This window comes from Bos grunniens, chromosome 1 (genome assembly GCF_055505025.1).
Source record: "Bos grunniens cultivar Pamir isolate PY7600 chromosome 1, Bosgru_T2T1.0, whole genome shotgun sequence".
NCBI lineage: Eukaryota > Metazoa > Chordata > Mammalia > Artiodactyla > Bovidae > Bos > Bos grunniens.
Genome location: NC_141165.1, coordinates 55155924 through 55300102, shown reverse-complemented (window position 1 = coordinate 55300102; position 144179 = coordinate 55155924). Strand labels below are relative to the sequence as shown.

The 144179-nt window shown below is 35.2% G+C and overlaps 1 protein-coding gene and 2 pseudogenes across 1 annotated transcript; all 3 read left to right on the top strand.

The window, feature by feature from the left end:
* The window catches only part of LOC147379467 (securin pseudogene), a 4095-nt pseudogene extending 2738 nt beyond the window's left edge, over positions 1-1357 (top strand).
* A 7596-nt stretch (positions 1358-8953) lies between these two features.
* Positions 8954-9648, top strand: LOC147379466 (zinc finger CCHC domain-containing protein 17 pseudogene; annotated as a pseudogene).
* An 18323-nt stretch (positions 9649-27971) lies between these two features.
* SI (sucrase-isomaltase) lies at positions 27972-142472 on the top strand. Its single transcript, XM_086414225.1, has 47 exons — positions 27972-28089; positions 29310-29404; positions 31272-31389; positions 31685-31794; positions 32727-32878; positions 34376-34547; positions 36363-36462; positions 37542-37654; positions 39774-39899; positions 42089-42220; positions 42307-42426; positions 44256-44369; positions 51100-51184; positions 54683-54800; positions 56794-56965; positions 60511-60627; positions 62519-62673; positions 63633-63717; positions 64610-64666; positions 65366-65490; positions 67334-67422; positions 70605-70654; positions 72129-72299; positions 80272-80427; positions 90518-90721; positions 92325-92479; positions 93913-94081; positions 95664-95760; positions 95866-95978; positions 96067-96192; positions 97658-97786; positions 99481-99591; positions 102312-102374; positions 104319-104435; positions 105842-105929; positions 106860-106998; positions 111701-111834; positions 112751-112785; positions 112873-112989; positions 116163-116311; positions 119265-119349; positions 119432-119488; positions 120090-120214; positions 123345-123433; positions 138906-138955; positions 139414-139581; positions 142404-142472. The coding sequence occupies exons 1-47, from the start codon at positions 27972-27974 to the stop codon at positions 142470-142472; spliced, it is 5439 nt and encodes a 1812-aa protein (XP_086270351.1).
* The last annotated feature ends 1707 nt before the right edge of the window (positions 142473-144179 follow it).

Genomic DNA, 144179 nt, shown 5'->3' with positions numbered 1-144179 from the left:
TATTTGTATTCTAAATCTTGGGTTTTACTTAATGTATATGCCTCGGAAGAGCAGGTGTTTTCAACCACATGCGGAAAAGCTGACCCTGAAATTGTGTGTGCTATCTCATAATTTTTATGGATGGTTATCATAGGATTTTTGTACTGGACAAAGATTAGTTTAAAACAAGTAGAGGTAAATGCAATTAAATACAGCTTGTTATTAAGTGGTATCCACTTTATGTCAAATCTTGTCCTCCAAAATATTTAAAGTACATAACTATAAAAACTTGATAAGCTGTTCACCTGAAGAGAAAGCAATCATATTATATACGGATTAATAAATGCAATAAACAAGAAAGTGTGAAGTAGAATGAAAGGTCAGGAGTCAGGGAGAGAGAAGAAAGACAGCAATGGTAGGCAGGAAGCAAAATATTATGCAAAACAGATAAAGAATAAAAGAATTTCAACAAAATGATGCATTGTTACTCCTTAGTTGTCTGGTCTCTTTTCCCCAGTTTTAAAAACATTAATATTTGTGATCACATTAAAATTTTAAAATTCTACATCACTGTTCTTACATATATATTAATAAGACCCTTTCTCTCCTTATTTCTTCCTTACCACCAGTTTTGCCAGCCAGGAAATACTCTTAGAAAACTACATCTGTGTGGATAGATGGAGCAAAGGAAGAGAGAGAAGGAGGAATAGTATATATATATATACACATACATGTATATATGAACCAGGCACCCATGTGGCTTCTAAGGACAGGCTGAACATGGGGTCTGTGCCTTCAGTCAAAGCTTTAGATGGAAGATCTCAGATTTCAATGCCACGTGTTGACAAATGTTTGATGCTCCACCAGCTTTACGAAAAGCTGCCAGAAAGACTTTGGGAACTGTCAACAGAGCTACAGAAAAATCGGTTAAGATGAATGGACCGCTCAGACAGAAACAGACAACTTTCTTTACCAAAAAGATTGCTGAGAAGACTGTTAAAGCAAAAAGTTATGTTCCTGCCTCAGATGACACCTACTTGGAAATAGAAAAATTCTTTCCCTTCAATCCACTAGATTTTGAGAGTTTTAACCTGCCTGAGGAGCACCAGATGCAACACCTCCCCTTGAATGGAGTGCCTCTCATGATCCTTGATGAGGAGAGGGAGCTTGAACAGCTGTTACACGTGGGCCCCTTTTCGCCTCTGAAGATGTCTCCTCCGCTGTGGGAGTCTAATCTGTTGCAGTCTCTCTCAAGTATTCTGTCGACTCTGGATGTTGAATTGCCACCTGTTTGCTATGACTTAGATATTTAAATTTCTTAGCACTTTATAATTTGGGTATGTATTAATAGTTTGTATTAATAAAGCAATTATTTGTTTAACAGAGTCTTCCTAAAAAAGAAAGAAAAAAAAAAGGCTTATTAGGCTTCCCTGGTAGGAATATATATATTTTTTGTGAAAGTTGCTCAGTCGTGTCTGACTCTGTGTGACCCCTATATACCTCATGGGGTATATAGTCTATGTATGTATATATACATATATATACATATATATATATATATATATATATGTATACACACACACACGCACACACACACACACACACACACACACACACACAGCTTCCCTGGTGGCTCAGACAGTAAAGAATTTGCCTGCAATGCAAGAGGCCCAGGTTCAATCTCTGGGTCAGAAAGATCCCCTAGAGAAGGGGATGGCTAGCCACTCCAGTATTCTTGCCTGGAGAATTCCATGGACAGAGGAGCCTGGCAGGCCGCAGTCCATGGGGTTGCAAAGAGTTACACATGACTGAGTGACTGAGCACCACTAGCACCAGTGAAATTATAAAGTCCTTTTTGGTTTTTGCTCATGTTTTGTTTCAAGATATTAAATTGCTTCTAAAGTGCTTGAAGCTTTTTCTTTGTTTTTGACCAAAGTTCATAACCTTAATGCGTTTATACCTAGGAAGGTGACATTGGAAGTGCAAATGCCATATTTTTCTTTCCTTTCACTCCATTACCTGATGTAATGAACCAAAGTAGGAGATCTTTAACCTTTTATTGTATTTATTCTTTTTTGAATTCTTGATTAGGATGTCGTCGGTGCATACCCTAATATTTGGAATTCTGGAAAGCAGAAGTCCATAAAACTGTGGACATTTCACCAAATAATAGAAACTAAAGCTGAAAGAATTTTGCTTGAAAAACTGAGTAGAAGAATAATCATAATCAGGACTGGGGAAACAAAAACCCTGTTTTTCAAATGTGCAAATTCTAGTAATCACGTCATAAAGTTGTTAAACATACAGATTTGATAGGTCCTAAAATCTATGTGTGAACCCTGAACAGGCCTTTTTATGACCACATACATCTGGTGAATACTGAAACAGTATTAATGTTCAGTTAGTTTGATGAAGGCATGTTTGTAAAAGTCTTCAAGACTGAATCTAGAAAGAATTCATGACCATGGTTACTATATATGGGTGAGTCTTAGATTCTTATTCACAGTATTTCTACAATTCCTATAAACTTTGAAATGCAGCTTTTTAAGAGGAAATTTACATGTGATAAAATGTACCCATTTTAAGTAAATATTTGAATAAGTTTTGTCTATGCAGTTACAGTGATGAAATACTTGGTACATATTAATGATGTGAGGAAATATCTTTTACTCTTTGCCAATTGAAATTAGTTTTCCCATTGATTTTTCTTGAACCTAGATAGCAGAAAGCCTCAGAGAATGGCTTGGGACATCTGCTTTTATCAACTATCTTCTGATAGCTTGGCTATTGTGATAGTATGAATGTCTTCAGATCTGATTGCTTACATCTCTCAGTAAGCAAATTAATTTTCATGATACTCTTACATGGCCTTCTTAAAGTCTTCATTTGAAGTTCCACACTTGAAGACATTATCCTTTAAGGCATAACATCTAATAACTACATTTGAGTTTTGTCTATTAAAAAAAAATGACAGTCCCAACAGTTTTGACAAAAGAAATAAAGAATGCTGTGAAAAGCATCTTTATAAGTCATAATCAGAATGTTTTTTGTCTTATTTTAGGCATGTTTGATGAAACCACAGAATGCCATGTATATTGCCTTGTTATTTCTGTAAATTATGTAACTCCTACACTTTACAGTTATTTAGGATATTCAAAACATACTTATTCTAGAAGTTGTGGACTGAATATGTGATAGAGGGTAAACACTATGAAGCATCATAAAATTCAGATCTTTACCCAGCAAGCCTACACAAAATCAAAACACAATGCTAACAACCCTTTAATTTATGGCTTTATTTCATTTATATTTGCATAAAAAATGAAAGTAAGTTTGATAATGCCCTTGATTCAATAAGTACATGTTCTTGATCTGTGTTTTATCATTAATTATCGCATAGGTTCAGTGATTAAAAACATGTTCTAACTCAGTGACCAAGAATACTCAGAGATCTTGAAATGTTTTTTTCAAATACTTGTTTCTAAATTCTGAGTAGAGCTTGGAAGTAAGGAATGTATTATGGTTATTTACCTGGTCCTTAAACAAGCATCTATTAACCACCTTGTAGTGCTTTTTATTTCATTTCATAGTCTTTTACTTAAAACATCTTTTACCTGAATGGAAAGAATTCCTTCTATAGTTCACTATATTGTACCTGGGCTTCCCTAGTGGCTCAGTTGGTAAAGAATTTGCCTGCAATGCAGGGAGACCCAGGTTCAGCCCTTGGGTGAGGAAGATCCCCTGGAGAAGAAAATGGCAACCCATTCCAGTATTCTTGCCTGGAAAATCCCATGGACAGAGGAACCTGTAGGGCTATAGTCCATGGGGTTGCAAACAGTCAGACATGACAGAACAACTAATGAATTAAAAAAAGAAAAATAGTGTACTAAGACTTTTTTCTACTCTTATCTTTAATAATAATATTCAGTTATATTTTTTTGTGTATCAACTCAGCTTTCAAACTTTTATTTTAGCAATTATGGGTATATGGTACTGTCATCTACTCCCTTTAGTTTTCTCTTTATTCAAATGAGTTTCCATAATTTGACATTGATTTCTGACTGATGTTTATGTATGTGAAAATATATCTTTTAGATAGTAAGGATAAGTGTAACTCATCCTGATAAAATAAATTTACTATTTGAATGTGATGGTAGTGGGAAAAATGTCATAATCAAAGGAAACATTTAAACAACAAAACTATTTGATAGACATAAATTTGACTTTGGCATTGGATATGTTTTACATTGATGCTCTAAATATGAGTTCTTCAAGATAACCGTTTGTATTAATTAGTGTACAGTTTCTTAGCCAGATTGACTGTGAATTGTCAGGGTTCTACAGCCAGAATCATGTTTATTATATAGCATTTGTTGTACTGTTTTAATTTGAGAAAAGCAAATATTAAAATTATTTCAAATATTCCAAAACAAGTTGAATTTAAAGAATGTGTAGAAAGGGACATATGCTGTTAGCCAAAGCCAAAATATATTCAAGTTATTAATACTAATTTCCAGCCTGTGTTGTGCCATTTATATTTAGTTATCCTGAAGCTTACCTCCAAATCCTTCTCTCTCACAAAAATCCAATACAAAAATAAATCCTGTATATTTTGATTTTCAAATTATTTTGCTAAATAATATCTTTTTTCAAAGAGATAGAAAACATGTCATTAAAAATTAATCATATGATGTTTCAAGCTTTCACTGCTTTTAAGGCAATTAAATGTTAATAAGAAACTCTGAAGTCAATATATTGTAAATCCCCAAAGTATGTAAGAATTTTCTTAGTTATATAATTAGAGTTGTACTATTCATGCTAATCTAGAGCAATTTAAGAAAATTTATGTGTGTCCTTATATTTTTATATTGCTATCAAGGACATTTTGTTTGAAAATATGATCTACAATGTTATGAATTTGTTGTTGTTTAGTCACTAAGTTGTGTCTGACTCTTTTGTGAGCCCATGGACTGTAGCCCACTAGACTCCTCTGTTATGGGATTTCCCAGGCAGCAATACTGGAGTGGGTTGCCATTTCATCCTCCAGGGAATCGTCCTGACCCAGGAATCAAGCCTGGGTTTTCTGCTTGGCAGGCAGATTCTTTACCAGTGAGCCACCTGGGTAGCCAATGTTGTGAATAGGTTAAATTTAATCAGACAACAGATGTAGACTTTTCTGTCTGTCACTATCTTATATCTCTGAATAAATCATTTAAACTTTCTGAGCCTCATTGTTTTTATTGGCACCACTAGGAGATAGATATTATCCTCGATATCAGTTGTGAAAATTAAGTGTAAATGGTTTAAGTCACTTTTCAAGGACCCACAACCAAGAAATAACAAAGCAAACCCTTAGACTTAGGTTTGTAGCCTCAAAATCCCTGACTTGACTTACTAAGACTCACTGACTTTTATTAAAATAAGGTTTAAACAAAGATTAAAAGTCAGTATGTCCTAGTAAGTCAAGTCAGAGGTTTTGAGGCTACTATGACACACTGAATTTTATTAAAATAAGGTTTTTTAATCTTTGCTTTATACTTGAGGTAAACTGAGACAAAGAGGTTCAAGTACTTACCCAAGATTATATGGTCAGGAAATGTTAAAGCTGAGACTTGTATACAGAGCTGCTGCTACTAAGTTGCTTCAGTCATGTCTGACTCTGTGCGACCCCTGAGACGGCAGCCTACCAGGCCCCCCTGTCCCTGGGATTCTCCAGGCAAGAATACTGGAGTGGGTTGCCATTTCCTTCTCCAATGCATGAAAGTGAAAAGTGAAAGTGAAGTCACTCAGTCGTGTCCAACTCTGAGTGACCCCATGGACTGCAGCCTACCAGGCTCCTCCGCCCATGGGATTTTCCAGGCAACAGTACTGGAGTGGGTTGGCATTGCCTTCTCCATATACAGAGCTACTAATTATTATTCTAGTTCTTTCTTCTGGACCAAGCAGCCTTCCAAGATGAATGCCTCATAAAGTTCAGCAGGAGTAAAAAGGAAAAGACTCTAGAAATAATACCTGGTGTGTGCATATGGGTGGGTGTGTATAGTGCATATATGTAACATATGTAACATAAATATAAATATATATATGGTTTTCAGTAGAATGCTATTTTCTCAGATTGTAATATATGTTCATGCTGCATTTTATGTGCACTATTTTGATTCTTGCTTTTTCCCCCTCTTATAAATCCTGACATATGAGTCCAATTTTAGAGAAAAGGTGAGGTAAAAATGCAACATATCATTTTTCTCCAGGTGACTACCCTCTTTTTCTAACACTGTTTATGGAATAATCTTTCATTTCTCCATAGATATGAAGCAAATATTAAGGTCTAGAATTTTTTTAACAGTATTTCATAAACTGTTTAAAGAGCTATCTGCCCTCTGTTAACCAAATTAATAAGCATATATCAGAGACATACTGTAATAATTTCTAAGCCCTTGAATTACCTTAGAATCAGTAAGGTACTGATTTGACCATATTCAGTTGTTGAGTTAAATGTTTATTTTAGTGCAGTTTCCATAAGCAAGATTTAGGTAATGATTCAGGGTAAAGAGAATGGGTAGTCAGCAAAGGGAAGAGCTGTCTATGAAAAATCTTGAATGCTACAGTTTTGAATGTCACAGTGGTACACTTTTGGTCATTTATTTGGAAGAATTAACCATTAAAGTAAATATTATAGCTGCTATTTGGTATCCATGGCAAATAAATGGAGAAACAATGTAAACAGTGACAGACTTTATTTTCTTGGGTTCCAAAATCACTGCAGATGATGACTGCAGCCATGAAATTTAAAGACACTTGCTCTTGGAAGAAAAGCTATGCCCTAGACAGCATATTAAAGAGCAGAGACATTATTTGCCTCTACAGAGTCAAAGGCAAATAAGGTCCATTTAGTCAAAGCTATGATTTTTCCAGTAGTCATGTATGGATGTGAGAGTTGGACTATAAAGAAAGCTGAGAGCTGAAGAACTGATTCTTTTGAACTGTGGTATTGAAGAAGACTCCTGAGAGTCCCTTGGACTGCAAGGGAATCCAACCAGTCCGTCCTAAGGGAAATCAGTCCTAAATACTCATTGGAAGGACTGATGTTGAAGCTGAAACTCTAATACTTGGGCCACCTGATGCAAATAACTGACACATTCAAAAAGACCCTGATCCTGGGAAAGATTGAAGGCAGGAGTAGAAGGGGATGACAGAGGATGAGATGGTCGGATGGTATCACCGACTCAATAGAAATGAGTTTGAGCAAGCTCCAGGAGTTGGTGATGGACAGGGAAGCCTGGCGTGCTGCAGTCCATGGGGTCTCCAAGAGTCGGACGGGACTGAGCGACTGAACTGAACTGATTTGGTATCACAGACTTATCTATATATGGATTATTTTAGAATTTCTGGAGATGGTTAAGGAGTCTTAGATACACTTAAGATTGTACAGACGCCCATGGACATGCAACAATTTTTATCTTTTATGTGCATTTTTCATTATCTACTTAATTCAAAAAATTTTACCACCTTTCTGCATTTCCAGTCTCCATGGTTAAGAGAAAAACAAAGTATCCTTGGCAAAGTGCCTCATTGGAAACTTATACACTGCTGCTAAGACGTGATTCCTGCATGTACACTCTCAGTATCAAGTTAATATCTTTATAAATAAAAATGACCTGATGAACTCTGGGAATTCACCCTGGTGATTCAGATAGTGCTGGAGCTTATTCATGATTATATTGGGCATGAAATTGTTATTTACTGTTTAAAATATATGATAGGCTAAACTCCAGATATTTATGCTTTCATGCAAAGAACATGGACTTTGGAGATAGAAATCTCTAGCTCTTTCACGGACTGTCATTGAACCTTGCCTTCCACACCTGTAACTCTAGAGCAGTGTTCATTTTTCAGGGGGAGGGGGTAAAATAAAATAATGAGATAAGAGTATAGCACAGTATTTTATACCAAGGCTTAGTATATGTGAACTCCCTTCATTTTCTCTTCTTTACTGGAAACTATTTTTATTCCATAATGCCAGCTGTTTTATCTTACTTCAACAATTTGCTCCAATAACTCTTCCAGGATGTTATTATAATATTAAAGTGTTTTATCTTTGAGGTAATTGTTTGTGGGAACTAGTTTTTAAATATAAATTCTTTTTTCCTTAACATCAAGGTAACTGGAACACAACCTGAAATATTCAAAATATTTCAAGTAGTGAATTTTATTTCAATCAATAAATTATTTTTTATAATAAGCAACCTAGATTTACATAACATTGTACATTTTCAGTTATTAAATGATTTTTATGATCATGTTTCTCTGTTTTGAATGCTATTTTTTCTGTGTTACATGACTTTTAGTCATTTTCCTTTGCAGATTTATCTTCTTTTGGTGATTTTTCAAAAATTCTTTTTCTGTTAGTGGCCTTGAAAGAGAAATGTAGGCTCATGACATTTCAAAAGCAATTCACTTGGGCTTGTTGGCACTAACTTGAATGTTGATGTTGTTGCAAGGGTAGGACAGATGTTCTTCAAACAAATAGCATGTACTCCCCCCGTTTATTGCACAAAGTGACCAACAGAATACTCAAAATATAATCTAATCTGATTTAATCTCAAACTCTTTATTTCTTGCTGATTGTAGGAAATAAATTTAGATGTTAACTACTATAATAAAACATATATAAAATGAGATTATTTAAATTTATACCTCCATACATCCAGCTTTATTTTTTGTTTCTTTTCTTTCATTTGTGTCCTACAGCTGACCTTGAAACCAAGAAAATTATGATTTAAGGAAGTAAATACAATATTTTTGGATAATGGGTTTCCATTCTTGATTTCTGGAATTATACTTTAAGGACAAGAGGTAGTTCTGTGTGATTAAAAATCTGTCATTAATGCTGCAAGGGGAAGACCAGAGGCTGACACCGAAACACTTCAATTAGCTTTAGCAGAAGAGAAATGGAGGAGCTATAGAACATTAAGGATGAATTCAGGAAGACCCGAGACCATGGAGAACTTGCCTGCTCTGTACACTATTTTCCAAGGAGAGGTTGCTAAGTCATAGACTATGGAGCCTTTATCAAAATTCCAGGCTGTCAGAAGCAAGGTCTGATTTGAACTCACATGTCATCCTATTGCGTGGATAAGCCCTCTGAGATAGTAGATGTTGGAGACAAAGTGTGGATGAAGTTTACTGGCCGAGAGAAAAAAATGATAGGATAAAATTATCCTTCTCCATGAAGGCTGTCAACTAAGGGACTGGGAAGGACCTTGATCCCAACAACATTATCACTGAGCAAGAAGAGAGGCAGAGGCGGTCCTTCCAGGATTACACTGGGCAGAAGATCACCCTTGAGGCTGTCCTGAACACCACCTGCAAGAAGTGTTGCTGTAAAAGCCACTTTGCAAAGGATTGTTTCATGCAACCAGGTGGGACCAAGTACTCTCCTATGAGGAAGAGAAGGAAAAGGCAAAGTCAACAGAGTTTGAAAAGCCTGACCCCATGAGAAATTCTTCTAGAAAAAGAAAGGAGAAATGTAAACGTAGAGACAGGAAGTCATCTGACTCTGACAGCTCAGTCTCTGAGAGTGATACAGGCAAGAGGACAAGGCACACATCAAAGGACAGCAGGTCAGCAAAGAAGAAGACAAAGAAGCACAAGGAGAGTGGAGAGTAGAGGGGGTGGTTGAGAGAAGGAACCAGGAGTCTGTGGTTTGAAGCCCTGGCTCCTAGAAAGACTCAGTAGTGAGAATATGGCTTCTCACCCTCTTCTCTCCCATGAGAGATGCCATTCTTCATGCCACAGGCAAGTTTAGGAGTTAGGTTTCAAAAGCATCTGCCTGAATGAGTTGTTTCCTTACCACTCTTGGTCGCTTTGCAAGTGACCCCTGCAGCTCACCCATTCATTCACCCAATTTCATGCAGCAGGAGGTCTTATTACCCTCTCCAGCTGCCACTTCCAGAGCCAGATTCCTGTACAGGAGTCCAGGCTAGAGCCACAGGAAGTGCTGTAGGGGTGAGTCTGGCTGTAGGTGAACAGAGTGATTGGCCCCTCCCTGTTGGCCTACCTACCCTGTCCTGGTTGGTGGATGGTCTCTGCTACATCCAGGACACAGGCAGAGGGAGAATGGCAGTATGAGGGAGAACACGGTAAGAAGTGGTGCTCACTTTTTCCATTCCCTTAAAATGATTCTGCCCTGTTAGAAGTGACAGCTGGTGGTCACAGCCAGGAAACCATTGTTTGCAGTGACTTAGCCTGTTGTGACGTTCCATCAGACCACTCAACCAGACATCTCAAGCCAAAATCATTGGTTTACTTTGTATTTACTTCATTGTGAGGCAATTGGTTTCATTTCAGGTTTATGTTTAAATTCCTAGTACTAAAAAAAAAAAACCTCTCATTATTTGGCCTATGTCAATAGATTTGACTCTTAATATCTCTCCTCAGTATAAGCTGTGCATGCAGTTCTTATTTCTGATGTTATCCCAGTCATATCTGACAGATATCAGTAGTCTTTCTAATCTATAAAATGCTCAAATAGTAATCCTCTTATTCAATGTCTTCTCCCTTTTGCACATTTCAGTTACTCTAACTGCAAAATCTAATGTAATTGTTAGTAAACGTAAGTGGGCATATTAGCAGTAGAATGATAGAACCGAGGTAAAGAAAAGGGGCTGGTGATCCAGAAAGTATATAAGCATCTTTATAAAGAACAGAGATATAGAAACAAACCCTCTTGTCTTGTTGGAGGACCACTGAGACCAACAGAATGCCAGTAAGACTCTTGGATTCCACTCATAAAGAGCATATGTACACTGGCACCCCAGGAAGGGAAGAAAGAGGTCACTGTCCAATCCCACACCTTAGCCTAAGCCAAGTTAATTCTCAGGCCCTGCTTACTCCACATCACAGCATGGCACTCTATCTAGGGTAGCCATAATTGGGGCAGAGACTCAACAGTGAACTACGAAGGTAATCTAATTGTAAGAAAAGACTAGGTGGGGTGGCAGAGGTCACAGAGGATCCATGCTACCTTACTGAAATCCTCAGCCCATATATGCACCTGCTGGTACATGCAGGGTCTGGGTGCTGAACCCTGGGCTTCAGAGGACTGGGGCTGGCTGCACAGAAACAGCCTGAAGTGGCTTGAGTGTGGTATGGTCCACAAGGGGTTGGATGGGGCGTGGAGGGGAGGTGTACATGGAGGAAGCACAGCCCCATCACAGAAGCAAAATGTCCTCACTAAGGTATGCAAGGATGGAGGGCCAGGGCCCACCATAGCAACCTCACTTTTGGCATGCTCACAGTACAGTGAACATGTACTGCCACTGAAATCCCACTATTAATGCACAAGCAAGGAAAGGGCTAGATCCACCATAGCCGCCTCTTTCTTGTTGCTGCCTCTGTGAGTTCTGCCAGCAAGACAACAGGTACTCCAGTGTCTGGGATGGGTCCAGCCTCAGCATCTGTGGGCTTTGCGGGAGTGTACACACAGAAGCAGGGCCAGGGTCTGGGTTGCTTCCATTGCTCCCACAGAAGGTCCAGGTACTGTGTTCTGGGTTCCTGATTTCTTCAACATATTGGCACCCAAGGATCCATGCTGGCAGCTTTGTGAACACTGAACCTTGAGGAACACCAGCGCAGATTGCCTGCATTTCAACACTGGAGGTGGGGCCAATGGAAGTGCCTTCCAATGAACACCTAGGACTGATTTCCTTTAGAATGGACTAGCTGTATCTCCTTACAGTCCAAAGGACTCTCAAGACTCCTCTCCAACACCACAGTTCAAAAGCATCAATTCTTCAGCGCTTAGCTTTCTTCACAGTCCAATTCTCCCATCCATACATGACCAATGGAAAAACCATAGCCTTGACTAGACGGACCTTTGTTGGCAAAGTAATGTCTCTGCTTTTCAATATGCTATTTAGGTTGGTCATAACTTTTCCTCCAAGGGATAAGCATCTTCTAATTTCATGGCTGCAGTCACCATCTGCAGTGATTTTGGAGCCCCCAAAAATAAAGTCTGACACTGTTTCCACTGTTTCCCCATCTATTTCCCATGACGTGATGGGACCAGATGCCATGATCTTTGTTTTCTGAATGTTGAGTTTTAAGCCAACTTTTTCACTCTCCTCTTTCACTTTCATCAAGAGGCTTTTTAGTTCCTCTTCACTTTCTGCCATAAGGGTGGTGTCATCTGCATATCTGAGGTTATTGGTATTTCTCCCGGCAATCTTGAATCCAGCTTGTGCTTCTTCCAGTCCAGCATTTCTCATGATGTACTCTGGATATAAGTTAAATAAGCAGGGTGACAATGTACAGCCTTGACGTACTCCTTTTCCTATTTGGAACCAATCTGTTGTTCCATGTCCAGTTCTAACTGTTGCTTCCTGACCTGCATATAGGTTTCTCAAGAGGCAGGTCAGGTGGTCTTGTACTCCCATCTCTTGAAGAATTTTCTACAGTTTATTGTGATCCACACAGTCAAAGGCTTTGGTATAGTCAATAAAGCAGAAATAGATGCTTTTCTGGAACTCTCCTGCTTTTTCGATGATCCAGTGGATTTTGGCAATTTGATCTCTGATTCCTCTATCTTTTTTAAAGCCAGCCTGAACATCTGGAAGTTCATGGTTCACATATTGCTGAAGCCTGGCTTGGAGATTTTTGAGCATTACTTTATTAGCGTGTGAGATGAGTGCAAATGTGAGGTAGTTTGAACATTCTTTGGCATTGCCTTTGTTTGTGATTGGAATGAAAACTGACCTTTTCCAGTCCTGTGGCCACTGCTGAGTTTTCCAAATTTGCTGGCATCTTGAGTGCAACACTTTCACAGCATCATCTTCAGGATATGAAATAGCTGTACTGGGATTCCATCACCTCCACTAGCTTTGTTCGTAGTGATGCTTTCTAAGGCCCACTTGAATTCACATTCCAGGATGTCTGGCTCTAGGTCAGTGATCACACCATTGTGGTTATCTGGGTCATGAAGATCTTTTTTGTACAGTTCTTCTGTGTATTATTGCCACCTCTTCTTAATATTTTCTTCTTCTGTTAGGTCCGTACCATTTCTGTTCTTTATCAAGCCCATCTTTGCATGAAATGTTCCCTTGGTATCTCTAATTTTCTTGAAGAGATCTCTAGTCTTTCCCATTCTCTTGTTTTCCTCTATTTCTTTGCACTGCTCACTGAGGAAGGCTTTCCTATCTCTCCTTGCTATTCTTTGGAACTCTGCATTCAGATGCTTATATCTTTCCTTTTCTCCTTTGCTTTTCGCTTCTCTTCTTTTCATAGCTATTTGTAAGGCCTCCCCAGACAGCCATTTTGCTCTTTTTGCATTTCTTTTCCATGGGTATGGTCTTGATCCCTGTCTCCTGTACAATGTCATGAACCTCCATCCATAATTCATCAGGCACTCTATCTATCAGATCTAGTCCCTTAAATCTATTTCTTACTTCCACTGTGGCTTCCCTGGTGGCTCAGACGGTAAAGCCTCTGCCTGCAATGCAGGAGACCTGGGTTCAATTCTTGGGTCAGGAAGATCCCCTGGAGAAGGAAATGGTAATCCACTCCAGCACTCTTGCCTGGAAAATCCCATGGACAGAGAAGCCTGATAGACTACAGTCCATGGGGTCGCAAAGAGTTGAAAACAACTGAGTGACTTCACTTTCACTTTTCACTTTCACTTTCACTTCCACTGTATAATCGTAAGGATTTGATTTAGGTCATACGTGAATGGTCTGGAGGTTTTCCCTACTTTATTCAATTTAAGTCTGAATTTGGGAATAAGGAGTTCATGATCTGAGCCACGGTCTGCTCCTGGTCTTATTTTTGCTGACTGTATAGAGCTTCTCCATCTTTTGCTACAAATAATATATTCAATCTGATTTCAGTGTTGACCATCTGGTGATGTCCATGTGTAGAGTCCTCTCTTGTGTTGTTGGAAGAGGATGTTTGCTATGACCAGTGCATTCTCCTGGCAAAACTCTATTAGCCTTTGCCCTGCTTCATTCCATATTCCAAGGCCAAATTTGCCTGTTATCCCAGGTGTTTCTTGACTTCCTACTTTTGCATTCCAGTCTCCTATAATGAAAAGGACATCTTTTTTGGATGTTAGCTCTAAAAGGTCTTGTAGGTCTTCATAGAACCATTCAACTTCAGCTTCTTTAGAGGTACTGGTTGGGGCATAGGCTTGGATTACTGTGATAGTGAATAGTTTGCCTTGGAAACGAACAGAGATCCTTCTGTCGTTTTTGAGATTGCATCCAAGTACTGCATTTTGGACTCTTTTGTTGACCATGATGGCTACTCCATTTCTTCTAAGGGATTCCTGCCCATAGTTGTAGATATAATGGTCATCTGAGTTAAATTCACCCATTCCAGTCCATTTTAGTTCACTGATTCCTAGAATGTCGACATTCACTCTTGCCATATCCTGTTTGACCACTTCCAATTTCCTTTGATTCATGGACCTGATATTCCAGGTTCCTATGCAATATTGCTCTTTACAGCATTGGACCTTTCTTCTATCACCAGTCACATCCACAACTGGGTATTGTTTTTGCTTTGGCTCCATCCCTTCATTCTTTCTGGAGTTATTTCTCCACTGATCTCCAGTAACATATTGGGCACCTACAAACCTGGGGACTTCCTCTTTCATTATCCTATCATTTTGCCTTTTCATACTGTTCATGGGGTTCTCAAAGCAAGAGTACTGAAGTGGTTTGCCATTCCCTTCTCCAGTGGACCACATTCTGTCAGACCTCTCCACCATGACCCACCCATCTTGGGTGGCCCCACACAGCATGGCTTAGTTTCATTGAGTTAGACAAGACTGTGGTCTGTGTGATCAGACTGACTAGTTTTCTGTGATTATGGTTTAAGTGTGTCTGCCCTGTGATGCCCTCTTGCAACACCTAGCATTTTACTTGGGTTTCTCTTACCTTGAATGTGGAGTATCTCTTCACGGGTGTTCCAGCAAAGTGCAGCCGCTGCTCCTTACCTTGGACGAAGGGTATCTCCTCACAGCCGCCCCTCCTGACCTTGAATGTGGGTTAGCTCCTCTCAGCCCTCCTGCACCTGCGCAGCCACCATTCCTTGGAGGTGGGGTTGCTCCTCTTGGCCTCCGCCCTTGACCTCAGACATGCGCCGAGAGGAGCTAACCCACGTCCGAGGTCAGGGGCAGTGGCCGAGAGGATATATGTATATGCATGGTTAAATCTCCTCACTGTATACCTGAAACTTCCAGAACATTGTTAATCGGCTATATTTTAATGCAAAGTTAAAAATTTAAAGTTTGAAAAAAAAATAAAAAACAAATCAATCCTGACTCTATCGCTTTCAAAAAAAGAAAGAAACAGAACTCTTCAGTATAATAGATACCAAGTTCAAAAAGGAAATAATGAAAATAAGGAAAGAATTAAGAAAGGTTATTGATAGAAATGAAAGTTACTGTTAAACGAACTAGAAATTATAAAAAGAAACCAAGAAATGTTAGAAAAGTCACTCACCAATTCAAAAGCTGAGCTAAAGGCAGTGAATAGCAGAATGAATCATGCAGAAAAACAAATAAGTCATCTAAAAGATAGAATAATGGAAATCACTCAATCAGGACAAGAGACAGAACACCAAATTAAAAAAAAAAAAAATGGAAGCAAATAAGTTACCTATGGGATAATAGAAAGCATGCCAATCTATACATAATAGGAATCCTGGAAGGAAAAGAAAGAGAACAGGGGACTGAAAGTGTATTTTAAGAAATTATGAATGGAAAGTTCCCAAAGCTAAAGAAGGAAACAGATATCTAGGTACAGGAAGCATTCAGGGTCCCAAACAAGATATCTGATACCAGAACCAGACAAAGAAACTACCAAAAAGTCACAGCCCAAAATCTTTGATGAATATAGAAGCAAAAAATTCTCAAAAAGATATTAACAAACCAAAGCCAACAATACACAAAAAAGATCATACATCATGACCAGGTTGGATTCATCCTAGAATCACAAGGATGGTTTAGCATAGGCAAGTCAATCAATGTGATATACCATATCCACAAAAGAAAAGACAAAAACCACATGATCATCTCAAGAGAGGAAAGAAAAGCATTTGATAACATTCAACATCCATTCATGATGAAAGTGAAAGTGAAAGGCACTCAGTTGTGCCTGACTCTTTGCAACCCCAGGGACTATACAATCCATGGAATTCTCTAAGCCAGAATACTGGAGTGAGTAGCCTTTCCTTTCTCCAGGGGATCTTCCCAACCCAGGAATTGAACCAAGTATCCTGCATTTCAGGTTTATTCTTTACCAGCTGAGCAACCAGAGAAGCCACCATTCATAAATGGTGGCTTTTTATGAAAAGCCACTTTTCATAAAAGAAAGAAAAGCCACTTAATGGAATGGGAACAGTGACAGACTATTTTGGGGGGCTCCAAAATCACTGCAGATAGTAACTGCATCAATGAAATTAAACGACACTTGTCCTTGAAAGATAAGTTATGCCCAACCTAGACAGTATATTAAAAAGCTGAGATGTTACTTTGCCAACAAAGATCCATCTAGTCAAAGCTATGGTTTTTCCATACACATCATGTATGGATGTGATAGGTGGACTATAAAGAAAGCTGAGCACTGAAGAATTGATGCTTTTGAACTGTGGTGTTAGAGAAGACTCTTGAGAATCCCTTGGACTGCAAGAAGACCCAACCAGTCCATCCTAAAGGAAATCAGTCCTGAATATTCATTGGAAGGACTGATTTTGAAGCTGAAATTCCAATACTTTGGTTACCTGATGTGAAAAACTGACTCATTCAAAAATACCCTGATGCTGGGAAAGATTGAGAGTGGGAGGACAAAGGGATGATAGAGGATGAGATGGTTGGATGGCATCACCAACTCAATGGACATGAGTTTGAGTAAACTCCAGAAGTTGGTGATAGACAGGGAGGCCTGGCGTTCTGTAGTCCATGCAGTAGCAGAGTTGGACACAACTGAGTGACTGAACTGAACTGAACTGAATGGAAGTGGGTATAGAGGGAAAATATTTCAGCATATGAAAAGTCATTTATTGTCCATCGATAGAGGAATTGATAAAGAAGATGTGGTATGTATATACAGTGGGATATTACTCAGCCATTAAAGAAGAATGAAATAATGCCTTTTGCATCAACATGGATAGGCCTAGAGATTGTTATACTAAGTGAAGTAAGTCAGAGAATGAGAAATATAGTTTGATATCCTTTATATGCATAAACTAAAAAGAAATATAAATGAACTTGTTTACAGAAACAGACTCACAGACTTAGAGAACTAACATGGTTGCTAGGGGGAAAGGATAGGCAGAAGGGATAGATAGGGAGTTTTGGATCAGCATGTACACACTGCTATATTTAAAATGGATAGCCAACAAGGTTGTGTAGCATAGGGAACTCTACTCAATGTTGTGTGGCAGCCTGGATGAGAGGGGACTTTGGGGGAGAATGAATACATGTATACTTGTTACTGAGTCCCTTCACTGTCCACCTGAAACTGTTACATTATTAATCAGCTGTACTCCAACACAAAATTAAAAGTTTTAAAAAAAGGTGGGGGACTTAAAAAATGGCCCACATTAAAAAGATTCTTTTAAAAAGAGCCTGTGAATAGGTACAAATGTCCCTTGTCTTTGGCTTTCAGGGTTACTTTCATATGAGCCACATTCAACCTCTAGCAATTCAGTACAAATTTTAACTGAATTTTCCTTACTGGCTTGTGTGACATTGGTGTCCATGTAATTTGGTTAAGCAAATGTGTTCTGTGTCTCCTTGCATTCTTCTAGCTTCAATTTCAAGTTATCAATTTTACCTGTTACCAGTGAATTCAAGAAAAGTTGTGGTTTTGCAGGTTAACTGACTTTTTGTTGTTTTAAAATTGATATCATTATGATCTTTCCAGATTTCTATATTCCAGGCAGAAGTCCACATTCTGAAGTATAAATAAACTTTTTTTTTTAGAAGTCATATTGTTAAAATTGACCTGTCAAAAAATAAAATTCTTTAGCAACTCAATGCTGATGGAAGAAGCTGATAAAATATGTCTTGGTGCGAGTTTTCAGTTTTGTGCTGGCAACCTTGTGGCTATCCAAAGCATGATATATTTTGAGTCGTTTTCCTGTGCTACTTGGGAAAGAGCACAACAGTTAATCAGATATGTATATTATAGGTAACATACAATACATGTATTTTTCTTGGATTAGAATTTCTGTTAATATAATTCAAGTAATCTAGTCCAAACTTAAAATTAACCCCAACTATTAATATTTGACTTTATATTGTAGGTATAAGTTCTCAGACATTCTGGGGGAAATAATTACAGTATTTGTATTGTAAGCTTGTTTTATATATTCTGAAAACATCAGAGAAGTTTGCTAATAATATAAAATGTTTTAACTCTGGTTTGTTTTCTCATTTTAATTAGACAATTTTCCTATTGTGTCATAAACAGTTTCATAACTTAAGACTTTTGTACCTAGTGCAAAGTCTCACATACTTTATGAGGCAGTGAGCATAGAAATGGGAGTACCATTCATCACTTTATTCTCCTTAATGCAAAGCTGGCATATGGTAATGTATCAACGGATTAGAATGGTCATAAAAATCTCAGAATTTATTGAATGTAAGTATTAGAGCTGGGCAGAATTTCTTAGTTCAATGGTTGCTCATTGTCTTGGAAAACTTATGAGTTAAATGAGCTTTGAGTGTATATTTTCCTCCTAAAACTTATGTTTCATGAAACTATTTCTGATATGGGTGAATACTAAAATGAATATTGGAAAATATCTGATGTAATTTTAACTGAAAGTGTAAAAAGGTTACATCTTGGAGATGCTCACTCATAGGGGCTACTTCATTACCTTCAAATAATTTATATTTAAATTTATTTAAAATTCCCTATTAGTAATTGCCAGATAATAAATATTTCAGCTAATAAATATTATTATGGGTGAAGAAACAAGAAACTGAAGTGTTTAGTCCATGTGTCATTGAAAACTTACTGTCACTGTTGAAACCTTCACAGAATTAGACATAGAGTTCTATGCAACTTTACTGATTATTCTTAATGTAGAAATTACTCCAGAAGGGTTTAGAAAGTTGGTTTCTAAGAAGGCTTCAGTGTTCTTATTTGCCAAAGAAAAATGACTTTAAGTCTTTAGTAAATATTTATTTAAAGTGAGTAAATCTTTCAGTGCTAAGGGGATCAGATTCATCTTAGAACATCCTCTAGTCACTTTGTTTTTCTTTTTCTTTACTGTTATGCATGAAACTACTATTTCAGGAATATATACATTAGTAGCCATTTGAATGGCACCCCACTCCAGTACTCTTGCCTGGAAAATCCCATGGGCGGAGGAGCCTGGTAGGCTGCAGTCCATGGGGTCGCTAAGAGTCAGGCACGACTGAGCGACTTCACTTTCACTTTTCACTTTCATGCATTGGAGAAGGAAATGGCAACCCACTCCAGTGCTGTTGCCAGGAGAATCCCAGGGACGGGGGAGCCTGGTGGGCTGCCGTCTATGGGGTCACACAGAGTCAGATAGGACTGAAGTGACTTAGCAGCAGCAGCAGCAGCAGCCATTTGAAATAAATCATAGTCTGCTTACTTAAATATGAATGAATATCCCATCATCAAAAAGTGCTTTTTCCTACCAAAGATTGCCTAGAATCCAAATATGGAAATAGGGTCAAAAAAGTTATTAATAAGTTGGAAACTTTAGTACAGTTTTCATAAAACAAATATCATTTTGATATTTATATAGTTTCAATGATATTTGCAATAAATACAATAATAATTAGATTACTTTCAGGCATTCATTTTTATTAGTTATTCCAGTTTTATGTCAACTGCATAGACTGGTATTACACAAAATATATTTTATATCATATGATTGGAACTTAATAGATAACAATCTATCATGTCAATTTTTCCCAGTGAGGATTGACATTTTTTTAAATTTATTTTTAATTTTTTTGGCTACTCTGGATCTTTGTTGCTATGCACTGGCTTTCTCTTATTGCGGTGAGTGGGCATACTCTTTGTTGTGGTGTAGAGAATTCTCACTTTGGTGGCCTCTCTTGTGTGTAGCACGGGCTCTACCTGTGTGGGTTTCAGTAGTTGCAGCACAGTGGCTCAGTAGTTGCAATTTGTGGAATCTAGGGTTGTGGCACATGAGCTTAGTTGCTCCACATGCTGTGGAATCTTCCTGGACCAGGGATCGAACCCAAGTCCCCTGCATTGCAGGGCAGATTCTTATCCACTGTACCACCAGGAAAGTCCTAAATGACTTATTTTGAAAATTACCTTACTAGTTCTTCAAGAACTTATATTCAAAATGACCCAGCCCTTCCCATCCAAATCACTCTCACATTTCAAGAGTGCAAATTTGACAGAAATAAATTCTTTCCCCCAACATAGGAAAGCATGAGTAATAAAGTAATAATGAATTTTTATTTCAATTTGGCAATCATTTGTAGTGATTCTCTTAGTCCCTTTAATATTTTATTATCTATTAGTTCTAGATATTTATGCATATGTATGCATATAATTTCCTGATTTGGGAAAATACTTGGCAAGCCACACAATTGAAGGCCAAAGGAGGTCACAGATAGTACACATAATCCAATTAGCAATCTTTTGATTTATAGTGGATACTCTTAATATTTTATCATTAGAATTTATAATTCAGTAGCCAATGTCTATTCTTACCATATGTATTAGATGTGTATAAAGTGCTCTAATAAAGATGCTCAAATCTTCAGTGATTTAAAGCAGACAGATTATTTTTCTCCCGTTTAACATTTTAGAGGAAATTTAATGATCCAGGGTAGATAGGTTCTTCTGGTCCACAAGGTGATCCAGGAGTTTAAATCTCTCCTAACTTCTTGTCTACTGGGGATACACACTCAAAGCTGGCTTATAGAACCAATATATGTCTGGCTCATATCCTCTATTCTAAATAGAGGATATGGGGGGAAGTGTGTGTGTGTATATATATATATATATATATATATTATATTGGGGCTTCCCCAGTGGCTCAGTGGTAAAGAATCTACCTCCAATGCAGGAGCCGCAGGAGACATAGATTCAATCCCTGTGTCTGGAAGATTCCCTGGAGGAGGGCACTGGCAAGTATTCTTGCCTGGAAAATCCCATGGAGAGAGAAGCCTAGCAGGATACAGTCCATAGAGTTGCAAAGAGTCTGACACGACTGAAGCGACTTAGCACAGCATGGCATATATGATGTTATATTATAACTTAATAAAAGTCACTTAATATAAGTCCACTTAATGTAAGTCCCTTAATATAAGGCTTAATATAAGAATCTGCCTGTCAATGCAGGAGACCTGGGTTCAAACCCTGGGTCAATGGAGTTGAATAAGATTGAACATGCACACACATACACACAGTGTAAGTACAAATTCTATAATAAACACTGCCAACTTTGTCTGAGACATCCTGCCCTTCCTTGCTTGAATCCAGTCATGTTCCTGATGGGTTTTTGCTGGTGAACTTTGACAAGGGAGGACTGATATAGATATACAATTTACAGTCACTGCTATATCTTGCTCCATAAAATGTTGTGTGTAGTGTTGTGAATTGAGTGAAGAAGTCATTGTCCTTGCTAAATGTGCTCAGTCTCATGTGGGCAATATAATCAAGCATGCTGTGCTCTGTGTGCTTAGTCGCGTCAGACTCTTGTGATCCCATAGACTGTAGCCTTGCCAGGCTTCTCTGTCCCAACCCAGGAATCAAACTTGGGTCTCCTGCATTGCAGGCAGACTCTTTACTGACTGAACTAGGAGGGAAGCCCTAAGGAAGCATGGATAGTGGTAATACATAAGCTAAAGCAGTACTGTAACACAATTGCAAAATACATGGTTATGAAAGGGAATGGGGAGACATTAACTAATGCTCTTGAGGACAAGTAGAAGAATTCAAATGTCCCTTTGGTAGAAAAGTGATGTCAACTGATACTAGAAAGATAGAGCTTGCATTGAAGAAGGGCAATCCAGATTTTGGACCAAATAAGCACAGGTGTGAGAGTAAGAAAGTGGAAGAGCTTAAGTAATAGTTATGGCAGGAGAGTGGGTTCACTGAGGATGTCAGATGAAATGGCAAATGCAAAATTTAGAGTGTAAATATAAAGTTAAGAAGTTTAAATCTCTATCTCCAGGCAATAGGTGCTATTGGAATACTGCACTGGGATTAAAACAAGTTGCATTGTTTTGCTGGGGAGTGGTAGATGAATACTTTAGGGAAAGAAAGAGAAAATCAGATTAACTGGAGTCTGGAAGAGAAGTTAAGCCCCACCTGGAAAGCCCCATTCATTTATATCTCTCTAAATATGCATATCTATTTCTATCTACCTGTATGTCTGTATTTTAGTTTCATTGTCCAATCATTCATTGCTGTTTTATAGAAGCATGAATGACCTTTGTTATATAAACCTTATATCCTGTGACTTTGTTCCACTCGCCTCTTGGTTCTAGAAGATTTAAGTTGATTTAATGAGATTTTCCACTTAAAGAATTATATGCTTTGTGAATTGAGAGAAATCACTTTAATCTTATTTCCATATCACTGCTATTTATGTACTGGAAGTTCTCCTTTATATCTCCCCAGGTTTTAAGAGTAATCCATGTGTACACTTCTTTTACTCTTTCTGTTTAAACTCATATTCAGGATGCCTCAAGAAACTAGTTACTCTACTTTGTGTGACCACACTGTTTTAATACAAATTCCTTTGAAAATGTAGTGCCCTGACTATATGCAGAACTCATACTAACCATTTCAGAGTCAAATTGTACTCTGTGGTAGCAAAGCTGTAATAATGATAATGGGCTATGTGAGCACATATAATTCTTATGATGACACTATGGGTAAGTGTTTTTATTTCTAATTTGTAGATACAGAGATGGAGGCTTGAATAAAATTAACAAATGTGCCCAGAGTTTCTCGGACATATGTGTTACAGCTGGTATGTGTATGCAGGGCTCTTGTTTCAAGTCTTTTGCCCTTAAACATTATTTTAACTTAAACCAATAGTGTAATAATTGATATCCTATATTTTTTCTGTATGAAAAGTTAAGTGTTTATGCAATAATTTTTGATAATAAAATCAGTGCTATAAGTAATAAATAAATAAAATGTTGATTTTATTTCTGTACTACTTATTTATATATCTATACTTTTACACTTCTTTCTTAGGGATTTTGTTAGTTCTTCAACTTTAAGTTTAATAACAAGACACAGGAGATAACTTATTTAATCACTGCCTTTTATGAAATATTATCTGCCAATTGTCATTTCCTACAAGTATTTTTCAAATCCTAGCTTACAAGTATGTTTGAACTTTCCAATGAGAGTTTAAATTTTGCACAATGAGATAAAACAGTAAATGAAACAGCATCTACATGGTAAAAGAAATACAATTTTGAAAAGGGAAATAAACACTATAAATAAGTACTTTTATGTTCTTAGGCTAGTCATAGCTTCCAGAAATCAAAGACTATCTGAGGGCACAATTATTAATTAACCTAGATTCCCAGAGAGAGATTTACACAACAGTTTTCAGGGTTAAGTTTTTTTTATGATTGCACATTGAACAGAAGTTTATTAAATACTGATAGGCTGGTGAGAGTGCAATAAAACTTTATGAGTAGCTCAGTTTATAGCTGAGAAGTTTTCCCTGATCATTACTTTGGCAGCCTTACTCAACTCTGGTACAGCAGAGCTGAAAGAACAGACTATGAAATAAGGTAAGTTTACCTATCGAATTTCTTTGTTTGAAAACAAAGAAATAATAAACTTGGAAACTCAATAATTACTTGGAAACTCAAATAAACATTTGAGTTTCCAAGTAATTGTGTGTGTATTCCTTTAATTCATGTTAGCAGTATTCCTGTCTATCTTCAATTGGTTAAAATAGCAATGATAACATATTTTCATTTTCCATATTAAATGTATAGCCCCTTGTACTAAAACAGGAAAAAACATTTCTAAAATGTTTTAAAAGATAGAATATTTTATTCAACCAGCTATTCATTAAAACTGTCAAACCCAAGTAGAATGATAGCAAGTTTAGTTGTTCTATATAGATGAAAATAAATATAAAATATATTTTGAAATTTAGAGAAATACTGTAGGCATGATAAATATATATTTAAGAAAAATATATGCTGAATGGAATGCTACACTTATAAAACACTTAAATCTTTTCTAGCTAATTTTTTTAAAGACCAGTCGTTAGTGATCTTTAAAATTAGTAGTATTACTCATTTGAAAACAAATATACAGAGAAATGGCATCAGTATATAATTTCTCCAAAAATACTTTGCTTAAAATTACTGCAATCCAAAATACAATTACTATAATTATCACCTACAGCTTATGACCAACTTTAGTACTAATCATTTATAAGTACTCATATAAATAATTTAATTTTGGTACATTTTTGTTCTGACTTATTATTTTGTTATTATTTTGTTCTAATTTATTGTTACTGTAATTTTGGTACATTTTTGTTCTGACTTATTTAAATTAAAGAGGGTTAGCTTCATGACAAGGCATTTTTTTTTTTTTTAGATTTCCCTTAACAAAAGAAAAGAACAATCATTTTTATTGGCTTCTTGATCTCAAAATAAAATTACTTTGTGTGTAGGTTAAACTTACTTCAAGTTAAGCATTAAATGCATTTCTGTTGTTTCTCACATAACATTGAGCAACCCGGATTCATTTTCTAAACAGCCTTTTAGATCATGGTGCTTTATTTAAATTTAGCTTACATTCATTCAAGTTCTCTGAAGATTACTGATGCAGTAAACAGCTTACATATCTATAACAGAAAATCATAAGCTAAAACTGAATGCTAATCTTTAAACTTTCAATCATAAGGTATATTTTTAAAATTGAGCTTATACTAATTTGATGTTAGGATCTGAACTACTTTCATGATTCTTGCTATTAGGAATGTGACAATACAATGGAGGAAATTAACACGTGCTTAAATAATTACAATAGATATACTATATATTGTTGTAAAATAGGAAAAGAAGAGATTTAACTCTGCTTGTAAAAGTAAGAAAACTTTCACAGATTACATAGTATTTGAACTGGGCATAAATTGGAACTAGAAGAGCAGGTGTGGAAGAATTGAAGAAAGATTAAACAGCATGTACTAAGACATGTTATCCAGAAAAAATATATCATTGTTGGAGATAAGGGTAAAATTCTGAAACTATTCCAGAAGTAGAATCAGCAAGACTTGTTGAGTGCTTTATTGTTGTAGAAAGATATGGAAGAGAGAAAAAAAGTTTTTAGATTGGGACAACTCCATATATGAACTGACATAGACAGAGGAGAAAGGGCGAGTATAAGAAGGCAAAAAGAAAAACTGATTTTATTTTATTTTTTTTAATTTTATTTTATTTTTAAACTTTACATAATTGTATTAGTTTTGCCAAATATCAAAATGAATCCACCACAGGTATACATGTGTTCCCCATCCTGAACCCTCCTCCCTCCCCATACCATCCCTCTGGGTCGTCCCAGTGCACTAGCCCCAAGCATCCAGTACGTGCATCGAACCTGGACTGGCATCTCATTTCATACATGATATTTTACATGTTTCAATGCCATTCTCCCAAATCTTCCCACCCTCTCCCTCTCCCACAGAGTCCATAAGACTGTTCTATACAACAGTGTTTCTTTTGCTGTCTCGTACACAGGGTTATTGTTACCATCTTTTTAAATTCCATATATATGCGTTAGTATACTGTATTGGTGTTTTTCCTTCTGGCTTACTTCACTCTGTATAATAGGCTCCAGTTTCATCCACCTCATTAGAACTGATTCAAATATATTCTTTTTAATGGCTGAGTAATATTCCATTGTGTATATGTACCACATCTTTCTTATCCATTCATCTGCTGATGGACATCTAGGTTGCTTCCATGTCCTGGCTATTATAAACAGTGCTGCGATGAACATTGGGGTACACGTGTCTCTTTCCCTTCTGGTTTCCTCAGTGTGTATGCCCAGCAATGGGATTGACCCGACTTCAGGCTCTACTACAAAGCCACAGTTATCAAGACAGTATGGTACTGGCACAAAGACAGAAAAACTGATTTTAAAACCAGCAATTTATAAGAGCACTTACTCCAAAATAACTGCAGATGGTGACTGCAGCCATGAAATTAAAAGACACTTACTCCTTGGAAGGAAAGTTATGACCAACCTAGATAGCATATTCAAAAGCAGAAACATTACTTTGCCAATAAAGGTTCATCTAGTCAAGGCTATGGTTTTTCCTGTGGTCATGTATGGATGTGAGAGTTGGACTGTGAAGAAAGCTGAGTGCTGAAAAATTGATGCTTTTGAACTGTGGTGTTGGAGAAGACTCTTGAGAGTCCCTTGGACTGCAAGGAGATCCAATCAGTCCATTCTGAAGGAGATCAGCCCTGGGATTTCTTTGGAAGGAATGATGCTAAAGCTGAAACTCCAGTACTTTGGCCACCTCATGCGAAGAGTTGACTCATTGGAAAAGACTCTGATGCTGGGGGGGATTGGGGGCAGGAGGAGAAGGGGACGACAGAGGATGAGATGGCTGGATGGCATCACTGACTCAATGGATGTGAGTCTGGGTGAACTCTGGGAGTTGGTGATGGACAGGGAGGCCTGGTTTGCTGCAATTCATGGGGTCGCAATGAGTCAGACACGACTGAGTGACTGAACTGAACTGTGAAAATTCTCAATTTCTACCTAGGTATATTCCATTGAATTAAACCATATAGCAACATAAAATATAGAAAAATCATAAAAGCTTAAAGACAAGGAGAGATAGATTATGATCAAAACTAAGTTAAACAAATAGGCTTTAAGATAATTACTAGAGAAGAGCTCTTCCCTCATAGAAGGCAATGGCACCCCACTCTAGTACTCTTGCCTGGAAAATCCCATGGACAGAGGAGCCTGGTAGGCTGCAGTCCATGGGGTCGCTAAGAGTCAGACAAGACTGAGCGACTTCACTTTCACTTTTCACTTTCATACATTGGAGAAGGAAATGGCAACCCACTCCAGTGTTCTTGCCTGGAGAATCCCAGGGAGGGGGGAGCCTGATGGGCTGCCGTCTTTGGGGTCGCACAGAGTCGGACACTACTGAAGCGACTTAGCAGCAGCAGCAGCAGAGCTCTTCCCTACCTACATTTAGGCAACTCTGGACAATAACTCAAATACATAATATTATCTGAAATAAATACATTTTTGATTTGAGTGTCTGGTATATTTTGCTATTTGAGAGCGGAATTTGGCGATCATGTAGTTTAAATGCTTTTCTAAAGCAACAACTCCTAAATGTATAGCATATATATGTATCTGTGTGTGTATGTGTCCTGTATATATGTATTTTCTACAACATTTTATATTTGTATTCTTTTATATGTTTATATTTAGTTTATTTGCCCCATATTTATATTTATATACTTTTCCATAATAGCCTTATAAGAAAGCAGTGCTGGAATTGCAGAGCAATAGTTATAGTAGGAAGAACTGGTTTTTTTTACTTTGAAAAAATACTATTTTCTCTAAGCCTGAAGTTCATAAAATAACAGTGTCTTCTTCATACAGTTGTTGTGGAATTAAGGATCACAATACAAATATAAGCTTTCCTTGACTTAAAAATTGCTCTAAAATGAGAAAGCAACTAATCACTCTCAGAAATTTTTTTCCTTTTATATTTTCATTTCAGTGTACTACTATAATGTTCATCACTAATTCTGTCTTTTACTTGAAATTGCATGTGTTGTTAACCCTTTTGCAAATGTGCATTATTTTAGATTGTAAACTGTTAGAGCTGTCTGCAGCTCTGCTTGCATTATGCTTAGTAGAAAAAATATATAATTTTATGATAATTATGGTCATTTATTATATATTCTACATTTCAAATGTATATTCTTTTTCTTTCTTTAGATGGCAAAGCAGAAATTTTCTGGATTAGAAATTACTCTGATTGTCCTCTTTGCTATAGTTACAATAATAGCTATTGCCCTAATTGTTGTTTTAGCAACTAAGACACCTGCTGTTGAAGGTAAATAATATTGAAAATACTTATACATTATAGTGAGGTTGAGATAAAGTTTACTCTATAATAATTATGGATCTTGAAAAGTAGTTTATAATCTATATGAGATCTATATGAGATGAAATACTTAAAGATCTCAGGTAAGTTACAGTTACTCCAACTTTTTCTAGCCATTATAGTACAGATATTTCAATGAAGTGTCATTGCAATTAAGAAATTCGTATGCTTTGATATTAATGGCCTTGCTTTAGAACTAGAAAATAGGCAAAAGAAACAAAATATTAATAAACAGCACAGTAATCTTCTGTAGTTACCAGTGAGGTTCTTCTAACTAGTGGGAAATCTCATTAGTCGGGTTTTACTCTAGCTTTCAGCATTTGCAAGCGGGGTTAGGAAATTTAAGGGGATAACATCTTTGTCATAGACTTTTTTTTTTTTTTTTTAAAGAGTGAGGTCATATCAGAGAAACAGAGAGTAGGTGAAACAGGCTTGAAGTGTTTATCATTTTTTCCTGAATATTTATATCCTAATTTAGAGTTAACGCATGCTACTTTCATCCACCTGATCTACTTTTTCTTTCTTCATCATTCTCTCCTAATTAAATCAGAAGTGGAAAATGTACTGCAAATTATTTTCTAGTCTAACAGTAGTTAGTGTTTTCTGCTGCCTCTTGTTTCATATTCTTCTAGTAAACTGAAAGCTTGCTCTATTATGAAGCAATCAAATTTATCTTCCTCATCTCTGGTTGCTAGAAAGTCCCTCTTTATTATATAGAGTTGAGGTTTTGCTTTTCTTTGCTGTTCTCTTCTTTCTCTTCTGTTTAAGTATCTTCTTCCTCCTAAACTTTTTTTCTTCTCTAATTCTTGTCTCCTTCTCTGCATCCTCTCTCCATATATATTTCCCATACATATTTCTCCATCTTCTTTCTTCATCTCTAAAACACAGTTTATGAGTATGGTGCAGAAAACATTTTGTTTCCTTTTGAGTCTGTCTTTTAAGACCTTCTGTGAATATACTTTGATTCTCTTAAGGAACAGTCAAAGGGCTTTTGGATCATTTCCTTTCGGTAATTAGGAATTGAATTTGTAGGGTTTTTTTTAAGTTAAGTTTAATTTTCATTATATATATATATATATTTGTATTTACTTTAAATGTATTTGTTACTTGAAAATTTGAAAAGTAAATTTAAAACCATGTTTTGTTTTATTGACCTGTTTCTGTCTCAGAAATCAGTGATTCAACCCGAGGCACATGCCCAAGTGTACTGAACGATCCTATCAACCAGAGAATAAACTGCATTCCAGAACGATCTCCCACACAGGTCTGCAACCAAAGTATTTTATATATCTATGAATAGATATATAGTATGATAATTATATTAAGACAATTATTCAATATTGGATATATTCATATTTTAAAAAGTATAGCCATTTATTAGGCCACACTTATTTTTATTTATGTATGCACAGATGAGAGATAATGGAAATTACTGAGCCTGCTTTTCTGTACTTCAATTCAAAATAGCCAGTTAATATTTTACATACTTAAAAATCTATTGTTAAATTTATAATTCTTTATGAAATTCTATCCTCTCAAACTACTGCTTAAAAGTGTGACCTTTGATAAATATATAACTTTTAAGAAAGAATATCTACACTCTATTAAATTGTTTGTGATAATGACATTAACAAGAAGAATCTGTGGAAAATAAAGTAACATTGATTCTTGTAACTATTTAATTTTAAAAACCATTTATTTTTTTATTATTTGGGGAGAAGGAATTCAACTGGAGCAAATTAAGTGTAAATAAATGGATTCACTTAACCCTAAATTGACTCTTCCTTAGTCATTATAACTTGTATGGGATTAAAAGGTCAATGAGTAAAGGTGTATATGTGTGTATTCCCATTTTGTGATGTTTATATCAAAAGTCACACATACTTCAGATTCTGTTAGGTAATGACACTCCAAAATGCTCAGTTCCTGTTGAACTATCATTTTTATAACATATATGCATGTGTATGGGTGTGTACACGTATGTATGTGTGTATGTATGTGTGCTCTGTAGCTCAGTCATGTCTGAGTCTTTGCGACTCCATGGACTGTAGCCTGCTAGGCTCCTCTACCCATGGGATTCTCCAGGCAAGAATATGGAGTGGGCTGCCATTTCCTCCTCTAGGGGATCTTCCCAACCCAAGATTGAACCTGCATCACCTGTGGTTCCTGCATTTACAGGCAGATTCTTTACCATTGAGCCACCTGGGAAGCCCCTGTGTATATGTGTACCTGATGCCACTTTGATGTTAAAAATGGGAGAGAATTCCATAAAGAAAAAAAAAGAAAAAAAAAATGGGAGAGAATTTAACATGTGTACCGTTAACTGGTAAACATGGAGATTTTAAAAAATTTTTTTCAAGGCAAATAGCCAAGAAAAATGTCTCACAAGTATTCAAATTACGAAAATATGTTACACTATTAAACTTAAATATTAAATAGATTTTTTATTATACCAATGTTAACACACATCATCACCATATAACTCAAATTTTACTATAAACATATATAATCTTTCTTTCCCTTCATGTAATCTTTCCATATAGATCATAATATTAAGGAGAATTTATTATTTTACTTTATACATTAGATGTAATGGCAGCTACTAGTTGCAACAGCTGGCATATGAACTAGTTTAAATAGTATAAATCATATCAAACTAATAATTATCTGGAAATAAAGACCTTAAACATTTTGCCTAGGCTTAAATTTGGGACCATCTCTTCTTTATAGCCTCATTTGCAACTTGATACGTAATTGGTGCACAATAAATATTTTAGTTCTTCTGCACTGGCTACATGGCAACATAACAGACTATAATTAATTATCTGGAGGGCAGGAATCTTGAAAATAACATGACCTTATGATAATGTGTATTCATATGGAAAATTGATAAATCACAACTCAGAGCATCGATCACTGATGTAATTCAATTTATCAAATATTTACATTTCTTCAAAGTGAAAGGAACAAAAGAATAAATGATATTTTAGTTCATTACATATTTGAAGAAATAAGCATTTTTAAATATTCATTCAAACAATTATTGTAATGAGTGAATGTTTAAAAAATAGAGACCAACATATATAATAACAGTACTAATCCTATGATTCCTTTAATAAATGTTTTATCAGACACTTTGTGCAGCTCGAGGTTGCTGCTGGAGGCCATGGAATGATTCTGTTATTCCTTGGTGCTTCTTCGTAAATAACCACGGCTATAATGCTGAGAAAGTAACATCAACAAATGCTGGTGAGAAGTGTTCTACCATGGTGATCCAACATATTTTAAGTTGAATAAAAAAAGTATATTTAAATTTTTTCTTTGGAAAAATATCTTAAATAAAATCAAATAGGAACATATACACAAGAATGTTCAAATTTGGTATGTTAAGAACTTTTTTTTTTCATGATTCTATCTTTCAAATTAAAAAAAGAAAAGGTTATTTGTGAGACCTACAATAAAATTGGAAAAAATATGAAAATATTTAGTGATTACTAATCATTATAAATAAAACCATAATTCATACAACTTTTTTTTCTTCAAGGAGTTGAAGCCAAATTAAAAAGGAAAGCTTCACCTACACTCTTTGGAAATGACATTAACAGCGTTCTCCTCACAACTCAAAGTCAGACACGCAATCGTGTGCGGTTCAAGGTTTGGTTTTTGAGTTTCCTAAAGAAAAGTTAATACTAAATAGCATGTTATGAGTATACCCTCTAACCCACCAAGACATTTTCCCTCTTAATAAATGTCTATTCCAAAGAAAAGAACTTATTGGACTAGTTACTCCACTTCTCTGAGCCTTCTCCTCAGATAGAACATACGAACTAGCTCCTCTGGCAGTAGTTTTTAAAGAATTTAATAATATAGTCAGCGTAAAATATTTGATACAGTGTCCTGAGAAGAACTAACACTCAAAAAACTGTAGTAATTTTTTTTTTATTGAACTACAGACTGTGATAAAAGATTAGTTTAGAATTTAATTTAAGGAAGCTGTTAATTGTTCCATGTAAGTGTGACACAGTCACTAGTTCTTTTTACTGGTATCACTTCTAGTCATGATTTTAAAGAAACTAATTTCTGCTTTCTTTACCAAATTGTTTGCCAGTATGGTCTTTTGGATTGGCAGAAAAAACAATATATCCTTTGTACAATAACTTGTAGCAACAATTTCACAAAAATTGTTTTTTTAAAACAAAATTCAAATTACTTTCAGGACTTGTTAGTGAGTGATCATCAAAATACTGCATGGATAATTAATAATTAAATTCACAAAAATCTACTATTTAAGAATCAATATTTAATAATAGTCTCATGATTTTTTATATTGGTCAATAAAAATTATATTTGATATAGTACCTTTATAATTAACTGATTCTATTAATTCCTTAACAGTATTACAATTTATTCTTTGCATAGCCATTCAACAATGTAAGTTAAGTTTATGACTAGATTAATAACTCTTCTATAAAATCATTAGATTTATTGTTTTGTATTTGGAACTTGCATTTAATACCTAATTCAGAACTGAAAAATTCAGTAACAGTTTTGAATCAAATAATGCTAATTTTAAAATATCTTTGCAGATCACTGATCCAAATAATAGAAGATATGAAGTTCCTCATCAGTTTGTAAAAGAATTTAGTGGAACTGCATCTTCTGATCCACTGTATAATGTGGAGGTTATACATGATCCATTTAGCATTAAAATTTCTAGAAGAAGCAATAGTAAAATTTTGTAAGTAATTATATTTATGTTAAGTTTAAATAATTGGTCAGTTTTATTGTATTATCATAGAACCACAAAAGTCTCATTTTTAGGGCATTTTCAGAAAGAATAAATTTCCTTCCAAAAGAGGGTGGGTGTACATGTTTTTAAATATTATAATATCAAAGAAGCTTTAATTTCTTATGGATGAAATGTACCAGAATATGAAGTATAGAATGGGCCAACCGAAGTTGAAATGAAGAGAGCCACTGATACAATTTTAGCCTTGCATATAGTTTGCATACCTAAAAAACCTTATATGTCTTTTCCTTGTTATCTATCACATTCTCTTTCAACTGGTAGGATCAAATAGTTACTATTCAGAGAGGGACAAATTTCCATAGTATTGGAGGATTTTTCATTATGTGTATGAAATTAATTGAATAAATTTACACATAATAAATTTAAATAGCCATATATAATAATTTAAACATTATCTTAATGCCTTCATTATAAATTTATTTTGAGGGACATTTCTGGCAAAAAAGTTAGTAATTTTCAATATTGCTGCTCTTGAGTTTCCGAGAAAGGTTAATTGGATGATTATCAGGACTTAATCTCAGCAATTAATTTTCATAAATGTATTTTGATAACTTGAAGTTGATTTTATGTTAAATCACAAAAGAAATGTTATTTGACACTTTGCATAGTTTATATCTGATATATATAAAACATGAAACCTTTCTTTTTCAGGAAAAATGATTTTCAACTTAATTTTAATACATGTATAGAGGTATAGAAACCAGTATAGTACTACATTTTAAAACTCTGTCTCTCACTGATATATGGAACAGTCTTATGGACTCTGTGGGAGAGGGAGAGGGTGGGAAGATTTGGGAGAATGGCATTGAAACGTGTAAAATATCATGTATGAAATGAGTTGCCAGTCCAGGTTCGATGCACGTACTGGATGCTTGGGGCTAGTGCACTGGGACGACCCAGAGGGATGGTATGGGGAGGGAGGAGGGAGGAGGGTTCAGGATGGGGAATACATGTATACCTGTGGCGGATTCATTTTGATATTTGGCAAAGCTAATACAATAATGTAAAGTTTAAAAATAAAATAAAATAAATAATAAAAAAAATAAAACTCTGTCTCTGTAGAAAGTCAAAACTGGGTTTGAAATTTGGTTGTGCTTCCTACCAGTTTGTCACCTTGAAAACATGAGTAAATTTGTCCAAATTGTAACATTTGTGAAATGAATTTATAATAGTGGTTGTGCTTCAGTATTGTAGTAAAGATAAAAGGAGAGAGATGCACGTGAAGAATCATATTGTTGATGATGAGGCAAACTGTGTTAATAAAATTAACAAGTTCTGGTTATGGTACAATTCATGTGTTCATAAGAAGTAATCACAGCTAAAGACTGACCTATTTAAAATGAAATGTTCTGGATGATAACATAGATCCATATTTAGCAGAGCATTTTATATATTTTTAGCTCTTTTATTTATTTCATGCTCTAGGTTTGACACCAGCATTGGTCCCCTGGTATACTCTGACCAGTATTTACAGATCTCAGCCAGACTTCCCAATGAATACATTTATGGTCTCGGGGAACATATTCATAAGAGATTTCGTCATGATTTATATTGGAAAACATGGCCAATTTTTACTCGGGATCAACTTCCTGGTGATGTAAGGAACTATATTTCTTGTTATAAATAAAATAATTATATTTGAAAGGAGATAATTCTAGCCTTTTTGTTTTTTTTTTTTTAATTAATTTTTAAATTTCAGGTATACACGTGCTCCCCATCCTGAACCCTCCTCCCTCCCCCCTCCCCATATCATCCCCCTGGGCCGTCCCAGCGCACCAGCCCCAAGCATCCAGCATCATGCACTGAACCTGGTCTCGTTTCATACATGACATTTCACATGTTTCAATGCCATTCTCCCAAATCTTCCCACCCTCTCCCTCTCCCACAGAGTCCATAAGACTGTTCTATACATCAGTGTCTCTTTTGCTGTCTCGTATACAGGGTTATCATTACCATCTTTCTAAATTCCATATATATGCGTTAGTATACTGTATTTATGTTTTTCCTTCTGGCTTACTTCACTCTGTATAATAGGCTCCAGTTTCATCCACCTCATTAGAACTGATTCAAATGTATTCTTTTTAATGGCTGAGTAATACTCCATTGTGTATATGTACCACAGCTTTCTTATCCATTCATCTGCTGATGGACATCTAGGTTGCTTCCATGTCCTGGCTATTATAAACAGTGCTGCGATGAACATTGGGGTACACGTGTCTCTTTCCCTTCTAGCCTTTTTATAACCATCATTTTTTGTTGTCAGTGATATATATTCCAGGAGCTTCTTTACTTTAGAGGTGAAGATTCATATCAAAGTCCTAAATTAACTAAATAAGTGAACAGATTTTATGAATATTTTAAAAGGTATTTCCAATTTATGAATGTTTTCCTTTGACTTTTCACTTTTATATTTTATCAACCACTTTTCAGTTACTCTTGTACTTACACTATCTAGGACTAGTCATTACATAAGAACACTTCCAAACACTTACCATGTTCGACATGGCTTTGTATATGTGCTGTCTGTCTATCTAGTGGACATCATGTCCTGCATCTATATCTACTTTTTCCTCATCTATAACATAATAATCTTTCTTAGGTTCACATATTTTCATAAGAAGTTAGTTTTTTATTATTTATACACACCATTGATAGCTCATTTGATCTCACCTCATAAGAAAATTTCCCAAACTCCTCCATGCAGAATTAATCTTTATTTTCTAATAGTTTATTTATATTTTGTTACGATGTCATCAGTTATTATTTGTGTACATATATTTCTGAATTTCAAAAGTATGCAGTTTTTTATGAGAAATACAATAGCATTAAAAAGCTTTTAAAAATTGACTCATGATTGCTTTGAGTCAAATGTTACTAATTTTTAAATTTCCAGTGCTACTGAAATGAGTAAGTCAGTTGTTTTAAAGATCCTCATTTGGTACAAAAATATTAATAAATTTTGCTACTCATCAGCTCTCAACAACTATACTGAAAAAGTTATATGAAGTGGAATTCATCTTAGAATTCCTGGCAATACCTTGGGGCGAACATGAGACATGATATATAAACATTCCATTACCCTATCACAGATAGTTTATTTTTTCATTGAAATATACTTGATGAATGGCTTATTAAAACTCATTTAATCATCATAAAACATAAAAGAAAGTTAAATAATCTATTAATAGCATAATATATAGTTATATACCTATATCTTAATGTATTAATAAGTAAAATGACTTATCAATGACTTTTGTGCTACAATGTTTCATATGGTATATAGTAGAAAAAATTATTATAGAATATGAGGAGTAAATTACAGAAAAATATAGAAATACATAAAAGCCATTCAAGTATACTTTTTAATTTTAAACGTATTTTAAGTTTTAATTTTCAAATTTATGCCTTATAGAATAATAATAATTTATATGGCCATCAAACATTCTTCATGTGCATTGAGGATACTTCTGGAAAGTCATTTGGTGTTTTCTTAATGAACAGCAATGCAATGGGTAAGAGTAATTTATCTGATAATATGTTCAAATGAGACTTGAAATGTTTTAACTGCTTTATTTATTCCAATCATAGATATATTATAACAGAGTAAACTTTGTTGTTAGTGATTTAGAGTGTGAAAGTATTATAAGCAGGTTTTATAGTTAGCGAGGGCTTCCTTTGTGTCTCAGGTAAAGAATCTGCCTGCAATGCAAGAGACCTGAGTTTGATCCCTGGGTTGGGAAGATCCCCTGGAGAAGGGAATGGCTACCCACTCCAGTATCCTTTCCTGAAGAATTCCATGGACAGAGGAGCCTGAGATATGGATATTTGTGTGTCTGTTTTGGGGGAAGTATGCTATATCATGATATATAGACACTTCCTTTTCCCTCCAGAGCAACATCGAATATATCCATGTAAATGACTATTCCCATTCCCATAGCCTTGATTGTTAAGTTCATATGCCCTGCAGATTAAAAAAACAAAGGTCTCTATGGGGATAAAAAGAGAGAAGAATCACATTTCAGTTTACCATAACTCAAATAATGTAGAACCTTTTATTTTCTAGTGTTGTGAATAATGTGATACCTATATTTGATAGATGAATTAGTGATAATTAAAAAAAACTACAAAAATAATAATATTCCAGCAAGAGCAGTGCATATGGTTATCCAGACAATTACTATGTTTAACATATAGAAAAATTAAAACTTTCATAGTTTTATTTTATAGAAATCAACATGTGATATGATCTTTCACTGAATCTTCAAATAAAATAACTAATTGGGATGCAACTTCAAAAAGAAATATTTTTTATTGTAAAAGGACTGATCCTCTATTCTCTGCTAAGCAGTTTCTAGGGGAGCTTTTGCCAACATCTGTAAAAGGAATATCTGGAATAACATACCATAAACTTCATATATGGTGGCATTCCACTTTTATCCTGTATTCTTATCTTAAATATCATATTTTATCTTAATAAAAAACTCTAAAATTATGTGATTAATGTGAAGTACTTTAAGTAGGCATTGCAATTATTTTCTCATTATGTACATTTTTACTATATACATATGCTTTTCCAATTTTTGTTTTGTAGAGATTTTCATCCAACCTACTCCAATAGTAACTTACCGAGTTATAGGTGGAATTCTGGACTTTTATATCTTTCTGGGAGACACACCAGAACAAGTAGTTCAACAGTATCAAGAGGTGTGTTGCAGGTCTATTTTAAAAATTTTTTCTACCATACTTTTCTTTCATCTAACGTATTGAAATGATTTTAGCTAAGCTACTGGAGGCCTCTTAGCTGAATATATTTTTATACCTTACCATTTTTCAGATATGAGAAGATACTTTTTATTTTTGTTTTTCTTGTACAATGACACCTAGGTATATTTAGAAGTTTATATTTCTGATAACAAATCAGTTCTTGCTTCCAGGCAGCTGAGTTCAGTATTTTGATTTCTTTGAGATGTTACATATTAAACTACGACCTTATTTGATGGGATAAAACAAAATGGGGTATCTTGTCTTCATTTGATAAGAATTCTGGAGGCAACTAAGTTTTAAAAAAGGGTTACTGACACTTGGTGTTAATCTACAGTAGGTAAATCCCAGTAAAATTGGCTCTGACAATCAGATTTAGAAAGGCAGATTTTGAAAAGTCTTACACCTTAAACATACTATCTAACAACTTTCATTTACCTATTAAATAACATGCTATTGTACATGAGCCCAAGAAGGACTTTAGAAAGGTGAAGAACTCAGGACTTATTTTGAGCCTGATTCTGAATGTTTCTCCCATGTAAATTGTTATTCTGTGACTATTAGCATATATGAATCTTGGTGTTATCATGAAAAATAAATCATTTTTATAGACATACAATTTAAGAATTATGCCTATTTTTTAAATCTTGTTTTACTGATAAATCTTTTGACATATAACTCCCATTTCCTAGAATAATATCAAAAGAGAAGTAATTACTATCAAAAAGTTTAGTTATGATCTAAAAACCTGAACTAACAGTAGCTAGAGTTTTACCCAATTGAATAATTTACAAAGTCTTGCAATTCCCAAATTGCTGTTCATAAATGTGAATTTCAGAAATGTACACAAAATTTACAGTCTCTCTAATATGAAATCATAGTTATTGTGTATGGTTGTCACACCATCAAAACAGGTGACAGCACATTTTTGAAAGAGTTTAAGATTTGATTTGTGAAATATTAGTTGGGATAGTTGTCTATTACATGCTGAGTAAAGTCTGTGGTCAGCACTACCTGAACATGAGTCATGTTTGACATGCCAATGCAGCATTCATGCATTAATAATACAGTTATCCACTTGCATACATCATTTTATAGGTAAGCTTGCAAAATCTTGAATTTAAATTAAAAAAGACGTGTGGAATATAGCACTATTAATTTCAGTGGGGGAACAAATTAGATAGAGAATAGACAAAAGTAACTATTTCTTATCTGAAGAAGAACAAGCTATCCTTTCTGTACAAATTAACTCAATAGTGGTGCCAGGATGTCAAAATTGAAAACTTTAATGCGTTTGAATGACCAGACCATTTTATACGTTTTAAAGATGATATATACATATAAAGTATAAGATGAAAAGTACATAAATTAACATAATACATAGCAACACCTATTTTATATACTTTTATGAAAATAAATTATGTGATATGTATAACATACACACACAGAAATTTCAATCACATGTCTAAATCTTTAAAATTTTATGGAACATAATATGTTTATGAATAGTGTAAACATATTGACTTTTGGCAGAGTTTTATTTGATACCAAGTTTTAAAAGATAAATTTAGTGCTTAAATTGAAGAAAATACAATGACTTAACATTGTCACTCATTTTTGTCATACATTTTATCAACATTGTCATACATTTACATCAATTGTAAATTCCTTTTCTTACATGTTATCATTCATTCATTTTGTTGCTACAGGAAGTGGGAATGCAGTGGGACAGTTTTCTTGTTCTCTAATATCTTTAATGCTATCGTTTTATTCTTTTCTTTAATTTTCCATGCACAGCAAAATACACTTTTATAAATGCTACCTTTAAAGTGCTACCTTTCTGATGTTTTAACACAAAATAAAAGATGAGTGACTGAACATAAACTTGCTAAGTGTTTCATAACACAATTCTAAGAGAATATCCATTTTAGAATGTAGATACCACAAAATCATTTAATATATGTAGTTAAATTCAAATCAATACTAGAGATACAGCAATTAATATTAATATTAGTTTCTAATGTTCGTCATTGAAAGTAATTAAATATCCATTTACTTCAAGCTCATTGGACGACCAGCAATGCCAGCTTATTGGAATCTTGGATTTCAGCTGAGTCGCTGGAATTACAAGACACTTGATGTAGTGAAAGCAGTGGTACAAAGAAATCGGGATGCTGGCATACCATTTGTAAGTAGGATGAAGGGTTTGTGGGAATATATATAAAGTTAAATATTTTTGCATAAAAATAAATGCAGGGCATTTTCAGGATTACCATGTTTGCCAAATATAAGTTCAGTTCAGTTCAGTCACTCAGTCGTGACCAACTCCTTGTGACCCCATGGACAGCAGCACGCCAAGCCTCCCTGTCCATCACCAACACCTGGGGTTTATTTAAATTCATGTCCATTGAGTTGGTTATACCATCCAACCATGTCATCCTCTATTGTCTCCTCCTGCCTTCCATTTTTCGTAGCATCAGGGTCTTTTCAAATGAGTCAGTTCTTTGCATCAGGTGGCCAAAGTATTGGGGTTTCAGCATCAGGCTTTCCAGTGAATATTCAGGACTGATTTCATTTAGGATGGACTGGTTGGATCTCCTTGCAGTACAAGGGACTTTCAAGAGTCTTCTCCAATACCACAGTTCAAAAGCATCTATTCTTTGGCACTCAGATTTCTTTACAGTCCAACTTTCACATCTGCACATACTACTGGAAAAACCATAGCCTTGACTAGACAGACCTCTGTTGGCAAAGTAATGTCTCTGCTTTTTAATAAGCTGTCTCAGTTGGTCATAACTTTTCTTCCAAGGAGCATGTATCTTTTAATTTCATGGCTGCAGTCACCATCTGCAGTGATTTTGGAGCCCCCCAAAAAATAATGTCTGTCACTGTTTCAACTGTTTCCCCATCTATTTGTCATTAAGTAATGGGACCAGATGCTATGATCTTAGTTTTTTGAATATTGAGTTTTAAGCCAACTTGTTCACTCTCCTCTTTCACTTTCATCAAGAGGTCTTTAGTTCGTCTTCGCTTTTATGACATAAGGGTGATATCATTTGCATATGTGAAGTTATTGATATTTCTCCCAGCAACCTTGATTCCAGCTTGTGCTTCAGCCAGTCCAGCATTTCTCATGATGTACTCTGCATATAAGTTAAATAAGTAGGGTGACAATATATAGCCTTGACGTACTCCTTTTCCTATTTGGAACCAGTCTATTGTTCCATGTCCAGTTCTAACTGTTGCTTCCTGACCTGCATACACATTCTCAAAAGGCAGATCAGGTGGTCTGGTATTCCCATCTCTTTCAGAATTTTCCACAGTTTATTGTGATCCACACAGTTAAAGGCTTTGGCATAGTCAATAAAGCAGAAATAGATGTTTTTCTGGAACTTTCTTGCCTTTTCCATGATCCAGTGGATGTTGGCAATTTGATCTCTGGTTCCTCTGCCTTTTCTAAAACCAGCTTGAACAGATATAGGTTATTAAGCTGCTTATTAATGATGAAGTACACTTTATGTCGATACACAATGCCCAGGTGTACCTGAATTTTGAGACTGATTATGAGTTATACCAGAATAGAGCACATGTTGAAGTATGAACAAAATTATGTTGTTTTTTATATATACTTTTAAAGTTTGTATACTTTTAATGTAATATAATTTTATGTATTTTATTTAATGTGAAGATTTTTGTTTTTTATACAAGCCCATATATGTACACATGCATGTGTTTATAACATAATACATACTGAGTGATCATCACTTAAACAAATGTGAATAATGATTAGAAAAACTAGCTTTATAAGCCATATCATTGTGTCTTTAGTGAAATAAAAGAGATCTAAGTTCAGTTCAGTTCAGTTCAGTTCAGTCACTCAGTCATGTCCAACTCTTTGTGACCCCATGAATCGTAGCACGCCAGGCCTCCTTGTCCATCACCATCTCCCAGAGTTCACTCAAACTCACGTCCATCTAGGTGGTGATGCCATCCAGCCATCTCATCCTCTGTCATCCCCTTTTCCTCCTGCCCCCTTTTCCTCCTGCCCCCAATCCCTCCCAGCATGAGTCTTTTCCAATGAGTCAACTCTTTGCGTGAGGTGGCCAAAGTACTGGAGTTTCAGCTTTAGCATCATTCCTTCCAAAGAACACCCAGGGCTGATCTCTTCTAGAATGGACTGGTTGGATCTTCTTGCAGTCCAAGGGACTCTCAAGAGTCTTCTCCAACACCACAGTTCAAAAGCATCAATTCTTCGGTACTCAGCTTTCTTCCTTTTAATCATTAAATTTATAATAGAAATTCTTTGGACTTTAGGGTTGATGTGATTAAAGGATTCTTTCAGTACTGTTTATTGAAATATACTCTGATAATTTTTAGGATACACAAATCACTGATATTGACTATATGGAAGACAAGAAAATCTTTACTTATGATCAAGTTACCTTTAACGGCCTCCCAGAATTTGTTCAAGATTTGCATGCTCATGGGCAGAAATACGTCATCATCTTGGTAATAACTGAACATATATATTAATTTTTAGTATTTACACATTTGAAAATTAATTGATTTTCTAGTTTCTTCTCTCTATTAATTAGGACCCTGCAGTTTCCATAGAGAAACGTGCGAATGGGGCAGCATATGAATCCTATGATAGGGGAACTGCCCAAAAGGTGTGGGTAAATGAGTCAGATGGGACTACAGCAATTATTGGAGAGGTAAATTATGATATTCATTAAATTTGTGTTGCTTGGATTTTCTATTGTACAACAAGTGTTTCTGAGTGTGTGTTGTGTATGTATGTGCATGTCTCAGAGAATTTGCTTGCTTTCAAATCTGGATTTGCTATTTTAATTGCATAGAGAAGTTTTAGGGTAAATATTCCAATTATCTCTAAAACAGTTCTTGTAAGAAGGCAGAAAATGTTTAATGATAAGCAATGAAATTATTTATACAAATATGATAAATACCTTGATTACAGCAATTCTCATATTTGATGTAAAATAATTGCATGTATAAATTTAGTACTTACATGTTGGATAATAAGATTTATGGTGTACATTTATGGTATAATGATTTTACAATAAAATCATTAGATATCTATAATTAAAGTTATTTTTCATACTTTACATTTGAAAAAAAGCCAATATGAGATGGCTTTAATGTTTAAATTTCCTTTTCCAATTTTAACTTTCCTCATATCATGGAACTAATAAAGAGCAGTGTGAAGAAAATGCCCGATTCCCAAAGGCATAATTTTTAATCAAGATAAATATTCTTCTAGAGACAGCTTTATAAGACATATCAAAACCCATAATGTGTAGATTGTTGACCTGATAATTCCAATGCTGTAATTTAGTCAAGGGAAATGAAACAGCAGAAAATATCAACTTATAGAAACATATTTATTATAGCTTTATTTACAACAATAAAGACTATACTAACCATCACTTTTTATTTAATCATATTCACCAAAGTTAAAATTTCTGATAAAAATGTTCTTAATTATGAGCTCCATCAGGGAAAAAAAACCCAATATTCCTCCCCTAATATCATTAATATCTTAAAAAATACATTCTGTTAAGACCTATACCAGGGCTTCCCTGGTAGCTAAGTTGGTAAAGAATCTGCCTGCAAAACAGGAGTCCCAGGTTCAATCCCTGGGTCAGGAAGATCCTCTGGAGAAGGAAATGGTAACCCACTCCAGTATTCTTGCCTGGAGCATCCCATGGACAGAGGAGCCTGGTAGGCTACAGTCCATGGGGTTACAAGAGTCAGACACAACTTAGCATCTAAACCACTACCAAGACCTGTTCTATTGAATATGGACAGATCTGATCGCTAATATGCGTAATTTGAATATAAAACAATATTATTTGTCTCAATACATCTGAAATTGAATTTATCTTACTAAATGTCATTATTTTACATGGTAAGTAAAATAATATGAAGGAGCATAAATCATAAAGAGGCATCTAGTGTTTAATAGCATGGAATTGGATATGAGACTGCTTGGATATGTGATTGGATATAAGGTTCCTTCTGTACTACTTATTAGCAAGTGATTTTGAAAAGCTCCTCTGTTTATCACTTCTTTCATCAGCAAAATGGGTTTAATTATACTACTTACCTCATCTGTAAAGTGATGATAAAAATAGTACCTAGTTCCTAAAGTTCTAGTGAAGATTTAATGAAGTAATAATTAAAAGCAGTTGGAGTAGTCCCAAGAACATCATAATTGAGTGACTAAGCACACACACACACAAATAAATAAACACAAAAAGAACCTTTTAGCTTAAATTTCTTGGGAACATATGCCTTTGGAAATGCACTAATATAATTCCTCTTATCACACAGTGAATATGTCTGTGCTTTCAAGCAGACCTAAGATTATTATAAATGTAGGTGGTCCAGGGATCACATATACCTAAAGAAGTACCATGTCATAACTTTAAGAATTTTTACTCTTCCTCTTCACTCAGTCTGAATTTCCATTATTTATGTTTTCTTTTACATTTGTATATATAGGAATAATCTGTTTTTCTAGGTATGGCCAGGATTAACAGTATACCCTGATTTCACAAATCCAAGCTGCATAGAATGGTGGGCAAATGAATGCTACCTTTTTCATCAACAAGTAAATTATGATGGACTTTGGATTGTAAGTAGTTATTTTAGACTTGTGATTTTGGACAATGAACATAGAATTATTTTTCCATAAATTAAATATAAGTTCAATGAGATGTACTTTATAATGTATTAAGCATAAAATAATGTTATATTTTTTTATAGAATATATAAATATCATACCTGACATGTTCATGGGTCAGAACTAAAACTAAGAACTATTAACTGAGATTTTTATCATCTAATAATATTCTTTATAGAATAAAGTTTATTTCTGTAACTAATGGGGTTATATTTTTATGACTAATAATTTAAGTTGAAAACATTTAACAAAATTTGTAGTGCAACTTCAAAAACTTTTACTAATAGCTACAGTAGTTAAGCAATTGCAGCAACATGGGCTTGAACAAGCTCTTATCCTTTAGAAACTTTCTTTTAATAAGTTATGAGTAGAACAAATCAATGTTGGCAATAAGTTAAGTGTTTTATCTCAAGACAGAGGACAACAATAAATAGACAAAATTGTATGTTTACTGGTAAAGTTATTAAAGGGAAACAGTAATGTTTAAAAGTTTCTTTGGATAAAATTTTTATATCTGTAGCTATTGATGCCTACTGGTAGGTTTATGATTTAAAATAATAGTGATTATAGTCAATGATTTAGTGTCTTTTGTTTAAGATACTTGGCTTCCATGTTGGCTCAGTGGTAAAGAAACTGCCTGCAATGCAGGAGACACAGGTCTGATTCCTGGGTTGGGAAAATTACCTGGAGAAGGAAATGGCAACCCACTCCAGTATTCTTGCCTGAATGGACAGAGGAGCCTGTCCATTTGGGGAATTAAATTACTTGGTGATCTGAGAACTCTGTATTTCAGGAAAAGAAAAATCTAATAGTTTGGTACAGAACATCAGCCATGTTTTACAAAGTTATTACAGCTGTACAAAATTTTGGAAGGAAAAATAATAGATATCTGGGTATAGCTAAATTTTTTGACCTTTGAGGTCACAGCATCTCCACTTTCCTGAAATTTTCACTATTAATTCAGTCATTATTAAATTATTCATCTAATCATTTATTTATCCAATCAATTACAAGTGTTTATTTTTCACCATCATGAAAACATGGAGTTGATAAAAGATTAGCATAACCTTCAGAATCCTTATGATGATAACAGAATGAAGATGGAGAGGCATTTAGTTATTTGACAGAAAATTAGTGAGATTGCAATGATAATATCTAGCTGCTGGCATTTTATTTTCATGATTTACTTTCTATCTTTTTAATAACATTGCAAATTATCAGATGCTCCACACAACACAGTTATTGGTGAGATAACTACAATTTCACCCCAAAACTCATAAGACATACTGTCATCAAGCAATCCTCTCTTTTGTCTTTTTACCAGTTAAATTTCCATTTATCCCCAGTGAATACTCCATTTTACTAACAGCTCTTATCTACAGAGAGGACCTCTCTTTCTCCTTTATCGAGATAATGGAAGACTATGACATGAACTGTCTCCACTTCCCACCCCAACCCATAAAAGCCAGAATCCCTCCTCTTTTTCTTCATCTTCAATTGATGAAGTGGCTCTTACTCCAGTCAGAATCAGTCATCCCATGTGGATTTTTCTTTCTCTTCTGTGCAGTTTGCCTTCTATATTTTTAAATCTCTTTTGCTAATGATTTATTTCACTTAATTCTATTTAAGTTTTCCTTAAGGTGAAGAAAAAAGCCGGGTAGGGAATCCTTGACCATACTTGTCACCATCAATCCTACCTCATTTCTTTATTTCCTTTTTTAGCCACAATTCTTGATAGAATCCACAACACTCAGTGCTGGTAGAAATGACAAAATAATAATAATAATAATAATAATAATAAAATTAAGCAAACTTCTCTTGAGTTATGTTTTCAATTCTAGCTCCAATTTCAATTGCTTTATTTAAATTAGAAGTGCCTTTTTGCCTTCTTTCCTTTCTTTGTTTCCTTTTTTCCCTCCTTCTTTCCCTTCCTTCTTTTCTTCCTTCCTTTCTTTCTTTTTATTGCATAGGAAACAATTTGAGTCCATTGCATCAGAGTTACAAGTATAAATGGCATTTAGCCATAGTGCAAGAGAATTTGACTGAGCTATGAAGAGAAAATACTCCATTTTCCAAGTCTATTGAAGAATGAAACACTTGATTCATATCCAAAGAGAGGGAGGGATGGGAAGAAGAGCATCTGAGCAAGTCAGAGTAATTATGACACTAACACAGAAGCATTTTGACTAATTCAAAAAGGAAAAAAAAAAAAAAAAAACACAGAATGATGACCAGTATGATTTCAAAGCTCATTCAGTTCAGTCGCTCAGTCGTGTCCAACTCTTTGCAACCCCATCAATCGCAGCACTTCCAGGCCTCCCTGTCCATCACCAACTCCCGGAGTTCACTCAAACTCAACTTCCACTGAGTCGGTGATGCCATCCAGCCATCTCATCCTCTGTCGTCCCCTTCTCCTCCTGCCCCCAATCCCTCCCAGCATCAGAGTGTTTTCGAATGAGTCAGTTCTTCTCATGAGGTGGGCAAGATACTGGAGTTTCAGCTTTAGCATCATTCCTTCCAAAGATCACCATATTCATATATACTCTGTTCTTGTGTATGTTGAGTTGCTTCAGTCTTGTACAACTCTTTGCAACCCTGTGGACTGTACTCTTCCAAGCTCCTCCATCCATGGACTTCTCCAGGCAAGACTAATGGAAGGGGTTGCCAAACCCTCCTCCAGGGCATCCTCCCAACCCAGAGATCAAACCCAGATTTCTTAAGTCTCCTGCATTGACAGGCAGGTTCTTTACTCTTAGCGCCACCATACATTTGGTTTATGTAGTAGATATTCTGTTTCCAGCTCTTTCCTAAATAACTGCCAAATTCTAGTGCTAGTTGTTTCTCTACTTTTTTCATTTTATTCAAATTATTTTTTCTGACAATGAATATACAGTAAAGGAGTATTATTTAACTCATGAAAAATTATTTTCATGTCAAATTTTAAAATATTTGTATAATTTTATAATTTGGTAGATTTTTAATTTAGATTCAATGCTAATGCTTTTTAATTTTAAGTGTTAAAATCACTTCAGAAAATATCATGAGCTTAATTGAAACAGAAAAATAGATTTTTTGCATATAAGCATATATTACAGTTGAATTATATTTTTTGTGTCATTCTTAAGGTAATCTAATATTTTAGAAATAAGAGCCAACTGCATTTGGTACAATTAAGACTAAAAATGTGATTTTAAAATAAAAGTATCAGTCAATATTTTTAAAATTCAAAGAACATTTCCATTTTTTTCTGAAAAAATAGGCATATTTTTGTAATCACATTGTTATTATGGTTTTATTCTTTAAAATCTGAACATTTGAGTTTTCCCATTAAGAAGTCTAATAATTTAATATATAGTGTTGGGAAACTTAAAATTCATCAAGAAAATATATACAAACATGCTCAAAGTATCCCAAAAAACTGAAGGCTTAATTGAATATGTTCTCTTGACATTTCATAAGATTCTTAGAAAAAGTTTATTATTTGAATTTCTTTGAAAATAAGGGCATTATCATTTAGACTTCTGGAGAAGGAAATGGCAACCACTCCCATACTCTTGCCTGGAAAATCCCATGGACAGGGAAGCCTCATAGGCTAAAGTCCATAGGGTCACAAAAAGTCAGACACGTCTGAGCAATTTTACTTCACTTCACTTAGATTTAGTTTAAATGTGAAGTTATGTAATATCACCAGATTATTATACAATTTTCAATGGACTTTATAAAGTACCCCTAAAAACGCCATTGCCAATTTCTACAAATAGTCATTACTAGACTTGAGATGATTTTAATAATACCTGAAAATCTGTAGGAATACATCTTACTATCAATTCACTGAGTTCTTTGCCTCAAAACTTACAAAACTTTCAATCTGATTCTAATGTTGAAATGCTAATCAAAATCACTTCTTACATGACATTATATAAATGTAACATCACTTAAATGATTTGAATATGTTAGAGAAAAGTATTTTCAGAATTCTGAAAGAACAAAAATACAAAATACATTAAAAGAAATACAAATCAATTCCTTCAAATTATGAGTAGTAAGTTTAGCTTATTAATAATATAATCTTTCCAAATAGATAAGACATTTTAATTAAAAATAATAAAATATTAAATGCTATCCATTTGCTATAGAATATAGTTAAAATCACACAAATGATCAAATTTCATTTTAAGTTATTTTATTATAATACTATATTAAATTATTTTATTTACTCTTAAATTGAATAAGATAAAGTATATTTTGAGTGAATGCTGCAATTTTATTGCAAGTTACAAATACACAGTTCAAGCAGAATAACATTAATATCAGAGTTAAATGTTTGCTCTTGCATTTCTTCAGTGATATTATATACAAGAGTTAATAAAATATTTTAGAAAAAGACAAAATTTAAAATAATACAACTCAGTTCCATTTATGAATTTCAGTACTTGATGCTATGTTTAAATTTAATTCAATTTGTGCAGTCAAGAAGAAAAAAATATTTATGTTTATCTAAAATTATTGCCTGTTCAACTATAGTATCTCCTTGTATTAATTCTACTGGACATATGACAGAAAAATTGAATATATTAGGTAATTTTAGTAAAATAACCCCAATGTATACTTTAGAATAACTACTTAATTGTTTTTCTTTGTGGCTCTTAAGAAAACAAAAATGTGTATCAAGATGAGAAATTATATCTTCTTCCTGAATGGCCTTAATTTCTTACATTAATTCCATCTGAGCATCATGTGGATTGAAGAAGGGAAGAGTAATGAAGAGAATATGCGTCCTCTGAGGAAAACCAAATTAACAAAGGAATTGATTGAGTTTGATACCTTTGTGAGAGCAGAAACAACATACTGTAGAGATGTGGGAAATAAGACTCAAAAATATGTAGAAGTCTGGTATATTAACAGAGAAGGAGAAAGACACACATTTCTTGAGCATGTTATAAATGATTTTATATGAATTATCTTTTTTAGTTCAAAGATTTTACTCAACTGTTTGTGGACATAGAACTAGTAAGCAGGAAGATAATATTGAGGCCTCAGTTTACAAAGAACTGGTTCTTATAATGTGGTCCAGCAGCCCTAGGGTTCCCTGAAACTCTTCCAGGGATTCAATAAGGTCATAGCCATTTTTATTAGATTACTAAAATGCTATTCACCTTTTTTATATTCTCACTGTCTCATGAAAGTGTAGGAGTTGTGTTAGTCACTCAGTTGTGTCTGACTCTTTGCAACCCCATAGACTGTAGCCCCGGAGAAGGCAATGGCACCCCACTCCAGTACTCTTGCCTGGAAAATCCCATGGATGGAGGAGCCTGGTAGGCTGCAGTCCATGGGGTGGTGAAGAGTCGGACACGACTGAGCAACTTCACTTTCACTTTTCACTTTCATGCATTGGAGAAGGAAATGGCAACCCACTCCAGTGTTCTTGCCTGGAGAATTCCAGGGACGGGGGAGCCTGGTGGGCTTCCATCTATGGGGTCGCACAGAGTCGGATACCACTGAAGCAACTTAGCAGCAGCAGCAGCAGGACTGTAGCCCACCAGGCTTCTCTGTCCATGGGATTTTCCAGGCAAGAATACAGAAGTGGGTTGCCATTCCCTTCTCCAGGGGATTTTCCCAACCCAGGGATTGAACCAAGGTCTCCTGAAATGTAGGTAGATTGTTTACCATCTGAGCCACCAGGGAAGCCCAGGCAAAAAGTGCTGTGTCTAGCTGCTAGCAAGGCACACAATAGAAACTAGATAAATGCCAGCTGAAATTAATAAACTATGCTAAATAAATGAATGTGCCGGAAATATGTACAATGATAAGTTCAGTGAGAAGATCAATACAGTTATTTTAAAAGACCATTGCTTAATACATTTAATCTAATATGATTAATGCTTTATATATATTTTAAACAAGGTAAATCAAGTATATTTTTGTTGTATATAATCCTTTGCTGCTGCTGCTGCTGCTAAGTCGCTTCAGTCGTGTCCGACTCTGTGCAACCCCATAGACGGCAGCCCACCAGGCTCCCCCGTCCCTGAGATTCTCCAGGCAAGTACACTGGAGTGGGTTGCCATTTCCTTCTCCAATGCATGAAAGTGAAAAGTGAAAGTGAAGTCATTCAGTCATGTCCGACTCTCAGCAACCCCATGGACTGCAGCCCACCAGGCTCCTCGGTCCATGGGATTTTCCAGGCAAGAGTAGTGGAGTCGGGTGCCATTGCCTTCTCCGTATAATCTTTTAAATCCATCCAGATACCTCTGTTATCTGGTATATATATTTATGCAAACATAAGTAATATTTTTTCTCACTATAATAATTTGTTCATACTAGAAGTAGAATCAAGTAGTGAGAATAGTTAAACAAGTTGTTTGTAGGTTAGTAGGACACAACTGAGCGACTTCACTTTCAGTTTTCACTTTCATGCATTGGAGAGGGAAATGACAACCCACTCCAGTGTTCTTGCCTGGAGAATTCCAGGGATGGGAAGCCTGGTAGGCTGCCATCTATGGGGTCTCACAGAGTCGGACACGACTGAAGCAGCTTAGCAGCAGCAGCAGCAGGTTATATTTGCCTTCTGGAGAAGAATGTCATGGTTGCGCTTGATAAAATATTTACAAATAAATAGAGACCTTCTACAGATATGATTTACAACTATATAAAATATGTTGTTTTTTATCTTATATCCATTCAGGACATGAATGAAGTTTCCAGCTTTGTTCAAGGTTCAAAGAAAGGATGCAGTGCAAACAACCTGAATTACCCACCTTTTACTCCCGGTAAATTTCATTTATCTTCTACAGTTAATTGAGAAAAACTATATTTATTTACTGGTATATTCAAGCATATCTTTCTAAATTACAGATGTTGATATAATTTTGAGACCCTGAAATAACTGTGGTGTTTATTTTTGTTCAAAATATTTATGCTTAAGGAAAGGAGCACATTTTTAAATTTTGGTGTAGAATATTTGTCTTTACCACTGATGAATTGCCCATGATTAAATGATAAATGAAAGAAACAAAATTTGTTTGAAATCATAATGTAAATGATAATTTTTTTTTTCCTTGAGCACTATGCTGTAATTCTGTGTCATTATGCAGTTAAGTTCAGTCACTCAGTCACATCCTACTCTTTGCGATCGCTTGGATTACAGCACACCAGGCCTCCCTGTCCATCACCCACTCCTGGAGTTTACTCAAACTCATATCCACTGAATCAGTGATTCCATCCAACCATCTCATCCTCTGTTGTCCCCTTCTCCTCCTGCATTCAATCTTTCCCACTGAAGCATATGGGTTTTTTCAAATGAGTCAGTTCTTTGCATCAGGTGGCCAAAATATTGGAGTTTCAGCTTCAGCATCCGTCCTTCCAATGAATATTCAGGACTGATTTCATTTAGGATGGACAGGTTGGATCTCCTTGCAGTCCAAGGGACTCTCAAGAGTCTTCTCCAACACCACAGTTCAAAAGCATCAATTTTTTGGTGTTCAGCTTTCTTTATAGTCCAACTCTCACACCCATGGATGACTACTGGAAAAACCATAACTTTGACTAGACAGACCTTTGTTGGCAAAGTAATGTCTCTGCTTTTTAATAAGCTGTCTCGGTTGGTCATAACTTTTCTTCCAAGGAGCATGCATCTTTTAATTTCATGGCTGCAGTCACCATCTGCAGTGATTGTGGAACCCCCCAAAAATAATGTCTGTGACTGTTTCAACTGTTTCCCCATCTATTTGTCATTAAGTAATGGGACCAGATGCCATGATCTTCCCTGGTGGCTCAGAGGTTAAAGTGTCTGCCTGCAATGCGGGAGACCTGGGTTTGATCCCTGGGCCAGGAAGATCCCCTGGTGAAGGAAAAGGAAACCCACTCCAGTATTCTTGCCTGAAGAATCACATGGATGGAGGAGCCTGGTGGGCTACAGTCCATGGGGCCACGAAGAGTTGGACACAACAGAGCGAGTTCACTTTCAAATTTCACTTTAATGGGACCCGATGCCATGATCTTTGTTTTTTGAATATTGAGTTTTAAGTCAACTTTTTCACTCTCTTCTTTCACTTTCATCAAAAGTTCTTTCATCTTTAGTTCACTTTCATCTTATTTCTTCCTTGCTTTCTGCCATAAGGGTGATGTCATCTGCATATGTGAATTTATTGATATTTCTCCCATCAATCTTGATTCCAGCTTGTGCTTCATCCAGTCCAGCATTTCTCATGATGTACTCTGCATGTAAGTTAAATAAGCAGAGTGACAATATACAGCCTTGATGTACTCCTTTTCCTATTTGGAACCAATCTGTTGTTCCATGTCCAGTTCTAACTGTTGCTTCTTGACCTGCATACAGATTTCTCAGGAGGCAGGACAGGTGGTCTGGTATTCCCATCTCTTGAAGAATTTTCCACAGTATGTTGTAATCCACACAGTCAAAGGCTTTGTCATAGTCAATAAAGCAGAAGTAGATATTTTTCTGGAACCGTCTTGCTTTTTCAATGATCCAACGGATGTTGGCAATCTGATCTCTGGTTCCTCTGCCTTTTTTAAAACCAGCTTGAACATCTGGAAGTTCATAGTTAAGGTACTGTTGAAGCCTGGATTGGAGAATTTTGAGCATTACTTTACCACTGTGTGAGATAAATGCAATTGTGTGGTAGTTTGAGCATTCTTTGGCATTATCTTTCTTTGAGATTGGAATGAAAACTGACCTTTTCCAGTCCTGTAGCCACTGCTGAGTTTTCCAAATTTGCTGGCATATTGAATGTAGCACTTTCACAGCATCATCTTTTAAGATTTGAAATAGCTTAACTGGAATTCTATCACTTCCAATAGCTTTGTTTGTAGCGATGCTTCCTAAGGCCCACTTGACTTCGCATTCCTGGATGTCTGGCTCTAGATGAGTGATCACATCATCATGATTATCTGGGCCATGAAGATCTTTTTTGTATAGTTCTTCTGTGTATTCTTGCCAACTCTTCCTAATATCTTCTGCTTCTGTTGCTGCTGCTGCTAAGTTGCTTCAGTCGTGTCCGACTCTGTGTGACCCCATAGACGGCAGCCCATCAGGCCCCGCCGTCCCTGGGATTCTCCAGGCAAGAACACTGGAGTGGGTTGCCATTTCCTTCTCCAATGCATGAAAGTGAAAAGTGAAAGTGAAGTCGCTCAGTCGTGTCTGACTCTTAGCGACCCCATGGACTGCAGCCTAACAGGCTTCTCTGTCCATGGGATTTTCCAGGCAAGAGTACTGGAGAGGGGTGCCATCGCCTTCTCTTCTGTTAGGTCCATACAATTTCTGTCCCATCTTTGCATGAAATATTCCTTTGGTATCTCTGATTTTCTTAAAGAGATCTCTAGTTTCTACCATTCTAATGCTTTCCTCTATTTCTTTGCGTTGATCACTGAGGAAGGCTTTCTTATCTCTCCTTGCTATTCTTTGGAACACTGCATTCAAAGGGGAATATCTTTCCTTTCCTCCTTTGCCATTATTAGATGTAGCTAATATGAATAGTTGGGCTTCCCTTGGGAATTGGTGGTAAATCATCCGCCTGTAAATACTGGAGGCACAGATTCAATTCCTGCATTGGAAAGATCCCCTGGAGAAGGAAATAGCAATTCCAGTGAACAGAGAATCCTTGTAGGCTACACTCCATGGAGTCTCAAAAGAGTTGGACGTGACTTAATGACTAAACAACAGCAATAACAAATGTGAATAACTTCTCACCTATTTTAAAAAGCATGTTTTCATCATTAAAACTGGTAAAAATTTAACATAAAGGCAAATAAGTGATCTTAGGGAAATACATTGTAATAAGGACATCTGAAGAAAGCAATAATTATTACAATGCTACATAAGCCTGCAAATTAAAACACAATAAAAACTGAAAAGCAGAGATTTAAATGATTTTCTGTTGTGTAACAAATCTACATGTGTGGAATTAGGTTATATTTTTAAAAAGTTACACAATTTTCAAATAGGACTATAATTATATGATTTACAATACAGATGTATATATTTCTATATACATGTTAAAGTCTAATATTTCCACGAATTTATTCATTACTGAAGCTAAGAAACATAGTATGTATTACTTTAAGTGCAAATGTAATGGTCAGTTAATGAGAATAAAGGGTAGAGACCCAACTGGAACTTAGCATAAAGTGATGTCTCTCATTATATTTTCATTACATATAGTATTACATAGCACATCACTTAAGAATTATGAAGCTTAAAATGGCAAAATATTTCTTACCTAATTATTTCTTTCTTTTTTTTTTCTAAGATATTCTTGACAAACTCATGTATTCCAAAACAATTTGCATGGATGCTATGCAATACTGGGGAAAACAGTATGATGTACACAGCCTCTATGGATATAGTATGTCTATAGCTACAGAGAAGTAAGTGCAGTTTCATTCAGAATACTCTCTAATATTTATTGTCTAGAAATGTAATTGGTAATTTACATAGAGTGGATAATAACAACTGTAGGAAAGGAAAGAAAGATACTATTTTCATTGTGAAAAATTAGGACATAAAAGCATCACCTCTTTTATTAAATATTCACATATTTAAAACTTAATTATTAAGAATTACATGATACATGTACTTAACTGTGATCCTTTTTTAATTCATCAACTGAAATTATCCTTCTAAATTTTGATTCAGCTTGGTGTGTCTGAACATGTATTCTAAACATGAATCTCATAACTGGCCTAAGACAATGGTGCTATTTGGACAAGTCACTATTTTTTTTTTAAAGAGTATTTCATTTAAAATGTGGTTTTCTATGTAGTATTTCACAAGTAATTCTCTATAAAATGTGTTTGCTTGTGTGTAAAAAAGTAGCATGATACAAAGCAGAGAAAGGAGATAATTATATATGGATTGCTTACTTTTTCAAGCATTGTATAAGGACCTATAATTCAATAGTAAGTCAAAAAAAAGTTCTGGATCAATAAATTTTAAATTTTATCATAATTAAGCAACTGTGATCAAGTTTTAATTCTAAAGCATATTTGGTCCCAAAGCATACCAGGATATTAAAATTGTATATGCTATCTTCATAGTGTTCACTTCTCTCTATATATAATAGAGTATAAGTAAATAAATTCTAGAAAGAACATTATAGTTCATATAAAGGTAATTTTAAAAAAGCACCTCAGTATACTACTATATTTTTATTAATGTAATCTACCAAATTAAAATTTTATTACCTTTTTTCTGATTATTTTCCAATTATGGAAAAATTTGTCAACAATATTCAAGTACTAATAGAGGTGAGATGAATAATGCTAGTATTGTGGACGATGAAATTCTAAAACAAAATAAAATGCTTTGCAAGCATATAAGTTTTACATCAACATTGCTAGATAATATTTGAAAATATAGACATTAATGTATGATCAGCCAAAATCACTGCAGATGGTGATTGCAGCCATGAAATTAAAACACTTACTCCTTGGAAGGAAAGTTATGACCAACCTAGAAAGCATATTCAAAAGCAGAGACATTACTTTGCCAACAAAGGTCTGTCTAGTCAAGGCTATGGTTTTTCCTATGGTCATGCATGGATGTGACAGTTGGACTGTGAAGAAAGCTGAGTGCTGAAAAATTGATGCTTTTGAACTGTGGTGTTGAAGAAGACTCTTGAGAGTCCCTTGGACTGCAAAGAGATCCAACCAGTCCATCCTAAAGGAGATCAGTCCTGGGTGTTCTTTGGAAAGAATGATGCTAAAGCTGAAACTCCAGTACTTTGGCCACCTCATGCCAAGAGGTGACTAATTGGAAAAGACTCTGATGCTGGGAGGGATTGGGGGCAGGAGGAGAAGGGGACGACAGAGGATGAGATAGCTGGATGGCATCACTGACTTGTTGGACATGAGTTTGAGTGAATTCCATGAGTTGGTGAGGGACAGGGAGGCCTGGCGTGCTGCAATTCATGGGGTCATGAAGAGTCGGACACAACTGAGCAACTGAATGAACTAAACTGAATTGAGCATCACTGAATCACAAAAAATGTGTTTTGGGTTCAAGTTTGGACTAATGTACTTTATATTATAAAGAGATTTTTCAATGGATTTAAATCATATATTTCAAAAACAAATATTGATTTGTTTTCTGGGTACAGAAAATCCATGTTTAATTTGGTAAAGAAAATTATTCAAAGTCTAAATCATTTCTAGAATATTTCTTTTCCATGTTTGATCTGAATGTATTTTACTAAGTAAATATTAATATGTAAATGCAAAATTAATATAAAATACTAATAGTTGTAACTATTATAGCTTGGTTCTAAAAACTAATATATGCCTTGAATTTAATATTTTAGAATTTATCATATCAATATTATTTTAAAATAGATGTTATTTATTAATTTGATTTTGTTTTTAGAGCTATAGAAAAAGTTCTTCCTAATAAAAGAAGCTTTATTCTTACCCGATCAACTTTTGCTGGATCTGGAAGCCATTCTGCACATTGGTTAGGAGACAATACTGCTTCTTGGGAACAAATGGAATGGTCTATTACAGGAATGCTGGAGTTTGGTTTGTTTGGAATACCTTTGGTAAGTAGTTTTTACAATATTATTTATAAACACTGTAATTACAAATTTTGTAATATTGTCATCTTAATGATTTTCAGTTAAATGATTAAAGGCATATGACAGAAAATTTCAATTTCTATTCCTAGAGACTTTATGAGAAAAATAAGATTGTGAATGGTGTCTATAACATTAGAGTGTAAAGCGAGAATGAACAAAATTTGGTCAAATCATACTAATTCCTAAAACAAGAGTCAATATAAACAAAGCACAGAAAAATCTTACATAATAAATACAAAAGCACCAGAGAAAACCGTAAGGAAAAATCCAAATTGGCATTGTAAAGAAAGTAAATATCAATTGTCTAGATATATTCAAAATTCTCTAGATTATCAATTTATGTTAAAAAGATAATAAAGTTGTTTCTTCTATTTAAAAGAGAAAAGATGACAGAAATGTTTCAAATTTTTAAAGCAGAGAAAATTACATAAGCTATTCCAAATGTAAGAAATCAGGTAAGTCTCTATATCAAGCAAATAAAGAACTATACATGTTGATTTTCAACAGTAAGGAGTATCATTACATAACAAAATAAATATGAAATATTTTTAAGATTATAGTGATTTATTCTTTCATATGTATCAAACAAAATGAAAACCAGAAACAAACCAAAACAAAACAAAAAAGCTACTACATACACACGTACACACACACACACACACCCCATCTTGAATTTGGAAAGTAAAGTAAACACATTACCAATTGATTCACCAAAATAAACTGAATGGAAATGAGGGAGAGAAACCATAGAATTGAATGCAAACAATTGTACTTCATATCAGAAATTTGGGACATCAGACAAATTGGTATTTAGAAGAAAATTTTTAGCCTTAAATGCTTAGATTATAAACAAAGAAGTTTTGAACATTAATTAGTGAAGTACGTGAATTAAGAAAAAGAAAACAATGAAATGTAATGAAAATAAGAGATGAATGCCATGAAAGCAATGTCTCTAGAGAAACAAATGTCAAAATAAAAAGGTGACTCTGAAATTTTGAATAAAATAGATCAATATATGGCAAGTTTTGTACAAAAAAAAGAAAAAATAAGCAATGTTACAACGTATTCCAAGATAGGATGTTATGTATGGTATAGCAACTAACTAATAAGCAATAACCAGGAGTAAGTATTCAAGCTAAGTGTGGGACTTTTTGAGAGAAATTGTAGTAACTTAGTAAATTAAAGATACACCATATTCATAGATAAGGAGTCTAATAGAAATAGGCTTTCTCCCAAAACTGTTATCTAATTCAGTAACATTCTATTTTAAACTATAAAGAGAATTTGAAGAACATATAAAGTTACTCTAAACTTCATGTGGAAGACAATACACTTTAAAGACATAGAAAAGAGCACATGGATTTTGCCCTATCAGCTAAAATAATAATATAATGCAATGATACTTAACTGTGAATGATCAGATAAATTAATATTTCAAAATAGGATATGGGTCCATACATTAATAGAAATTTGTTTAATGGTAGCACTATCACTGCAGCTCAGTAAATAAAGTATCAACCATTCATATGGACAATTGATCATCCATTTAAAATATAAAATAAAATTACTCTCTGTCTCAAATAATATACAACCTATGTGTGAAAAGTAAACTTTAAGCATCATAGAAGAAAATATAAGTGAGTAACTTTATGATGTAAGGTTAGGAGTTGAATTTCTTAAACAGAGCACAGAGGCACAACTAATAAAGAAACAAATTTGGTTACAAAATGAAATTTTCTGTTCATCTAATGTCTATTTTAAAAATTAAAATAAAATGTTTCCTACTACTGGAAAATTATATATTCAATTCATATAAGTAATAAATGAGTAATATTTAATTTAAATAACCTACTATAAATCTGTAAAAGGTAAGAGAGTAGAAAAATCAGCAAAGGACATGTCAAGCAATTCTATAGAAAGAGAAATACATATGGACTAAAAAAAAAGTGAAAAAATTCTCAACTTTCCTAGTAATAAGAGCCATGCAAGTAAAAACTTTAATGAAACGCATTAATATATAAGGTGATAAAAATTAAAAACCTGAAACTATCAGAAATCAGCAAGAAAATGAAGCAAGTGGGAACATTCCTGTATTGTGACTGTACTTACTATAAGCAGTTACTGTTGGGGTCCTTTAATGGACTCAGAACCTGGTGGTCCAGAGTCGACGATAAAGTGAAAGAGAGAAAGAGAGAGGGAGAAAGAAAGAAAGAAAGAAAGACAGGGACCTGAGCTCTGATGGAGCAAGAGTGCTTTATTAGCAGAAATGCAAGCTTATATATCTTTAGTTAGATGATTACTCAGCTATTACACAAGATGAAATTTTATCAATAGCCCCGGTATGGATAGTCTAATACATACAAGGTTGCTGACACTGAAAAGAGTCACTGTATGTCTCATCCTATGACCTCAGTCCTGAGAATGGTGTGCAGCTCTACTCATTCTTGGAATAGGAACTGATAAGGAACAAAGAATCCTTGAGAAATAGAAAACAGCATGCAGGAATCCTCCTGTTAAATGTTACCTGACAAGTTGCAACTAGTTTTGATTTAAAAAATATACTTTTCCAATAAGTCAGGAACGTAGTCTTATATACATATATATTCACAAAGATGCTTATATACACACTTCATACAATCATATTTTATAGTGATGGGATCCCATACAATAGAGAACTGCAGCCATATTAACCTAATTGCATCTCACAAAAATAATTCTTTGAGAAGTGAGATGCCGTATAACACATACATGTCATTTATGTAAAGCTAGTAAGAATGCAAAATAGTATTATATATTATTTATAGATACATATTGGAGAAGGCGATGGCACCCCACTCCAGTACTCTTGCCTGGAAAATCCCATGGACGGAGGAGGCTGGTGGGCTGCAGTCCATGGGGTCGCTAGGAGTCGGACAGACTGAGCGACTTCACTTTTACTTTTCACTTTCTCGCATTGGAGAAGGAAATGGCAACCCACTCCAGTGTTCTTGTCTGGAGAATCCCAGGGACGGGGGAGCCTGGTGGGCTGCCGTCTATGGGGTCGCACAGAGTCGGACATGACTGAAGTGACTTAACAGCAGCAGCATAGATACATATATATCACTTACAAAAACAGAGAAATGCCTGTAAACATTAAATACTGAATAGTTAAGTAGTCATTTTTTCTGAAGAGTTCTTGAGGGACAAAAAGTGCAATTATATGTGATCATACATCTGGCAATATTTTTACTCTTTTACTCCTACAGCAATATAAATAGGGAAAGTCAAATCACAGGTGGTGAGTTTTGGATTAAGAAGCCACACATTTTAATAACTAAGTTTCAGCTTTATACATTGAATTAGAGGCAAGTGTGTGGCAAAAATCCAAAATCAATTAGACCAAGGAGGAGTAGTAAGACAGTAAAACAAAGACTATAAATTGGTACAGATTAATCAGTTGTATAAATGTGATGCCCTGGGAAAATTTGAGAATTTTTACAATATAAATAATAGATATATATGTTATTTAGGTTGGAGCAGATATCTGTGGGTTTGTGGCTGAGACCACAGAAGAGCTTTGCAGAAGGTGGATGCAACTTGGAGCTTTTTATCCGTATGCCAGAAACCATAATGCTGATGGATATGAGGTAAATGCCTCTTGTTCTCCATGTTTCAAAATAAAACATAATCCTATTTTTAGCAATGTGCTTAAATGTATATGTATAGAGATCTGGTCTGAAAGTTTGTGGTATAATTCACAAAGACGAGTTGGAACTCCTCATCTCAAGGTCTGTATTTTATATATAAAACTATGATCAAATAAGGAAATCATGACAGTATCGCAGAAATATTTTAAGCCTAACACATGTACACATGTGTGAAATTATAATATTTTAAGTTAATGACAAAGCTTTTTGAGTCTGAATTCTTACATTCTAATAATAAGTTCCAGGTAACTTTCTTTCATAAATAGAATATATTCTTAAGGATTTATCATTTTTCTTTTATTAAAGATACCCAAGAAATTAAAGACACTTGCAAAGTAGTTTGGGTCCATAATTTTTCTTTAATAAGTAAAACTGTAATGACAGGTGGGGAAAAAAATAAAACTAACACTTTGTAAACATGCATCTGAACTGGTGAGAGGTTAATCTACCAACCCTGAGCTATGGGCTCTCATAGGCATATTTCTTAGAGGGAATGAGAAAATTAGGTGAAAGCATTAAGTCAATTAAGTGCATACTGGTTAAGAAATTATTCACCGTACACACAATGGGGCTTAATTCTCTTTGAGAAGAAGGACAGCCACTCAGAGCTCCGCCTGGAAGGAAGCATGACAATACAGAAGTAAAAGGTATAAACTGGATAGTCGTTATTTCCTAATCCACCTAAGTGATGCTTCAAGAAATTTGTGTTCTTGGGAGATCCTCATGTGAATTAAATTATACTTGTGTTCATTTATGTCCTCCAAAAAACAGACACCAAGACAGAGTTAGAAACGTTAGCAATTTATTGCTGAAATACTTGTGGTGGATAAAGAAGAGGAAGAAGGAGAAAGTGGAGAGAGCTTCATCACAATTCAGGCCTAAATCTGAAAGCAGATGAAGGCAAAGAAGGAGGTTTGATAAAGAGTTATATCCTACAGCCCAGTTCAACGGAAATTTTGACTCATCCGATAGGGAGTCCGCAAGGCAAAGTTGACCACTGGGAAAGACCTGTATCTCCTTGGCATGGGTCTTATATATCCCACCAAGCTCATTGATTTCCAGGAAGCAGCCAAAGGAAACTGTGGCTTTGGCGTAAACATTATGGTGTATCCAGGCAGGCAGTAGCTGGTTTGAGGAAACCTAAGCAGGTTTGCTTACATCATTACAGCTTGGCTGAAAGAGTCAACTGAGCTAGCTTAGGCTCAGCAAGAAGGCTGTCCTTCTTGCTGGTTGCAAGCCTACAAGGCTGACCAGATGGCTATGTTCGTTGTGTCCCTTGGTTTGCAGACTGTTTGAGCTTATTGTTCTAATAGCAGTGACAAGGTGCAAGGCAGCAAATTCTTTGGCAATCCAAGCACGTTTCAAGCCCTTACTTGACGGTGTCCCGTGTCCTAAGACTACATTGGTCAGAGTATATCAAAGTCAAATAGTGGGGAAATGCATTCCACTGTTAGAGGTAGATACTAATAAGAGTTATATAACAGAAATTGTGGGTACAAGGAGGCATGAAAATTGGGACCAATAGTCCAATCTACCGCAAATAATAGAAATGAAGAATACTTTGTTAAAATATGTTTTATCTTCTCCAAGAATGTATATTCAAAAGGGAAATGTCCACTTTAAAATAAAGTTTAATTAGTATATATATCAAAATGAAAACATAAAAACTAGAAATTCATATACTTCAGTGATGAAATAGGGGTCATCTCAACTTTTTATAAGCATGCCACAAAGTACACATTTTGGTTTTCAAAAATAGATTAAATGCTTATGTTTCAATTTGTATTCATATTCCAACTTTCTTATTTCAATTTCTCTGTTTATCCCACAGCATCAGGATCCAGCATTTTTTGGAAAGGATTCTCTTTTGGTTAAATCATCAAAACACTATTTGAATATTCGCTATGCCTTGTTACCTTTCCTTTATACTCTATTTTATAAAGCCCATATGTTTGGAGAAACAGTAGCAAGGCCTTTTCTTCATGAGTGAGTACTATGTTCAAGAATTTCAGTCTTTCAAATTATATTCAGATAAATAATAAAAAATTAAGAGTAGATAAAGATGTCATGTGGATTTCTGATGCTTTTCTTGACATTTATGTAAATTATTTGGTGAAATGTGAAATGATAGTAAATATAATTAATTTGGTGAAATGGACAAGTTCAATCTATAAATGTGATAATTGTATAGAACTTAAAAGGAAAGAAATATGTAGAATATATTAAAGTATATCAGTAAGTAATATTAAATATATAATATTAAACATATATTAAATATCATTTAATATTATTTATCAAATAAAACATTAAATATCAGTAAATAAACAAGAAAATATTAAAAATATAATCATGCATATTGTGAAAATTATCTAAATATAAATCACATATAGTATAGTTATAAAACAATGAATTGTGCCTGTCTTTGTATCTCTTGATGAAAACAAGGTCGTTCCTCAAGAAATGACTAAAGATCCCTTCAAGTCCAAGTCAAATTGAAGTTTATAAGGAAAAAGTATAAAAAGGAGGAAAGTAGAATATGAAGGATTTCTGATAGTTCATGAACCTATTTTACGGGAAAAAATGAATTAAACAGAAGAGTAGTTTATTATACTTTTTATTTTTATAGTTGTTTATTTATCATATATGATAGACTATTTTTTTGAGTCCCAAATGAAGTAATTTCCTCTTTCCCACCTTTTTTCACTTTCTACTTTCCTTTCTATGTTCATTTTTCTTGAGTGTCAGGTGTACCATAAGGATGCATTAATAATTATAGATTCAAAATTACATATTAAGTCAGTTTTGACGTTATAAAGTCAATTTTACATATCAAGCAAAATTAAAGACAATGATTATTCCCAGGGAATAACTTAAAAGATAATAAATTGACATGTTTGGATTAACATTTTTTATCTTTATGTTGTAAACACTGCCATTGTTCTTAGGTTTTATGAGGATACTAATAGCTGGATTGAAGATACTCAGTTCTTATGGGGCCCCTCATTACTTATAACCCCTGTATTGAGACAGGTAGGATACAATTTTAATAAATTTTAAAGGGAATTTTGTGTAATCAAATCCACACTAAATTACAAAACATCTGGGTAATAAATGTTACTCAGTAGAATGCTTCAAACTGATAAGTGTTTAATTAAATTCTAAAACATAGAAGAAATTTTGAAAAGTTATAAGTATATTAAGTAGATTTATGCTTTTCAAGTATATAATATGTACTGGGGAGAAGAAATTGTATAAAATTAGTATTCTTCCACAAAAGAAAGCTTTATTTATGAAACATATCAAATCTTATAATAGTAACAAATAACTGTCATTCATGTAGTCATAGACATTGAAATTGTGCTATACTGTAAATAAAGGAGAACTTGAAAGCCAATAGATCATATGAAAATGTTGAAAAAATAGTGGAATGAAATATTTGGATTTTGCCTGTTACTTAAAAGTTGGTATGTCATGGAAATATATAGAAATGAATGTGTTCACACTCACGCTTACCATGCAGATGATAATGATACAAATATATGCATCCATTTTTTTAGTTGCCACTAAAATTTATTTCATATTTGCTTTTGGAATATTGTATATTATGAAAGTATCTAAAACTATTAAAATAGCCTTTTGTTATATATAGAAAATATTGTAGTGTAACATACAAAGGAAGCTTTTCACTTCACTATGAAAATCCGACATTTGATGTGACTCTTTTCTGTTACATATAGAAGTAAAATATATATATCTACATATAAATTGTTGTTGTTTAATTGCTAAATTGTGCCTGACTCTTTGCAACCCCATGGAATCTATAGCCCACCAGGTTTCTCTGTCCATGGGATTTTCCAGGCAAGAATATTGGAATGGGTTGCCATCTCCTTCTCCACATATACATTATTTTGCTTTATTTTAGGGTGCAGAAACAGTGAGTGCATACATCCCTGATGCCACTTGGTATGACTTTGAAACTGTAAGTAAACCTAATATAATAATAGTTCAAAAGTATATATTGTCCAACATTTATACATGGGAAATTAACAATATTTCTGTTATTATTCTAAAAAATAGCAACTTCAGATTTTAATAATGCATAAAAGTCTGCACAGGTATATATTTTTTTACATGTGAGCAGGTATATGTTCCATTGCACATGATTAATATGAAGTATATTCTTCAGTGTAGTTATCCATCTTAAACTGTGGAAGTAAAAGGTCAAGAGTAACTTTAAGAAGAATTGGTAACTTATTTTAATACTTTTCCTATTTTACATATTCTTCCAGAAAAATTGTGTATTTTAAAGGGAAGTATTTTGCAGTGCACTTATATTTGCTAAGCAGAACCTTTATTTTTTATAAGAAAGATTTTTTTTAATCCTTTCAAGAGACCTGGTTAACTTTAACTGAAAACAAAGAATAAAAATAGGACTAATTAAGAATATTATTAATTATTGTGGAAAGGAAATGGATTTCTCTATGGTGATTTTTTTTGTTAAACTGAATTTATTTTTAGCCAAATTTATTCAGTAAACTGAAGAAGTTTCTTTAAAAGTTAGGAAACAACATGTTACTATTCACTAAAATGACATGAATGGCTCATAATAAGAATTATTTCTCTGTGTAAATTTTATGTGTAATTCTTGTGAAATTACTTTTTATTTTCCAAATATTAGGGTGTAAAAAAGCCATGGAGAAAACAACGTGTTGATATGCAGCTTCCAGCAGACAAAATAGGATTACATCTTAGAGGCGGTTACATTATCCCCTTTCAACAACCTGCTGTAACTACAACAGCAAGGTAAAATTCAGTTCAGTTCAGTTCAGTTCAGTCGCTCAGTCGTGTCCAACTCTGCAAAAGGCATTAATTGAAATCTGAACTATAATTTAATATTTAATGTTTCACATATTTATTAAAAAATCAATGATTGATATTTAGCTTTTTAACCAGAAGATATTTAATGCAAGGGATTCTTACATATAACTTTCATAGTTATAAAAAGAATAAAGAATCAAATTATGTATTAATATATTACAACAACATTTTAATTAAAAAAATGAGCATAATTAGATTAGAACTTTATCTCCTGTGTCAAAACTGTACTGACTTATTTCTGTAAAGAATATATATAATTAAAATTAGTTGCTGATTATTACTAAATAGTGAAATATTAAATGTTATATAATTGATTAAAGTGTCAGTTGTTACCTGTTTGTATCATCAATATATAAATGTCAAAATGATTGTTTTCCAGGTAAAATGTTTAAAGTCAATAAACGAGGTAGATATTTCTGTATAGGTAAAGAATGATATAGAAATTAAGTTGTTCAGTAAGAATACATTTTAGAACTACTTAGAAAAAAGGAGAAACTTGAAAATTCTGGTACTTCATCTTGCAAAATTCATTCTGGGTATATGGACAGAATGTGTCATATTGCATCTACACATTTCCCCATGTTCTACAACACCTCAACAGATAGTCACTCTATGTTCCTTACCCTGCTGTATTTTCTTCATAGCATTAAGAATATATGTAATTATATTTTTACTTGTTCTTATATGTAGTATGTCTCTTCTCCTCAACTATATACTCCATGAAGGCAGGGACACAACTTTTCACACTTTAGTTCACATACCAATAGTGTCACCCTATTATGGAATGAAAGTGAAAGAAAGTGAAAGTGAAAGTCCCTCAGTCGTGTCCGACTCTTTGTGACTCCATGGACTATACAGTCCATGGAATTTTCTAGGCCAGAATACTGGAGTGGGTAGCCTTGGGGGATCTTCCCGACCCAGGAATCGAACCGGGGTCTCCTGCAATGCAAGCAGATTCTTTACCAACTGAGCTATCAGGGAAGCCCTACTATGGGATAAGCTCCTGGTTTTCCCTAGATATTTGTTGAAGGAACAAATTTATGAGTGAATGAATTAAACTAGTTAGTCATGTAATTAGGTTTGTTTCCTAGAATTATTTTCATATTCTCAATGTTTCATGATTATGTTCTCAAAATCATTAGTTATACTCTAGAGATGTATCAAATGAGAGAAACATACGCTCTGATGAGTGTATGCTAGAAAGAATATATTCTGTATAGAGCAGTTACCTGGACTATACAGCCTTATTTTAAGTTTAGAAACCAATAGTAATATACAACTAAAAAAATATTAACCACATTTCATTTCACATGGTATAATTAGCTTCATTTTTATGATTATTAGAGATTCTACTTGGCATTTAAAAGTTTATTTTATAGTTTTTTTCATTGTTTTGTAACCTTGATGCATTGTAATTCAGGGTTAATATATTTGTGACAAATACATATGGTACTTCATAAGATATATTTAATTTTGTTGTTTGAATTGAAATATTATTTTACTGTTTCAATTTTGATGGTGGTGTCTTAGCCTCCAAGAAGTTCCATACTATATTTATTGTATTTATTTCTTTCATTTATTTTCTAAATATATAAATTACTTTTCTCATTGATAAATTATTAATAAAAATAGACATGAATTTTATTAATATCAATGTTTTTTGTGCAGAAATCCTACAAATCCTCATGTTGAAATGGATTTATTTATAGGATATTTTACTATTATAAATTTATATTTACTCATAAATACACCCAAACTTACTTAACAGCCGAAAGAACCCTCTAGGACTTATAATTGCATTAAATGATAATAACACAGCAAAAGGAGACTTTTTCTGGGATGATGGAGAAACTAAAGGTAAGTTTCAAAGTGATATGCTTTAAAATGTTTATTTTGATGATGGGAAGTTTTGCTTTTATTATGAAATTACATTCATTTAAAAATGTCACGTTTTAATTTTTTTTTAAATTTCTAATTTCTGTTTTATTATCTATCTTAAGAGTTTAGGTAACTTTATATAATTTAGCATTGCTATTTAAATTATGTATATTTAATTACAACATTTAGTTTTCTCTCTTGGTTTATTGTAAAAATCTTTGACAAGTGTAGATACTTTTATTTATTAGATTATTGAATAAAAATTAAAGTAGTTAATAAGTTCACAGATGTGTAAATTGCATCCTATTTTCAACTATCTTAGATGATTATAGTGGTTAAAACTAAAATTTTATTACTGTAAAAGAAAACCAACATTAAAGTTTACTCAATGTAGAAAGGAGGAATAAATTGGTAATTTGAGATTAACAAATACACAATACCATATATAAAATATATAAACAACCAGGACCTAGTATATAGCACAGCAAACTATATTCAGTATCTTTTAATGAACTGTAATGGAAAAGAATCCAAAAAAGAAATATACATATGTGTATATATATAAATATGTTTAACTGAATAACTTTACCTGAAGTGTTGTAAATCAACTATACTTCAATAAAAATATTTAATGTCAAATTATTTGAGATAAGGATTTTACCATATAAATGTCATTATTTATTTGAATTATTAAATGTCTTCTAATTAATTAGCCCAAAAGTTGAGAATTCAGTACATCAAGGGAATAAAAATAGAATCATTCTTTCTAAAATTAAATTATGCTATAGAAAATTAATCTGTTTGGATTTACTTAGTCAATTATAAACACTCATAAATTTAAGGTTTTTTAATCTCATTTTTTAATAGAGGACTCTTAGATATATGTTTTATATATGTGTGTATAAAAATTATAGTTTACCTTCTATTATAGCTCACTACTTCTCAGATGTTTTATAGTATATGGCCTGCCTGGGTGCTCAGTCATGTCTGACTCTTTTGCAACCCCATGGACTGTAGCCCGTGAGGCTCCTCTGCCCACTGGATTTTTGAGGCAAGAATACTGAGGTGCCATTTCTTCCTCCAAGGGATTTTCCCAACCCAGGGATGGAACCTTCATCTCTTGTGTCTCCTGCATTAGCAGGCAGCTTCTTTACCACTGAGCCACCTGGGTAGCCTATTATAGTATATAAAGCATCCAATATCTCTAACTAAGCTCCAAGAAATAGTCTATGTATTGGTGTGTTCTCTTACAATTTGAAAAATATGGAATCTTTGAAAAAATTCTGTTCTTTTTGAAGTCTTACCTGCCTGTGAATATGTAAATTACCACAGTATATCTGCTCCATTAAATGCATTGTCTTCCACTTGTCAGTTGATGGTAACTTCATCTCTACAAGATGCCAACAACTTTACGGTTCACTCTTACCTAGGAATCTCTTTTGGTTCCATCTTGATCTAGGAATCTTATCAACTCGACCATTGTTATCATCACTACTTTTCATTCTAATTACTGCAATAGCTCCCTAATCAGTCTATAGGTTGATGGCTGTTGTCAGCCGCCTCTTTTTACATTCTCTTTACCAACTGGCAGATAGAGTAAGCCCTTTAGAAGATGATTCAAATTATCTCTTTCTGCTCACCTCTTTGCTCAAAACCCTCTAACAATTCACCATTATATTCAGGAGCCACAGTCTTTACCAACATCCAGAGTACTCACCATGTCCTGTAGATTTTACATACACACACATGCACACATGCACTCTCACACAAATCTTTCCTTACTGCTCTCCATTTTTCATTCTACTTCAGCACACCAGACTTCTCTTTCTCACTCAATATGTTAGAGTCTAAGCATACTAAGGTTAGCTCTGACCTGAGTATAGATTCCAAACACTTATTACATAGAAATTCAGTAAGAGTGGATTTCAGCAGAAACATTAATAAACTGTTCATAATCATCAGGTAAAGAATTTTGTTGAGACAATACCTCTATTGGTAGCATGTGAGACTTGACTTTAAGGTTATTCTTATTTCTCAAATTATTTGTTTCCAAGTTCATTAATTTTTCCTACTTGCAAAAATTTACCTATGGCTGATTCATGTTGAGGTTTGACAGAAAACAGCAAAATTCTGTAAACCAATTATCCCTCAATAAAAAATAAATAAATTATTAAAAACTATATTGATAATTTACTTCATATGCTATGCTATGCTAAGTCACTTCAGTCATGTCCGACTCTGTGCGACCCCATAGACGGCAGCCCACCAGGCTCCCCCATCCCTGGGATTCTCCAGGCAAGAACACTGGAGTGGGCTGCCATTTCTTTCTCTTACTTCATATAAGATGGTTAAAATATGGAGTTATGATTTAATCAGTCATCTAATATGATGACTATATACTTAAGTGTGTTGAAAAGTTAAAATCAGAATTTTCTGAATAATCAAATACATAAACAGCAAAATAACCTTCAATTCAGATTCTGATTTTAATTTTATTCCCTAGGATTAAAATTTTAAGTTAATTAATGTTACTCAAAGTAGTCTATATAAATCCTAGGATTCTCTTTATATTTTCCACTCTATTTTCTCCCAAATATTTTAGTTATAATCTATAGTTTCCTGTTAAAGAAACATGTTGATAAAAATGCTATGTTTCATATATGATGCAGAAAATAATTATTTTCTTCCATTTTTTCTCATTAAAGTGTACATGAATCTTTAATATGTCTCCACATTCAGTCCTTTAGATAATGAAAAAAAAATTGAAAGATGCAAAACAATATTGCGGTGTCCCATGTCTTCCCAAGATAAACTTCTTGTTACACAGTTTATTAGAGAGAGATAAAATATTATTCAAAACAATAGTTATAATTGTATATATTTTGCTACAAGTTTGCATTCTCTGAATTTCTAGAACGATTTTACTGGTCTGAAAAATCAAACTGGGCAAAGATGCATTTATTACCTTTACTTCCTGGGAAAATAAACTACCAAAGTTATTTTATTTAAAGATAATTAAGAAGTTTAATGAAAATAATTTATTTAATTTGCTTAATAAATAATACTTATTTTAAAAAATGTTCCTGTGTTGTCTAACTGTAATAATAAAATAAAAATTTGACATTATTTTGATCTGATAACTTATTTTTCCCCCATTACAGATACCATCCAAAAGGGCAACTACATTTTATATACATTTTCAGTTTCTAATGTAAGCATTCTCCTTGAACACATAGTTAAATATAATAGCTTGTTAATGTCTAGATTGTGCCTTTTCTTGGAAAAGTGCATTTCTCTCCAAAGATCAATGGAAAGGAATGGAAAAAATCATTTAATTTAAATTATTAAATTGTATATGAATTACCTTAGATTTTTATGTTTCAATATAATAGTATACTTCAATATAATAGATGAGTTTCTGATGATGAAGTTTGTACACAAAATCATTAGACTTCTTGATGCACTATGTCTTGTTTAAGCAGATCTTAGGAAAATAATCTCAGCATATTTGACAATGTTTTAATATACCAATCATAGCAGTGACTGTCATGCATTTGGGGTGAAAATGAAAACGCTTTGCACAAGGTTAAATTTTGAATAATTAGTAGCAATGCTTCTTGTAGAAGTTAGATTTCTTCATATATTTTTTTTTTTGTTAAAGCTAAGTTATTCTTCACCAACATTAAGCCTAGAATGAGAAGGGATATGCATGATTTGCATCATGCATAATTTATCTCTGAAAATAATTTTATGGCATATATACCAAAAAATTTTAATTTTTTACAATAAGTATAAACATATACTTATATATTTATAATTATTATATATACTTTTATTTTTATATAAATATTTATATAAATATAAATACTTATATATAATTATTATATATAATTTATATAATATAATTTATATTATATATAAATAATATGTATATATAAATAATTTATATAATATAAATTATTATGTAAATAATATATATAAATAAATAATATATATTATATATAAATAGTATATACATATAAATTATATATAAATAGTATATATATATATTATATACAAATAGTATATATATAAAAATTATATATAAATAGTATATGGAAGCCTGGATGGGAGGGAGATTGGGAGAAAATGCATATGTGTATATGTATGACTGGGTTCTTTTGCTGTCTACCTGAAACTATCACAACATTGTCAATCTGCTATACAAATAAAATAAAATGCAAATAAAATAAAGTGCAAAATAAAAAATTTAATATAAAAAAATTATATATAAATAGTATATATATGTAATTTTTTAATAATAAGTATATTTATATAGGGTACTTGAACATGAAGGGCCATTGAGAATGTAGGGATAGATGATTGGTTATTTACTTATTATATATATATATATAAATACTAAATACTAAATTATTAATGATATCAGTGTAAATGAATTCTAAATTATGTGAGATTCAAAATATTTTCTTAGAATTTTATCTAATTCTTACACCCTTTGGGTTCAGAGTTTTTCACTTAGCAATTTTCATAAAAATGTGTGTTGGTTAATTGTCTTTATTTGGTAAACAGAATATAATTTATATATATTTATAACTATAAGATTTAATCCATTGTTATAAATACAATTGTATTTTTATTTCTGATTTGTATCCAGTGACCATCTATTTGATATATATATTTTCCAGAACAAGCTAGATATCACATGTATGCATTCATCGTACCCAGAAGGAACTGCTTTAGCATTTGAGACTATAAAAGTCCTTGGGTTGATAAACACTGTTACAGAAGTTTCAGTGATAGAAGATAATCAACCATTGAGAGCTCATTACAATTTCAGTTATGATGCTTCCAACCAGGTAAATACAATCTCTTAAAATATTTTAGTGTCATATTCTGTCATTTTTAACATATAATCATTCAGGCTCATGGTTTTATGATTTTTTTATTCATTACATTTCTAGTTTTATTTTCCTTTTGCTGGCTATATCCCATTTTAGGTCATTTCAATTTATATTGAGATATCAACCATAAGGTTAATTCATACTACTCCCTCTCTATTCAATTTTTTCTTAGACATCACTTATCTCTGCCTTCCTAATATTTTTTTATTCCATTTCTCTATTTTACCTACTGCATACAATAAAAAATGTAAATGTTTTAACTTCTCATTTAAGACTCATTAAGTTATTGATTGAATTCATTTCTTCAGTTTTTCCCACTTCTCCTTTCATAAGTTCTTTTTGTCCTCAACATATCTTGTATCAATATTCTTTTTCAAATTTTTGTTAACACTCTTCCCTTATAGTGGGCCCTTTTTTTATCCTCATTCTTTCCTCCTTTGACAAATGTACTAGAGAGGGTAAAGAAGTACCAGAACTGGGTTCAATTCTAGACCTGCAGTTTGTGCATTTAAATAATAGATTAATATCTCAGCTTCCTCATAAGTAAAATGAAATATTTAGTCATAATGTTGCTTAACTATGTTAGATAAAATAATTTAAAACATAGAAGTGATTTTTATTGGCATTTACTTTCCTACCATTTCTATAATCCTAATTATTAGTAATGTTAGCATAAATTCTAAATTAACATATATAACATGATTTTGCAGTGTTTTTGTCTAGCTCCTAAGCCCTCTAGCCCAGAGTTTTCCATGTAGGAATTTCCATAAAATATGTATTGGTTAATTGTTTTTTTATTTAGTAAATATACTATAAAATATATATTCCTGTGACTATAAGAACTCACCAATATAAATTAAACAACTTAGGCTTATTGAGAATTTTATGAGTCTAGTAAAGATTATATGGGGGCACAATACAAAATCATTTTATTATATGTTTTTTACAATTCCAGTTCATATTTATTTCTAGCTTTATGCTAATGTAGAGATTTATGAGGACTTGGTGACTCAGCAGTAAAGAATACTCCTGCCAGTGCAGGGAACAAGGGTTTGATTCTTGGGTTGGGACGTTTCCCTTTGGAAGGAAATGGTAACCCACTGTAGTATTCTTGCCTGGAAATCCCACAGACAGAGGAGCCTGGCAGACTATAGCCCATGAAGTCACAAAAGAGTTGGATATTATTTAGCAATTAAACAACAACAAAGATTTACAAAGACACTTGGAAGTACATCTTTCTAATTCCTCTAAGCTTTTAATCTTTATATGACTTTTTATTTCTAAATTAGAGCTATGAAGGATAAAAAAAAAAAAAAAAAACTGTACAGATGAAATTGTGGTAAATTTTGTCACTGTCATAAACGGTAACCAAAGAAAAATTTGTAATATTGTAACAATGAAAAAACATTCATGGGATTCTCAAGGCAAGATTTGGTTTGCCATTCCCTTCTCCAGTGCACCATATTTTGTCAGAACATTGTACAGGAGGCAGTGATCAAAACCATCCCCAATAAAAAGAAATTCAAAAAGGTAAAATGGTTGTCTGAGGAGGTCTTACAAATAGCTGAAAGAAGTGAAAGGCAAAGGAGAAAAGCATTTCATGCAAAGATGGGCACAATAAAGGACGGAAATGATATGGAGCTAACAGAGCAGAAGAGATTAAGAAGAGGTGGCAAGAATACACAGAAGAACAATACAAAAAAGTTCTTAATGATCTAGATAAGATCATGGTGTGTTCATCCATCTGGAGCCAAACATTGTGGAGTGATAAGTCAAATGGGTCTTAGAAAGCACCACTAAGAACAAAGCTAGTGGAGGTGATGAAATTCCAGCTGAGCTATTTCAAATCTTAAAAGATAATGCTGTGAAAGTGCTGCACTCAATATGCCAGAAAATTTGGAAAACTCAGCAGTGGCCACAGGATTGGAACCAGTCAGTTTTCATTCCAATCCGGAAGAAGGGTAATGACAAAGAACGTTCAAACTACAATTCTCCATGCTGCACTTCAACAGCACATGACCAGAGAATTACCATATGTATAGACTGGATTTAGAAAAGGCAGAGTAATCAGAGATCAAATTGCCAACATCCATTGGATCAAGGAAAAAGCAAGAGAGTTTTAGAAAAACATCTAATTTGCTTCATTCACTACAGTAAAGCCTTTGTGTGGATCACAAGCTGTGGGAAATTCTTAAAGAGATGGGAATATCAGACCATCTTACCTGCCTCCTGAGAAATCTGTATGCAGGTCAAGAAGCAGCTGTTAGAATCAAACTGGAACAACAGACTGATTCAAAATGTGGAAAGGAGTGCATCAAGGTTGTAAATTGTCACCCTGTTTATTTACCTTACATGAAGAGTACATCACGTGAAATGCCAAGTTGGATGAATAACAAGCTGGAATCAAGATTGAAAAAAGAAATATCAATAAATCAAGATATGCAGATGACACCCCCCTTATGGCAAAAAGTGCAGAAGAACTAAAGAGCTTCTTAATGAAGATGAAGGAGGAGCGTGAAAAAGTTGGCTTAAAATTCAACATTCAAAAAACTAAGATCATGACATCTGGTCCTGTCACTTTAAGGCATATAAATGGAGAAACAATGGAAACAGTGACAGACTTTATTTTCTTGGTTCTAAAATCATGCTGACAGTGACTACAGCTATGACATCAAAGGATGCTTGCTCCTTGGAAGAAAAGCTATGACAAACCTAGACAGCATATTAAGAAGCAGAGACATTACTTTGCCAACAAAAGTCTATGTAGTCAAAGCTATTATTTTTCCAGTAGTCATGTACGGATGTGAGAGTTGGGTCATAAAGAAAACTGAGTGTTGAAGAATTGATGTTTTTGAATTGTGGTATTGAAGAAGACTCTTGAGAGTCTCTTGGATTGCAAGGAGATCCAAGCAGTCAATCCTAAAGGAAATCAACCATGAATATTCACTGGAAGGACTGGTACAGAAGCTGAATTTCCTGGCTACCTGATGCAAAGAGCTGACTCATTGGAAAGACCTTATGCTGGGAAAGATAAAAGGCAGGAGGAGAAGGGGATGACAAAGAATGAGATAGTTGGATGGCATTACAGATTCAAAGGACATGAGTGTGAACAAGCTCCAGGAGATGGTGAAGGACAGGGAAGTCTGGTGTGCTGTAGTCCTTGGGTCCCTAAGACTGGGACATGAGTAAAGGCCTAAACAGCAACAACAACAATGAAAATTATAGTGTATGGAATAAATAGTATACACTCCAATATACTATTATATATATATGTGTGCTGCTAAGTCACTTCAGTCATGTCCGACTCTGTGAGACCCCATAGATGGCAGCCCACCAGGCTCCTGCCCCTGGGATTCTCCATGCAATAACACTGAAGTAGATTGCCATTTCCTTCTCCAAAGCGTGAAAGTGAAAAGTGAAAGTGAAGTCACTCAGTTGTGTCCGACTCTTAGCAACCCCATGACTGCAGCCTACCAGGCTCCTCCGCCCATCAGATTTTCCAGGCAAGGGTACTGGAGTGGGTTGCAATTGCCTTCTCTGATATATATATATATATATATATATATATACACACACATATATATATATATACACACACTACAATATACTATTATATTTGTAAATTAAGCCATGCTGTGTGGGGCAACCCAAGATGGGCAGGTCATGGTGGAGAGGTCTGAGAGAATGTGGTCCACTGGAGAAGGGAATGGCAAACCACTTCAGTACTCTTGCCTTGAGAACCCCATGAACAGTATGAAAAGGCAAAATGATAGGATACTGAAAGGGGAACTCCCTGGGTAGGTAGGTGCCCAATATACTACTGGAGATCAATGGAGAAATAACTCCAGAAAGAATGAAGGGATGGAGTCAAAGCAAAAACAATACCCAGCTGTGGATGTGACTGGTGATAGAAGCAAGGTCCAATGCTGTAAAGAGCAATATTGCATAGGAACCAGGAATGTCAGGTCCATGAATCAAGGCAAATTGGTAGTGGTCAAACAAGAGACGGCAAGAGTGAACGTTGACATTCTAGGAATCAGCAAACTAAAATGGACTGAAATGGATGAATTTAACTCAGATGATGATTATATCTACTACTGCGGGCAGGAATCCCTTAGACGAAATGGAGTAGCCATCATGGTCAACAAAAGAGTCCAAAATGCAGTACTTGGATGCAATCTCAAAAATGACAGAAGGATCTCTGTTCGTTTCCAAGGCAAACCAGTCAATACCACGGTAATCCAAGTCTATGCCCCAACCAGTAACACTGAAGAAGCTGAAGTTGAATGGTTCTATGAAGACCTACAAGACCTTTTAGAGCTAACATGCAAAAAAGGTGTCCTTTTCATTATAGGGGACTGGAATGCAAAAGTTGGAAGTCAAGAAACACCTGGGGTAACAGGCAAATTTGGCCCTGGAATATGGAATGAAGCAGGGCAAAGGCTAATAGAGTTTTGCCAAGAAAACGAACTGGTCATAGCAAACACCCTCTTCCAACAACACAAGAGAAGACTCTACACATGGACATCACCAGATGGTCAACATCGAAATAAAATTGATTATGTTCTTTGCAGCCAAAGATGGAGAAGCTCTGTACAGTCAGCAAAAACGAGACCAGGAGCTGACTATGGCTCATATCATGAAATCCTTTTGCCAAATTCAGACTTATATTGAAGAAAGTAGGGAAAACCACTAGACCATTCAGGTAAGACCTAAATCAAATCCCTTATGATTATACAGTGGAAGTGAGAAATAGATTTAAGGGCCTAGATCTGATAGATAGAGTGCCTGATGAGCTATGGAATGAGGTTTGTGACATTGTGCAGGAGACAGGGATCAAGACCATCCCCATGGAAAAGAAATGCAAAAAAGCAAAATGCCTGTCTGAGGAGGCCTTACAAATAACTGTGAAGAGAAGAGAAGCAAAAAGCAAAGGAGAAAAGGAAAGATATAAGCATCTGAATGCAGAGTTCCAAAGAATAGCAAGGAGAGATAGGAAAGTCTTCCTCAGCAATCAGTGCAAAGAAATAGAGGAAAACAACAGAATGGGAAAGACTAGAGACCTCTTCAAGAAAATTAGAGATACCAAGGGAACATTTCATGCAAAGATGAGCTCGATAAAGGACATAAATGGTATGGACCTAACAGAAGCAGATGATATTAAGAAGATGTGGCAAGAATACACAAAAGAAGTGTACAAAAAAGTGTACAAGACCAAGATAATCACGATGGTGTGAACACTGACCTAGAGCCAGACATCCTGGAATGTGAAGTCAAGTGGGCCTTAGAAAGCTTCACTATGAACAAAGCTAGTGGAGGTGACGGAATTCCAATTGAGCTCTTTCAAAACCTGAAAGATGATGCTGTGAAAGTGTTGCACTCAACATGCCAGCAAATTTGGAAAACTCAGCAGTGGCCACAGGACTGGGAAAGGTCAGTTTTCTTTCCAATCCCAAAGAAAGGCAATGTCAAAGAATGCTCAAGCTACTGCATGATTGCACTCATCTCACACACTAGTAAAATAATGCTCAAAATTCTCCAAGCCAGGCTTCAGCAGTACGTGAACTGTGAAATTCCAGATGTTCAAGCTGATATTACATAAGGCAGAGGAAGCAGAAATCAAATTGCCAACATCTTCTGGATCATCAAAAAAGCAAACAAGTTCCAGAAAAACATTTATATCTGCTTTATTGACTATGCCAAAGTCTTTGACTGTGTGGACCACAATAAACTGTGGAAAATTCTTCAAGAAATGGGAATAGCAGACCACCTGACCTGCCTCTTGAGAAACTTATATGCAGGTCAGGAAGCAACAGTATACAACAGACTTGTTCCAAATAGGAAAAGGAGTATGTCAAGGCTGTATATTGTCACCCTGCTTATTTAACTTATATCCAGAGTACATCATGAGAAACGCTGGGCTGGAAGAAGCACAAGCTGGAATCAAGATTGCCGAGAGAAATATCAGTAACCTCAGATATGCAGATGACGCCACCCTTACTTATGGCAGGAATCGAAGAGGAACTAAAAAGCCTCTTGATAAAAGTGAAAGAGGAGAGTGAAAAAGTTGGCTTAAAACTCAACATTCAAAAAACTAAGATCATGGCATCCCATCACTTCATGGCAGATAGACGTGGAAACAGTGTCAGACTTTATCTTTTTGGGCTCCAAAATCACTGCAGATGGTGATTGCAGCCATGAAATTAAAAGACGCTTACTCCTTGGAAGGAAAGTTATGACCAACCTAGATAGCATATTGAAAAGCAGAGATATTACTTTGCTAACAAAGGTCCGTCTAGTCAAGGCTATGGTTTTTCCAGTAGTCATGTATGGATGTGAGATAGTTGGGCTGTGAAGAAAGCTGAGTGCTGAAGAATTAATGCTTTTGAACTGTGGTGTTGGAGAAGACTCTTGAGAGTCCCTTGGACTGCAAGGAGATCCAACCAGTCCATCCTCAAGAAGATCTGTCCTGGGTGTTCTTTGGAAGGACTGATGCTGAAGCTGAAACTCCAGTACTTTGGCCACCTGATGCGAAGAGTTGACTCATTGGAATAGACCCTGATACTGGAAGGGATTAGGGGAAGGAGGTGAAGGGGACCACAGAGGATGAGATGGCTGGATCGCATCACTGACTCGATGGATATGAGTTTGAGTGAACTCCAGAAGTTGGTGATGGACAGGGAGGCCTGATGTGCTGTGATTCATGGGGTCGCAAAGAGTCGGACACGACTGAGCGACTGAACTGAACTGAACTGATATATTCTGTATACATATGTATATGTTGCGTGTGCTTAGTTGATCAGTTATGTCCAACTCTTTGCTACAAAATGGACCATAGCCCATCAGGTTCCTCTGTCTATGGGGATTCTCCAGGTAAGAATACTGGAATGGGTTGCCATGCCCTCCTCCAGGGGATATTCCCAACTGAAAGATCAACTCCCAAGTCTCCTGCATTGCAGGTGGATTCTTTACTTAGCCAGCAGAGAAGCCCATACATGTATTGTGGATATGCATATATGTGTGTGTATGCCTACTATGTCGCTTCAGTCATGTCCAACTCTTTGAGACCCTATAGAATGTAACCCTCCAGGCTCCTCTCTCCATGGGATTCTCCAGGCAAGAATACTGGAGTGTGTTTCTTTTTCCTGCTTCAGGGGATCTTCCCTACCCAGGGGTCAAACCCACATCTCTTATGTCTCCTGAATTGGCAGGCAGGTTCTTAATCAGAAGCACACCTAGAAAGCTCATATGTCTATCTATCTATCTGTCTATACATACACACACACACACACACACACATATATATGTGTGTGTATACACTTCAATACACTATATATATATATATACACACATAAAACACTATCCTCTCATTTTTTTCTTTTTGTGTATTGCCATATCATTTCCTAATTTGTACCTCAAATATTGTTAGCAGTGGATTTGACTCAGGAAGCCTCCACATCAACCAGTGTCAACATTGTCTTCATTGAAGAAATTAATATTTATTTCATACCTGATATTCTAAGCCTTGTGCCCCAAGCATTGTGTGTGTTTTAAATTTCACATATTATTTATCTGTTAATCTAATTTTACAGAGGCAGGAAATTGAAGCTAAAACAAGATAGGTGTTTCCTTAGACTCATGAGCATTTATTGGCAGAACTGAGAAGTAAACTCATGTCTAGATTTAAAGATGTTTTTCATCAGTATTCTGTAATTTCTCATGGTTTTCCTGTCTTGAGGTTCTAGCTTTTCCAGTGGGATGACATGTTTTCTCCTATCTATTCTTTTTTTTTTTTTAGTGTTGCATTAAAATTATTAAGATTCGATTTTAAAAATTGCTGATGGGTTGCTGCATTTTATAAATGCTAACTATTTTTGAATTATCCAATGGTCAGAAATACTTTTCACTGTTTTCTTTGTCCCCAAAGATTCTACTAATTCACAATCTGACATTTAACCTTGGAGGAAACTTTACTGTTCAATGGGATCAAACTTTCTTGGAAGTTGAAAAGTTTACTTGTTATCCAGATTCAAACACTGCAACTAAAGAACGCTGCAAAGAACGTGGCTGCTTATGGCAAACGGTAATAAGATTTTTAATTATTCATGAATGGATTTCACATAAGCATTTCAATGTAAACTGTACATATTACAATTTTAAGTCTACAGCATACAAACTAAATTCATCTAGAGAAGCATTTGAAATTTGAAATTAAACTTCTAATAGGTAATTTATCTTAATTACTTCTCCAAAGACATGGTTTAGTACATGCTATGCTAAATGTAAAGCTCAGTTTTCATTCCAATCCCAAAGAAAGGCAATGCCAAAGAATGCTCAAACTACTGCACAATTGCACTCATCTCACACGCTAGTAAAGTAATGCTCAAAATTCTCCAAGCCAGGCTTCAGCAATATGTGAACCGTGAACTTCCTGATGTTCAAGCTGGTTTTAGAAAAGCCAGAGGAACCAGAGATCAAATTGCCAACATCCGCTGAATCATGGAAAAAGCAAGAGAGTTCCAGAAAAACATTTATTTCTGCTTTATTGACTATGCCAAAGCCTTTGACTGTGTGGATCACAATAAACTGTGGAAAATTCTTCAAGAGATTGACCTGCCTCTTGAGAAATTTGTATGCAGATCAGGAAGCAACAGTTAGAACTGGACATGGAACAACAGACTGGTTCCATATAAGAAAAGGAGTACTTCAAGGCTGTATATTGTCACCCTGTTTATTTAACTTATATGCAGAGTACATCATGACAAATGCTGGACTGGAAGAAGCACAAACTGGAGTCAAGACTGCCGGGAGAAATATCAATAACCTCAGATATGCAGATGACACCACCCTTATGGCAGACAGTGAAGAGAAACTCAAAAGCCTCTTGATGAAAGTGAAAGTGGAGAGTGAAAAAGTTGGCTTAAAGCTCAACATTCAGAAAACGAAGATCATGGCATCTGGTCCCACCACTTCATGGGAAATAGATGGGGAAACAGTGGAAAGGGTGTCAGACTTTATTTTTCTGGGCTCCGAAATCACTACAGATGGTGACTGCAGCCATTAAATTAAAGACGCTTACTCCTTGAAAGGAAAGTTATGACCAACCTAGATAGCATATTGAAAAGCAGAGACATTACTTTGCCAACAAAGGTTCGTCTAGTCAAGGCTATGGTTTTTCCTGTGGTCATGTATGGATGTGAATGTTGGACTGTGAAGAAAGCTGAGCACCGAAGAATTGATGCTTTTGAACTGTGGTGTTGGAGAAGACTCTTGAGAGCCCCTTGGACTGCAAGGAGATCCAACCAGTCCATTCTAATGGAGATCAGCCCTGGGATTTCTTTGGAAGGAATGATGCTAAAGCTGAAACTCCAGTACTTTGGCCACCTCACGGGAAGAGTTGACTCATTGGAAAAGACTCTTATGCTGGGAGGAATTGGGGGCAGGAGGAGAAGGGGATGACAGAGGATGAGATGGCTGGATGGCATCACTGACTCAATGGACATGAGTCTGAGTGAACTCCGGGAGTTGGTGATGGACAGGGAGGACTGACATGCTACGATTCATGGGGTCGCAAAGAGTCGGACATGACTGAACGACTGATCTGATCTGATCTGATGCTAAATGTATGTGTAAATTGCTCTCCAGGTACTTTAGAAATAGTGTAACTTTATTTAATAAAATAGCATTCTATTTGTTGCAATCTGTTAAATGTTGGTTGTGACTGACTAGCTCAGTTCAGTAAGGTATTTTGCCAGTAGGGAATAGTCTTTCAAAAGCATTGTCTCAAGTTATCAAAACTTCTGAAATTGATTGATGGGTTATAACTGGTCCACTAAGAGGTGACAATTTCTGCCAGTAATTCTGGTCAAAACTTCAAGAACAATTAAAAGCAGAGGTTTTTACAGAAGGGTATATGAGAAGAGTACCCTTATGTGCTTATTTTATTTTATAAATTCTCGGCTTTTCATTACATCATTGGGATTTGTTGGGGAAAAAACAAAACAAAACAAAAGCACATATATTTCGTGTTTAGTTCAGTTGCTCAGTCGTATCTGACTCTTTGGGACCCCATGAACCGCAGCACCCCAGGCCTCCCTGTCCATTACCAACTCCTGGAGTTTACCCAAACTCATGTCCATTGAGTCGGTGATGCCATCTAACCATCTCATCCTCTGTCATCCCCTTCTCCTCCTGCCATCAATCTTTCCCAACATCAGGGTCTTTTCAAATGAGTCAGCTGTTATCATGTGGCCAAATATTGGAGTTTCAGCTTCAACATCAGTCCTTCCAATGAACACCCAGGACTGATTTCCTTTAGGATGGACTGGTTGGATCTCCTTGCAGTCCAAAGGACTCTCAAGAGTCTTTTCCAACACCACAGTTCAAAAACATCAATTCTTTGGCGGTCAGCTTTCTTCACAGTCCAACTCCCATATCCATACATGACTCCTAGGAAAACCATAGCCTTGACTAGACAGAGCTTTGTTGACGATGTTTCTGTTTTTGAATATGCTATCTAGGTTGGTCATAACTTTCCTTCCAAGGAGTAAGTGTCTTTTAATTTCATGGCTGCAGTCACCATCTGCAGTGATTTTGGAGCCCAGAAAAATAAAGTCAGCCACTGTTTCCACTGTTTCCCCATATATTTGCCATGAAGTGATGGGACCGGATGCCATGATCTTAGTTTTTTGAATGTTGAGTTTTAAGCCAATTTTTCCACTCTCCTCTTTCACTTTCATCAAAAGACTCTTTAGTTCTTCACTTTCTGCCATAAGGGTGGTGTCATCTGCATATCTGAGGTTATTGATATTTCTCCCGGCAATCTTCATTCCAGCTTGTGCCTCTTCCAGCCCAGTATTTCTCATGATGTACTCTGGATATAAGTTAAATAAGCAGGGTGACAATATACAGCCTTGATGTACTCCTTTCCCTATTTGTAACCAGTCTATTGTTCCATGTCCAGTTCTAACTGTTGCTTCTTGACCTGCATACAGGTTTCTCAAGAGGCAGGTCAGGTGGTCTTGTATTCCCATCTCTTTAAGAATTTTCCACAGTTTATTGTGATCCACACAGTCAAAGGCTTTGGCACCGTTAATAAAGCAGAAATAGATGTTTTTCTGGAACTCTCTTGCTTTTTTGATGATCCAGCAGATATTGGTAATTTGATCTCTGGTTCCTATGCCTTTTCTAAAACTAGCTTGAACATCTGGAAGTTCACAGTTCACGTATTGCTGAAGTGTGGCTTGGAGAATTTTGAGCATTACTTTACTAGCATGTGAGTTGAGTGCAATTGTGTGGTAATTTGAGCATTCTTTGGCACTGCCTTTCTTTGTGATTGGAATGAAACCTGACCTTTTCCAGTCCTGTGGCCACTGCTGAGTTTTCCAAATTTCATGTTACCAACAAATTAAACGCATGTCTTATTACACTTAGAAGAGTCTAGACACATCTGCCAGCAACTTCCTAGAAATATCTGCACTTATATGAGGAATACATAGAATACCTGCCCCAAAAGAAATGGCCCTCATTCCTCTTCATTGCTTGGTAAAATTGCATAATCTTTACCATTAGGAAAGTTTATGAAAGAGCTGAAGAAAACAAGTGAGAAGGAGAAAAGATTCTGAAATCAATAAAAACAAATACTGAAGTATCATTACAGTTTGCCTACAGTATCTTCTTTTTAAATTGCAACTCTTCATTCAAATCCATACCCATCCTCCATTGAGTTCAGTGCACGGTCACTTCTGTTATCAAAATGAATCTAAAGGATGGTACTAAAGCTCCAATAACTTCTAATAAGAAAGTGTGAAAAATATACTCTTCTCATTACTATTAGTCTTCATATTCAACACCTTATAGATTTTTAATTCAAATAAGTGGAGCTTTAACATTAGAAATTTATCAAATATAATTTAGAAAATTAATGTTTCTTTAGACCATACTGTTTATTCATTGATTCATTTAACAAATACTTGAGCACTACTATGTTCTAGGCACTGTTCTAAGGAGAACAAAATAAATGAAACTCTCCTGTCTGTTAGGGATTATATTTCAGTGTGGGAAAACAAACAGGTAACTTAAAAAGTTGTTTTAGGGACTTTCCTGGTGGTCCAGTGGTTAAGACATTGTCTGCCAGTGCAGGGGCTGTGGGTTCAATTCCTCTTCAGGGAGTTAAGATCTCACATGCCCTGCAGCCAAAAAACAAAGCGTAAAACAGAAATAATATTGTAACAAATTCAATAGACTTTAAAAATGGTCCACATCAAAAAATATTTTAAAAACTTAAAAAATAAAAATTGTGTTCTATGTTAGATAATTATTATAGAGATCAAAAAGCAGAAAAGGAAAAGGGAGGATGTGGGATGTCGTTGGTATAACTATAATTAGTATGCATAAAAGGTTTCTTTGAGAAGGTGGCATTTGTTAAAAGAGACAAAGGGAAGAAAGGAAGGAATAATATTCCAGAAAGAAAATAAATCAGCCTGAATTGAACCTGAAGTTAAAATGTACCTGGTAGAGTCTACAAACAGCAAGGAGGCCATCGTGTCTGAAACAGAATGAGTGGAAGGAAGAATAGCCAGAGATAAAATTACAGACATATGAAAACAGATAATATAGTTCCATTACTTTGACTACATTTAGGAATAAAATTTCTACTCCGAGATAGAATTCTACTAGAGAGTTTTGAATAGACAAATAAGTAGATTAAATTTCCATGTTAATGAAACTATAATGGTTTCTGTGTTGAGAACAGAATGTGAGAAGACTAAGACAGGGAGACCAGGAAAGAGGTTACTCCAGTAAACAAAGTAAAATATTGGTAGATTGAGCCAAAGTGGTAAAGGTAGAATTAGTAATAAGTGTTTGACTTTGTGGGGAGCTTCCCAGGTGTCTTATTGGTAAAGAATCCATTTGCCAGTGCAAGAGACCCAGGAGACTCAGGTTCAATCACTGAGTCAGGAAGATATCCTGGAGGAGGAAATGGCAGCCCACTCCAGTATACTGGCTTAGTAAATCCCATGGAAATAGGAACCTGGTGGGCTACAGTCCATGAGATCACAAAGAGTCAGACACAACTTAGTGAGTAAACACACACACGATTGATTTTTGTCCATATTTTTAACATAAAGCTAGAAAATGTTGTTCTTTGATTGGATATGGGATATGAGAGAAAAGAGTAAAATGACTTCAAGTTTTTGGTGTAAACAGCTGAGAAAAAGAGAAAGTATTTAGTAACACACTGTCAAAACTATGGGGAAACAAGCAAGGAGAGGAAGAGTTTTGTTTTGGACAAATTAAAATTGAGACACTCAATACAAATCAAAGTGAAGCTTTCCAATTGTGAGATAATCTTCATGACCTGGATAACTGTGATGGTGTGATCACTCACCTGGAGCCAGACATCCTGGAATGTGAAGTCAAATGGGCTTTAGGAAGCATCACTATGAACAGAGCTAATGGAGGTGATGGAATTCCAGTTGAGCTATTTCAAATCCTAAAAGATGATGCTGTGAAAGTGCTGGACTCAATATGCCAGCAAATTTGGAAAACTCAGCACTGGGCACAGGACTGGCAAAGGTCGGTTTTCATTCCAGTCTCAAAGAAAGGCAATGCCAAAGAACATTCAAACTACTGCACGATTGCCCTCATCTAACATGCTAGCAAAGTAATTCTCAAAACTCTCTAAGATGGGCTTCAACAGTACATGAACTGTGAACTTCCATGTATTCAAGCTGGATTTAGAGAAGGCAGAGGAACCAGAGATCAATTTGCCAACATCCTTTGGATCATAGAAAAAGTAAGAGAGTTCCAGAAAAACATCTGCTGCTGCTGCTGCTGCTAAGTCACTTCAGTTGTGTCCAACTCTGTGCAACCCCATAGATGGCAGCCTACCAGGATCCCCCATCCCTGGGATTCTCCAGGCAAGAACAATGGAGTGGGTTGCCATTTCCTTCTCTAATGCATGAAAGTGAAAAGTGAAAGTGAAGTCGCTCAGTTGTTTCCGACTCTTAGCAACCCCAGGGACTGCAGCCCACCAGGCTCCTCTGTCCATGGGACTCTGCAAGCAAGAGTACTGGAGTGGGGTGCCGTTGCCTTCTCCAAGAAAAACATCTACTTCTGCTTTATTGATTACGTCAAAGTCTTTGACTCTGTGGATCACAACAAACTATATCTGCCTCCTTAGAAATCTGTTTGCAGGTCAGGAAGCAACAGTTAGAACAAGACATGGAATAAAAGACTGATTTTAAACTGGGAAAGGAGTACATCAAGGCTGTATATTGTCACTCTGCTCATTTAACTTATATGCAGAGTACATCATGTGAAATGCTAGCCTGGATGAAGCACAAGCTGGAAACAAGATTGCCCAGAGAAATATCACTAACCTCAGATATGCAGATGACACCACCCTTATGGAAGAAAGTGAAGAGGAACTAAAGAGCCTTCTGATGAAAGTGAAAGAGGAGACTGAAAATGCTGGCTTGAAGCTCAACATTCAAAAAACTAAGATCATGGCATCCAGTCCCATCACTACATGGCAAATAGATGGGGAAACCATGGAAACAGTGGCAGACTTTATTTTCTTGACTCCAAAATCACTACAGATGCCTAGTGCAGCCATGAAATTAAAAGATGCTTGTTCCTTAAAAGAAAAGCTATGACCAACCTAGACAGTATATTAAAAAGCAGACACATTTCCTTGCTGACAAAGGTCCATCTAGTCAAGGCTATGGTTTTCCAGTAGTCATGTATGGATGTGAGAGTCAGACTGTAAAGAAAGCTGAGCCCCAAAGAATTGATGCTATTGAACTGTGGTGTTGGAGAAGACTCTTGAGAGTCCCTTGGACTGCAAGGAGATCCAACCAGTCCATCCTAAGGGAAATCAGTCCTAAATATTCATTGGAAGGACTGATGCTGAAACTGAAACTCCAATACTTTGGTTACCTGATGTGAAGAACTGACTAATTGGAAAAGACCCTGATTTGGGCAAAGATTGAAGGCAGGAGGAGAAGGGGACAACAGAGGATGAGATGGTTGTATGGCATCACAAACTCAATGGACATGAGTTTGAGCATGCTCTGGAAGTTGGTGACAGACAGGAAAGCCTGGGGTACTGCAGTCCATGGGGTTGCAAAGAGTCGTACACGAATGAGTGACTGAACTGAACTGAAACTAATGAAATTGAAAATTTTACATCATTGGTAATATATAAAATGTAGAGTCAGTATATATATATATATATTTTAAAGTTATATGATGCAGTGACATCATCAAAGGAAGGAGCTTGAGAAGGGGAAAGTTCAAAAACTAAACTTCTGAATCATCCAAAGCTTTGACTCAGTGAAATGATAATCAGTTAAAAGACTGAAAATAAATCGTAAATGAATTAGATTGAAAACAATCTAATTGTTGTTCTTGTCAGCCAAGCGAACAAGGCATTTCAAGACAGTGAAAATTACCAATTGTACAAATTATGTTTAAAAATTAGTAAGATAAGAACTGAAAAGTGGCATGGATTTGGCATCATGGAAGTCTTTGGTAACTATTACAACAGAAATACTGATAGAGTTATGGGAATAAAAGCCTCATCAGAGTGAGAATGAGATTCCATTAACGCGGAAGTCACAACTTAGATATAGAGAATATGGTGAGCTTTTTGTATTTGGCCATAAGAAAAGCATAAAAAATAGAGCAGTAATTGGAGAAATTAACGAGGTGACAGTTTCTTTAAGATGAGTACATGCTAAGTCACCTCAGTCATATCTGACTCTTTGCAGCCCCATGGACTGTAGCCTGGCAGGCTCCTCAGTCCATGAGATTCTCTAGGCAAAAGTACTGGAGTGGGTTGCCATTTCCTTCTCTAGGGGATCTTCCCAACCCAGGGATCTAACCTACATCTCTTGAATCTCCTGCCTTGGCAGGTGCAATGTTTACAACTAGCACCACAAGATGGGAAAAATCAAATCAGTTTATGCCATTGGGAATAACCTGTAATGAGTGGAATATTAGTGATACAGGACAGAAAGTTAAGAATTGCAGGAGAATGTCTTTGCTGGCAAAGAGGCATGGGACTGGGTGCACAAATGAAATGGTTCTCCTTATATAGAATCACAGGCAGAACATATTTTGTAACAGGAAGTAAAGAGATGGTTGGGTAGTTGTCCTGTTTCATTCTGATATTTCTTCTGATTGCTTTCCTTTTCATACTGAAGTAATAAGGAAGATCATTAGGAGATGATGAGAATAGGGAGGATTTTTCATGAAGACAAAAGGAAAATGTTATCCAGAGCAGTGTGATAGTGAATGAACGAGGCAAATATACCATGATTGTGTCTTTTGGACCCACTCTAACTTTCATGATTATGTAAAGGGAGAGCAATCTGCATGATTTCCAGCATTTTTCAAGCCACATTCAGCCAAACAACTTAGGCACTGAGATTTAAAAAGAAAGTGAATGTGTTAGTCACTCCGTTGTGCCAGGCTCCTCTGGCAGTTCTCCCTGGAGTTCTCCAAGCAAGAATACTGGGGTGGGTAGCCAATCCCTTCTCCAGGGGATCTTCCTGACCCAAGGATCTCCTCAGTTCAATTCAGTTCAGTCACTCACTTGTGTCTGACTCTATACCACCCCATGGACTGCAGCATGCCCGACTTCCCTGTCCATCACCAACTCTTGGAGCTTACTCAAACTCATGTCCAACAAGTCGGTGATGCCATCCAAGTATCTCATCATCTGTTGTTCGCTTCTCCAGCCTTCAAACTTTCCCAAAATCAGGGTGTTTTCCAATTAGTCACTTCTTTGCATCAGGTGGCCAAAGTATTAGAATTTCAGCTTCAGCATCAGTCCTTCCAATGAATATTTAGGATGGACTGGTTGGATCTCCTTGCAGCCCAAGGGACTCTCAAGAGTCTTCTCCAACACCACAGTTCAATAGCACCAATTCTTGAGCACTCAGTTTTCTTTATAATCCAACTCTCACATTCATACATGACTACTGGAAAAACCATAGTCTTGACTAGACAGACCTTTGTTGGCAAAGTAATGTCTCTGCTTTTTAATATGCTGTCTAGGTTGGTCACAGATTTTCTTTCAGGGAGCAAGCATTTTTTAATTTCATGGCTGCAGTCACCATCTGCAGTGATTTTGGAACCCAAGAAAATAAAGCCTGCCACTGTTTCCATGGTTTCCCCATCTATTTGCCATGAAGTGATGGGACTGGATGTCATGATCTTAGTTTTTTGAATGTTGAGCTTTAAGCCAGCTTTTTTACTTTCCTCTTTCACTTTCATCAAGAGGCTCTTTAGTTCTTCTTCGCTTTCTTCCATAAGGGTGGTGTCATCTGCATATTTGAGGTTATTGATATTACTCCTGGCAATCTTCATTCCAGCTGGTGCTTCATCCAGCCTGGCATTTCGCATGATGTACTCTGCATATAGGTAAAATAAGCACGGTGACAATATACAGCCTTGATGTACTCCTTTCCTGATTTGGAACCAGTCATGTCCGGTTCTAACTGTTGCTTCTTGACCTGCATACAGATTTCTCAGAAGACAGGTAGGTGTTCTGGTATTCCCATCTCTTTAAGTATTTTCCACAGTTTGTGTACAGTCCAAGGCTTTGGCGTAGTCAATAAAGCAGAAGTAGATGTTTTTCTTGAACTCTGGTGCTTTTTCGATGATCCAATGGATGTTGGCAATTTGATCTCTGTTTCCTCCTAAATTGTGAAATTTATGAGTCTTGTCTTTTATAATCGAAGATTACTGGCAAGGTTTGTGGTAGAATGTCCATCAGTTTGGGTCTAGTTGATGTCTTCTGAGGATGGTGGCTCAGATGGAAAAGGGTCTGCCTGCAATGCAGAATAGCTGGGTTCAATCCCTGGGTTGGGAAGGTCCCACTGGAGAGGGAATGGCTACTCTGATAGATAATGTTTCCTGATAGATATTTTGTGTTATGATTGTACTTTCATTTTAGTATTAAATAATTTGTAAATTATTTAATGTATTTTATTGCACTAAATAATATAAATTTGTAATTAATATTTAATGTAAGTTATTTATAGATTTTAATGTAAACATTTTATAAATCATACATGTAGTTAACATGTCTACTCTGGTTTTCTTTAGCTAAAAATTACAATTCTTACAATTTCTGAAATGAACATGTATTGTGTTTTTAGGTTCATTTAGGATCCAAAGCACCTGAGTGTTACTTTCCTAAAGAAGACAACTCTTATTTAGTCCACTCAACTCAGTACTCATCAGTGGGTATAACAGCTGACCTCCAGCTGAATACTGCAAATCGAATAAAGCTGCCTTCCGATTCCATTTCGTCTCTTCGTGTGGAGGTGAAATATCACAAAGATGATATGTTGCAGTTTAAGGTATGTTTATTATAAACTATCACAATGCATGATTCATCTCTCAAGAAAAATTTTAAATAGATTAGGTGCTTGAGTTTTTCATGTAATATTAAGGATTGTTAATTGGATTGATGATCTTTTGATTCTATAAAGCTTTTATTGTCTTCCTACAGAGCTCATAGCTAGATGCACAATAAGTAAAACTTTCTGTTTTTGCTAGCTTTTTGAATAAGTAAGCATATAGTGGTGATTTTTAATTATTTAAATTCTTGATAAATTGATAAATCGTTTAGTTGGACTCTGTTGGTTGTTCCATTCAAGTAAACAAAATAGGACAAAACAAACACAATAAGATCCTTATTGTTTCCATTCTTTTTAAACAGTGATCTGAAGTTTATGGCCAATACAGTAAGAAACACGAAAGAGATAATTTCTTTCAATAGTTATACTTAGCAGTTATTTTTTACTTAAGAGCACTGAAGAACTCCATTAAGAAAATTATTAGAAATGGTACTGACTTATATATGACAAATGGAAAGCAATTTCAACTCATACATATGCCGACATTTAACTGAAGAAATACAATCTGGAATAAAATATTAAAATACTTAACACCCTTTATTTTTTTAATATAAATTTATTTATTTTAATTGGAGGCTAATAAAAATGAAAGAAATTAAAGACAAATACAAAAAATGAGAAAACTAAGTGTTTATCCTCATCAGCAAGGAAATAAATGGCAATTAAAAAAAAAAGTGTTTTCTTGTTTAACAAAGAATAGTATTAGAGTACATATGTTAATAAGAATGTTCATTAATACACCAATTCTGGAAAACAGTTTACCAATAGATATCAAGGATCCTACAAATTGTAATATATTCTGACCTAATATTATCACTTGTAAGTAATATACTAAGTAAAGATGTGAATGAAGATAAATTAGCATTAATATTCATTGTAAAATCATACATAAGGCAAAAATATTGAGGCAACTGTGTCTAACCATGAGTGGTAAATAATTTTGTGTATCCATATAAGTGAATATCTAGCTCTGAAACTTCTCTTCTTTAAGAGGTCTTACTGTATGAAAAAATGAATTACAAAACATTAAAACAGGTAAAATACAGTACATAATTTAATTCATTATACATCTATATATGTTTATGGAATTTGAAATAGATATATGGGCCATGGATACAAAATTAAGAATTATGTAAATAAGAATTTAAATGTTCTTGTTTGAGGCATTATTTAAATTATTTAGTGATATGTACCTAAATATATTGGGCTTCCCTGATAATTCAGCTGCTAAAGAATCCGACCTGCAATGCAGGAGACAACAGTTTGATTCCTGGGTCATGAAGTTCCCCTGGAGACAGGATAGGCTACCACTCCAGTATTCCCTGGTTTCCCTGGTGGCTCAGATGGTAAATAATCTGCCTACAATGTGGGAGACCTGGGTTCCTGGGTTGGAAAGATCATGGCAGCCCACTCCAGTATTCTTGCTTGGAGAATCCCCATGGACAGAGGAGCCTGGCAGGCTATAGTCCATGGGGTCACAAAGAATCTAATATGTCACTATTAAGAACTAAACATATCTCTTTTCATTATTTCTCTGTAATAGATTTATGATGCCCAAAATAAGAGATATGAAGTTCCAGTACCATTGAACATTCCAAATACACCAACAAGTACTTATGAAACTAGACTTTATGATGTTGAAATCAAGGAAAATCCTTTTGGCATTCAGATTCGAAGAAGAAGCACAAGAAGAGTTATGTAAGTAATTAAATTACTTGATATGAAGGACATTTTCATTTTAGCTTAGGTGGCAAAGTTGGATGATTATTTTCACAGCCTTCACTGTGCTACTTACTGTGTCATCAAATCAAAAGTGGCTTTAAAGGTATTAAATAATTGGCTTATTTTAACATTCAAAAACAAAAGTTAGTGAGCCGTCAACAATTGGTCTAAGATTTTATTGACACTTTGGATGTGATGAATTTGATTATTAAATATCAGACCCATTCTTCTATTCAAGCTGAGAGCAAAAATAAAGACTCATGTTGAAAAGCCTGAGGAGTGTTGTCAAAATAAGTATTTATAAATGTGTTTAGAAATATGTCAATATTTTACTAGAACGATTGAAATTGGAGTTTTTTAGTTCTGGATTTTGATGAAGTTAATACTATCTCTGTCAGGAATCAATGAAAGGAAGTTTAGATTCATGCATATAGATATGATTTTTATGTTCAATGAATAAATTTAATTTTTAAAATATTTCCTTTATTTTAGTGAAAAGTTCTACAAAGTACACTCTTATGTATTTTCTATTACAAAATACTTCTATGTAATTTAAGCTTTCCTTGCTATTCTTTACATGATATTGTCAGGATGTTTTCAGGTATTGTCAGTATGGATACAAATAATGAAGAAAAACATGTTATATTGTTTCAAAATGTTCAAGAGTTTCATTCTAAATGTTAAAAAGCTAAATGATTTTGTGGAAAATCCCTGGTTCAGAGACATTATTTATTGTTATTCAGGCAGCATTATTCTTTAGCAAATACTTTTCCAAAATCATTAATATAAAAATATGAATATGTTCCAAATTTTTTGTAATAATATGTTTTCTTCCTCTGCCAACTTTCTTTTCCTCTTCTTTTATCTTCTTATTGTAAATGACATTCTCTGTAACACATTTCTTCTGGATTTCTTTGTAAACACGTTTTTACAAATATAAATTAAAAGATGAAGAAAATGATAGGATATAGTAATAGAGTTTGAAATTAAAATATACATATGTGTTATTTATTTTGATATTGATTTCTTTTTATTCTATATGTAGTAAAAGTTTGCTGATTCTCTCAAGAGAACAGGAAAATGAAGGACTTTCAATTCTTAGGACATTTATTACTTCTAGGTCGTATATTATTTATATATTATATTGATTTTATTTTAAAAACTGATATATATCTAAAGACACATATAGTCATAATAAGATTATGAATTTGTAAAACATATTTTGATATTTGTTATGTTAGCCACAAAAGTATTGGAATAATCTATTTCCATCTATATCTGGGTATGGTAAGCCCTATATAGGGAAAAATACTACTGATTTTAACATCACCTAAGAAAGAATTACCATTATTATTTTGATCCTATTTGTATGCATATACAGGAATAAAATTGTTTTCTTTTGTTTTCAGTTGGGATTCTCGCCTTCCTGGTTTTGCTTTTAACAACCAGTTCATTCAGATATCTACCCGCCTGCCTTCAGAATATGTGTATGGTTTTGGGGAAATGGAACACACAACATTTAAGCGTGACCTGAACTGGCATACTTGGGGAATGTTCACAAGAGACCAACCCCCTGGTGTAAGTACCAGTATTTGACTACCATAAGTGGCAACTAAGATACAGCCATCTCTTTGTTGGCCTGTATTTCAATATTGAAACAATAAAAGGGACTAGAAATCATGACAGTTGCTGGAGTGTTTTTCTGAAAAACAAAAAGTCACAATAAAGTACAGGTGAAAGTAAATGACTAATCAGATAACATCATTGACTACAGTGAGAAGTGAGGTCGTGACCCAATTGCTTACTCTCTCAACTGCATAGAAAGAACATTCAGATTCAATATTCCCTGCCAAATCCATGTTTACTTTCAGCTTTTAAAAAATAACTGGCTAAGGTTCTCCTTGAAATTTTCTTTTTTTACCCCTTAGATAAAGATTGGATTCTCACTTTTTCCTTTGTTACCCTAAGCTGCAGTTGTGCATTTTTATGAGGTTATGCTGTTAGTTACAAGTTTAGGAAATATTTTTATATGCTCATGACACTTTCCCCAAAGTTTTGTCTTATTAATGGTGTATATTTCATGAATATTTAATATATTTCTCACAATTAATATTAACTATAATTACTCTAAATATATCAAAGTACATTTTAATAAAAATACTAGTTCATTTACATTTTTCATATGTCATGTGTACTTAAAGGATATATTCAGCATGAGATTATAAATGTGTATACTATCATAACCACTTTTTATTTTAAGGTGCTCATACAACTTTTATTTGTATCACAATAGTTCAAACTTATGAATGCTGTTTTTCATTTATTCCAGTTTGAAAGACCATGTCTTACCAAAGTTTACCTCTTTAAAACCCTTCAGGAACTTCCCTTGTGGTGCAGTGGTTAAAACTCCATACTGCCCCTGCAGGAAGCACAAGTTTGATCCTTGGTTGGGGAATCAAAAAAAAAACAAAAAAACAAAAACCCTTCAACATTAAGTATTGGCACTATTAGGTTCATATAACCTTGGTCTTAAATATATAAATTTTCTGTCACAAGCTACTCAGTTACTAGGATTCATTGTGGGTCAATGACACTAATTTGATTAGGGATCATCAACTTATAAGCTTTGTAATCTTGACATTGCATGACTCTGCGTATAGATTTTCCGTTCTGAAAAATTAAAAGATGATGCTGAAAATGAAATTAAATGCTCAGTAGGAGAAAAAAAGAATTATTATAGAAACTTAGATACCCCATTAAGTACTTAGGGAGATTGAGTACTTATCACTTTAATCATTAATAAAACATTCTATTATTGAAAAAGAAGTACCAATTCATAAATAAATTAAGATACATAATCTATGGAAAGAAACCCAACTATTCTAAAACCAGTGGTTTCTTTATGTAAGTTAATTTGGCAGTATTTGTGAGTGTTACACATTTGTATATTCATTCTCATACTCTAATGCACTAATGGTTTGAATAATAAATAAATTAAAAAAAAAGGGTTTGTTTTAATTCAGTCATAGTTTGGCTGTGCAATGAAGGAATATTTAAATTCCTAGGCTCAGTCTTATAGTGAATTTAAATATTACATTGACAAAAATTCACATGCTATTATTATTTAAATATACATTATGTTTATTTTTTTCAATTTTAGTACAAACTTAATTCCTATGGATTTCATCCCTATTACATGGCTCTGGAAGATGAGAACAATGCTCATGGAGTTCTCTTACTTAACAGCAATGCAATGGGTAAAACAATTTTTTAAAAATTTAAATTAAAAAATCATATTTTATGTGACTCAAATAAAATAATAACATATATAGACAAAATTTAATCATATTTTGGATTTCCAGATGTTACATTTCAGCCAATGCCTGCTCTGACATATCGCATGATTGGAGGAATCTTGGACTTTTATATGTTTTTGGGCCCATCTCCAGAAGTCACAACAAAGCAATACCATGAAGTATGATTGTGGATTTTAAAAAGAGATAAAGTTTTCTTTATAATATAAAGTATTTATCTTAGTTCACCAGGAATTTTTTTTTTCAAAGGTAATCGGCCAACCAGTCATGCCACCTTATTGGGCTTTGGGATTCCAGTTATGTCGTTATGGATACAGAAATACTTCACAAGTTGAAGAAGTATATAATGACATGGTGGCTGCCCAGATCCCCTATGTATGTATATCAATTTTTAAAACAGTGTTAAATATGTCATCTACAAAAGCAGAATAAAATAAACATACACTTTAAAATTATTTAAACATTTGACAAAAAGCAATGTGTAGTTTGTTAGTAGCACCAAATGAATTGGATATCAGATTATACTGATTGTCTTTAGCAGAGGGATAAAGAAAGGGCTAATACCATTATTTTTCCTTCTTTCTCATCAGTCTTATGACTGTAAGTTGTGCTAAACAAGTCACTATGCACTTGCTTTTCTCTGAGAAACTGTGTGTCTCATAGGTAGTCAAACACATTTATTGTCTTCTTTTAAATGAGAGTACGAATCCAGTGAACTTATTTCATCAACTGATATAACAAATTAAAGAAAAACAATTTGAGGTGAAACGATTTTTGCCATGGAATTGATGACAGCTGTCATAGAGAATCAGTGGGCTTGCAGAATATCCTCTTCCCTCAATGTGTGGGAAACTAAAGATTTTTAAGTATCCAGAAATAATCAGTTCCTGTGATTTTTATTTTTTAGCAACATTAAGAAATCTCAGGTATCCTCCTGGTAATATTTAAATATTAAAATCTAGAATGCTTTGTATATAAGAACTCACTCTAAGAAGAATAAGTAGAGTCTCATTTATAAGACATCAAGACACAGTAGAATCCAACATATGGTTCCTGAATACATTATTATAAGGAAATTAATTGTATAGGTTAATGATGTAGTGATATGAAAGTGAAAAAAAATTTTGAAGAAGATTTTTTCATTATTAGTCCTATGCTATCCATATTTTTGTAATATCTAGAAAAAGAAATTGTCTTTAACAGAAAATAATTTTTTAAAGTACTTTAGGCCTAAATTAAAGATTTAATAATATAATGCAAGCATTTATTCATGTAAATATATTTGTAAATATCTACTGGTAAATAATATTTTGCTTATTTAAGCTTAGGCTATTATTTTGAAAATGACTTTGGTGGATGATATAAGAATAACAAAATAATTGATGAATTTATTAATAATTTTTTCTCCTTTTATAATTTTAGAATTATTGAAATTATCCCATATTTGCCTTTTGTTTCCAGAAATAGAGCAATACTTTTTTTCCGTATACTGTACAAAATTCCAAGTTATCATTTAGTATAATTTCATGACCTCATAAGTCCTTTACTCTTATGTCTTATTTCTTTTGGGAATTATAAAACAAAAGATACTTATTTGAAAGGATTTTTACTTCTAAATCAGAATTACTATTTAATGAACTTTTAACAAAACATAGCATTTATATGAACTTGTTCTTAGAATATTTTGCATCTATACATGCTATTTTTATTTCTTGAATATCACATTACTCAATTCTCAAGCATTGAAACTTTCATACTACTATTACTTTTATAAACATGATAGAATGTGATGAACTCACTCTGCTGATTCTTACCACACTACAATTCTCATATTTTTCAGGATGTTCAGTACACAGATATTGATTACATGGAAAGGCAACTAGACTTTACAATTGATGATGAATTTCATGACCTTCCTCAGTTTGTTGACAAAATAAGAAGTGAGGGAATGAGGTACATTATTATCCTGGTCAGTACTTATATTTTATCTTCTTTTTTTAAATTTAATTGTATTTAATTTAATTGGAGGTATTTCATCTTCTATCTGAGCCTTATTATATTAGTTTTGTTCAGATTTCTCTTCTTAATGAGGGAGGAAAAGGTGTTTCAAAATATGAAACATGTAAGTTTGAATTCTACTCCCAAATCTAAACCTTTCTTCCTTTAACACTTCATTTACATGGGCAGCCACAAGGCTACCTTCATTCTTGGGTTTATCCATAGAGACCTAAGATTAAATAAAGCTGGGAGTCAAAGACAGGCTGTTTCTTAATAATCACCCAAGCTACAAACTGACCTCAGTTTATAGACACTATCACAAAGTGATGATGGATTTTTCTATTCCTTTAAGATTCTCATATCTTTCTCTGGGACTGCTTCTTACGCTTGTCATGTTTAAAAATTTGCCTTCAAATTAGTGATTCTATGGGGAGAATATTTCATCAATACATTACAAAAAGCAAGCTAGGCAGTTAGAAATCCCACTGGGGAAATAAAAGCAAAACAAAAATGCTAGTAATCTTGCTTATAATCATAGCTAACACATTTTCAAAAGTTCTTAAATTTTCCTTCTAAAAATTTAAAAAACAATCAAGCTAGAACACAAAAATTTATACCATCACGTGAAAAGATGCTCAAGATCACTCATTATCAGAGAAATGCAAATCAAAACCACTATGAGGTACCATTTCACGCCAGTCAGAATGGCTGTGATCCAAAAGTCTACAAGCAATAAATGCTGGTGAGGGTGTGGGGAAAAGGGAACTCTCTTACACTGTTGGTGGGAATGCAATCTAGTGCAGCCACTATGGAAAACAGTGTGGAGATTCCTTAAAAAACTGGAAATAGAACTGCCTTATGATCCAGCAATCCCACTGCTGGGCATAGACACTGAGGAAACCAGAATTGAAAGAGACACATGTACCCCAGTGTTCATCGCAGCACTGTTTATAATAGCCAGGACATGGAAGCAACCTAGATGTCCATCAACAGATGAATGGATAAGAAAGCTGTGGTACATATACACAATGGAGTATTACTCAGCCATTAAAAAGAATACATTTGAATCAGTTCTAATGAGGTGGATGAAACTGGAGCCCATTATACAGAGTGAAGTAAGCCAGAAAGAAAAACACCAATACAGTATACTAATGCATATATATGGAATTTAAAAAGATGGTAACAATAACTCTGTGTATGAGACAGCAAAAGAGACACTGATGTAGAGAACAGTCTTTTGGACTCTGTGGGAGAGGGAGAGGGTGGGATGATTTGGGAGAATGGCATTGAAATACGTATAATATCATATATGAAACGAGCCACCAGTCCAGGTTCGATGCACGATACTGGATGCTTGGGGCTGGTGCACTGGGATGACCCAGAGGGATGGTATGGGGAGGGAGGAGGGAGGAGGGTTCAGGATGGGGAACACATGTATGCCTGTGGCGGATTCAGTTCGATATTTGGCCAAACCAATACAATATTGTAAAGTTTAAAAAATAAAATAAAATAAAAATTTATACCATCAGTCCATCTGTCAGTCTATGTGATAATACAATACAATGATAATTTAAAAATGGAAAATTGTAATATTTCATAACAGCTACCCAGCGGGCTATACTTCCATATCATAGACACCTGTTTTGTATTTCATTTTCATTTTAGGATCCAGCAATTTCAGGAAATGAAACGAAGCCTTACCCTGCCTTTGAAAGAGGACAGGAGAAAGATGTCTTTGTCAAATGGCCTAACACAAGTGATATTTGTTGGGCAAAGGTATTGAATTGATAGCTTGAAATAAAATAAGTGTAAAAATGCTATTTTGTTGAAAGTTTCTACTTAATTAAGCTACTGTTAAGGCATATTCAGAAGAAGAGATACAATGATTTAATAGCTAATAAATAAAATAATAGATACTCCATGAGTTCAGTCCAAACTGTTAGAAAGAATTCATACATCATATGTCCAAATACTATTCGTTTCATCTTTCATTTGTTTTTTATATTTCTTGGTACCTTTGTGTTTTATTATAAAATTACTACTAATAAGATGGTTATTCATTATTCTATACTACAAAAGTCATTTAATATTTGTCAGTCAGTTCAGTTGCTCAGTCTTGTCCGACTATTTGCAACCCCATGAATTGCAGCACCCCGGGCCTCCCTGTCCATCACCATCACCCAGAGTTCACTCAAACTCTCGTCCATCGAGTCAGTGATGCCATCCAGCCATCTCATCCTCTGTCGTCCCCTTTTCCTCCTGCCCCCAATCCCTCCCAGCATCAGAGTCTTTTCCAACGAGTCAACTCTTTGAATAGAGGTAGCCAAAGTACTGGAGTTTCAGCTTTAGCATCAGTCCTTCCAAAGAAATACCAGGGCTGATCTCCTTCAGAATGGACTGGTTGGATCTCCTTGCAGTCCAAGGGACTCTCAAGAGTCTTCTCCAACACCACAGTTCAAAAGCATCAATTCTTCGGTGCTCAGCTTTCTTCACAGTCCAACTCTCACATTGTAATTCTCTTTAAAACATCTTGTATAATTGTAAACGGAGAAGGCAATGGCACCCCACTCCAGTACTTTTGCCTGGAAAATCCCATGGATGGAGGAGCCTGGTAGGCTGCAATCCATGGGGTTGCTAAGAGTCGGACACGACAGAGAGACTTCACTTTCACTTTTCACTTTCATGCATTGGAGAAGGAAATGGCAACCCACTCCAGTACTCTTGCCTGGAGAATCCCAGGGACGGGGGAGCCTGGTGGCTGCCGTCTATGGGGTCACACAGAGTCGGACACGACTGAAGTGTCTTAGCATAGCATAGCATTATTGTAAAAGCTATACCTATATTCCTTACTTGAACAGGGAACATAATTCATTGTATTTCATTTAGACAATAATATTCAGATCTGATTATATTAATACACTGTAGAAAACATCCTCCTTTGGCTTATACATAGAGTAAAGATGCTCAATACTCTATAAAAACCTAAATGGGAAAAGAATTTCAGAAACAATAGATGCATGTATATGTATATGAACTAACACAATATTATTAATCAACTATACTCCAATATAGAATACATTTTTTTTAAAGAGTAAAGAAAAAAATCCACTAGTCACAATTGAAATGAAAATAATTTCCATAGTGGGAGATGTAATTAAATGCAATGTGCAAGTCTATTTGGATCTTAGACCAAAAATATTAACATCAGTGATAAAAGTGGTGACATTTGAACATGGCCTATAGATTAGCTAGTAATATTGTATTAATGTTAACTTCTTGGTTTTGATAATTGTACAGTGGTTATAAATATATTACTATTAAGAGAAGCATGGTGAAGGGTATAGAAAAATACCAGGTATATTGTTTGTGACTTTTCTATAAGTCTGAGAGTATTTCAAAATAAAAAGATAAAGATAAAATAGAAAAAATTCTGTGGTAAAGGTGAAAAATCACAATGCTTTAAGAAACATGCAAGTATAGAATATTGATTATTAAAAGGCTTTGTGGGAGAGGGAGAGGGTGGGAAGATTTGGGAGAATGGCATTGAAACATGTAAAATATCATGTATGAAACGAGATGCCAGTCCAGGTTCAATGCACGATACTGGATGCTTGGGGCTAGTGCACTGGGACGACCCAGAGGGATGGTATGGGGAGGGAGGAGGGAGGAGGGTTCAGGATGGGGAACACATGTATACCTGTGGTGGATTCATTTTGATATTTGGCAAAACTAATACAATTATGTAAAGTTTAAAAATAAAATAAAATTAATTTTAAAAAAAGGGATTATTTCCCTCCTACTTTCTTCTAATTCTATATTTTTGTACATTTTTTCATTTTACTACCTTTTAAGCACTATTCTCTATCAGCAACTAATCTCTTATATGTAATTACCCTTCTGTGGATTCTACTTTCTACAACATAGATTTAAATCCCAGAGCTTTTGGCATGATTGAATCTGAGTCCTGTTTTGTGTTTGTGATTGGAGTAGAAGAAACATTGGTAGACTAAGAAGCAGTGACTGGAGTAGGAATATGGTGGTGAGAGGATTTTAGTACTACTGTGAAAACCAAGAGGATTATTTGCCTCAGTATGGCATCATTCAACTCAGATATTCAATTCCTTTCATATAAAACTATATATATTTTTGTTTTTCAAGTGTTATCCTGGAGCAAGTGTAGAAATAATTTTAATATATCACATTAAATTAAATTTGGTGTACGTGTTTCAAATTAATTGTTGACTAGACAATTTGGTTACACGCATTGTTTTCAAAATCACTACCTACACCAAGGTTGGATTTTTTTTATTTGTCATATTAAAAAGATTAATATGGAAAATGGAAATAGTTTCCAAATGATACATATGCCAAAACACAAACTAAGCAAATAATTGAAGGAATTATTTTTTATTATTTGCTTATAAAACTTTATTTACAAAAGTCATACCACACTGAATTTATTTTGAACTGGTTTCTCATTTCTTCTCTTTTTGTAGGTTTGGTCAGATTTGCCTAATGTGACAATAGATGAAAGTCTAACTGAAGATGAAGCTGCTAATGTAAGTTTCATATTGATTAATTGTAGAACTAAAAGAAATTCAGCACTTAGATTTAATAATTAGAGATTTCACTGTTCTGCATGTGAATAACCAGTTTCTCCAGCACCATTAGCTAAAGAGACTATACTTTCCTCATTGCATATTCTTGCACTCTTATCAAAGATCAGTTAACTATACATGTGTGGATCAATTTCTGGGCTCTTTAACTCTGCGGTTGGCCTATATGTTTATTTTTATGCCAAGACCATGCTTTTCACTACTGTAGCTTTGGAATATATCTTGAAATCAGGAAACCTAATGCCTTCAGCTTTGTTCTACTTACTCAAGATTATTATGATTAAGGAACTATTCAAGGCCTTTTGTGGTTCCAAATAAGTTGGAAGCTTGTTTTTTCTGTTTCTGTAAAATATGTCATTGGGATTTTGATGGGGGTTACATTGAATCTATGGGTTACTTTCAGTACTGTGGATATTTTAACAGTATTATTTCAGTCCATGAACTTTGGTTTCCTTTCTATTTGTCTGTTTCTTCTTAGATATCTTTCAGTAATGTTTTATATTTTTTAGTGTACAAATCTTTTATTTCCTTAGTCGTTTATTTCTAAGTACTTTACTATTATTTATTGCTATTATATATTGGATTACTTTCCTAATTTTCCTTTCAAATAGTTTATTGTTAGTGTACAGATGTGTAACTGATTTTTGCATGTAGATTTTGTATTCTGCCAACTTTATTGAACCTATTTATTAATTCTAATAGTTTTGTGTGTGTGTGTTCTTTAGGGATTTCTAAGATTACATCATCTACAACAGAGACACTTTCAGTTCTTTTTTCTGATTAGCATGCTTCTTTCCCCCTTATTTATGTCTAGGTATTCTGGCTAGGACTATGTTAAATAGAAGTGGTGAGAGTGAGAAGCCTTATCTTGTTTCTTATTTGAACTAGAAAACTGAAAGTGTTTTCCTAAAGAGTATGATATTAGTTTTGGGCATTTAATATATAGTCTTCATCATGTTAAGGTAATTTCTTTCTATTCCTAATTTGTTGGGAGTTTTTTGTTTTTATCATGAAAAAGTGTTGAATTTTATCAAATATATTTTCTGCATTGTTTATTGATATGCTTATGCTTAGTCATTCAGTCATGTCTGACTCTGGGACCCTTTGGATTATAGCCCACCACGCTCCTCTGTCCTTGGGATTTTTCAGGCAAGAATACTGGAGTGGGTTGTCAATTCCTTCTCCAGGAGATCTTCCTGACCCAGGGATCAAACCTGCATCTCCTGTGGCTCCTGCATTGCAGGGGGATACTTTACCCACTGAACCACTGGGGAAGCACTGTTATTGATATGACCATGTGATTTTTACCATATATTCTGTTGATATGCTGTATCACAGTAATTGATTTTTGTGTGTTATATAATCCTTGCCTCACAGGGAAAAATCCCACTTATTCATGGTGTATGATCCTTTTGATGTGCTGTTGAATGTGTTTTGCTAATAGTTTGGTTGAGGATGCTCGTATATCTACTCATCAGATATTGTTAGTTTGTGTGAAACTAGGAATGTGTCCATTTCTTCTAGGCTATCTAGTCTGTTGTATAATTATTTATCGTGGCCTCTTACCATCCTTTCTATTTCTGTGACATCAGTTGTAATTCTCATCTTCCATATCTGATTTTATTTAACTTTCTCTTTTTTCTTAGTCTAGCTAACAGTTTGTAAGTTATATATATGTTGTCTATGAGAAACTCAGTTTAGATTTAAGGACACACATGGACTTGGTTGTTGGAGGATGATCATGGATATTCATTCATTAGGGTTGAGATCAAGCTGCCTTTACTATCACTTGTTCACAATTTGTGAATCTGATAGATAAATGTCTTACTGAAATATAAGATTTCTTTTATGACTTTCTACATGTTGGTCTAATTTTTGTTTTTACAGGCTATCAAAGCTCATGCAGCTTTTCCAGATTTCTTCAGGAATTCCACAGCAGAGTGGTGGGCAAGGGAAATTATAGATTTTTATAATAACCAGATGAAGTTTGATGGATTGTGGATTGTAAGTAAACTTTGAGAAATTTATATTTTAAGTTATTTATTGTGTACTGATTATGCAAAAATTTTACTAAGTTCTAATAATCTTAACAAAGTATTCTTTATGAAATTATCTCACTCATTTTTTTCTGTAGAATTTTCTTATGCAAAGAACTGATAAAATGCAGTTTTAACAATTCAAGTATTTGGCTGTTTTTTGCTGAATATTAAAATTGAATTTCAACTTTACCAAGAAACCAAAGTAGTCTCTTTAATGATTTATAAGTGCTTATAAATATTTATTTTATTTTCATTTAATGTAGGAATAAATCTTACACTCAACTGTCAGTCTTTGGTTTAAGAAGTCATAGTCTCTTACAGATGTAGCAAAATCATCCTTTAAATAATTTTTTAATTTTATGTGTAACTTTAAAGTGTTGATATAAGAGTTTTAGTAATAACATTTTGAGATAACATAAGATGAATTTACTATATCACAAGTAAACATTTAATACAGGATATTTTACATAATACTTCTCTAGATTTTTGTAGGTGAACTTATCTGTTGATTTTTCAGCATGTCTGCATTAATTTATTTGCTTTTTGAATTAAAAAAAATTATAGAGGTGATATTAAGTACAAGCCTTGAGGATATAAAAGTATGTATTTTTTAAATTAATGGAAATACAATTTTATTTTATGTATAAAGTTGTGCACTATAAGGGATTTTATTAAATAATCCCTAAGAATTATATCTTGTTCCAGAAAAAATAACCTTTTTATGCTAAAGGAATCACCTTTAAATGTGTGTGTTATTTTCTTCTGTTGCGTCCAAATCTTTGCGACCCCATGGACTATAGCCCACCATGCATCTCTGTCCATGGGATTCTCCAGGCAAGAATACTGGAGTGGGTTGCCATTTCCTCCTCACCTTTAACTGGCAACTAATTTATATATTTATACGATGGTCCCTTTATATGTGGCTACTAAGATGTGTATTCAATAGAGACTTTTTGAAGTTTTCTGTATTTATAAACTATATCTTGAAGTTTTAAAAACCACAAGCAATTTTTCAAAAATAAAAATTATACAAAGTTCCAGGGCAGAAGTGGAGGGAAAAAAATATACACTATTATAATTTAGTTTTATGTCTAGAAACACAGAAAACAATTTACTTTTACATGTAGGTTTTATCTACAGAGGAAAATAGGACATTTTATATTTTAAAAAAGGAGACATGAACTGTAAAATGTTAAGAAATATTGAGCTAAACAAAATTCTTTGGTATTGTTGAGATTGTCTTATATTTTTGCTTTTTAAAAGTGTTGTTATTTGGATATGCTATTTCAATTTATTGAGTTCCTGAATTAGTTCTTTTAAGAAGATAAGCCCTAAATTTGTTTTTTGTTTACTTTTCTTTCTCTCTTTAAGAATACGAATGAACCATCAAGTTTTGTAAATGGAACAACTACTAATCAATGCAGAAATGCAGAGTTGAATTATCCACCTTATTTCCCAGGTACAATATTGCCGTTATACCTTTGATGTTATCATGTTATTATCATTTATTTATCAGGTTTATATACTTTATGATTTAGAGAACAGGATTCACATTCTCAATTCTCACTACCCATTTGCACACTGGACTACACCTCAGCTCATTACCAATATCATCTAGATCATCTAACATTACTTTGAGGGAAAAAAAAGTCAAGAAATATGCTTTACCTATATGAATACATTTCTAAATTTGATTATTTTGATTTTCTTATGAATCTTCTCAGATTTGAGAATCCTTAGTATTGTTTGAATAAAAATCTTTAAATCTTTCATAAAGTTTTTTTTTTTTTTTTAAGTTTTTCTTCACTAGGGAAAAAGTGAAAGAATGCTAACAACACTTCCTTGGTTGTCCCTGACCTAGGAGAGAAAAGTACAGTCTTTTGGCATTCATCCATATACTCCTACATAGTCAGTAAACTGCATAAAAGCTCTGAAAATTTTAATCTGAAACTGAGAAAAAATTGGAACAAGAGATAGTGCTATTGTAGCATTTGCCTGGCTCTTTATCCCAGGGCTTTATGTTAGCAAATGGAGTCTTTTTAAAAAAAATCTATTTAATCAGTATTTCTCATCTAAATGCGTAAAATATAGTAGATTTTAAGAAGTACATTTTTCATGGTTTTATGAATTCATATTATTAACATTTTTGTTACTAAATAAAGTAAAATTTTGCACATATTTTCCAGTCACAATTGTAATTGCAATCACTTACAATTGCAGACCAGTTTTTAATTTAAAATTAGCATAAACAAAGTGCACAATTGGTTAAAAAGTACTCTTTTTCAAACAGTGATTAATGTTTTACCAAAATAGCTTATGACTACAGGTTCCACATTTCAATATAGATAACTTTATAACATATTAATGTTTTTTCATTGATTCTCCCTAGAACTCACAAAAAGAACTGATGGATTACATTTCAGAACCGTGTGTATGGAAACAGAGCAGATTCTTAGTGATGGATCATCTGTTTTGCATTATGATGTTCACAATCTATATGGATGGTCACAGCTGAAACCAACTTATGAGTAAGCAATTTTCATAATCATCCTTTCTATTATTTGTTAGATATTAATGTTCCTACTTTGAGTCCTTCCCTGATGACCTTACCTTACTTGGCCATTCAAAGCACTTAGAATAGTTTCTCTCTCTCTCTGTATATTTATTTTAAATTTTCATCCTATTCCCAAAGGACCCTGAATCATTTTATTTTGTTCCCAAGCATGTACTCAGCTCATAGTAGCACAATGCCTCAGGAATAGTAAGTGCTCAAAGAATAATTTTTAATGAATATTTGAGTAAAAAATATATAGTTTGATGTCATTAATTAAAGCACAAATGCTAGGCTAAATCTGCTATTTAAATCTATTATTAGCAAATAAGAAACTATGTAATTGACTTTGAGCTTCTCAAACTTTAATAATCATACTTGTGCTCAGTCATGTTTGACTCTTTGCGACCCCATGGACTGTAGCCTGCCTGGCTCTTCTGTCCATGGAATTTTCCAGGCAAGAATACTGGAGTGGGTTGCATTTCCTATTCCAGGGCATCTTCTCAACCCAGGGATTGAACCCATGTCTCTTGAATTGGCAGATGGATTTTTTATCACCACAACATCTGGGAAGCCCACTAATAGCTCTATTAAACAAATTCTTATATGAGGCTAATAATGATGAAACATAGTCAATTCTTTAAATATCAAGTCTCTATTAACACTGTGCAATGGATTTTTCTGCAATGATACAAATGTTCTATAATTCTGGATTGTTCAATATGGTAGCTACCAGCCATATATGATTGTTGAACAATATGGCTAGTGTAACTCAGGAAAATAATTTTACATTTTATTTAATTTTCATAAATTTAAATTAAACAGTACCATGTGGCTTATGGTCACCAAATTACACAGTGCAACTCTAGATCATTGGTTCTTAACTACACATTGTAATCAACTGGATATTTTTTAAATTTTATTTTATATTGGAGCATATAACACAACATATTAACAATGTTGTGCTATTTGTAGGTGTATGGCAAAGTGGTTCAGTTTCTTTTCCCATTTAGGTTAAGAGAATATAAGTAGAGTTCCCTGTTTTATACAGTAGACCTTTGTTGGTCATCTATTTTAAATATAGTACCAAATTGGAGATTCTTGTACTATATAAATTCTGATTTTAATTAATCTGAACTGTAGCCCAAGAATCTGAATTTTTTATTTTTTTTTATTTTTTTTAGTTTAATTTTATTTTTAAACTTTACAATATTGTATTAGTTTTGCCAAATATCGAAATGAATCCGCCACAGGTATACCCGCGTTCCCCATCCTGAACCCTCCTCCCTCCTCCCTCCCCTACCCTCCCTCTGGGTCGTTCCAGTGCACCAGCCCCAAGCATCCAGTATTGTGCATCGAACCTAGACTGGCAACTCGTTTCATACATGATATTATACATGTTTCAATGCCATTCTCCCAAATCTTCCCACCCTCTCCCTCTCCCACAGAGTCCAAAAGACTGTTCTATACATCAGTGTCTCTTTTGCTGTCTCGTACACAGGGTTATTGTTACCATCTTTTTAAATTCCATATATATGCGTTAGTATACTGTATTGGTGTTTTTCTTTCTGGCTTACTTCACTCTGTATAATAGGCTCCAGTTTCATCCACCTCATTAGAACTGATTCAAATGTATTCTTTTTAATGGCTGAGTAATACTCCATTGTGTATATGTACCACTGCTTTCTTATCCATTCATCTGCTGATGGACATCTAAGTTGCTTCCATGTCCCGGCTATTATAAACAGTGCTGTGATGAACATTGGGGTACACGTGTCTCTTTCCCTTCTGGTTTCCTCAGTGTGTATGCCCAGCAGTGGGATTGCTAGATCATAAGACAGTTCTCTAGGGGGTTGTAATGAGCATCCAGGATTGAAAACCGGTAATCTAGTAGATGGCTAAAGTTGGTAAAAGAATGAAAAGCATTTTGCAGTAAAGGGTATGGGTAATATTTCCTCATTTAGCGAAACACACATCTTATTTCCAGGACCAAACTCTTTTCAACCTAGAATAGGTGAATTGTTTAAGATATTATTACATGAATGACTGACTATAGATTTGTTCACTAAATCCCAATGTAAGGGCATTCAGAAAAACTAGTAGATGTATTTCTTAAGAGTAATACTTTTTTATTGAGACAAATGCTTCTTCAGTTAACCCTATTGGAACATAATATGGAGCACAATTATCCTTCCCTAACCTCACTTTACCATAAAACTATAGATATTAAAAATAACAGAAATATTGAGAGGTGACTGGTGAACCCATTAGCAAAACTTATATAACTTGAGATGAATGTATGTACTTTAAGGGAAGTGAAAAAAAATTTTTTTTTCCACAGAGCAAAATAAATTGAATTTCTGGAGCACATTACAGAATCTAGCATGGTTCCTGACACACTGTGCAATGTTTAGTACATCTAAGTGAACCAGTTTTATCTTACCACAGCTATTAAAATTGTATAAATAAATTCAGGGAAAAATTAGGTAAATCTCCAGATAGTTGGTATGTTGTTATATGATACGTTATAAGTTATTTGGGGAAGTTAAAATCCATTTTCAGCTCTTAAATAGCATTATGAGGAAGATATCGGTACAGTTTTCCAAAGAACATCCATTTAATATTAATTTTGTTCTTGTACATAAAATCTTTCAGTAAAAGTTTAACCATATTTGTTGTTTAAATTAAAAGATTAATAGATTTTAAATGTTGAGTTAAATAGCTCAATTTATGCATAGCCATAGACTTTTTATATCTTTTAAGTACTTTCTTATTATTTAACTTTTTCAGTTAAATGAGAATAAAATTGTTGAACTCTCAGCTATTATAGAGATTAAATATAGTCATTATACATTTAAAGATCTTGCAAATGTAAAAGGATGCTATAAATAAATTACATTTAAACAAATGATGGAGAGTAAGACTTTTTAACATTGGAAAAAACTGAAAGAATGAAAAGCATAATATTTTTCTTCAAGTTATTCAGACTGTACCATTTTCAGTTTCATTATTTCAGTTTCAATAATTTTGTTTCCTATAAGTTTGAGATATTAATTCAAAAATTAATTATATGCCAAGCACTATATTAGGTATAAGGAGTACAAAGAAGATTAAGGCATTCCTTAAACCTCCAGAGTCTCAAGGTCTCATTGAAGAATTTTTATGTATAAAGAAATCAGTACACACTGTGATCCATCTTTAACAAGGAAATGATTACATACAGTTGATAACATGCCTGTAGGTTACAAATATGCCTAAGAATTTGAAATATTTTTCCAATATAGTTCTATAGTCCCTATTCATATACTATTTATTTTGAATAATAAAATAAAAGCAATTATTTTTATAACTAATACAATAGTGTTTTTTTATTTTTGGTACATTTATTATTATAATAGAGAGATACAGATAATATATTGTATTATTCTTAACACTAGCATATATTTTAAATAAATAATAAAGTCAATAAACTTGTTCTTCAAAGGCTGAAAAGAGAGGAAAAGAAAAATATATGATCTAATTTTTAAAACCATTCTTTTGAGATCTGGCTTTGGAGAGATTCTATGCTTAAAATAGAATAACTATTTTTAATTTTTAAAAAAATTTTTAAGACCTAGAGAAGCCTTTCTGTCTTAAAACTACCCTCTAAAACAGGGAGTATTATAGCAAAGATTCTCTGCAGAGTGATATGGAGATTAATTGTTGACAAATTATAGATAAGAGTTGAAGCATTAATAGGGCCTAAACTTTATTAAGAGAACCTGTTTAAGTAGAATGAAATGAGTTAATTCCAAAGCTCACAATATAATTAATTGAGTTGATAATATCAATAGTTGGCTTGTATTCACTGGTCAAATAGCAAAAGGGCCACTTAGGCATGTTGTTCTGCTAAATGTTGGAAGGGAAAAAAGATGTCTTCCATGTTTGTGAGGATTTTATAGTATAAGAGAGAAGACTCACTTGTAAAGAGCTAGCTATAGCAAGAGACAGCATCAGTTCAGTTCAGTTCAGTTGCTCAGTCGTGTCTGACTCTTTGCGACCCCATGAATTGCAGCACACCAGGCCTCCCTGTCCATCACCAACTCTTGGAGTTAGATGGCAAATAGATGGGGAAACAGTGGAAACAGTGTCAGACTTTATTTTTGGGGTTTCCAAAATCACTGCAGATGGTGACTGCAGCCATGAAATTAAAAGATGCTTACTCCTTGGAAGGAAAGTTATGACCAACCTAGATAGCATATTTAAAAGCAGAGACATTACTTTGCCAACAAAGGTCTATCTGGTCAAGGCTATGATTTTTCCAGTAGTCATGTATGGATGTGAGAGTTGGACTGTGAAGACAGCTGAGCGCCAAAGAATTGATGCTTTTGAACTGTGGTGTTGGAGAAGACTCTTGAGAGTCCCTTGGACTGCAAGGAGATCCAACCAGTCCATTCTGAAGGAGATCAGCCCTGGGATTTCTTTGGAGGGAATGATGCTAAAGGTGAAACTCCAGTACTTTGGCCACCTCATGCGAAGAGTTGACTCATTGGAAAAGACTTTGATGCTGGGAGGGATTGGGGGCATAGACACCATAAATAAAATACTTTTTTGTTTAAGGAAGTAGTCTTATGTAGAAATATATGAAGAAAATATCTCATATATTATAAGAACTCATAGTTCCTCTCCATCTATATTAGTGCATTGCAAAAGGCAACTGGCAAAAGAGGAATTATTATTTCTCGTTCCACATATCCCTCTGCTGGACGATGGTCAGGACACTGGCTTGGAGACAACTATGCAACATGGGACAATTTGGAAAAATCTATCATTGGTATGTGAGAGTCACCATCTTTCTCATTATTCTTTTGAAGTTTGTATTAGCTATTCACTGTTGCTAGTTCATATACTTTATAAGTCCTTTGAATATGCTTTTGGCACCATGTTCTCTGACAAATAGCATAATGAAAAAGCAGTGGGCCAGAAAGCAGGATTTAGCTTATTTTGAGAAAATAATTTTGTCTCTTTTGGTCTCAGTTTCCTTTTGTGAAAGGGCAGAAATGGAAAGATAACATATAGAACTAAGAAAAGAAATGGATAGAAATTCTAGAGTCTAGGGAATAAGAATATCTTGTAGATGCTAAAGTATGAAACATCTCAAACAAACTTTTAAAGTTTTCTGACTATCTTTGAATAAAGAGTAAATAAAATATTATTTTGTTAAAGGCATTATTTTTCAGTTTCAGATACAGACTTAAATATTCTTTATATTTATATTAGGATTCAAGGAAAACATTTAATCAATGTTTAGAAATATTCCTTTAAAAGGAGAGCTGGAAATTCACATACATTCTATTTCATGAAAATGATCACTCCTCAGGGGATTTTGTCTAATAAGGATAATTCAGTTTGTTTCAGATGATAAGATCTATGGCAAAATAATTACAGAAACAGCCTTTTATTTTAATAATAAAACCAAAGAAGCCATTAACATATTCTTATACTATAATTTGTTCATAACAGTTTTGTGATCTAAATGTGTCATCTTGAAAGAATCAGAGTCTTATTTTTATAAATGTCATTAACACTATAAAGTAAAAAAATGCATACATTTTATAGGAAGAAAAAATAAAAAGTGTATTAATCTGAAAAGCTGTTTTATTGAATTAGAGGTCAGTTTTAGAAAAAATAAATAGAAAAAAGCAAATATCAAAATATTGATTTCTACAATTTTCTTTTCTAATTTTTAGGTATGATGGAATTTAGTCTCTTTGGAATGTCATATGTAAGTAGCTCCATTCCTCTTATCTTCATCACTTGTGAATATTAAAAAACATACTATTAACATTCATTAAATATAACTGTATTTTAGACTGGAGCAGATATCTGTGGTTTCTTCAACAATTCAGAATATCAGCTTTGTGCCCGCTGGATGCAACTTGGAGCATTTTATCCATATGCAAGAAATCACAACAGTGCATTTACTAGAGTATGTAATTACTGCATTTACTCTCATTCCTTTGTCCCACTAACCTTAAGCATCTTTGACAAGAATTCACCCTTCCTGGCTGATTTCCAGCTTTGAATCTCTTTACATTTACTGAGGGCATCTAAGCCCATCAGTTTAAGAATTTTCTGATTTGGGTTTTCTTTATACTTTGGGGTTTAAGACTTGGTTGGCTGGCATATGTACTGCTGCTCTATATAATTTTGTGGAAGCCAGGGCAAAAACTGCTTCTGGAAATCCTTACAAACCTGGATAGAACAATAAAAAAAAATTGACTTCAACCTAAATAATTAGAAAAAGTCATTTAAAATATTAGTATCAATGCGTGAAATTGGCAAGTTTAAACAGCAAACATTTTAAAAATGAGTTGAGAAGAAATAAAAGGAAAAGGGAATCATGAGAACTAATTTATATGTGGTAGCACTATATACTTTATATATACTTCACTAAACTGGAAGAACTTTTTGAGTGAGGTGGTTGGTGGCGTTAGTGGTAAAGAACTTGCCAGCCAGTTCAGGAGACATAAGAAAAGTGGGTTCAGTCCTTGGGCTGGAAGATCCCCTGGAGGAGGTTGGCAACCCACTCCAGTATTCTTGCCTGAAGAATCCCATGGACAGAGGAACCTGGAGGGCTATGTTCCATAGGGTTGCAAAGAGTTGGGCACGATTGAAGCGACTTAGCACACAGCTCATGGAAAAGTATAAACAATTGAAGATAGTATCTAACTAAGTGCTAAATTTTGTGATATTCACTTTTGGTGAAAAAATATAGAAAAAAAGATAAATTATCAAAATGCACCTCATGGAAGAATTGTAGATGGAGTTGGTCTTTTAAGGATGCACTCTAGCCATAATAACTGAATGGTAGAGTTCATCATGTGTTGTGAATTCTTCATGTCACCTCTGGGAAATTTTAGTCAGAATAGAAGGAAAAATTTATATTACAAAATGAAAATATATACAAGGTTAAAGGCAGCATGAGAGAGTTTGTAATTTTGGGAGAATTTGTAATTCTTTGTAATAATTTATACTAAGTTGGGCAATAGAGAAGTTGATAAGATAGGAATATTTTAACAGGAGAACATTATGTCAATAATGCAATTCAGAATGCTGTATTATTGGGAGACTGAGGCTTGAATGAATAAAATCCTAAACAGGGGTTCTTTAATAATTCCTTAATTCTTCTTTTATTCAAGAGGAATTCATTGAAAATCTATTATTTAATAATTTACAAAGTCCTTGCGCTATATGATTTATATAATGCAGGAAGGATAGAGATGATAGACAATTTTATATACATATATATTATATATACAGAGAAGGCAATGGCACCCCACTCCAGTACTCTTGCCTGGAAAATCCCATGGATGGAGGAGCCTGGAAGGCTGCAGTCCGTGGGGTCGATGAGGGTCGGACACGACTGAGCGACTTCACTTTCACTTTTCACTTTCATGCATTGGAGAAGGAAATGGCAACCCACTCCAGTGTTCTTGCCTGGAGAATCCCAGGGACAGGGGAGCCTGGTGGGCTTCCGTCTCTAGGGTCACACAGAATCAGACATGACTGAAGTGACTTAGTAGTTGTAGTATATTATATATAATATATTATAGAAGAGCAAGTCCAAATAAGTCATATGAGGGAAAACTTGAGTAAGCTAAAATGATAAAGATTTATGAGGGTTCTGTTTTAGAGGGGGTGCTCAGGGAAGTCCTCTTGGATAAAGTGACATTAGCATTAGAGCAGAGACTTGAGTTGGGGAAAGAAACAAATTTAAACATATGGGGATGAATTTCAAGTCAGGGGAACAAGTGAAAGACCACAAGGTGGGAATGTGCCTGGAGTTTTTAAGACTATGAAGTTGGAAAGGGTGAAGTATTTCTGAATGAAAATGTGAAGAACAGAAGTCTCAAGCTTAGGAGGTAGTATAATTGAATTTAGGGATGTATGGTTTAGGATTAAATGCTTATTTTCAGCATTTAAAAACTGAAATAATGTCAACAAAGTTAGTATGCAACAGATATGGTCTTTGCTTCTTTCTTCTAACTTGACTTGGAAACTGCTAACAGTAGGAGAAGACAGAGCTTAATAGTTATTGGATCATTGTACTTTCAAGGTTGCCTATTCCAATTCTACATGTACCAATGTAACAGTTGGTCACCATTCAAACATTTTTACTACTGGAATCTAGAAAAGTTGGAATCTTCATAGATAGGATACCACTCTTAAAAACTCTGTTCCTGTTGATAACCACAAAAAACATTGAAAGTTTTGTCCCCTGCAGTCATGTGGCAGTCTTGTTTGTTCCCTTGGTATAAAGTAGAATGGAAGATAGTAATCAATTATTATTTTTTAACCAGTAAGTGCAATAACATTGTTTGGGTGCATGCATGGGTTGTACAACCCCATGGACTATAGCCCACCAGGCAATTTCCCAATCAAGAATACTCAAGCGGGTTGCCATTTCCTCCTCCAGTGAATCCTCCTGACCCAGAGATTGAACCAGCGTCTCTTGAGTCTTCTGCATTGGCAGGCAGAGTCTTTACCACTGAGCCACCAGGGAAGCCCATAATAACATTATTGAGAAGTTTTTAACTTTCAAGTATCAATTTTAGGCTTTTTACCTGGAGAGTGGTTCCAGAGCAGATTTGGTGGGCATGTTCTTTTTTGTTATGCAATAGTAATTTGATCCTCTCCTTTTCCTATACTATTAATTCTTCAGTACCATAGTTTATTCATTTCTCATGAGATCACAGTGTGCAGGGTTATTGTGATGGACTTTGCATGTCTCTATTTCAATCCACTTTTGTATAGCATTCTGTTTCTCCCCTAGATTTTTCATCATATAGTGAGTATCACCACAGTTGACAAGGGTAATTGTCACCTATTCAAATATAAACTACTCTTTAAGTAGGTTCACCTACATGAAATCATGTATGGGCTTAATTTGCGTTTTCTTATTAGAGTGTTAATATTATGCTCTGTCTTTCCATCATAAGAGATAGAAATATTACTCCAGAAGAATTTTGTGAAGAACGTATATAGCATATGATGGTGATTCAAATTATTCCATACTTTTTATCCTTCAAATATGTATTTGAAAATTATGATTTAACCAAGGACTGGAGCTTATGACTATTTCATTTTGCTTTGTTTCAGAGACAAGATCCTGCTTCCTGGAATAAAACTTTTTCTGCAATGTCAAGGGATATTCTAAATATTAGATACACTTTATTGCCCTACTTCTATACACAGATGTATGAAATTCATGCTCATGGTGGCACTGTTATCCGACCCCTTTTGCATGAGTAAGTTCACATTATTTTTTTCCTACCACAAAGAGAATAGCTTTTCTTTGTTTTATTCAATAATCAATATAAAATGGGCTTTCCCTGATGACTCAGCTGGTAAAGAACCTGCCTGCAATGCGGGAGACCTGGATTTAAACCCTGGGTTGGGAAGATCCCCTGGAGAAGGGAATGGCTATCGACTTCAGTATTCTGGACTGGGGGATTCCATGGACTCCCCATGGAATAGCAAAGAGTAGTCTATGGGATAGCAAAGAGTCAGCATGACTGAGCGACCTTGACTTTCACTTTCCAATCTACTTTCACTTCAATATAAAATATTTTAAACTAAAACATTTTTTGTTGTTTTAGTGTACGTTTTGGATTAATAAGTATTTACATGAGGAAATCTACTAAAAAGCAGTCCAATGTGTGCCATTAAAAATGAAATACATTAACCAGTTTTTAAAAAGTAATAATTTTTAAAAATAACTACTATACACCAAGTATTGTTTTAGATTACTTACAGACCTTATTACATTGTGTATTTTTGAGAATTCTTGGAAATAAGTAATATTATCTCTATATTATAATTTATTTAACTGAAGTTTACTGCAATCCAGTAAATGTACCACATACAAATGCCTGACTGAAGAAGACCATCCTATTTCTCCCATTATCTATAGAAAATTGTTTTGGATTTACTCTTTAAATTGCAAACTATATATGACCAAATCTTGAAATTCAATTCTATGAATATAGTTGCAAAAACATTAACATGTTCTGTTTTTAGTGCAAATACATTTCTTATGGATGTTACACAAAGTAAAAAACAAACACATATACAAACGAAAAAAAAAATGGAAATAATCATGATATACTTATCTTCTTGTGTGCCCTATATTATCAGAGTAATTGAATGAGGTAATTTGTTAGATTTCACTATTCATAAACCAGTAAAAAATATGCAGAGGATATTTACTCAAATTAAGCAGTTCAGTTCAGGCCAGTTCAGTCGCTCAGACATGTCCGACTCTTTACGACATCATGAATCACAGTACACCAGACCTCCCTGTCCATCACCAACTCCCGGAGTTCACTCAAACTCATGTCCTTCGAGTAGATGATGCCATCCAGCCATCTCATCCTCTGTCATCCCCTTCTCCTCCTGTCCCCAATCCCTCCCAGCATGAGTCTTTTCCAATGAGTCAACTCTTCGCATGAGGTGGCCAAAGTACTGGAGTTTCAGCTTTAGCATCATTCCTTTCAAAGAAATCCCAGGACTGATCTCCTTTAGAATGGACTGGTTGGATCTCTTTGCAGTCCAAGGGACTTTCAAGAGTCTTCTCCAACACCACAGTTCAAAAGCATCAATTCTTTGGCCCTCAGCTTTCCTCACAGTCCAACTCTCACATCCATACATGACCACTGGAAAAAGCATAGCCTTGGCTAGATGGACCTTTGTTGGCAAAGTAATGTCTCTGCTTTTGAATATGCTATCTAGGTTGGTCATAACTTTCCTTCCAAGGAGTAAGCGTCTTTTAATTTCATGGTTGCAGTCACCATCTGCAGTGATTTTGGAGCCCCCAAAAATAAAGTCAGCCACTGTTTCCACTGTTTCCCCATCTATTTCCCAGGAAGTGATGGGACCAGATGCCATGATCTTAGTCTTCTGAATGTTGAGTTTTAAGCCAACTTTTTCACTCTCCTCTTTCACTTTCATCAAGAGGCTTTTTAGCTCCTCTTCACTTTCTGCCTTAAGGGTGGTATCATCTGCATATCTGAGGTTATTGATATTTCTCCTGACAGTCTTGATTCCAGCTTGTGTTTTGTCCAGCCCAGCGTTTCTCATGATATACTGTGCATAAAAGTTAAATAAGCAGGGTGACAATATACAGCCTTGACGTACTCCTTTTCCTATTTGGAACCAGTCTGTTTTTCCATGTCCATTTCTAACTGTTGCTTCCTGACCTGCATATAGGTTTCTCAAGAGGCAGGTTAGGTGGTCTTGTATTCCCATCTCTTTCAGAATTTTCCACAGTTTATTGTGATCCACACAGTGCAAGGCTTTGGGATAGTCAATAAAGCAGAAATAGATATTTTATGGAACTCTTTTGCTTTTTCCGTGATCCAGCAGATGTTGGCAATTTGATCTCTGGTTCCTCTGCCTTTTCTCAAGCCAGCTTGAACATCTGGAAGCTCATAGGTCATGTATTGCTGAAGCCTGGCTTGGATAATTTTGAGCATTACTTTGCTAGCATGTGAGATGAGTGCAACTGTGCGGTAGTTTGAACATTCTTTGGCATTGCCTTTCTTTGGGATTGGAATGAAACTGACCTTTTCCAGTCCTGTGGCCACTGCTGAGTTTTCCAAATTTGCTGTCATATTGAGTGCAGCACTTTCACAGCCTCACACTTTTCTTCCAGAGTGTTTGTATCTTTGCTTCCTGTGTTTTTGATCTTCTACTTGGCAAAGTTAATATTTGAACCTATGTAAGTTCACTTCAAAGGAGATTTCTCACTCAGTTGGTCTTACATGTCCATTGCAACACTGCATTTTGTCAGAAGGTTTAGTCATACTCAGATTTACTCATTAAATATTGTACCACTGCATATTGAATTCCAGGACTTCCTTGGTGGCTCAGCTGGTGAAGAATCTGCCTGCAATGCCGGAGACCTGGGTTCAATCCCTGGGTTGGGAATATCCCCGGAAAAGGGAATAGCTACCCACTCCAGGATTCTGGCCTGGAGAATTCCATGGACTGTATAGTCCATAAGGTCACAAAGAGTTGGACATGACTGAATGACTTTCACATATTGAATTCCAAGTGATGAAATTGTTTTTGATCTTTTATAGTTTGATTTGCATTTCAATCCACAGAAGTCCATAGTTCAAAATATGATTTTAATAATTATTTTATTGTATTTAGAAGAGCTAAATGTCTTTGATTTAACTTTGTATATATTTTATCCAGGTTTTTAAATGAAAAACCAACCTGGGATATATTCAAACAGTTTCTGTGGGGTCCAGCATTTATGGTTACTCCTGTATTGGAACCTGTAAGTCCCATCATATATTTTTGTTCACAAAATAATATTCTTTGGTATATATGTTTTTAATGACTATATTTTTAAATTCCAGTACGTTGACACTGTAGAAGGCTATGTCCCTAATGCTCGGTGGTTTGATTACCATACAGTAAGTAATTAAAGAATTCTGGGGGACTGACAAAATATAAATGAGTAACATCTTGATTATAGCCTTTTTAATAATGACATATTTATTTTCCTTTCCATTTAAAAAGACTAAGATGTTTCTTACCAATTATATCTGAATCAAATTAACAAACAGTGAGAGAGTTAATTTTTTGTGCCATAGATTGTTATATAGTCATGGATTTATTTTACTAAATAAATTTCAAAATTGTACATTGTGCACAAAAAGGTCATTGCCTTTTATTAAGTATGCAAGAAGATTGTTAGCAGTAATGCATTCCTTCCAAGAATAATATATGTGACAAGTCAAGAATAGCTTTTGTGACCCATCAAACACCCATGTATTTTCTGCATGTGCATACTACAAAAAATAGTGGTAAGTTAATTTCAAAGCTATAAATAAACTAAGGAATAAAGTGGTTTATCCTTTAACCAACATAACTTCCTGAATAAATGTGTGTGGTTTTATTTTTTTAATTAAAAAGTATATTATTTGATTCTATAAATGTGCCCCCTCAAGTACCAGTATTGCTGATGATTCTTTTATTGCTTCTGTTCTTTTCTTGCAACTGTCCCATTTCCAGGGCAAAGATATTGGTGTCAGAGAAACATTTCATACATTTGCAGCTCCTTTATATGAAATAAACCTACATGTCCGTGGTGGTTACATCCTACCATGTCAAGAGCCTGCTAACAATACATTTTACAGGTAAGTGAAGTGTAAGTCTTGAGAGTCCCTTGAACTGCAAGTTGATCAAACCAGTTAATTCTAAAGGAAATTGAGCCTGAATATTCATTGGACGGACTGTTGCTGAAGCCCCTTTTTAGCCCTGTATGTGAAGAACCAGCTTATTAGAAAAGACCCTGATGCTGGGAAAGATTGAAGACAAATGGAGAAGGGGGCAGTAGAGGATGAGATGATTAGAGAGTATCACCGACTTAATGGATCATGAAATTGAGCAACACCAGGGAGATAGTGGAGGACAGAGGAGCCTGGCAGCTACAGTTGTAAAGAGTTGGACACGATTTAGCAACTGATCAACAGCAATAAAAACAAAGTGTTTACTGAACTCAGATTAGATTTTCAGATACATAATGCTAGAATTGTCAAGAACCAGGAAAGGTCTGAGATTTTATCCTACTTCCAAGTTTACAGGTTAGCCTGCCAGTTTCATGACTACTGTGTCTGAGACAAAGGTCTTACTCATGGCAAAGCAAGAAATATGAGCTTCATGTTTCCTTCAGTTTTCATTTGACTTCCAAGTCCCATATAGGTGAGTGATATCAAGTGACCTAGGTGGATACTGTCCATGCAGGAGGTTTGTGTCACAATGAAGAAATGCCAAGTTTTGGGAAACTCAACCTTTTATAATAGACTTTGAGTAAATTATCCACTATTTGCTTTGAAGGGAGAAAAACTGTTAGTACTTAAATATGCAGAAACTTGACTCATGTAAAATTGACTTCCAACATGATAGGAATGTTTTCCGGACCAAAAAAACAACTGAAATTTAATGTCTTCTGTACAAACATGCAAAGGTATTGATAACATGCAAAGGTCTTGTATTTTTAAATGGCTGCCTCACCTAAGACTTATTATTTTTTCTGAGTCTGATATGTGGAAAGAAGTATTATTTTATTCATTAAAGTATATTTTTAAAATGAGCTTTTCTATGAATTTTAAGCAAACAATGCTCAGAAGACCTCCCTTTCCTTCTGTCTTTTCCAGTCCCCCTTTTCTTCCTCCATCAGTACTATGACACATTCCCTGATTCACTTTAGTTTATCAAAGTAGGTATCCATTGACAATATCACTACTCCTTCAAACTGCTAAGTCTTCTGTTGTCCATAGAAGAACCAGACCTGTTTTTATCAATCTTGTCCCATTTTACAATGAAAGTTAATTCATATTTTCTATCCATTACCATTTATAACTGAACATCTTCTAAGACCACTTATGTGACATTATCTCCCTCTTGTTCAATGATGTGTCATATCTACCAGGGGTTGTGGGTCCATTCTGTCTCCTATGACTGATGTAAGAATGAATCTCTGATACCAATCACAGGATCTATTTCCACTGTTCAACTCCTGGCTTAGCTATTCAGATTCTAGAGGACTCAGTTCTGTTCCTCTTCTCATGTCCTGTTGTACCTCGTCTCACATGTGCTGACAGCCCCAGCTGGCATGAATAGGTTATTTCTATCTCCTAAAGCCATCCAGATCCATTTCTATCAACACCTTATCTTGTGTTGTGGATAGTTGCTCAGTTGTGTCTGACTCTTTGCAACCTCATGAACTGCAGCTGGCTAGGCTCCTCTGTCCATGGGGATTCTCAGGCAAGAATACTGGAGTGGGTTGCCATGCTCTGCTCCAGTACTCCTCCAATACTTTATATTGATATCAATTAAAGAGGAGAAAAATAATTGCACCTGAGAAGTGAGAGTCTCGTGAAGGATACCAGTTATAAGTTGTGCCTTGAAGAATCCTTGTTATTAAAGAGGACTAGAGAGGCCATTCTGTGTGTGTGTGTGTGTGTGTGGGTATGCGTGTATAAATGGGTAAAGTAAATAAGATATTTAGGTATACAGTTAACCTTTGAACAACATGGGTTTAAATTACATGAGTCCACTTATATGTGGATATTTTTCAATAGTAAATAGTACAGTACCACTCAGTCCGTGATTGGCTGAATCTGTGGGTGCAGAGGAACTGTGCTTACTTGGATATATGTTGTTCAAGGGTAAACTCTATATACAGGGTAGAATGAAAGTTGTGAAGCTTCTCTTAATCTCATTTAAGTATGTTGGGAAATTATGTTAAACCGTATTTTCATGTTGCTAATAAGATCTACTTATATTTTAATTCAGTGACAGTGAACTGAAATACATATATACATACTTGCTAAGACATGCTAAAATCTTTACACGGAAAGTATAAAGTTGCTATGGAGATTTGAACTTTAGATATTTTGGATATTTTAGGAGACTTCCATAGTAGTACAGCCTTTAACATTTGTGTTCAGAAAAGGCAGATAGCTAAACATAATTAATCCTTCCATGGCAGTATAAGGCTGTTAAACCAAGTGATTTGTATACTGAACATGGAAGCAGATACTTAATTCAGAAATAAGCATATTGTAGGCAGAAGATGGTAAGTATTGCTCAATCCAAGGAGAAGATTTGCAATTTTCTACTAGCTACTCTTTACATTCTTATTAACAACTGCCAATGATAATTAAATTATTTATATATGGAAATATGAAGATAACTTAAGTCATAAGGATTAAAACATGCTACTGAAATAGCTTTATGTTTAATGGTCAATCGCAGAATTATCATGGAAAGTATAAATAAATACATTAATAACCTTAACATAGTTTTAATTATAAATGAGGTCACTTCTGATTTTCTATAGTAGGTGAATCCTTGATATAAAAGATATGCATGATATTTTCTATTAAATATGAAGGATTTGTGGTTTATATACTTTCCATTCTTGTTAGTCACTCAGTTGTATCTGACTCTCTGTGATCCCATGGACTATATCCCACCAGGCTCCTCTCTCCAGGGAATGCTTCAGGCAAGGATACTGGAGTAGGTAGCCATTCCCTTTTCCAGAGGATCTTTCCAGGCCAGGGATTGAACCTAGATCTTCTGCATTACAGGCAGATTCTTCACTATCTGAGCCAGCAAGGAAGCCAGGAAAATCCTCTTATTTTATTTTCCTAAAACAATTTGTATTCTCCTTAATTGATATTCTTATTTGTGTTCTTTGGACACATACAATAAAACACTTGATACTCTTTAAATGTTGATAAAATTATATTCTTTTTACAGCCGACAGAATTACATGAAGCTCATTGTTGCTGCAGATGATAATCAGATGGCACAAGGATCTCTGTTTTGGGATGATGGAGAGACTATTGGTAAGTCTTCCATTTAGGAGTGTTGGGGGAGTGTGTAATTTCCTCAGTTCTGTCTCACCGCAGCAAAAATTTGAAGCAATGGACAGACCAGTGTTACAGCTTGGTGATATAGCTCAGTTTCATTTGGCAAGCAAAGGAAAATACATCCTTGAATCGTGAGGGTGGGCCGACCGAAAAGAAGTGAAGAGAAGAGAAAAGAAGCCAGAGGCTCCTCTTTTTATACATTTTTTTTTCCTCCTCCCCATGAGCCTGCCCTATGTAAATTGGGCTAGCCAGTAGAGCTGTTTGCTTCACCTGAGGTTCTTACTCTGGTCCTAAGACCTTCCTTTGTTCTATTTTTGCAGGCTTTTTCTTTGTCTTTTAGCCACTGCTATTTTTTGGACTCCTTTTTCCTATTCTAAGTACCTAAAATTCCCCCCTCAAGAGATGGGAAGTGCAAATTCTTTGGGAATAGAGGCCTCCATCGAGGTCTGTCTGGCTACTTCCTACTGAGCTGGGATGGTGAGGGGTATTGGGCTTCCTCCTCTTGCTAATCTCAAGCCTCAGAGTCTTTATAGTGGTGTCTATCTAAGGGTGAGTGATATTCCCCATGGTCGGGTGTAGTTTTATATATCCTTATTGAACTGGCACTGCATGTTGTAGCTTATTGACCTGGGCAGAGACAAACTGCGTTACACAATTGATAATACATGGATCAATCACAAGCAGCATCAATATTGTGATAACAGGGATTAGTAGGGGCATTCAGTTCAGTTCAGTCACTCAGTCATGTCTGACTCTGCAATCCCATGAATCTCAGCACACCAGGCCTCCTTGTCCATCACCAGCTCCCAGAGTTCACTCAAACTTAGGTCCATCAAGTCAGCGTTGCCATCCAGCCATCTCATCCTCTGTCGCCCCCTTTTCCTCCTGCCCCCAATCCCTCCCAGCATCAGAGTCTTTTCCAATGAGTCAACTCTTCGCATGAGGTGGCCAAAGTACTGGAGTTTCAGCTTTAACATCATCCTTCCAAAGAACACCCAGGGCTGATCTCCTTTAGAATGGACTGGTTGGATCTCCTTGCAATCCAAGGGACTTTCAAGAGTCTTCTCCAACACCACAGTTCAAAAGCAGCAATTATTCAGTGCTCAGCTTTCTGCATTAGCCAGCTCCAAATCCTCCATCACCAGAAGAAGGATCCACAAAGAGAGATTGTAGCCACCCCAAGAACTCTCCAGCTCATTCTTTGAGCTCCTGTAGGATCTGAATGTTTTGTTTTTCCTGAGGACTGTGAGACTTTCTTAAACTTTAGCTGGAGGTATTTACCCAGAAAAAACATATCTCATCCAAGATGGCTCAAGTCCCTCCTTGTTCAGGGATCAGGAGATCTATTTCTTGTCTATTTTGGAGTACAACCCTTACCAAGCTGTGCTGGCTGTTTAGAGCTATCCTGAGAAATTTTATCCCCAGAAACTTAATTTTTGGCTGTTCATTAGAATGGTACTCATTTGTAGTTCTAAATAGGTATCTGAGATCTCCCAGGGGCTCACAGGTATACTGATTGTCCTCTTCAGTTTTCTTCCATGGCTTGACTTGTGAGTAGTGAATCCAGGAGTCGTATCCTGTTAACTTGACTGCTGTAGGGGTAGAAAGTATTACAGGGAAGGGGTCCTTCCATGTGAGCTGGAGTTGAGCTTTTGGGGACCCATCTTTCCAGATTTTAATTAGGACTTGAGTCCCTGGAGCACATAGTGGTGGTTCTTTAGAATCTTTTGGGTCCTGGTTGATACCCCACAAGTGTATATCTTGTTGGAATTGCCCAGTGGCCATGGTATGAGACCGGAGGGTCTGAGCCTCTGGATCTAGGAAGAGGTCATTGACATAAACAAATGATCTCCCATATAGCATCTCATAAGGACTAAGACCAACCTGTTCCTTAGGGGCAATATGGATGTGGAGGAGAGCTATTGGTAAAGCCTCCTTCCATCCCAGGGAGGTCACCTGGGTTATCTTTTTAATCGCTGATTTTAATAATTGATTGGCTCTTTCTACTTTTCCTGAAGACCGAGTCCTCCAGGCACAATGGAGATAATAAGTAATGCTCAATGCTTTAGAGACCCCTTGGATGACCTTAGAAGAAAATGATGTCCCATTGTCACTTTGTAATGATCTTGGCAGACCAAATCTCAGAATGATTTCATAGAGCAGTTTTTTTTTTACCACCTCCTCAGCCTTCTCAGTCTGGGTGGGAAAGCCTTCAGTCCATCCTGTGAATGTATCTGTCATGACTTATAGGTATTTATACCCTTGAGAAACTGGCATCTGGGTGAAGTCCTTCTCCCAGTCCTCTCCTGGGTAGGTACCACATTGTTGGGCAGGCTGGGCCAGCTGGTGTCTTTGGGCTCCTTGAGCGTTGTTTAACTGACAAGTGGGACAAAAGGAGAACACTTGCCTTCTAGTTGTCTGGAGGCTTGTTCCTCTGAAGGACCTTTCTAGTAATCTTTGGAGGGCCTTTTCCCCTAAATGAGTAGTGGCATATAAGGAGTTAACCAACTTCCATTGAAGGTTCCCAGGCAGAAAAAGGAACCCCTCCTTTTGGAACCACCCTCATATGATCTTTGTGAAAGCCCTCACTCTTAGCTTTAAGAGTCTCTCCTTCAGTTTATGAAGGAGTTTCTGGCAAATTAGTCTGTGGATCTAAGGTGGCAACCCCTATTAGGTCATTGTTCTGTAATGCTGCTCTCTTAGCTGCCTGATCGGCTGCTTGTTTCCCTTGTACCACTTCTGTGCTCCCTTTAGAGTGGGAGACTGAAACCTCAATGAGCAGATGGACTGCCTTCAAGAGCCTAAGGATTTGATCACCATATTTCATTGGGAACCCTCAGGTGGTCAAGTGTTCTCTTTCTTTCCAAATAGCAGTGTGTATATAGCACCACAAAGGCATACTTGGAGTCAGTGTAAATGGCTACTCTTTTTCCTTTTCTCAGCCCTAAAGCTCAAGTCAGGGTTATGAGTTCAGCTAATTGGGCCAAAGTAACTGGTGGCAAATGTTTAGCACCTGTGATCTCAAAATTGGAGGCTACTGCATATCCAGTTCTTCTTTTTCTGTCCAAGACAAAGCTGCTTCCGTCAGTGTACATGATTTCCTCAGGATTGGTCAGAAGATTTTCTGACAATCCCTCTTGGGTTTTGTCCAGTGGTCCAAGGTTTCTAGGCAAGAGTGAAAGAGAAGAGAGACCTCAGAGGTAGGCAGGAGGGTAGTTGGGTTAAGAACCTCACAAGGGGATATAGTCAGGCCTGGATTTTCCATTAGCACTACTTGATATCTGAGGATCCTTTGATCAGACATCCATAAATGGCCTCTCCCATTCAGGAGTTGTTTCACTTGGTGACTGGTAAAAATAGTTTGACCTCAAAAGAGTGTTTTAAAGCATCTTCTATTAGGACTGCAATAGCTGCAAGATTTCAAAGGCAGGGAAAGATGTCTTTCCAATAAGGGAATAGGACACTCAGGGACCACCAGAAACTGGTGGGAAAATATTTGTCCATCCTAGCAACAAAGAAGTGCTCAGGTGAATCTTTTTGTAATTGCTTTTCCTGTAGCACTCAAAATGGTAAAAGTTTGGGAGGAGAAGGCTCCAGAGTAGGAGGTCAGGACAGACTAGGTAGCCCCTGTGTCAACCAAGGAATTCTCGGACCTACCTGCCATATCCCATTGCACCCTTGGCTCCAGCCCTGTGATGGTTATCTGTGACATGTGGGCTGGCTGAAGTGGGCTGCTTCAGTCCTGTTGAACCATCATAAGGGAAGGCTTGGCGCTTGACTTTGAGGCTCTTGTGTCCCAAGGACAGAGTGCCACCTAATGCCCCAACTGATGGCATTTGTAGCAAGCCATTTTAGGAAACTTGTCATGGTTTGGACACTTTGGCCCAATGTCCCACTTGTCTATAATTGAGGTATTTGCCCCCTGCCTTGTCCTTTAAGGGCTGGGTGTTTGCCATAGGGCTTCCCTGGAGGGCAGTCAGCACCTGGGCATGCCTTGTCTCTTTCCTTTTCTCCCTTTCCTGGGCCTTGGCTCCTCCCTTTCCTGTTCTCTGTTATAAAAGGTATGGTGGCTGTCTGGACCTTCTCATCTAAAGAGGTAGCAGGGTCCTGCTGCTGTAGCTGTTATAACTTTATCCTGATGTCTAATGCACATTGGGACAGGAATTTGTCCTTTAAAATCACCTGTCCCTCTTAAGAATCTAAGTCCAGATTGGTAAACTTTGGAAGGCCTCTTTTAGCCTTTCCAGAAAGGCAATGGTGTTCTTATTGGGCTCTTGAGTAATCAGGCATAGCTGATTACTTTTTGCTGGGCTGCTTTTAGTCCTGCCTTTACACAGATCAGAAAATAATCCCTTTCTCAGATGTTCTTAGGGTTATTATAATTCCCATATTATATATTATTATAATTCCAATTAGGACCTGATGAGGGGACCGCAGTTTCCCCCACTGCGTATTTATCGCTTGACCTGTGAAGCCCCCTAGCATACCTTCATGCTTCCTTTAATACCCCAGCATACTCAGGGTCAGAAAAAGTTTGACTAAATATGACCATGATGTCCTTTCACGTTAAATCAAAGGCTAAGGTAATGTGTTGCAATGTATCTGTATATTTGCCTGGGTCATCTGTATAGCTTCCCAGGCCTGGTTTGATCTATCTTAGTTCTCAGAGGGAGAAGGGCTTATGGACCCGGGTTGGTCTGAATTCTCCTCCAGTTTCAACTAAGTGACGTACTCAAGTTGGTTTTTGTGGAGGGGGTGATCCTGGATATGGGGGCAATTTTGAATACAAGGAAGGAGCACCAGGCAACTCGGGAGCCATGGGAAGTAAGCCTTCATGGGGGCGGCAGGCAGGGGGGGAGGGGCGGGGTTCCTTCTCTTGGTTGTCTGTGCCTAACACCATTTGCCTAGTCAGCTCACTTTCAGGTATACAATCCCATACTTAAGACAGAGTTCCTTCATATCACTTAGTCAGGAGAAAATTTGGACAGGGTATCTATGTCCATTTCTCTTGTCTTTTGCAGAATAAGTCTAGCTGCAGGATCGTATTGTAATTTAAACTTCCATACTCAGGCAAGAGTTCCTTATCCCTGAGGATACCATGGCCAGGCAATGGCACAAAGAATTTTAAGCAACTTCTCCTTAAGGTTAGAGGATTGAACAGCTTCTGGTTATCTCAAGGGTGCATCTCAAGGGTGTCTGTTAGGAAGTGGATTGGTTATTTCCTACCTGAAAAAAGATAGTGATGACAGGGAGGGGAAAAAAAAAAAAAGAGTAGGCCTCCTTCTATTTTTACGGGTGGACTTCCTTAGGGGTGAATCTTTCTGAAATGTATCCTACCAAGTTCTGTTGCAACCTGAGAGCCAGGCTTCTCCAGGTCAGGGTGCAGATCCCCAGACCGGCTGAGACATGACAGCCTCCTGAAGTTCAAATCCCCAGGCAGGTCGAGGCATGTCAGCCTCCCAAAAATTGGGTCCCTGGGCAGGTCGAGATATGTCAACCTCCTGGAACCCCTGGATTGGCAGATCTCTGAGCAGATTGAGGTGTGACAACCTCCCAGGGACCAGATCCCTAGGCAGGTTGAGGCAGATCAACCTCCTGGGATCCCAGGCTGGAGTTGGGCGTCCCCAAGGTATCCAGCATGACTACTGCTGCTTAGGATTAAGGGGTTGTAATCTTAAGTCATTGCCGGTTTCTCCACCACAGATGGGAATAGATACCATGATGTAAAGCAATACAAAGCTATGGCCTGAAACTGGGAACCTGGGGAAACAGCCATAAGCCTTATCCTGTTATTGCTCTGAGGGAATGTAAGGCACTGATTTCTTCCTCTAGTCCTCCATAAGAGCAGTTTAGGATGTTTCCAGTGGTAAATATTTCATTGTCATAGACCCACTTTAGGTAATAATAAGTAATGACAAAGGATTGGGTTATCTGGTCCTGTTAGGGGCATTAAGAATATTTTAATCATAAGCAGGGTGGAGCAATGCCTACAAGAGAACAGAGTTCTGGTTGTAGGAGTTAGTAAGTGGCTTAAGAACAAATTGGTAAGAAGCAACAGAACAGATGCTCCATAAAAGTGGAGAGGAGATTTGATCTGAGGGTACGTTTATAAATTTAAGAGAAGGATGATAAGGGTTTGGGCCCAAATGGCCTGCAGGGCTAACTCACCAAGTGGCAAACATTATCCATGGAAGCCCAATTGCCCTTAAAGGGATGCCACCAACAGACAGACTTCTAGCAGGCATTGTGTGCCTGTCACCAGCCCTAGTGAGTTCACTGAGAATACCGTTGTTGCACATGTTGTACAAAACATGGAAGATGAAGGCTGGAATATCTAGAGAGATTGGATATTATACAGTATTTCCCTCCCAAGGGCAAGCTATTTTCTGGTTTTCCCTCCAGGAGATTATAGAGGCAACACTGTGGGCCCTGATAGGGCTTAGGAAAAGAGCATGAAACAGGAGCTAAGGGAGCAGGGCACAACCTTTGAAAGAATGACATAGCCCAAGGTCTAACATAAACTGATTAAAATCAAATGGGTCCAAGATGACACACAAGTCAACTGATTAAAATCAAATGGGCCCAAGATGACACACAAGTCAAATTTATCAAATTTAACTAAAACTTGCCTCTTAATCTGAAAGCTAAATGACACACACAGAGGCATCATGACTGTTCCAAGGCATTCCCCAATTGTTGGAATGATCCTCCTACTCATTAGCATATGAAATCACCCAGCTCACAAAAACTAACCACACCACATTCCATGGCCACAGCACTGGAACTTGCCCTCTGTGGCCTGTGCTCCTCTCTAAATCCAAACAAATACACCTCTTACCTATCACTGTGTCTCTCACTGACGTTTTTGCAATGACATCAAGAGCCTGAGCTTCATTAGGTCCTAAGACCAGGCACTGTACATTTTGGCTAGGGTCAAGTCCCAGTCAGATGCGACTGACTGACTAAGCATAGCACAGTCCCTGCCACGTAGATTTGAGTCCCAATCTTAGGTAATCAGTTTCAAACACAACCTTCAGTAATTGAAAAATGATGACCTGTCCAATATTTTGTAAACAGTTGCATAGATGGAGAGAGGAGATGAAGACAAGGAGGAAAAAAGAGTGGGAAAATCGTGCCAAGGAATCGCCTTCATAACCTGCTGGAAAATCTGCTAAATACCTGACCTGTGCTCACAGTTTTAATTGGCCTGATCCTTGGCACAAAGCAGGTTAAGGACAAAGAACCCCCGCTTGCTTGGGCAACAGCTACTAAGTAGCCCCTGCCAGAGTCCCTCAATTGCACACACTGCTGCTCGCCTGTTTGCAAGGGGTTCAAAGAAACAAGAAATGAGAGATTATAAAGGAATTAAGTGTGGTGACCCAAGGACAAAAGAGCATATAAAACCAAGGAGGATCTTGGAATGCAGGAATGGAAAAACCAGACCCTTATCATCCTTCCTTTCCCCATGTTGTAACTATTAACAAATTTCAGGTCCTCCTGAGCATTATAACCTGTCTCCCTTCCTACCCCATTCAGTTCAGTCGCTCAGTCATGTCCAACTATTTGCAACCCCATGAATCGCAGCACGAAGGGCCTCCCTGTTCATCACCAACTCCCGGAATTCACTCAAACTCATGTACATTGAGTTGGTGGTGCCATCCAACCATCTCATCCTCTGTCGTCCCCTTCTCCTCCTGTCCCCAATCCCTCCCAGCATTAGGGTCTTTTCCAGTGAGTCAACTCTTCACATGAGGTGGCCAAAGTATTGGAGTTTCAGCTTTAGCATCAGTCCTTCCAATGATCACCCAGGACTGATCTCATTTAAGATGGACTGGTTGGATCTCCTTGCAGTCCAAGGGACTCTCAAGAGTCTTCTCCAACACCACAGTTCAAGCATCACTTCTTTGGTGCTCAGCTTTCTTCACAGTCCAACTCTTACATCGATACATGACCACTGGAAAAACCATAGCCTTGACTAGACGGACCTTTGTTGGCAAAGTAATATCTCTGCTTTTCAATATGCTATCTAGATTGGTCATAACTTTCCTTCCAAGAAGTAAGCGTCTTTTAATTTCATGCCTGCAGTCACCATCTGCAGTGATTTTGAAGCCCCAAAAAATAAAGTCTGACACTGTTTCCACTGTTTCCCCATCTATTTCCCTTGAAGTGACAGAATCAGATGCCATGATCTTCGTTTTCTCAATGTTGAGCTTTAAGCCAACTTTTTCATTCTCCTCTCTCACTTTCATCAACAGGCTGTTTAGGTCCTCTTCACTTTCTGCCATAAGGGTGCTGTCATCTGCATATCTGAGGTTATTGATATTTCTCCCGGCAATCTTGATTCCAGCTTGTGCTTCATCCAGCCCAGCACTTCTCATGATGTACTCTGCATATAAGTTAAATAAGCAGGGTGACAATATACAGCCTTGAAGTACTCCTTTTCCTATTTGGAACCAGTCTGTTGTTCCATGTCCAGTTCTACCTGTTGCTTCCTGACCTGCATATAGGTTTCTCAAGAGGCAGGTCAAGTAGTCTGATATTTCCATCTCTAAGAATTTTCTACAGTTTATGGTGATCCACATGGTCAAAGGCTTTGGCATAGTCAGTAAAGTAGAAATAGATGTTTTTCTGGAACTCTTTTGCTTTTTCAATGATCCAGCGGATGTTGGCAATTTGATCTCTGGTTCCTCTGCCTTTTCTAAAACCAGCTTGAACATCTCGAAGTTCACGGTTCACATTATTGCTGAAGCCTGCTTGGAGAATTTTGAGCATTACTTTACTAGCATTTGAGATGAATGCAATGAGTGCAGTAGTTTAAGCATTTTTGTCATTGCCTTTCTTTGGGATTGGTATGAAAACTGACCTTTGCCAGTCCTGTGGCCGCTGCTGAGTTTTCCAAATTTGCTGGCATATTGAGTGCAGCACTTTCACAGCATCATCTTTCAGAATTTGGAATAGCTCAACTGGAATTCCATCACCTCCACTAGCTTTATTTGTAATGATGCTTTCTAAGGCCCACTTGACTTCACATTCCAGGATGTCTGGCTCTAGGTCAGTGATCACACCATTGTGATTATCTGGGTCATGAAGCTCTTTTTTGTACGGTTTTTCTGTGTATTCTTGCCACCTCTTCTTAATATCTTCTGCTTCTGTTAGGTCCATACCATTTCTGTCCTTTATCAAGCCCATCTTTGCATGAAATATTCCCTTGGTATCTCTAATTTTCTTGAAGAGATCTCTAGTCTTTCCCATTCTGTTGTTTTCCTCTATTTCTTTGCATTGATCACTGAGGAAGGCTTTCTTATCTCTCCTTGTTATTCTATGGAACTCTGCATTTAGATGCTTATATCTTTCCTTTTCTCCTTTGCTTTTCACTTCTCTTCTTTTCAGAGCTCTTTGTAAGGCCTCCTCAGACAGCCATTTTGCTTTTTTGCATTTCTTTTCCATGGGGATGGTCTTAATCCCTGTCTCCTGTACAATGTCACGAACGTCCATCCATAGTTCATCAGGCACTCTGTCTATCAGATCTAGTCCCTTAAATATATTTCTAACTTCCACTGTATAATAATAAGGGATTTGATTTAGGTCATACCTGAATGTTCTAGTGGTTTTCCCTACTTTCTTCAATTTAAGTCTGAATTTGGCAGTAAGAGGTTCATGGTCTGAGCCACAGTCAGCTCCTAGTCTTGTTTTTGCTGACTGTATAGAGCTTCTCCATCTTTTGCTGCAAAGAATATAATCAGTCTGATTTTGGTGTTGATCATCCGGTGATGTCCATGTGTAGAGTCTTCTCTTGTGTTGTTGGAAGAGGGTTTTGCTTTGACCAGTGCATTCTCTTGGCAAAACGCTATTAGCCTTTGCCCTGCTTCATTCTGTATTCCAAGACCAAATTTGCCTGTTACTCCAGGTGTTTCTTGACTTCCTACTTTTGCATTCCAGTCCTCTATAATGAAAAGGACATCTTTTTTGGGATGTTAGTTCTAAAAGGTCTTGTAGGTCTTCATAGAACCATTCAACTTCAGCTTTTTCAGTGTTACTGGTTGAGGCATAGGCTTGGATTACTGTGATAGTTAATGGTTTGCCTTGGAAACGAACAGAGATCATTCTGTCATTTTTGAGATTGCATCCAAATACTGCATTTTGGTCTCTTTTATTGACCATGATGGCTACTCCACTACCACATAGGGAGAAGATATTTGCCTTACTCTTCCCTACCCCCACCCAGTATATGTGCCTCATCCAATCAGCAAATTACCCACAAAACCCCTATCCAACTCTTTGTACCATGGATATAAAAGTGGACTAAGGACCCCTGTTCAATGTTGATTCTCCCTTGTGCTGGCCCACTCTTCTAATAGTGTCTTCCACTGTAATAAACTTTATTTGCCTCTCATTCTGCCTCATGTCTGGAAATTCTTTTCCAACCCACACCCAGGCCACAACATTAAGATTTTGTTAGCCATATGTCACCCCAGCCATAGGATCGAGGACATCCTACCTTAACCCCTTAACAGGGTCTTTTGAAATCTGAGACTGAGCCATGTGAGCTTTCTACCAAGTTTGTTTTTGCTGTCCTGGTTTCCAGCTCACTGGGCATCCTGTCAGTTCCACTGTGCTGGGTTTTCTTTGCATTCAGCTTCCACCATGGGAGCTTTCACCAAGTTGGGCTTCTGCTATGCTTGGTCTCTGCCTCATGAGGGCCAGGCTGACGTTGTTTCATCCAGGTTAAATCCAAGAAACAGCACCAGATATGTCAGGGGAGTGTGTAATTTCCTTTGTTCTGACTTACCGCAGCAACAATTTGAAGCGACGGATGGACCAGTGTTACAGCTCAGTATTATGTCAGTTACAGCTCAGTTTTATTTGGCAAGCAAAGGAAAATACATCCTCAAAGTGTGAGGCAGGATGTGAGGACAGGCTGACCCAAAAGAAGTGAAGAGAAGAGAAGCCAGAGGCTCAATTTTGGCTCCTCTTTTTATGTTTTTTTTTTTTTTTTTTTTCTCCTACCCCTGAGCCTACCCTATGTAAATTGTGCTAACCAGGAGGGCTGTTTGCTTCACCTGACGTTCTCACTCCAGTCCTCAGACCTTCCTTTGACCTATTTTTGTGGGCTTTTTCCTTTTTTTGTCTTTTAGCCATTGCTATTTTGGACTCCTTTTTCCTACTCTAACTACTTAGTGAGTGAAGTCGCTCAGTCATGTCTGTCTCCTCCGGACGGAGGAGCCTGGTGGGCTGCAGTCCATGGGGTTGCTAAGAGTCAGACACGACTGAGCGACTTCACTCACTAAGTAGTTAGAGTAGGAAAAAGGAGTCCAAAATAGCAATGACTACTCAACAGGAGATTAAATATAACTGATAACATACATATTATCTCACATTATTTTTTGGTTACCTATTATTGTGCTTTGGAAGCTGAGTACAAAAAAAGCCAATAATGTGATTGAGAGCTAAAATAGTTTAATAAATATTTGAGTCAACTTAAAAATAGACTTACAAATATTTAAAGATGTTCTTCTTATCCTAAATATATGTAATCCCTATGGTCAACCTCTAGATAACAAAGAGATTTGTGTGGACAGGGATGGTATACTGATCATCTTTGTATTCCCAGAATTAGCCAGTTCTGTTTGCATAATAGACATTCAGTATGTGTGCGGTCAGCTGAGTTGAAAAGCCACTTTCCCATGTGCACATATTGATGCATAACGATGCCTTTAAAACATGAGATAGTTCAGAAACAAATTTAAACTTAGTCTGTATGCTTTATGGCTATAGCTTTTGCTTTTTTGTTTTTCTTTTTTAATATTTTACAGTTTTTTACATGAAAAGTTTGAGGATTTAAATTTAAATCTTTGTTTACTCCATGGCTATTCCTCAAAATCAGACTTAACTGCTAAACTTTTAGCAGTGTGTGCTCTGCTTCCTGAGAAGTTTGTAAAGAATGGATATTCTAAGGCCATCCAAATTCCATTAAGTTAAGGAAAGGCCCAGAAATCTGCCTTTGAGTCAGTGCCCCCAGGTTATTATTTCACTGTTAAATAAACACTGTTAGAGGATTAGCAATGTCAGCTCCCTAAGATGGGGATCTAAGTATTCTCTTGACATGGCTCTTAGTCATAGCAACTAACATCTGTGTGGAGCTGTAGGACAGTTTACTACAATTTAAATACATTATCCATAGATGAGAGATTTTTCATTAATAGCAAAGACATCTTTCTTTCGTCTTTTCAGGTTAATCATAGTTAATATTCTACAACCATAAGAAATAGGAATCTATTAGTAAGTAATCTATATCAGAAAGTGATATAAGAATCATATGGTAATAAGCAAGCCTCAAAATAAATAAATAAATAAATAAGCTTTTCCTAGTATTTTGTGAATTAGAAAGTGACTGAACTGCTATTAGTTAAATAAAATCTTGTTTTCAGAGCCCTGAACTTCATTAACACATTAACTGAGGGTCTACAAAGTTTATAGCCTTTCTTCCTCACTAGGAGGCACTTTGAATTTGCCTACAATTCTCCAGGGGTATAAAGTTGAGTTATGCATAATTTGCATGCTTGTCTTGGGATATTTGAATCTCACTCTCTAGCAAATTTAGATAATTCATTTTAACAGTAGGGAGACAAGGCTTCTCTTAGTTTTTTTTTTTTTTTTTTAATACAGCTATTTCTATCAAGCTAAGATATAGATGAAAGAACTTGGTAAAACCTTTACTCTGTTGAAGTTTCATGGCAGGTTTTTCTTTTGTTTTATCACTGAAAAGTGAGCAGAATTCATATATTTCTCTATGTTCTCTTTATACAAACATACAAAGTTGTTCTGACCCATTCTATCTACTAGTTTGGTTATATTTCACAATCTCAGTATATTTGTTATAAGTAATTATAAAGGTTTCAGCAAATCCTCTGAAATTTCTTAAATGAATAGCAACAACAATACATAGCAAATGCTTGGAATCTTTGGATTTATTAGATCAGAATCTCTGAAGAAATTTTCTCTTACAACAAGCTTGCCAACCTATCCAATAAACTAGGTATCTAAATAAAATTTTCTTTTAAGTATATTTAAATTTTAAGGAATACTATTGAAACTGTAAAAATGTGTTTTGGGAGGCTCCAATTCTTTATGTTTCAGGGCAGAAAGAATTAAGCAAGAGGATTCTCAATAAGATGCAAGAATTGGGCTCTTGTGAGGTTTATAAGCAGGTGGGCAAGAGGATGTTGCACTGAGAACTTAGTGGGCTACTGTTTTATAATCAAAGGAGAGGTGGGGAGGGAGAAAAGACCACCTTCTTCCTCATTCTTGAGTAGACATCAAGCTTCCAACATCAGCTCCTCCTCCACATCAGGCAAGGGAGGGAGTTTTCTTATTCCTACATGGTCAAATGGGGACTGTCATGGCACAGTGGAAATGAGCAAAAAGGGGGTAACATACTAAAATATAGTAAATTATCTCAGGTTTCAGTGTAATGTCATCTTTTCCTTATATTTTTGTTTTTAGTGTATGCATAAAAGCTTGTCCCAGGATTCATTAACTTACTGATCTTACTGAGCAGGGTGTGGGTTTCACTCCACTTTTGTTTTATTCTTTTGGACCATGTCTCATGCTTGCATTGTATGGTTTTGTTGCTAAGCAAGCCTGCTTGATTTTGTAGTTAAGCAAACCTATTTTCCTGAGTGATCATTAGGTTACAGGATTTTCTTTCTTCTTCTTCTTCTTTTTTTTTTTTAAACTTAAAATTCCCTAGTGGAATTAACTATTTAATTGTCTATCTGGTCCCTTTCCTCTGTCCCAATCACTTTTATTTGTAGACATGTATATTTCTCAAAAAACAAAAATAAGATAAAGCAAAATAAACTTATTTTGAAATGTGGGTATATTAAGTAAATTTTGACTGTTCTAGCTAATAAGGTTGTAGTTTAGTAAAATATTAATTTGTCCTACTCATCTTAGTGAAATAAACATATGTCTACCTTGAAGTAAGATCATACGTGGTATCTTTCTCTTATTCATTAAAAACAAAAAAAAACTGTTCATATGCTCTTAATAGCTGTCACTTTTGCTTTCTTTCATCTCATAGATCTGTACTTAAAAATTGCTCTTAAAAACTTGTTATACTTATGTATTTTAAAATTAGTCTAATTTTTTGGCCTCAAATGTGTTATTAAATCATATATGAATTAATCTATTTATAGAGAAAAAGTTTACAGAGAATATAATTTAATTTTTTATAAACAAAATTATTATCCAATTAAGCATTTTATTCTTCAGAGAATTAATGAATACAATGCTGGCATGGTAATAGAAGAAGGAATTAAAATTTGTTACTTTTTCAATGTTATCCTAATAATTGTTTTCATCATGCCTTTGACTCTACTTTTGATTTTCTGTCTTACATGTTTGTGTGGTTTTACATATGAACACAATCATAGAAATCAGAGAAAACCGGAGATAAGTTCAGACTTGATATTAATTAGTTGTTTCATTTTGAGCTATTTATTTAATTTCTCTGGGACTCATTTCTCTCTTCTATACAGTAGGAAAAATAATAATACATTTCTTACAGCATAGTGATAAAGTAGTTAGAATTTGACAGATACTAAATAAATTTTAGCTCTAAGATTACATTTTTAATTGATTTTCAGTATGGCAAGATTTGGAGAAGGCAATGGCACCCTACTCCAGCACTCTTGCCTGGAAAATCCCATGGACAGAGGAGCCTGGTAGGCTGCAGTCCATGGGGTCGCTAGGAGTCGGACACGACTGAGCAACTTCCCTTTCACTTTTCACTTTCATGCATTGGAGAAGGAGGTGGCAACCCACTCCAGTATTCTTGCCTGGAGGATCCCAGAGATCGCGGAGCCTGGTGGGCTGCCGTCTATGGGGTCGCACAGAGTCGGACACGACTGAAGCGACTTAGCATGGCAAGATTATACCTAATTTAAAGTGATGATTATAAAGCCTATGTTTTATCCATTTGATTTCAATTTTCCTGTTAATAATCTCTAACAATGAATATTTTTCTCAAATGACACTAAGATAAGTTGCCATCATATTCTTTTTCCTTTATGTTGTTATTCTCAGCCATCAAGATGGCCAGGAAGTGTCGCTGATTATCACACCTAATTCTGTTTATTCTTATACTTCTTCCACCCTCCTAGAGAAGTGTTTAGATCTGTGTCTCCCCTAGAGTTACTCTCCCACACACAAACACACACACATCAATCTGCCTATCCATGTAGGACTCTGTCTACATGGATACATGACTTATTCTTCATATTTCAGTGCTCCTCAGAATGTGTTTGAATGATACATAAACTTAGAATAAGATATACATTGATGGTATTTGGTATCCTTTGTACTGTGAAAGAAAAGAAAAATATGCTAGTATTTACTACAGATTATTTTTTGGAAATATAAATACATCACTCTTTTTTTCCCATAGACACCTATGAAAGAGACCTATATTCCTTGGTACAATTTAATTTAAATAAGGTATGTATTCATTACGGATCATTTATATGCAATTGTGTTAAATAATATTTGAAGTTTTATGCCATGTTTTGTATTTACATACTATGTATGTTATATAATATACCTCTTTTAAATATATGAATAAACAATCTGTATACTATGAAATATTGATATAGTTTGGTTAACATATATATGCTTTTTAAATATTTAATGGGACTTCCCTGGTGGCTCAGTGGTAAAGAATCCACCTGCCAATGGTTCAATACCTGGGTTGGGAAGATTCCCCTGGAGGAGGGCATGGCAACCCACTCCAGTATTCTTGCCTGGGAAATCACATGGACAGAGGAGCTTGGCAGGCTAAAGTCCATAAGGTCGCAAAGAGTTGGACATGACTTACCAACTAAACAACAACAACAAAAGATTTAATTGCTCTTGCTAGATGAAAGGTTCAAATGATTTCTTTTTCTTTGTCTTCATAGACCATCTTGACGAGCACTATACTGAAAAATGGTTACATAAACAGAAATGAAATGAGGCTTGGATATATCCACATATGGGGGAAAGAAAAGATGCGTGTTAGTGAGGTTACTCTCACACACAACGGAAATAAAGAGTCTGTTAATTTTACTGAAGACCCAAACCTGGAGGTAATTGACAGAAGAAAATGTGTCTTTTTAAAAGGACCTATTCAAAATACCTGTGTGAACCTCTTACATTTCTTAGATCTAAAAAAACAAACAAACAAATAAACAAACAAAAAAACACAACCTATTACTGTCCTTATTTATTTATTTTCATTAAACTTTCATACATATTTCTATATTATCATCCTTGGTAACTTGTCATAGAAATCAACCTAGTGGAATCTATTTTATAATTGTTCTGACATAATCAAAGCAAAATTAACATTAAACCTCTAAATTATTTTCATCCCTTTACGATAAAGTGCCTCAAAACCTAATGGTTTTCTAAAACAAAATGCTCACATTTGAACATTTAATATGTCTTGGATAAATTATACTTGAAAGCCCTTTCAAAATGAATAGAATTATCAATTAACATCTATGAATAATATGGCATACAGTACAAGGATATGAATCAAACATTAAATAAGGACTCAGGATTCTTATGTTAAAGTCCCTTTGCTGCTAGTAATGAGCTTTTTATTTTGATTAAATAATTTCAGTGTTTCTTTTTCTTTCCTATTAAATAAGAATATGCAAGTAAAAAATCTCTTAAACTCTTTCTCATCCTAAATTCTACAAAAATAGATTTTAAAGAACATATATTTTAGAATCCATGAACTGTTTTGTTTGATCCAAGTTCAAGGCTACATCTAAACTGCTAAAACGTTAAGTGTGTGTACACATACCTGTTTTGTGTTTAAAGCTGAATGAAAACAACTGGCTTTTTAATCAACTGACCACTTCAGTGAACATAATTTACAAAACAGCTAGTTGTTTGGCTGACTACAACTGAAAAAGAAAATAATTGTGTCTTGGACACAATTTTAGGTTTTCATAATTTTACAAGTTGTGAGAGTTGAACAGCACCTGAAAAGTCATTTCATTCTGTTGAAATTTAGCATCTATCCTATTATTACTGCTATTCTATAGGCAATCAGAATTTCCCCTTTCATATATATCTGAGTCTTAATTACTACCTTGACATTAAATTTCTTTAAACTCTATAGCGTTTGAGAAATTAGAGTTTTATGTATTTTGTGTCCCTCTATGGTAGAATAAAAGTTGATAACTTAGCACCTCACCCTCATTTTTTTCTTCTTAAATTTTTACTGGTTTATAAAATTCTATAGTATGGGAATCAGTGGTTTAGTCCAGCAGTCTTATATGACAGTCTAGGAAACTGGGCTTGAAAGGGAAAATTAATTCCCCAAGAATAAACAGTCAATAATTATCCATCATAGTCAGAAATCAGCATTTCTTTTAATAACCCAGTTTTCAATGAGATTAAAGAATGATGGTTTCCCTTATTTATTTTCTTGTTCTTTCTTGTTCTTGTTCATTGTTCTACAATGGTGAAAAATAAAGCTCACAACTTTTACTGTAAAACTAAATACAGTCAGTTAAGCAATGTCAAATAAGGTATTTTAACATATGAAGTATTATTTCAAGTTAATTTTGACCAAATACTTGGCATTAAAAAAAATCACTATTTATAAAGAAAAGTTCATTCCACTGCTTTCAAATATTCACAAAGAATTTTAAATATTAAGAATATTTTTTAATATTTTATAATCTCAATGATTCTAAAAGAAGATGTTAAGTTTACCAAAAAATGGAGCAATCCCTTCTAAGTACATTTAAATAAAACAAATATTTATGAACACCTTCTGTTTTATAAGGTTTTATAGATATATGGGAAAAGGAAGGAGTGATCAATTTCTTTCTCTAACTTGGTGACCCTTGCCCATGGGTGTAGGAATAACATACAAAAGATGATTTAATTGCTGTATCAGTGCAATTTTAAAAATATTTACCTAGCAACGATTACGCCTAGTTGCCATCTATGCAGCTATTAAGAGCTATGAGATGCATGGGTTTGTTCTTCATGTTTGAAATAAAAGAATTTTCTTAGGTTTTTGTATAAGATGGATCAGTTTCAAATCTAGCTGTTAGATACTAAGAACATTATTTACCTGTTATGTTTTAAACTCTTCTACTATAATGTGTGGGAAATTCTAAGGTGCTCTAATAAAGAATAAATTGTATAATGTCCCTACGTGCATACTTGGTATTTGGTTAGCAGTAAAGGAATGCTCATAATCTTCTTCTTCTCTTACATATTTGATGATTGAATCCAACTTTCTGAGCTAAAGGCACTGAGAGTCATGTGAGTGTATCAGAGCAATGGGAAAGTCTAGTGAATTCATTATATTACAGATGATTATTTAAGTACAGCTGCTTCATTAGTCACCTCCCTACTTAGTCCCTATATGGTCTGATAGAGATTCTCTCCAGTGAAAGAAAGTAACATACATGCAATGAAATCATTGGCAATAAATTCAGCATAAAGCCCTTTGAGACCGATGCAAAAGGAAGCATATTACCAAAATCTAAATTCTGTGTGTAGATGACTGGATAATATTTGAGGGCAGAAAGCATAGAGGTATATGTAATGCAATTATAATTGAGTATTTATGAGTCATAGAGAAAGAGAAAAGTTGTAGAAATAACCGGTAAATAGTTTCTGATTGTGTTTTGACAGCTATTCGCCCTCTTTGAGACTTATTTTCATCATCTGTATAATGGGTGGTTGGGCTGGAAGTACTACTGAAATGGTTGCAAACTCTCTGAAGTAAAAATTCATCAAAATAGGAAAGAAAAACAAGCTATAATGTGTTTACTTATAAAGTATTTATTTATGGAATTAGTTTTTGTTGAAAAAAAAACCCACAGTTCTGATTAAACAATTAATTACCATTTTTGGTTTTTTTTTCTTTTTTAAGATATTAGACATTGATCTAACAGGGAATAATGTTACGCTAGATGAACCAATAGAAGTCAACTGGTCATGAAGATCACCATCAGTCCGAGTTGTCAAAGAGAAATTAACACCTGGATTTAAGCTTCATCACCTTACTTACAGTTTACCCTCTTCACTTGTTTCTTATATTATGTAAAATATGATTTTAATAACATCTATCTAAAGTTATTGCAGAGTGTTCATCAATATTAATATTAATTATATACTATTAACATGGCCTAGATTCAATTTTTAAATATATTTAGTAGAATTTAATGGTTCTAGTTGCTTTTACTAAGTATCAGCTGAAACTGTAATCTAATTACTAAATACATGTGTGTGTAACTAAGATATAGTTAAAACAGGTGATTTTTAAATTAAGCAAAAATTTTGTAATTTTATATGACATTTTCTTCAATGTTTAGTAGATTTAAGTTACGCACCACCAATTGTCATCAGATTTAATTATTTCTTATTCTGTACATTTAATTAGAAAACAAAAAATAAAATGTATTTAAATATAAATAATGTACATTTTTCTTTATTTTCCAAAAGGAAATTGTCTTAGTTTGGGTTGCTGTAAGAATTTACCATAGATTGTGTGGCTTAAACAATAAAAATGTATTTCTCACAGTTCTGGGAAGTTTGAGATCAAGGCACCAGCAGATCTGGTGTCTGGTGAGGGCCCTCTTTCTGCTTTGCAGACAGTTTCTCCTTGTGTCCCCACATAGCAGAAAGCAAAGAGAAAAGATCTGAGCTCTCTGACATCTCTTCCTATAGGACACTATTTCCATTCATGAGGGCTCCACCCATATGACTGTATATGTCCCAAAGTTGTCATCTCTGGATACCAATTTGTCAGAAATTAGGGGTTCAACATATGAATTTGGGGAAGGCGGACACAAGCTTCAGGCCAGGGCAGAAATCCAGATTTCTTCCTCTAGCTTTCCTTTATGGATAGGAGAAAAAAACATTACAATCTATTTATTTAATTAGCTGAATAAATTACCTTAGCTCATTCATTCTGGTTGAATGACTAAGTCATGATTTAAAATAATATTCATTGGTATTTTTTTTCCTTTCTTTTTTTAAATTTTTTTAAAATTTTATTTTATTTTTAAACTTTACAATATTGTACTGGTTTTGCCAAATATCGAAATGAATCCGCCACAGGTATACATGTGTTCCCCATCCTGAACCCTCCTCCCTCCTCCCTCCCCATACCATCCCTCTGGGCCACTATGGAGAACAGTGTGAAGATTCCTTAAAAAACTGGAAATAGAACTGCCTTATGATCCAGCAATCCCACTGCTGGGCATACATACTGAGGAAACCAGAAGGGAAAGAGACACGTGTACCCCAATGTTCATCGCAGCACTGTTTATAATAGCCAGGACATGGAAGCAACCTAGATGTCCATCAGCAGATGAATGGATAAGAAAGCTATGGTACATATACACAATGGAGTATTACTCAGCCATTAAAAAGAATTCATGTGAATCAGTTCTAATGAGATGGATGAAACTGGAGCCCATTATACAGAGTGAAGTAAGCCAGAAAGAAAAACACCAATACAGTATACTAACACATATATATGGAATTTAGAAAGATGGTAACAATAACCCTGTATACGAGACAGCAAAAGAGACACTGATGTATAGAAGTCTTATGGACTCTGTGGGAGAGGGAGAGGGTGGGAAGATTTGGGAGAATGGCATTGAAACATATATACTATCATGTATGAAACGAGTTGCCAGTC

Coding starts and splice junctions, on each gene's coding strand:
- SI (XM_086414225.1), top strand. CDS start 27,972: ATGGCAAAGCAGAAATTTTCTGGATTAGAAATTACTCTGATTGTCCTC. Junction 62,674..63,632: donor GCAAGGCCTTTTCTTCATGA/GTGAGTACTATG, acceptor CATTGTTCTTAG/GTTTTATGAGGATACTAATA. Junction 95,979..96,066: donor CAACAAAGCAATACCATGAA/GTATGATTGTGG, acceptor TTTTTTTCAAAG/GTAATCGGCCAACCAGTCAT.